Below are 115,071 nucleotides of genomic sequence, written 5' to 3' on the forward strand. Positions count from 1 at the left end.
GGCACCCACACACCCATGCATGGGGTATACATCCATAAACACCCTCCCACAAACCCCCCTGACCCATACATGCCTTTCACATGTATCAGATTTGCATACTTAGCTATAGTCCCACCTGAAACATATAAGCACACAGATTCCCTCCCTTAGATACAGGTTAAATCATGGTCTTTTCTCCATTTTCTCTTGCTCACACACCCACACTTTGCCATCTCTCTTACATATGCACACGTTTTCTTTTACAGGCATTTCCACTCTTGCACGCCCACTGCCACACACCTACGTACAGAACGAACCACTTTCTGTCCTCCTTCCTTTTCCCATCTCTTTCTCTTTCATACCCACCCACACAGTAATCCTAGCCTTTCTCTCTCCTCTCTCTCTCACCCACACAGTTTGTTTCCTGGTTTCCCACAGGCTGGGCTGCAGCCACTTTTTTAGCGCACACCCTCACAGGGCAGGCAGTATACCCTGCCTCGTGCCCATCTCCGGGGCCCCTCTGTGCCTCCCACCCCCACCTGGGCAGCCCCAGCACAGGAGCATCCACAGTGTCAGGGGGATCCTCTGGGACCCAGGAGGCAGGGCGGCCAGGGAGGGTGTGTCCTCTGTCACCTGGCCTGGGCTCTGAGCCCGCCCACTGGGGCTAGGGAATGTCCCCAAACCAGGCCACCTGCAGCTCTGTGTTTGGGTACACACCAGCACATTTCTGACTTCCTTTAGCAGAAACCTAAACACGGAAAGAACCTGACATAAAAGACAAATGAAAGTGGAAGCACCCTGGTGGAAGGGCTGGGGTACATGGAACCCAGGGAAACTTCGGTGAAAACCCAGGCCAGCACCTTCCCAAGCGTGGTTTTGTTTCAGAATTGTTGGGGGAGCGAAGGGTGCTTGTTCTCAGTCCTGTTTCCAAGCCCCGTAAGTCTCCCCTTCACTGGGAAGGGGCACCAGAATGTGGGAATCTCGGCTTTTAGCAGCATCCCGTGTGATTCCCATGCACGCTGATTGCTGCCTGCCACGGGGCTCTGCTGGGCTCAGTCCCAGTGGAGTTTAGTTCAATGAAAAGATGGGGAACTGAAGCCCAAGGGACACAGGGCTTTCCTGCCCTGGTTCTTGCTGGCCGACTGGTTAAGCCAGGGGATAGCCCCAGGCTGCAGGGAGGTGGTGGGGGAGGGTTGGGGGGTTTGACAGTTCTCATCTGCCCAAGTTCTATTCTAGTTACTGGGGCTGAGGGGGAGGAAGGTGGGCTGGAGGGGGTCCTGCACCTGTGACTGCAAGTGGGGAAGTGGGAGGTGGCGCTAGTTATGGGGAAAGAATCACAAAGACAGATTTAAGTCGGGGGTCAGGGGAGGGGGGTAGTGGCGAGGACAGGGGAAAAGGTGGAGATGAGATGGACGGGAAGTCTTGATGAAACTAGTGAAAGCAGAAGGGGTGAAAATGAGATGTGAAAATGAGAAGGAAACAGAGAGGCAGACAACCAGACAGCAGAGAGTGAGGCAAAGGGGGAGGAAAGATGGAGAGATTGGCGACCACCCGGGGACCGGGGGACCGGGCACTGGAGGCCGGACTCTGTGGGGGTGGGGTAGGGGGAACGTCGCACCTCGGAGGGCTGGGTGGGGTGGGGCGGGCGAGAGGGCGGCGCTAGGGCCCGGGGGAGCGGCCTGCCGGAGCGCGGCTCCTCGCCCGTCCAGCCCTCCCGGCTCGGGTCCCGAGCCGCCCGCTAGTCGGTGGAGGTGGCGGCGGCGGCAGCAGCGGTGGCCGGCGGGGAAGGGGCGCCCAGGCGGGAGGGGCGAGGGTCTCGGGGCGGGGCGCCCTGACGGACGCGGCCAGGTGCGCAGAGTGGAGGCGCCCGTGAGCCCGGGGACGCGGAGGCTGCAGGTGAGTGAGGGGAGCCGGCTGGGCAGGGGTGCCGGCGCCCAGCGCACCTCGCCCTTCCCACCTGTGCGGCTCAGGCGCCGCCTAGATGGAGGTGGCACCTCTTGGCTCCAGGCTCCCCCGCGCAGGGCGACCTTGGCCAAGTGGCTGCTACACTCTGGGCCTCAGTTTCCCCGTCTGTCCGGTGCGGTGGAGGGCGGGCCGGAGAAATCTCCAGGCTCTGGAGCAGCTCAGGAGCGGAGGACGCCCGGGCTCCGGGAGGCTACTCCCGGGGCAGCGTGGGCGCCCAGCCCTGCAGCCCCACCCCGCACTCCGGTCCGGACCCGGACCCAGACCCGGGACGGGGCAGCCCCGGTCCCACGGGTGGGCAGCGCCGGCGGTGTGCGCTCCCCAGCCCGCTCTGGGGAAGATGGCCAGCTGGGCTCAGGAGGACGGCGCGTTGGACTCTGCCCGGGGTTGACCAACGTAACATGGGCGCCTGCGGGGCAGCGGAACGGCGTGTGCTCAGCGGGGCCCCCCTTCCCTTCCCGCGGGCGGGGCGGCTGGCGCGGGGTTCAGGCTGTGCGCGCCGAGGCAAGTGGCATGGGAGCAGAGGCCTGAACTGTCTGACGGCGGGGACCACCGGCCCGAGCCCCCCCACCTGGGGAAATCGAGGCCCATCCTGAGCTCCCAGGGGAGAGGGGGAACTGTCCGAGGGCTCCACGTCTAATTCTCACAGCATCTCTACTCTTGCTCCACTTGCCAGGTGAACACGGAGGCCCTAGCGGGGCCCCATTCAGGGGCCTGACAAGACACCCCCACCCCCCCACCCCGTGTTCCCTGTCTGGGTTGTCTACAAGGGACAGGAGTGAGCAAGGAAGCAGCACGCGCCCCACTCCCTACCCTTTCCCGAGTGGCAGGTGGCACTGGAATGAATCAACTTGCTGTGTGATCCTGGGGCGAGACCCCTGCCCTCTCTGGCTCCCAGGGAGAGGGCGGGAAGGGGGCCCCCAAGGGGACAACTGCAGTGCTTGTGGTGGCTGCAGGGGTGGTCGGGGCGTGCCCCACCCCTGCCCTGTTGCAAGGTGTAGGATGAGACAGGATGCTGGTCAGAGGGACGAGGGCACGCTGGGGTAAGGGACTGGGATCTTTGCTGGTGCCAGCCTGCCTATCACCAGCCCGAGGCCTGGCCCCCATCCTGTGCTGGGGCAGAGCCCCCAGCAAACTGACGACTTACCGTGTACCTCAGGCAGTGGAATGGGCCCCCTTAAGGGAGTGAAAATGGCCTGCTGCTTGGAGGCGGGTCTCCACATGAGATCTTGGGTTGGTCCCTCCTCTGGTCCTCAGTTTCCCCCATGAGGGGAATGGACTAGGATCACTTAGTCTGATACTCAGAGAACTTCCCAAAAGCAAGCTGTTTGCTGCTGGGCCACCTGGCTCCCACTTTGCAGGCCCCTGCCCTCCGAGGTGCGACGTTCCCCCTACCCCACCGCTCCCAAACCAGTACCCAAATTAAGCTGTGGTTGGAATCAGCATTTACATGGTTAAAATAAGCCTTTAACTCCTTCCCTCCCTTGTTAGCTGTTGCCCCTCCCCTAAGGTGAACAAAAAGAAAAAGACCCTGCCCTAGCTGATTTGACTCAGTGGATAGATCTTCCGCCTGAGGACTAAAGAGTCCTGGGTCCGATTCCAGTCAAGGGCACATGCTGGGGTTGCGGGCTGGATCCTCAGTAGGGAGCGTGCAGGAGGCAGCGGATCAATGATTCTCTCTCATCCTTGATGTTTCTATCTCTCTCTCCCTCTCCCTTCCTCCCTGAAAATCAACAAAAACATATATATATTTTTTTTAAAGAAAAAGACCCTGTGACAATCAGGTGCCTGATTCCCAACTGATCCCTAGCTCCTTCAGTCATCATTTTACCTAATCTCCCCATTTTAGAGTTGGGGAGACTGAGGCTGGAGAGGGGAAGAGATTTGCCCAGGGTGATTCTGTGAGTAGAAGGCAGCAGAGCTGCCTGTCCTTGGAACAGAGCTGCTGCTTTTTTTTTTTAATTACTCTTTTTTAAAAATATATTTTTATTGATTTTAGAGAGAAAGGAAAGGAGAGGGAGGGAGAAACATCTATCGGTTGCCTCCTGCATGCACCCTGATGGGGGATGGAACCGCAGGAATCAGACCTGCGACCTTTTGGTGCACAGGACGATGCTCCAACCAACTGAGCCACCCGGCCAGGGCAGAGCGGCTTCTTGATAAGTGGGAGGGGGCACATATGGCAGAGGAGCCTTCTCTCTGCCTCCTCTTCACCCCACCCCACCCCCACCGGACCGGCTCCATGGTTAACATGCAGCCCCAGGCCCTGCGTCCCTCCCCCTGAGCCTGCGTCACAGCTCTGGGAGGGAGGCTGAGCAGGGGTGAGCACGCTCCCCCCACCTGCCAGGGCTGTCACCCACAAGGCCCAGCACACCTCCAGGCCTGGGGGCCTGGCCTGGGAGGCACCTTTTCCTTCAGAGCAGCTCCCAGGCTTCCAGACATGAGCTCATCGGAGCTGCTGATGCCAGGAAGGGAGGGACTGAGGGGGAAGCAGGCAGGGCCGCCCAGACTGGGGCACTGTGGGCCCCTGGGGAGGTGGAGGGGTGCTGTTGTGGAGGACTTGCAGGCCCTGGCCCCCAATGTAGTGTGGCGGCAGGGACAAGATACGCCAGCAGAGAGTCAACGGGGATGGGGATGGGGATGGGGATGGGACAGCCTGCAATGCAGCAAACTAGGTGCTAGCCACTTGCTTGCTGTATGACCTTGGGCGAATCCCTTGCTCTCTATGGAACTCAGTGTCCCTGGTCGGGGGGGGGGGGGGGGGCTTTAGGCAGGCATTGGAGTTGCAGTCAGGCCCCTGCCCTCAAGAAACTACACTTTAATTGGGGAGATAGTTAAGCAAAAGGGAAGCCAAGAAGTCAGCAAGGTGATTTCAGATAGACACAAGTGGCACCATGCAATGTAAGCCATGCTGCTAAGATGGAGAGGGGCTGCTTTGTGTTGGTGGTTAGGGAAGGGCTCTCTCTGGAGGGGGCATCGGAGCAGAGGCCTGGATGCTATCTGAAGGTGTGGTCATGGCTGGCTCATGGAGGAGGCATGACCAGAACTTAGGCCTAGAAGAACGGGAGGGATTTGGTGGGGAGGAAAGTGTTTCTGAGGATGGTGAAAGGTCTAAGCTAGGAGCTGCAGGTATGAGGGGGCGGGGCATTGGCTGAGGGTGTGAAAGGCCTTCATCCCTCCAGGCTTCGGACTGCAGACCCACCCAAAGGAGCCTGGGCCCCGTGATCTGGTCCGACGGGTGGCCGGGCTCTGTGGAGTTAGTCCAGTGTGTGTGCGCGAGCTCAGAGTCCTTTGTGAACTGTCCCGGAGGAGAGTCCATGTGGGGACAGCCTCCGGGCCCTGTAATTCCAGAGGCTTACAAAAGCCCTCGCTCTCCAGAATGACATCTTTACCAACTGGCCACTGCCTGAGATTCCACCGTCCTAGCTTCATCTTTTCCACTTGGTGAGGCAGTACTGCAGTGTGTGACCCCACACTACCCTGCCCTGCGGCCCAGGGCTGCTGCCGACGGACCAGATTCCGTCTGCTCCTGTGCTGCCGGCTTCCCACGAGGCTCACGCACCGATCCCGAGGCGGGAGCCCTGGGCTCCCCTCCCGACGAGCTGGGAGATCTGGAGCATGTTATATAACCTCTCCAGGCTCCTGTTTTCTCATCTAGAAGATGGAAACAATAATAGATCTTATCTTGTACTGTTGCTCTGAAAATTAAATAAGCTAATAAATGCTAAAAAAAAAACACACCCTATTACTTATTAAATAGTATATTATCATGTCTTGATCTCTGTTAAAATAGGAAGCCCTTGAGGAGATGGACACTCGCTCAAGACTCATATCTCAGTTTAAATTACTTCTTGGTGCTTGGCCAGGAGCAGGTTTTGAGGTGGGAGGATGGGCACAGCCAGTGGAAAGGGCCTGGCCCGCACTTCAGGAATGGCTGCTGAACCTCGCCGTCCTCGCTAACTGGCTCGTGCTCTTGGACAAGTTCTTGTGCTTCCTCTGAGACTCGGGCCTCTGTTCTGAGCTGCTATGAAAGGGGCTAAGAAGGACGTGTGGGGGCGGTGGGGGTGGAAGTGCTCAACAGACTCCAGAAACACGGGGTCCGCAGGAGGGGCTATCAGAGGGGCAGGCTGATGAGCCCCACAGGCAGGGGCGTGGGCCGAGCCGAGACTTGCATTTATCCTCCGGAATAACATCTCTTAGAGATGAAGAGTGTTCACAAGACAAGAGCCAGCGCTCTGGAAAAATAGTTCGTGTTTATGGTAATGGACTATGTGCCAGGGGTGTTCCAATTTCTTTACATGTCAACAACCACGTGAGGTAAAGTACTGGGGTTCCGAGCTTGGCCCTTGAGCCAGCTCAGCCTCTCTCTCCCCTTCCCTCCTCCCTCAGGAGTAGGTCAGGGAGGATCAGGTGTGCCTGGCAGTGCTGTGGGCCTGGGCGGTCCTGCCGGGGCCTGAGGAGTGGGCGTCATTGTTGTTGTGGAGCTTGAGTGGATCCCATGGAGTCTGGCGTGCCTCCCATCACTGTTCTCATGGGGGAAACTGAGGTCAGAGAGTCCAGGGACAGCCCCAAGGTCATAAGCAGGAGGCACCCTTATTCTCTGTGTCTCCTGTCCTGCCCCCGGCTGCTTAATACTTATGGGCACTATGGGGTGTGGGCCTTGGGGACCCTACCACCCATCCCCAAGGGGGGCCTGGTCTCAGCCAAGATTCCTGCGATGGGCCCGTTGGGAGGGCACATGGAGTTGGGGGATGGGAAGGGTGCTGATTAAAAAATAGACTGTCACGCGCATGGAGAGCAAGCATGCTACCACCCAGCCTGTGCCAGTTGGCTCCCCCATGCCCAGCTGCCAGGTCCCACTCAGGGTTCCCGCTGGGGCCCCACCCACCCCACCCTGGCTCTGGGCCTGAGGCTAAATGCTCCCAGCCATCCTCTCCTCTGCCTTCTCCACCCCTGCCCAGCCTCCAGGCAGATGGTGCCCTCACCGAGCCTGGGTGGGCCCGAATCTCAGCTGTTGGCTTTAAGCTGTGCCGGGGGGGCTGGCATCACCACACACTGGCTGTATGGCCTTGAATGAGCCTCCAACAAGGACAGAGTAACGCCACCAGTTAAAGCTCTTTACAGCTTTCAGAAGGTCTCTCCGATTCCGCCTCTCACACAGACCCACCAGCAGAGCTGGAGACGCATTCAGAGAGGCCACGTGACCTCGGGCTGCTCAGTGCAGTGTGGCAGGGCAGAGGGCTGTGTACCCAGATAATCTTGCAAATCCAGGTCCTGTACAACTTCTCCTGGGTAAGCGAGGTCACTTGAAACCACAGAGGTGAAGGCTTTGCAGTAGTAATGTGAGCAGTGTTTTTATTCATTTATTCCCTTATTCAGCCAACAAGTATTTATTGAGCCCCAGCTATGGCGTGGGGGCAGAGACATAGCAGAGAAATGACAACCAAGGTCCCTGCCCTATGGGGGCTGCTTAGGATCAGACAAGGCAGACTGATGCTAAAACAAATAATGATGGAATTACCACTCTGACGGGAGTTTGGAGGAGAGGCAGAGGGTGCTGTGGCCGAGGAATGTGACCTCCGAGGGCAGACAAGCCCTCCCTAGACCTGGAAACAGACCAGAAGGGGACAACAGAGGGGTGAGGGGAGGAAGCGCTCTAGACAAGAGCAGCAGCCAGTGCAAAGGCCCTGGGGTGAGAGGCATTTGGCCACTGTCTGAGCACCTGAAGGAGGGCCAGTGTGGCTGGAGGGTGAAGCACCCTCAGAGGAGCGGGGAGGGGGTGGGGTGTGTGTGTGTGTGAAGGGACAGTGGGCTGCACAAAGGGCCTGGCGCCTGCGGAGGGGTTTGAGGCCCATCCTAGGAAGGAGGAGCTGTTCCTTGTGCTGGTCTCGCCTCCTTTCTTTTCTTCTTTCCTTTGATGTCCATCCTGACAGTGCTGCTGAGGGCCCCTCTGCACCCCCAGCCTTCACCGCGACTGTGACTGAATGCGGAGTCTCAGCCCGGCTCTTCCTCTCCATTGATCTGGTTTGCACTTGAACGGCCACCTGCTGCCTCCTGCCTCCCAGGAGGGTTTGCTCCTGGGCAGGAGGCTGTAGTCCGATTTCTTTTCACTCGTGTGGGAGCCTGTGGGCCCAGAGGCCCAGCTTTTGGCGGAATGAAGGCCTGTCCCTTATTCCACTCCAGACACCCCCCTTCAACCCCAAAGCCCTCCTAGGACAAAACCCCCGGGGGAATCAGGAGGCCTGTGTTCTAAGTCCAGCTCTGCTCTGTGCTCTCGGTACATCCCTTTTCCTCTCTGGGCCTCAGTTTCTCCATCTGTTTTAAAGAGAAATACTCTAGTTTTTCTATGTTTGGCCCATGGATGCAGTATCAGCATCACCCAGAAGCTCCTTAGAAAGGCAGACTGTCAGGCCCCACCCCAGACCTCCTGAATCAGAATCTGCAACTTAACAACACCCCTGAGTAATTACTGTGTGCATTAGGTCGGTCATTTCTAAACAGAAAAAAAAAAAAAAATAGCATCAAAAGCTATAGACTCTTCCCCTCTCTCCCAAGTTTTACTTATGAAACCCACTCTGTATTTATTCACCACCTGACGAGGGAGCAGGAGGAGGTGGAGGGGCGGGTTAGAGGACTGGGCTTTTTTAGAATGGGAATCTGGAGGGAGGAGAAGATAAAACAGCTCTGGTGGGAGAAGGAAGAGGGGTGCTCCATCTCCTCAGGCCTCGCCCTCATCCCTGGAGAGCCCCTGAGCACGAGCCTCTAAGAGCCGTTCAGCTCTGACCTCCAGGGTTCTCTGTCTCACGGGTTGGAAAGATGTGCTTGGAGGGAGGGTGCTAGACGGTCCAGAGCCCAGCGACCTCTTTCCCTGCTTGTCCCTGACTTGATGTCCTGCTGTCTCGCCGTGGGATCCCTGAAAGGGTAGCCAGTGCTATTCTTAGCGTAACGAGTGGCCGGAGGAGAACATGCTGGTGCATTATTTATGCCTCTGAGTCAACAGGATGACGTTCAGGGCTCCCCGGACATGGCCTCCCCCCGTCACGGCCTGGCAGGTGCAGGGCACTTCCCAGGAGCCACAGCCCCTCCCTCTGGCCCTGACCGTCCCTGCGCAGTGCCTCCAGCCCCCACGCTGGGAAGTGGGTCACGAAATACGGTAAGCGAGGACTAGCAGAGAGTGGCTTTGGCGATATCGTGTCTTCGTGCATCAGCACATTTTTACTGAGCATGTATTACATGTGGTGGGTGTGCGTACACTGATAAATGAGAGCATCCCTGCCTTCCAGGGGCTCACTCTAGCCTGCGAGTTAGTGGTGTCCCATCGTCACAGAAGGGTGGGTGCCAGGCCTGACGCTGGGTGCTTTGCACATGAGACCCAGTTCTCCCACTCACCCTGCAGGGTAGGAATGAGGAGGCCCGTTTACAGAAGAGGAAACCAAGGCTGGCACAGAAGGACCATTTCGGATCAAACGGCAGGTGTGGAGTTGGGGCTTTGGGAACCCCCTGCACTGCCCAGTGAGGAGGCCCTTAGGACTGGAAGGGCATTAGCTGGGTGGGGTGGCCCCATTCTCTGAGAACCTTGAGTTGTTGAAGTCATGTGTGTGCAGAGTTTTTGTAAACCTGGAGTGAAAGGACAGGTACACTCAGGGCAGGAAGTCAGAACCATATGGGCTGAGGTGAGGCCGGAGGTGGCACATCTCACGTGGCCGAGCCGAAGACCTGCCTTCTGCAAGGCGCCCTCGGCCTGCTCTGCGTCAGCTTTCTGGTCTGGAAAGTTCTGTAACAATTCCTGCTCTGCTCCCGTCTCTGACGGATGTGTCGGTGCTGTGAAACCATAAAAATGTCATGCGTATTGAAGGGCTAGTATATAATCAGTGGATATATTTATGTACAAAATCTATTTTCTTAAGTGCATTTTTTGTTAACATTATGCACTTGCCTGTGTGTTAATTTGCTTACAAACACATTTATAAAATCGTGGGCTCTAAAGCCCAGTGGTCCCCAACCTGACTACTTCAGAACCCTTCAGGGAGGCTGTTCACATGCGTATTCTGTGGTGCTGGGTCTGGGGCGGAGCCGAGGAATCTGCATTTGGGGCACACTCCCTGATGGATTCTGCGGGTTTCTGATTCGGGCTGGATCGGGAACGGCATTTGCCTGAGGCCTCACAACGAGTTGGAGACTTAAATCCAGGCCTGCAGCTCCCAGTCCAGCCCTTTTCCTCCTACTCTTCAGCTGCCCGGAGCATCCTAACGGGATGAAGCCAGGGATGACGGCAATGAGCAGTGATGCTGGGAGCAGCTGGTAACATTTACAGTGCCGTGCTAGGCATGTTACAGGGCTTATCCGTTTGATTGCAGTCGTGTTAGAAAAGGGGACATTCTCCACAGCAACAGGGACATTTGAGCATGAGGTGCAGATTGTAATGCCCCCCCCCCCCCCCCCCCCGGAAAAGGGAAACCATGCCTGAGGCGCAGACATGCTGGAGAATCGCATTTGAAACCACACCGTGGAGCTCTTACCATTCTCCAGTAGCGTGTGCCCTCCAGGCAGGGGCTGTCCGGTAACTCATTTACCTGGAGACAGGGCAGGCTGGCAGGAGGGGGACACCTGTGCCCTCCCACAAGGTGTGTACCTGCTGCATGTGCATCCATGCCAGTCTGCCACCCGAGCACCTGTGTGTCTCCACGTGCACACCTGTGGGTGCTCAGTGCACACACATTCGTGTGGGGTTATGCTCTGCGTGTGTGTGCGTGTGCATACTCTGCTTCGTGTAGTGCAGGGGTGAAGCGAGCATCACCTCTGTGCGTGGGCAGGTGTGCAGGGGAGCATGTGCTGCCGCTGGCTAGCTCACGCCAGCATTGAGAATGCATGTGTGCTGCAGGGTGTGTGTGTGTGTGTACAAATGGTAGCAATGCAGGCGATCCCGGAGATCCCAAAGGGCAGAGGCAGAAGGGCCAATCGAGAACCTGTTTTCCTCACTAGTGTCCGACCTCCACGTTACGTGCACCATCCTCAAACCTGCCAGGTGTGGGCCTGCCCCAGGACCTTAGCACTGGCTGTTCCCTCTGCCGGCTCTCCTTCCCTAGACGTGCATATGCTTCATTCACTCTCACCTTCTCCACTTCTTTCCTCAGATGTGACTTCTCAGTGATGCGTTGCACACCACGCCTCCATTTATCGCCAGTCCCTGCTCCATCTTTCTCTATAGCATTTACCACCTGACTTGCGTGTCAAGTTACTCATATGTTTATCTTGCTCCCCTCGTAGAGTGCAAGCAGGGATTGCCTGTCCCTCATCATGGCTGTGAGCAGTGCCCAGCGGGTGTGCAATAAATAGTGGTCGGTGAGTGAGTCCGGGCACCGCCTAACTTACTAATGGTCTTTAATTTGTCTGACTTTTGTTACTGAAAGACCCACGTTTACCTCTCCCTAAGCAGCAATATACCTTTCACGGGATCCGTGTGTTTATTATGCTCCTTTCCCCATACACAGGTGAAATTTACGTCACTAGTAAGGTTTTCATGATCAGGGTACCACCTATAGCCTTTGCTTCCACTAGAGGTGTGGGGGCACCCCACTCTAGGAATCACTGGCCCAGGCCAGTCCCTTCTTCGAACACTCGAACAAACGAAGCCCAAAGGCTCAGGAATCAGTCCAGGGTCGCACCCAGACTGTGACAGGACACACACTGGAGCCAAATCTCCTGACCTCCAGTCTGCTTTCCTTTTGCAGTTTGAGGGACGAGGGGCCGGCGGGGCCGGATGAGTCAGCCTCTCCTCTGGCACAGACTTCTCCTGCTGGAGGGGAGCCAGACATGCCTGGTAATTAGTAAATGGCATGGGGGCATGGCAGGGTCAGCGGCCTCTGCACGCCCAGGGCCTCAGCGCCCTCCTGGCTGCAGGGCTGTGTACCCAGTGATGGGAGCCGACCTTGGCTGCACCTTCCCTCCCAGGAGCCTTGGACCTGGGACTGCTCCAAGGAGGCCTGGGCCCTCACAGCTAGCGAGAGGCAGACCTGGCGTTCAAACCCTGTCCTCTCTGCTGCAGCATATTGGGTAGACGGTGATGCTGGGGTCCCCCTGCAGAGAGGATTCTGGGGGTGAAGGGATGAGGGTGAGGGTAGTTGTGCTGTGCCTGATTGGGCTGAGCAGGACAGGGAGACCAGACCCAGAGAGGGCTGGAGACAGACAGACAGAGCCCTACCCCGGTATACGGAGCTATACAGAGGTGGGTTTGTGCAAAAGGCTGAAGTTACATCCCTCTCAGGTGTGCACAGTGCTATACACTATAGAAATAATTTCTTCATTTAATTTGCTCAGCAGTGGCTCTGCCAAGCAGAGACCATCGTCCCTGTGTTCTGATGAGGAAGTTGGGACTCAGAGAGGGGAAGTGATTTACTAAGGGCTGCACAGCATGCTTTGGGAACAGGCTGCACCTCTGGTTGGATGTGGTAAATGAGGACTGTCCGGGGGAGGGCAGGCCAGCTGCATGAACATGGAAGGGAGAAATGGGAGTGGAAACTGCCAACCACTCACTGGGCAAATAGCCTTGGTGAATCCCAAAACCTTCCTGAGCCCCCGTTTTCTCACCTGTGCAGTGAGTGTAACAGTACTCCCAGTTCACAAATTGTGAGACAAAACGGCGTAATACAGTAATGACAGTGCTGAGACGAAATGCCTGAACATAAGCAGCATCCTGAGTGATAAAAGGGACGTTTGCCTAGTGCCTGACAAGTGTGCCTACCAAGGCCGCCTGCCATGACCGAGGGGCGGATTCCCAGGCCTTCTTTGGCAGATGCCAGCGAGCTGAGACCCCAAGAGAGTGAGCACAGCCTGGAGGAGCCTCCAGGGGGCCGGGGGGGGGGGAGGGTTGCTGGTGAGGACACCTCCTGTGCAGAAGCAGCAGACACAGCCTCAGCCCAGGTCCGGTTCCCTCCACTGTTTACCCTGCGCTGGGCGCTGGGCACTGCGACTCCAGCCAGCGAGCCTGGGACTGGGGCGTCATTACCATTCCTCCTGCGTTCTTCGCCCGGGTTATTTATTTTTCTGCGAGGAAGGAATGTGGGGAATTTACCACAGGGCGCTGGCCTCCGCTTTTGGCTGCTGGGCAGCTCTTCCATAAGAGGGAAGCAGCCGAGACAGACGCTAAGGCTGCGGAGGTGGAAGCGGAGGCGGAGGAGGGTCCCAGCTGAATCAGTGGCCCCGGGCGGTGGGGAGGTTATGCAACCCGCCGAGTCTTGAGGCAGCCAGCACGGTGCTTCTGGCCTCTGGGCACGGTGAGCCCTAATGTCAGAGCTCCCAGGGAACTCTGCGTGGACCAACCCATCCACACCCTCAGCCTCTGGGAAAGCCCACGGTGTGTTCCTCTGCAAGGTGCCTTTCTGTGCGCCTGGTCTTGGTTTGGGGGGTGGGAGGGGGTGGAAGGCTCAAGAAGATTGCCTTGAGCCTTCCAGCCTCTGCTGGGCTGCCCCATTATTGGGAATGCTTCTACATCTCCATCTTTCAAGACTTAGGGCATATGCCACCCCCTCCAGGAAGGCTTCCCAGGTTGCTTCATCCTAACTCATCTCACTCTGAGGCTCTAGATCAGGGGTCCTCAAACTATGGCCTGTGGCCCACATGCGGCCCGCCGAGGACATTTATCCGGCCCGCCGGGTGTTTTTGCCGCCGCTGCCTGTCCTGCTTAGCAGCCGACTTAGCAGTGTGCATAGGAATTTGTTCATAGTGTTTTTTTTTTTAAACTATAGTCCGGCCCTCCAACAGTCTGAGGGACAGTGAACTGGCCCCCTGTTTAAAAAGTTTGAGGACCCCTGCTCTAGATTCTCCCAGCACTTAGTGGAATACTCTGCCTCTTAGGTCTAACACTGTGGTTTAAGGTCTCATCTCCCTCTTCACCCACAGACTTGTTACTCCCCCAGTCCCTCCGCTTTGCCTATGAACCACCCTCTAGATCTCTGATGTGGACTCTAGACAATCTGGGATCCAGATGAATCTAGAATTCATCTCCCTGGATGAGTGGATTTGGGCTGTGGGAGTGCTCATCCTCCAGTCATTTATCTAGTCAACACTTGGCTATTAAACCCTTGCTGGGGGACAGCCTCTGCTGAGCGCGGGGCATTTAGAGAAGATGGAGACCAGCTGCCGCCCAGGCTGCCCCAGGGCCTGGAGGGGGAGCTGCATCTTTGTAGAGAGCCCGGAGTGCGCCAGGCCCTGGGCTGGGGGCCGTGGGCCCAGAGATGGCCGAGGCCCAGCTCTGCCCCTGGCAGAGGCAGAGTTTAAGGGAAAGCGTCACTTCCCCTACCGCCACCCCTTGCCAGCTCACCACCTCTTTTGTCTCCTGGCTTAAGTGTTTCCTCTGGAAGGGAGGTGTGGCAGGGAGCGCCTGGGGCAGGCTCAGCAGGGCCGGACTGGGAGGCGGGAGCCCGGGATGGGCTCTGGGTGAACCAGCCCTTTCCAATGTGCTGTGCACCTGGGGCTGAGCCTGCCTCTCTCTGCGGCACCATTTCCAAGTCCCTGAAAATCTAATTGTAGATTAATGTTTAGGCCAGTAGGGAAGGCAGGAGGGTGGAGGTGTACCCCACAGCAGGGTCCTGGTCAGCCGGCGGGGAACGGTGCATGTGGCCCGTGGGGATAGCTGCCAGCCAAGGCCGCAGCCAACTTGGGAGCCCTTGTCTTACGTTCCCCCCAAACCACCCATGCTGCTCTGCCTGATCCTCACTCACTGTCAGCAGAGCGGTATCGGGAGCTGGGCCACAGCCCCCTTCCCCTCAGCCTTGGTGTTGGGCTTTCTCAACCTGTAGTTTCTGCCACTGAGTCTTCCTGCTCCGAGGCCCGTAGGCCAGGTTGAGCAGAACACTGGTCTAGGAATCTGAACGGATTGACAAGGGCTTCCTGGAGGAAGTGGCAGTTGAGCCGGGCCTGGGGCGGTGGGTGAGGAAAGTGAGTGTGCTTTGCGGGCAGAGCTCTTCAGGAGGAGGGGTCCAGGCTCGGGATCAGTGAGCTCCCAGCTCCAGCTCCCCTCTGCCTGCCCCTGGCTGGCTGCAGGACCTGGGGTGAGTTCGCTAATTCTCCGGACCTCGTTCTCCTCCTCTGTCCAATGGAGTGAGGGAGCTTCCCTTATGACCTGCTGTGAGGACTCGATGAGAAGATACACGCTCGGCCCTTAGCTTGGCAGCAGCTGGTGCTCCTCCCGTGGTGGCTGTCGTCATCCTCATCACTGTCATCTGTGAGCACCACGGAAGGTGGGGGGCAAGGGAGGAACAGCGGTGACGCAGGGGGGGGCCCTGCCCCAGCTCCTGCAGTCTGTGGGGCAAAATTAGATTCAGACCCAGATCGCAGCAAAGCCAGACATTGGAAGGAGGCAGCCTGGCCCCCGGGATGGGCCCTGGACTTGACCCTGGGCCAGCCTGGGTTTGAATCCCTGGAGCAAGCCGCTCACCGCTCTGAGCCGTTTCTCCTCTCGCACAGGGATGGGGTCCTGGGGCTCCATGGGTAGCTGGGAATGAAGCAAGGGCCTGGCATGTGGTGAGCACACCCTGAAGGGCAACTTCCAGTAAAATGAATAATGTGCAAAGTGGTGAGGTAATTGAGTGCTGCCGATCAAGCACTGGGGGGCCAGGGGGAGTTTTCGGGAGGGCTGGTGGCATTTGAGATCGGTGGGAAGGCTGGGGATGCAGCGAGGATGTGAGGCAGAGAAGGGCTCCCCGGGGAGGTGTCTGTGCAAACCCCACAGCAGAGGCAGGAACTCCCAGTGCGGGTGTGGGAGCCACAAGCCATTGGACCGCTCTGGCCATTGCGAGGGCACCGAGAGCAAGGTACAAGCTCTCGGGCAGCTCTGACGTCAGGGGCTCTGAATGCCACCAGGAGGGCTTGCTACGTGATCCTCCACGTCCTGGGGAGGCAGGAGGAAGACATGAGGGGAGCCAGGCGGGGGGACGATGAATCTGGCCACGTGGAGTGGGTAGATTGACGGGGGAAGAGATTGGGGGTGGAGGGGCCATTTAAAAGGCTGTTGCAAAATCAGTTTTCCTGATAAAGAGCTGGGCTGAGTCATGTGTGGAGGAGAGAAGTCACATCCAGCTCCTCCGCGTTGCTGGCGATGTGGGATTTTCCTCCCGTCAGCGAGGCGATCGGCTGCCTTTCCCCGAGGCTGTGAGAACCAAGGCCGGCTCAGCACCGAAGGGGAACTGGGCTGCGGGGAAGACCCGGCCACAGTGAGTAAGATGAGCACTCAGAGGTGCCTTCGTGGTTTGGGGTGTGTAGCTTAGGGCATAGGGCACCCCTCTCTGGTCTCAGTTCCCCTCTGGGCATCCAGGGAGAGGCACATGGTGACTTCTTTTCGTGGCCAGGCTGGAGCTAGGTCTGGGGTTCCCCACTCTTGTTCTAGGCATCTCTTCTGTCCTGGCAGTCCTTCCCACCGTAGTATGAGTTACTCTCCTCCTGAGAGGTCTGGCCGGCTGCCGGGACTGTCAGGTCGCACTCACCAGGGCTTCGGCATGGATGGAGAACGCTCCAGAGGATGAGGCTGTGTCATTTCCTCCTTTCAGCGGGAGGATACGGGGCAGGGGCTGGCAAGGTAGCCAGACCATTACTCAGCCCAGTTCATCTTCCTGCCCCCAGCTGAGCCAGAGGGTGTGCAGCGGCCAGCCATTGGTTCCTTCCTGACTCCAGAGGGGGGCAGTTTACCCAGCCTGTTTACCTGTCCCGTTGCCAAGCCTCCCAGGCAGCCAGAGTGGGCTGCCTTTAGCCAGTCTCTGTTCCTACCTCTTGCCCCCGTCCCACCGGGGTGGATACTCCCATTGACGGCAGCATAGGAAGAAACATTTCCTTGAATTCTCTCCCTGTCCTGACCTTCTGCTCTGGCCTCCCTTCCCCTGCCCCGCCTCCGGGTCCTTCGTCCAGGCAGGCCTGACGGTGGACAGAGCAGGCTGCTGCCTGCAGAGCTGCTGGGGGAGGCAGGGCATCGCCCTGCCTGAACACAGCTAGAACTCAGGACCCGGACCCCAACACACATCCTTCCCAAACTCGTCTCTCATGCCCCAGCAATCATGTCTGCCTTAGTGAGAATGAGTTTATCAGCTCTTCTCCCAAGAGGAAGAGTGGGGAGAAAGCCTGAGTTGTTCCTGGCTGCTGACCATGCAGGGGAGAGGGCACTGCCGGGGCACTGATCGTGAGATGAGGAAACAGAGGGTTTGACTGCCTGGAGCCCCTACCCGCTCCTCCCCCTGGAGTCAGAGACTGGAAGGCAGAGTGGTTAAGAAATGGGACTCAGCAGCCAGACTTTGAGTTCTGAATCCCAGCTCTACTCCTTACAAGTTGTATGACCCTGGGCAGGTCTCTCTGACCTCTGATTTCATCTGCAAGAATAACAGTATTCTCTCTGGGGATTGTCGGGAAGGTTAAAAAGATGAGTGTAGAGGGCATCGCACAGCACCTGGGCTGTAGTAAGGGCTCAATAGTTACAGCCCCATTGCATCCTCATCCTAACGTGTGCTCAGGGCTTCCTGTCCGCCTCCCCAACTTGGGGTTTGAACCCTGGTGGATCCTGGTCCTCTGCCCCCTGCCTCCCTCCGGCAGCCCTTCCTTGCACCTGCCCTCACCCCGTCCTCTCCTAAGGCCTGTCTTCAGAGCTCCTGATCCATTGTCCAGGGTGGGTCTTTCAGGGGCCAGCACCCAACCTGGCCGTGCAGAGGCACAGAGGAGAGGGGGAGGGCGCTGCTGTGACTTGCACAGGTGCAGGCTGTACCAGGCAGACTGGGGGCTCAGTGAGGCGCCTGTTCCTGCCTTTCTGACACCAGGGAGCGCAGTCTTGGACCCAGTGGCTGGGCACTGCCAGGGGTGGCAGTTCCCTGGTCTGAGGAATTTTGGACGGAACTGCCTCCCTGGTGCCCTGCCGTGGGGACTCTGGGTGCCGGGAGCTGGCCTGGCCCCTTCTTTCAGCTTTGTTTATGCAGGGTGGCAAAAATCATCTGGATTGCTAGCTGGGTCTGGTTCAAGCCTTCTGCTAAATTCCTTTTCCATGGAGTCACTGTGGGCTGGGGTGGAGGGCACGGGAGCTTCGTCAGAGGCTGGGCTTTCTCGCCCCCTGGCCTTGTCTGCCATGTTCCTCTTGTCCCAAAACAACAGCGGGGGAGGCTTAGTCTCGCTGGGGGTCAGCCCACCAGGTCCTGGCCCACTGCCTTCCCTGAAGCCCTTCCCTCTCTAAGCCGCCCAGGCCAGCTTATCCCACTGAGGGCCTTCATGCCCCACCATCTGAGAACTTTCTAAATCCATGGCCTTTGGAACAGCCTGGGGACAGGACTGAAGCAGGGGAGTGGGAGGGGGGAGTGCAGGGCCGTTTGGAGCCCCGGTTATTCAAATTGAAACGCTTTCTCTGAGCCTCGCACTGAGGGAACCTGCCAGGCAGACAGGCTGGTGCTCTCGGGAGTCACGCAGAGCCGGGGGTGAGCCAGCTCCCTTCCTTTCCGGCTCTGTGACCTTGGGCAGCTCACTTTACCTCGCTGAGCCTTGGTTTTCTCATCACTGAAAAGTGGGTAACAACAGTTTGTGCTTCGTAGGGTTGTCGTGGGAGTGAAATAAGTATGTGTAGAGCACAGGTGTAGGTACACAGGAAGAGCCCAGTGTTAGCTACGATGGTTGCCATTGTGTCCTAAGAAGTGTGAGTGGGACTGGGCACGTTCACCCGACCGTGCCTCGTGGGATGTGCTCTGTGAGTCTCTGCAGGGCTGTGGGGTTGGAGAGAGGAAGCGTGTTCTCTGGACGGCGTTCGGGGGCAGAAGTTAATGTGAGGGGCAGCTTTCCAGCTGAGGAGTGTCCATTAGTGGAAGGCACCTCTTCAGGGTAGTGAGCTCCATGTCGACTGAGCGTGTAAAGAGAGGTGTGTACCCTCAGGGGCATGGCTTTAGGGATGCAGGCACTGGACCCGGTGACAGCCATCTCTGAGACTCTGAGGCTCTGTCATTTGGGGCAATAATCCCTGCCCCGAGAATGCTGGAATCCCCTGCTGTGTGACCTTAGGTTGCCGCCTCTCTCAGGACCCTGATCTGTGGAATAACTTTCCTTTGCTAGAAGAACCTCTGACCCCTTCCAGGGAGAAGAGTGGGTCCCCAATTCCACGTCATCCAGGGTAGCATGAGCCCTCCCCCCACGCACCTGGGCATTCATGACCACATTGTAGCCTCCCAACCCGAATGCCAGTGCTTCACCCCCTTCTCAGTTCGGAACTGGCTCCGAGAGGTGTAGTAACTTGCCAAGGTCACACAGCCAGCACGGGCAGAGCCTGGATCTGGGCACGAGGCCTGGTTTCTAAGCAGAGCAGAGGAGGTGGGCACTGCATGAGCTGAGCAACCTCTCGGGGCCCTCCTAATCTCCCCGAGGTGGGCGCAGGCGTGTGCGTGGGGCGGGGGGAGCCAGATCCTGATGGGAAGAGGAAAGGAGGTTGGGGCCAGACAGCCTGTGGCTGCTGGGCCTGGTCCCAGTGAAACTGCTGTCTGCAGCCCCTCTGCTCTGTGTGGCCTCCCTGCTGGGAGCTCTCCCTGCACCCCTCTCTGGACCTGTTTCCTTGTCTGTAAAATGGGGGTGGTGGTGAAACTGCGCCTCTGTAAGGGCCCTTCTAGCTCTGAGAGTCCCTGAATTCTGAGCTTCGCTGGCAGGATACCTAGAAACACTGTCCCGGGACACTCACTCAGCATGTCATGGCCAGCACTAATGAGGGCAAGGGAGAGGAAGGGCCAGGTCACATTCCTCAGGAACTAATTAGCTTCCCACAGTGGGGGTGGGGTGGGGGAGGTATTTTCTCAGCCACTAAGTGAGCTGCTAATCCTGCCCACAGCCTGTCCCATCCACCTGTCCGTCGGTCCATTTGTTCGTGCATCCATTTGTTTAGTCATTGTTCAGTAGCATAAATTGAGCACCGACTGTGTGCCAGGTGGGCACTGGGGATATACAGAGAAATGGTTGCAGATTAATAGGGGTCTGACTACAGCCTGATCCCTGACCTCAGGCCCTGGACTCCTGCTCCAGACGGAACCCTGAGCCCTGCTGACTGTGTTCCCCCAATGTCCCAAAGGGACCTTCTGAAACAAGCATGGGCTGTGGACCCAAAGGGACCTGGTTCTGACTCCAGCTCTGCCACCCTTTGCTGTGACTTTGGGCGAGTTATTTACAAGTCTCCAGACCTCATTTTCCGCTTCTGTAGAACAGGGGCCAGGAATGCTTGTCCCCTGGTGTTCCTGTGAGGATAACATGAAGCAATGCAAAGTTCTAGTCGAGTTGCTGAAATTAGCCCAATTTATTACTTTTATATTAAAATATGAGAATTTTAAAATAATTATTTAAATAAAAGTGGGAAGAAACTGTGCAAGGACATAGAAGAAACTAATGACAGTTGTTACCTGACTTGTGATGGGGGCGCTCGGGGTGGAGGGACACTTTTCACTGTATACTTTTTTTGTCTTTGAACACTGTGTACTTTTTTATGTTTTTAATTTTTTTTAGATCATGTGAATGTATTGACTGTTCTAAAAAGAGAAGTGTCAGTGTTCATGCTAATGACCACCAGCTTGGAAGTGTAAAGGACCCTAAGAAAGGCACAAGAGAGTGTCCTGGGCTCATTTGTGCATTCAGTCGTGCTTGCTGAGCGCCCAGGCTCTGTGCTAGGGGCAGGGTTAGAGGGCTGAACCAGCCAAGCAAGGTCATTGTCCCCTTAGAGTTTATTGGGGGGGAGGGGCAGATAATAAACAAGGAAACAGATAAAGAAGATAATTGTGAATTGTGGTGAATGCCATGAAGAAAATCAACAAAGAGATGGGATAGAACAGGAGAGGGCTGGTTACAGGGAAAGGCCCTTCAGAGAGGTGACAGTAAGTCCTGAATAGCAAGAAGGAGCCGACCTGGAATGCCACCTGGGAGAAGATCATTCCAAGCAGAGGGAACAGCAAGTGCAAAGGCCCTGGGGCAGGAACAAACTTGGCATTTTCAACAAATAGAAAGAAAGCCAGCAGGGCAGAGCCTAGTGAGAGAGGAGAAAGGAAAAAAGTCAGGCTACAGCGGGGCCAGGACTGCTAGCGTGAGGTGTTCTTCCTGAGTGCGGCTGAGTACTGTACTGTGTCAGCAACCTGCGGGCTCCACATGAGGGGCTGGCTAATCCTGAAATGGTCCTCAGGGCAGGTTTACACAGCTGGTGGCATTTGAGTTGGGCCATGATGGCTGAGCCAGGGATCTTCATGAGGAGAGGGCATTCCAGGAAACAGGGAGTAAAGATCAAGATGCTGGAGGAAGAGGTCACCTGTAGGAGGGTCACGGGTGATGGTCTGTTCGTCTGTCTATTGTGCCCCCGGTGGCTCTGCATTCCCGTTTGCTAACCCGGCCTCTGTCCCTCCCTGCAGCATTGGGCCGGAGCACGAGCCTGACCGAGAAGGATCTGAAAGAGGCCAAGGCGCGGAGCCAGCAGATCGCAGCCCAGCTGACCACCCCTCCCAGCTCCAACTCCCGAGGCGTCCAGCTCTTCAACAGGCGCCGGCAGAGGGTGAACGAGTTCACCTTGGAGAGCCACGGCCGGAGGGCACAGAAGCCCAGCCAGGAGTCCCCGAGAGTGCCCTCCCGCAGCCCCGCAGGCCATGCCCCAGGGCTCAGCCTGAGTCCTGCCTCACTTCACGAGCAAGGCCCTCCGAGGAGCCCCAACGGCCAGAGCCCTGACCTAGGGGTCCCTGGTCACAGCATGGAGGGGTGCTCAGAGGAAGCCAGCTTGCTGCGGCACCTGGAGAAGGTGGCCAGTGAGGAGGAAGAGGTGCCCCTGGTGGTTTATTTAAAGGAGAACGCAGCCTTGCTGACGGCCAATGGGCTCCACCTGTCCCAGAACCGAGAGACCCAGAAGAGTCCACCCACCCCGCCTCCAGCTGAGGTCCACAGCCCAGCTCCAGATGTCAACCAAAACCTTGCCTCCCCCAGCGCCGCACTCATCACACCAGCTTCTAACGGCAGCCACAACCTGCCAGCCACAGATGTCAATCAGAACCCAGCGGCGGCCGCCACCCCTCAGAGCCTGTCGTTTTCTAGCCTTCAGCAGAATTCCTCGGAGGCTCAGCTCCCAGCGCCCGGCACAGTGCCAGATTCTACACCCAGCACCCAGTGTGCTGGCGGGCAACCCCAGGAGCAGGTGAGACCCAGCACACTCCTCACCGACAAGGCGTCAGCTCCATCGACCACCAGCAGCACCTTCCCCAGAGAAGCGGCTCCCAGCTCGGGGTCCCCAGGCCCAGACTTCATGTCCAGCTCCCTGCTCGTCGATGTCCAGCCCAGCGCCCCAGCGGTGTCAGCAGAACAAGAGACATCGGGGCGGGCAGTGGCCACCACGCCCACCACGCCCACCAAGCTGTACAGCGAGGTCCACCTCACGCTGGCCAAGCCCGCATCCGTGGTCAACAGGACGGCCAGGCCCTTTGGGATCCAGGCACCAGGGAGCACTGGCCCGATGGAGCGGAGCCCCATGGTAGAGAGAAGACATCTCGGGGGGAAGGCCCCGGCTTCCCAGCCCCCCAGCATGGCCGACAGGAGCCCTCGGCCACAGAGACACGTACTGTCTCACAGCCCCATGGTGGAGAGGCGGCCCATGGCACAGCGCAGCCCCGCCTTGGAGAGACGCCCCTTGGGGAACTTCACCCCACCCCCCACTTATGCTGAGACCTTGTCCACGGCTCCCCAGGCTTCCCGGGTTAGGTCTCCCCCCTCTTACTCTGCCTTGTACCCCAGCTCTGACTCCAAGCCTTCCCATCTGAAAGGCCAGGCGGTTCCCGCCGGCAAGACGGGAATTTTGGAGGAGTCTATGGCCCGAAGGGGCAGCCGGAAATCCATGTTCACCTTCGTGGAGAAGCCCAAGGTGACGCCAAATCCAGACCTGCTGGATCTGGTACAGACAGCTGATGAGAAGCGGAGGCAGAGGGACCAGGGGGAGGCTGGCGGGGAGGAGGAGCCCTTCGCGCTGGGGGCCGAGGCCTCCAACTTCCAGCAGGAGCCAGCACCCAGGGACAGGGACAGCCCCACCGCGGCCGAGAATGCCGTCCCCGAGTGGGCCTCCTGCCTCAAGTCCCCGCGCATACAGGCCAAACCGAAGCCCAAACCCAACCAGAACCTGTCCGAGGCCTCCGGGAAAGGGGCTGAGCTCTATGCCCGCCGCCAGTCCCGCATGGAGAAGTACGTCATAGAGTCTTCGGGCCACGCCGAGCTGGCCCGCTGCCCTTCACCCACCATGTCCCTGCCTTCGTCCTGGAAGTACTCCCCTGGCAGCCTCCGCGTGGCATCCCGAAGCCCAGCTCGGACCCCACCTGCCTCCCTCTACCATGGCTATCTGCCCGAGAATGGAGTCCTGCGCCCGGAGCCCACTAAGCAGCCGCCGTACCAGCTGCGGCCCTCGCTCTTTGTCCTCTCTCCCATCAAGGAGCCAACCAAGGCCTCACCGAGAGCCGCCTCACCCGCCAAGCCGAGCTCTCTGGACCTGGCGCCCAGCCTGCCCAAGGCGACCCTCCCACGGTCACCCGCCCTGCCTCGGCCCTCCCGCTCCTCGCCAGGCCTCTACACAGCCCCCGGCCAGGATGGCCTCCAGCCCAGTGCCGTGAGCCCCACCTACAGCAGCGACATCTCCCCCGTGTCTCCCTCCAGAGCCTGGTCTCCCCGAGCCAAGCAGGCCCCCCGGCCCTCCTTCAACACCCGGAATGTCGGGATCGAGGCTCAGGTGTGGAAGCCTTCCTTCTGCTTCAAGTAACGGACCCACAGGGTCCCACTGCCTGCCAGGGCCCCATCTCTGAGGGCAGATGGAAAGCAGATGTGGCAGGAAATGGCACAGGGCTGAGTCAGGAGTACGGGGACTCAGGGCTCAAGGGCTGATGCTGCTACCAGCCAGCTTTGTGACTGACGCTGGGCAAGTCAGCTCCCCTCTCTGAGTTGCAGCTGCCAGTTCCCTGCTCTGAGGGTGGTTGGACTCCATGTCAGAGGGATAGAAAGCCTGCTAATGGGCGGGAGGAGGGTCCTGGAGGCAGGCGCCATGAGGCTGGGGCTTCCTCTGGCCTTTGTGAGCTATTGGGATGCCAGCGTCTTGCTGGGGAATGGCCCGGAAGGGGACTTCACACGGGCTTCTGGAACAAACATCCTGCCAGAGCCTGGGGAACAGCGGGGCCACCCTCATGTGGCCCGGCTCCTGGCACCTTTCTGCCTGTTGCTGGATTCTCACTCCACGGGTCTGTCTCTTCCACCTCTGCCTTCTGGACACCGTTTCCTCTCCGCTGCTTCAGAGAGCTTTGCCTCGGCCTCCACATTTCCTCCTGCTGGATGAAGACTTAGCCCACTGCTGTCTGATGCTTTTCTCCTGCCCTCTGTCAGCTGCCTCCATGCCTTCTCCAAACATCTGGCTCCACTTAAGGGACAGCTAAAGCAGCTCATCCCAGACCTCCACCCTGGTTCCACCTGGCTTGCCCTCACTGCTCTGGGGTAGGGGAGGTCCCAGGGGACCCCTGAGAGACAGAGAGCCCTGTAGAAGGCTGTGCAGCGAGGAGAGAGTGCCCTGGCAATGCATCCGATGGCTGTTTTGGCTGCAACCTCAGCCAAGATCTGCCTGACTGAAAGCAGCCATCTCCATGCAGTGGAAGGGAGAGAGGCAGGAGAGGAGGGTCTGGTCCATCTCAGCCTCTCATTTGCTGAGTGACTTTGGCCAAGTCACTTTCCCTCCCTGGGCCTCAGTTTTCTCATTTATACAATGAAGGCTCCACCAGGTGTGACGATCTGTGAGGGCTGAGAGATAGGCTGGCGCTTTGGGAGAAAGGCCTTGTAAGTGATGACAGTCCCTGGGAGGAGAGGGAAAGGAGATGGGCAGTTGCTGTAGGACAGATGGAGATGAGATGTTTGCAAGGTTGTTCTGGGGAGGGTGTGGCTGGAATGAGCTGCTGGAGGAGCCGAGGGATCAGAAGCCTAGACTGGAATGGCTCAGGTGCAGGATTGCTGGGGCAGTGGAAGCGGGGCAAGGGCTGGGGCGGGAGCACACAGCTCAGGGAGAGGGGACGGAGGAGACCTTAAGGTTCTGAGGAAAAGGCTGGGACGTAAGAGTTGACTCCCTGTGTATCTTTGGGTCTCAGTTTCCCCATTCATAGTAGTATGAGCACTTTATCACCTCTGAAAGCTTATGTGCTACAGCCCCCCAATACCAGGCTTTGTGGGGGGTGAGAGAATACAGAGGCAAGAGGCAGAATTCAGATGGAAGATTCCTAAGGCTGGGGCCCGAGCACCACCCACTTACTCTTTTCCAGCCCTATTTCTGGGCTCCCCAGTGGGGAGAGGGGTGGTGGAGGCGGTGCCCATGCTGGGCTGAGCCTGCCGCTTTCCTGAGCTCCGGGCTCATCTCCATGGGAACGGGGTGCCTTCCCAGTGAGTTCATTCTGCCCAGAATGCAGGGGCATGTATGGGGAAGTCTTGAGTGAGCTCAGCAGCTCCATGCAGCCCCCTCTCAGGACAGAGTGAAGCCCCTGCCCTAGACCCGCTCCCTTGACTCCTGGAAGAGCCCCCCTCCATCCTGCAACGCCTGCGGCCAGGCTGGCCAAGCTCTTCCCCCACTTTGTCTTCTCTCCTGTTCTCAATACACTCTGCCTCAAATCTGTCTTGCTTCCTTTCTTCCGTGCTCACTGGCTGGTGGTCAGGGCCGTCTCTCTCCTCCCTGATTCTGGCCTGGGAAGTGGGGCGGGACTGTTCGGTTATGTGTGAACGTGCTGCCTGCATCTGCTGTGTGTCTGGATCAGCCATGGGCACAGATGTGTGCTGGCTTGGAAGCAAGGTGCCCTCTCTCTTCCCCAGAAGCCAGAACCCAATGGAAAGCACGTTCCTCTGTTTTCTCCTTCCTCAGAGTTTGGCTAAAAAGGCTGTAGAACCTGGGGAAAATCCACAACCTTACAGTTCAGGTTGGTTTGAGTTCTTTAAAAGTGGAATTTAAATGCCAGAGCATACATTTTCCTGTTCCCTCGGGTCCCCTTCTCCTCTCCCTACAATGTAAATCTGGCCATTTCCCACGCTCATCACCACCTGCCTCCAGATAACACTGAATTTCTGCCCCTGGTGGAGAGGAACACACTGCCATCGAGAGTCAGAACTGGATCCCAGTCCCAGATCTGCACCTGACTTGTGTGTGACCTTAGACAACCCCTTCCTACCCCTGGGCCTCAGTTTCCCCTTCCATGCAATGGAAGAACCTCAGAAGGCAGTTTGGGAGCTAGGTCTGGTCTCTAACAGTTCCTGTCTGACTTTGCTCTCCTCATGCCTGCACCCCACACATGTGCCCTGCTTTGGGGCTGGTGCTGGGTTAAGTGATGCACTTTGTGAATTTTCACTCAAGTGTATTTTAAAAATAGTTCTGGTATATACAGAAATTCAGGGTGCATTGAGATCTTTGCCAGAAAGTGAACAGCTCTGATTTCCTGCAGCCTTTTTGTATTGTGCACACCCCCCTCCCCCCACACACACACACACAGAGTCAGTATCCAGCCATGGCAATTCCGATGAGGTCAGGCTCTGGCCCACCTCCAAATGATGAGGAGCTGCTCACCACTGCCCCCAACATTCCAATACAAGCTGTTATTCCTTCCACTTGCTGGCCCTAGCTTTCCCCTTGTGGCCACCAAAGGCAGAGACAACCCTTAGAGATTCAGACAATTACCTCAGCTCCCCCTGCCTCAGACTACTCTTCTGGCTAAAGAGCCCTGGTTGCTCTGCCTCAATGCGTGTTGATGGGCTTTGATCATGAACTCTTGGCCCCACTTCCCTGAGCTGGGCTGACAGCAAGCTTCCTGGGATGTTGCACAGACAGAGCAGCTCTCAGCGTCTCTGGCTAATGTAAAAACAACTCTGATCCTGGGAGTATAAGGGGTGGATCCCATGCCGGGCTTTAACTTTCTTACTTGGTGACTGAGGCCCAGGGTCACTCCAGCATTACCATCCCATGAAGAACTATTCAGACTGCTGTACAAACTGCCAGCAAGAGTCAGAACTGGATTCTAGTCCCATATCTGCACCTGACTCCTATGTGACCTTAAGACAACCCCTTCCCACGCCTGGGCCTTTTTCTCCTTCCAGGCAGAAGGCTCAAATTCTATGTCTGGACTCATCTAGTAGCCGCTACATTGGAGAAAACAGATACTTTATGTCCATTGCTTGCTTTTGATTGGGATAAATTAGGTTCTGATCAGAAGAGAGGCTGAAGGGCTTGGCTGTGGCTGATTACTGATTGAATTAGAGAATGGATGTTATGAGATATTGATTGAGTAGGAGGCACTGAATGGACTGGCTAGTTCTGGACTCTGAGGGATGACTGGTGGTGAATTTGGATTGGATTGAAGGCTGAGTGGACTGGTTTATTGCTGGGATCTGATTGGATGAACAATTGGTTTAGCAGATCCATGCTGGGGAAGGATCCCCATTCCCTACACTTTCATACCAGTTCAGACTGTTTTAGCAGCAGACAGTTTCGCTTTCTCTCTCCCTCCCTCCCTCTCTCTCATACACACACACACACACACAGACACATTCTCTAGTGGGCAGAACATCCTGGATAGTTACTTACATCTTTGAACTTCATCTTCACCATTGGAAAATGGGTGTGATAATGCCAGCTATGTCACCAGTCTGTTGTGAGGATCTAATGAGAGACAAATGATGAGACTGAGCCTTGTAGACTGGAAAGTCCCTAAGTAGGCAGGAAATAAATATGATAGTGTATTTATAAGCTTAAAGATGTCCACACTACCCACCTCATGTCAAAAGAAGTCCAGTGAGTGGAGTGGGTTGTCTAGAGAGGAATGACGTAACTTCCTTTTGTGTTTCCATCTGTCAGTGGGAACTTCCTTCCTGCTCAAGATGTTCAAGGAAAAATTAGAAGGCGACCATGGCAACATGGCAATGGAGTTGGGGCTGAGAGAGTCTTTGCCTAAGCCCAACCTCAATAATAATGATAAAAGTGTTTGTTTTAATTTTAGAATAGATAATACATCCATATGGTTCAAAAATCTAAACTTACATAAAAAGTAATACATAAAGCCTTTTCCCACCCCTGTGGCTATGTGCTTTGCCCCACTCACCCCATTTCCTAACGAACCACTTTGGTTAGTTTCATGTGAATCCTTCCAGTATTTCTTTATGATAAATGACATCTAGTGAGCACTTTCTTTCTCCCAGGAAATCATCTAATACATGTAATACTCTTTACATTAGTTATCTCATTTAATTCTCACGACAACCCTATGGGGTACGTGCTGATATTAGACCCCCATTTTACAGAGGAGGAAACTGAAGTCCAGGTTTCCAGTTGCTTCTGCTGTTGAAGCAACTTGCCCAAGTTAATTCAGTAAGTATAGGGGTCTGTCTCCAAAGTGAGAGTTCTTAACCTCTAGTCACCTGCCTCCCTGTTAAGTCCCTGTTAAGTGCAGGGGCAGGCAGTGTCAGGCAGTGTGGGCTTTTTCTTTTAAATAAATATATTTTTATTGATTTCAGAGGAGAAAGGAGAGGGAGAGATAGAAACATCAATGATAATGATTGATTGGCTGCCTCCTGCATGCCCCCCACTGGGGATCGAGCCAGCAACTCAGGCATGTGCCCTCGACTGGATTCGAACCTGGGACTTGGGACCTTTCAGTCCGCAGGCTGGCGCTCTATCCACTGAGCCAAACCAGCTAGGGCCAGCGTGGGCTTTTTCAAGCATCTGGGCTGAGAATGGGGGCATCTACGTTTTATTGCAGGCACTACCTCACTTTAGTCGCTGGCTTTCCTGACTGTACAACGGACAAATCAAACTCGGCCCCTTCCAAAATCCCGGCATGGAGGACCCCAACACTAACGCTTGCCCCCACCCTCTCTGCTCTCTTCACAGGACCACCGCGAGAGCCTGCCCACCTCCCCGCCCTGGACGCCAAGCGCGTCCCGGCCCCCCAGCAGCCTGGACGGCTGGGTGAGCCCACGGCCCTGGGAGCCCGGCCGCGGGGGCAGCATGAGCAGCCCCCCACCGCTGCCTCCGCCGCCACCCATGTCCCCTTCGTGGAGCGAGCGCTCGGTATCCCCGCTACGACCTGAGACGGAGGTGCGGCCCCCCAGCCGCCAACTGCAGGCTCTGCTGGCCCGAAACATAATCAACGCGGCCCGGCGCAAGAGCGCCTCCCCGAGGCCGGCGGGCGCCGAGAGCCTGCGGCCCTTCTCCCCGCCCAGGGCACCGCTGCCGCCGCCACCACCACCGCGCATGCGCTCGCCGCAGCCTGCCCGCCCCGGCCCAGCAGCTACCCTTGGGGCCACGTTCGCCCCAATCCCGCGGAGCCCGCTGCTGGCGGGGCCCTCGCCCTGCGCCAGCCCCCGCAGCCCGCCCCCCGCACCGTCCAGGCCCTTCCCCTATCGCCGCTCGCCCACGGACTCTGATGTGTCCCTCGACTCTGAGGACTCCGGGGCGAAGTCGCCCGGCATCCTGGGCTACAACATCTGTCCCCGTGGGTGGAATGGGAGCCTGAGGCTCAAGCGTGGCAGCCTCCCCACCGAGGCCTCCTGCACCACCTAAAGCCTCCCCCTTCCCATCCCGGGAGGGCCGAGCTGGAAGAGATCTTAGGAGAGATCAACCTTGGGAGATCTCAGCACCACATCCCCAAAAGGTCTGGCCTGTTTGGACAGCCCCGGAGATAAGGGGTCAGGGGCCAGAGCTCTGGACTTGGAGTAGTGATCCAAGCTTGGGTTCTAGCTCTAACATATCATTCAGTCCTTGTGTGAACCTGGGAAAGACCCTTCCTCTGACCCTCAGCTTTTCCAATGAGGCTTTGGCCAAAGCAATCTCCAAAAGTCTAAATGCCGCCCCCCCCCCCCACACACACACACACCCACACACACACCCTCAACACACACACACACACACATACACACACACACACACACACGCACACACACACACACGCGCGCGCGCGCACGCGCGCCCACGGGCCCTGGAAGAGTTGCTGCATTCCAGGGTTCCATACTCCTCCCTCCCTTCCCGGCTCTGCTCTCTGGAGTCTGGCAAATGAGGGGTATGTTCAGAAGATCCTAGGCCTAAGTTCCCTGTCCAGGTCCTGGCTTGACCATCCTCCTTCCTGGCTCCAAGTCCCAGGCAGTAGCAGCTGTTTTCCATCCCTGCCCAGACAAGCTCTATTTTTACCACCGTGACCTTTAGTGAGGTCTCTCAGGCCAGCTCAAGGTGCCCCGCTCCTCTGGAGAGAAAAGGCAGGAAGAGTCCTCCTCCCAGGTCCCTCATGCTTTTCTCCATCCCAGCTCAAACTGCCCAGGGCATCTTAACTGCAGCCCAAGAAGAGAGCTCTACAGCAATGATTTCCCCCAGGCCCAGGACTTGGGCCTCTAGGAATGCCATAGGTGCCTCCAACCCATCTATCCCTTCTGGGCCCTTTCATGCAGCCCTTTCAAAGCTGAGCCCTTTCAGAGTTGACATGGAGCTCTCTGCTAGCCTGTGACTTTATCTGATAGCCCTGAGTTTGAGGCTGACCATATGGAAAGAGGGAAGCAAAGATTTCCTTGTTATAGGATGTATGCAAGCAGTGGCCAGGATGCACAGAAAAGATTCTAGTAGAAAATGGACTGGCTCAGATGACCTCTGAGAGCTCTTCCAGTCCTGAAATGCATTCCACAGTATTAGGAAGGGAAGGAGAGTACGGGTGGAGAATTGGCTGGGCAGAATTCAGGGGCAGGTGAGCTTGGGTGGGTGAGTGAGAAGTTAGAACAGAGCCAACCTATGTTTCTGGTTTCTTAGGAAGCACCCACTCTTCAGTTCCAGGCCCCAGCATCCACATCATACCCAGATGAGTGGGCACTGTTCTATCTATCTCTTTCCCATTGCACTCTGGCCTAGCTAGTACCCGGTGCCCAGTGACCTTGGGGAACCTGGCAGCAGGCTCTAGCATGTCCCTTAAATCCTGGTGGCTCTGATTCTAATCCCTAGAGGGACATGGGGAGGAATTGGCTAAGTTCCATAGTTTCCAGAGTTGGCTGGTGATGCCCTCTAGAGGTTCAGAATATTTACTTTAGGATATTAAGTGCAGGGGTGCAGGTGGGGGTGGGGGTGTTAGAATTGGCTGAAGATCAGAGGTGTGTAGATGAAAGGATACCAGGATGTTGCTAAAGATGAAGGATAAAGTGTAATTTTGAGTTAGGGGTAGACTTACCCTAACCCAAACTCACTTGTTAGACCTGGAACCCTTAAGTGAAGCTAGGAGAAGCTGAGGATCAGGATGTGACTAGGGTGCTCTGGAATAAAGAAGTGATCCCAGAGGGTTCCTAGGGTATAAGGATTGGGAACACAGGCTCTGTTGGTGGGAAGATGAGGAGGTCAATGATGAGTGACCACATTTACCAAAGTTCTCACCTGCTTCAGGGTCCCTTGTAACATAGAAGCCAAGCTAAGGCCTGTTTCAAAGAAGAGACATTATTAGGCCACTGGCTGAGGCAGTGGCATAGAACATCTACTTCTACCTGCATATACACAAAGAGCCAGCAGGAGGCAGCCTTGGAAAGCTGCAGTTCTGACTGGCTATTCCCTTGCTTCACTGCCTTCTCCCCCATCTTCTCCTCTAACCCACTAGAGATTGCCTGTGTCCTGCCTCTTGTCTCCTATAGAATTCAGCTCTGGCCCTAAATAAATGCTTCCTGAATCCTTTTGCCTCCTGGGTCATTTTCAATTGTGTCTAAAGCCCTTCCTTTTTCCCCAACCATGGGACAGTCCATGGGACTTAGGGTGGATGAGAATGTTTGATGCACATGGGATGGGAACTTGAGAAGTAGCATCCATGAGGAGAGATAGGGAACAACATAAAAACTCCAGGCCATAGGAGATGTCACTGAGTTGAAGTCCTGGTTCTATCGTCGACTAGCTAGGTGACCCAGGGTAAACCCACTCCTTTCTCTTTAGGCCTCAGCTTCCCTATCTGTGTAATGAGGGAGCTGGGCTAGCTGATGTCTCAGGGTGGCATTGCCCAGGCCCTGACCACAGGCACTGACACTGGAGTGTGCAGGGCCAAGCTGGGGCAGGGCCCAGTGCTCTGGGCTACTTCCTCAGAAGCAGGTCAGAGCTCCAGGCAAGAGCAGGAGGTAATGTTTAAGTCCAGACAATCCTAGTGAGCGCAGGACAAACCATTTGGAGTGCTCCTCTCCTGATGGGGGCATCCTTGCTCAAAGAAGGGAACTGTGGCCCCACTCCCAGATGAGGCCATGCCTGCCCTAGGAACATTCCTCACCTTCCTATCTGGACGCTCAGGCCCTGCAGAGGCTGGGCGGAGGAACCCAAGTAGAAGGAAGCCACGCTCAGGCCATCCACAGCAAAGTCCAGGCTTCTTCCTAAGGAGGTTGTCAGAAATATGTCCTTAGACAGTGTCTGTCACACAGGTACAGATCTCCCTGCCCAGACCCTGTGCATCCCTGCTGCTCCCACCCTTCTATGGGAGTGTTTCTCTTTAGCTGGAACCTTCCCTGAATGCAGTATCCCCCCTGCCCAATCTGTCCCTCCGGTTACCTTCCTTAGTCACCTAAGCCAGACACCGGAGTGGCCGTCTCCTCACCTCCCACATTCAGTCTCTCACAAGGACCTAGTGATTCCCCAAATACCCCTCAAGTCCCTCTCCTCCTATGGATGCCCTCTGTCACTGCCCATTAAGCCACCCCTCCCATAGTGAAGGCCTGCCTCCAGTATGACCCCTTCCCCCCGCCATTTTCCACATGGCAGCCAGAGATATCTTTGGAAAAATGCCAATATGACCACTCCATCCCACCACTTTAAACTCTTCACGACTCTTTATAAAGCACACTTGCCTTTTGAAAAGCTTGCTGTGATCTGGCCCCTGCCCACCTGTCTGGACTCATCTCTCAGCACTGCCCCACCCCCAGTTCTGGCTCTACTTGCCGACCTCCTACCATTTTTATACATGACCCGGCCTCTGCCTGCAATTCCTGTGTCCTCTCTCTGCCCAGTGAACTCCCACTCAGCCTTCAAGGCCCAGCTCAAATGTCTCTTCCTCTGGGAAGCCTTCCCCACCCCCAGGCTGAGCTGATGGCACCCTCCCCTGGGCCCTCCCAGAGCATTTCCCATGATGCGTCTCAAAGGCTTATTTACAGGTCTGGCTTGGGTCTGGCTGAGCTCCTTGAGCACGGAGTCGTGCCTTATTTATTTACAGTCCATAGAGGCTCAGAGAATGTGAGAAGGTGGAGGGAGGGAGAGAAGAAGGAAGGAGGCAGAAAGAAGAAGAGAAGACAGGAAAGAAAGAATAAGTCAAACAAAGATATTAAAGGACAATTCATCCATCACCCATCCATCTACCTATCCATCCATCCATCCATCCATCCATCCATCCATCCATCCAAAAAATATCTATGGCAATCCTATCCGGCTCCATTCTAGGTACTAAGGATACAATTAACAAGCTCAAGTGACCGGAGACTGACTCTCAGCATTTCCAGGTGACTTTGGTGTGTGCATATGTACGTGTGTGTGTTCATGTGTGTGCAAACCCTTCTGTCGGCAAGGGCCTGCTGCTGGGGCACCTGTCTTCCCTGGGGCCTGGTGCTTTTAGCATCTGTCCCTGGATCCAGTTGCAGCCCGAAATAAGGCTGTGAGCCACAACAAGGCAGGAACAATTCTCGTCAGCTGAAGCCAGAGCTGGCTGCAGGGCACACTCAGCTCTCTGACTGCCCGACTGCTGCACGGACACTGACCACCCAACTTTCAGCTTCCCGACAGAGGTGTTAATCTTGAGGGTCTGATATTCTCTCTGCCCACTGTGGTCCCAGCTCTCAGGTACCAGGATCCTAGGGGAATTTGAGGAGCTGTGGGGAGTGGGTGGAGGAGATGAACCAATTCCCAGAGCCCCTTCCTGTCCAAGAAGAGGAAGGGCCCTGCAGAGTCTGGGGAGTGTGGGGCCTCGTGGAAGCCTGAATCCTGAGTTGGAAAGGGAGGGATTCTAAGCCTAGGTTACTCTAGGTTAAATGGGGAAGGGGTAGCTAGGATTCATGGTTGGGGGTAGCTAATGGCTCTGCTCAGGACTCCAAGATTTTTAGGGAGTAGAGGGAAGCAGGGTGCCTGTCTGGAAAATGAGGGGCTCTTCCCAATGTCTGTGAATTTCTGAAAAGGGGGCGAATATAGAGAAACAGGTCTGCGGAATGTGGAGTCCTCAGGGGTCACAACCGGAGCTCTCTCAATCATCTCATGACCCTCACCCAAATGCATGCAGACGTGTTCATGTTTGTATCATTTTAGGGGGCTCGTGAATGCTCTTAAAGCCCATCCATGAATCCCCATGATCTAGCCCAACCCTCTATGTAACAGAGGGGGAAACTGAGTCACAGAGCTGGAGAGCAACTTGCTCACTGTTACAGAGGGAGTTAGAAACACGGATTAGCTGCCAAGCCACCCAGTTCAGTGCCCACTGACCTAGGTGGGAGTGGGTGTGGGGGTACAGATGGAAGCAGATTGTTTTTCTAAAGGAAGGAATATAGGAAAATCCGGAAGCAAAGCAGAGGGGCACAGGGGTGTGTAATCTGTCAGGGGTTCAAAGGATCTGCCTTCTCTTTTGGGGGGCAAATTCGGGGATTTGGACTTGGGGCCTGCAGGGGTTTAGGAGGGGTTCTAGACCTCATTTTATTTGCAAATTTCCTAGAAAGTGTCATGAGATACAAATGGGGGGAGGGGATGGAGGAGGAGAAAGAGAAGGGTGAGAAAGAAGAGAGCACCATGAGGTACTAGATTTATTGGGGTGATCACTTCGTAAGTTATATAAATATCTAACCTCTATGGCACACACCTAAAACTAATATAATGTTGTGTGTCAACTGTAATTTTAAAATAAAAACATTATTCAAATAAAAGGGAGCATCATGAAAGTCAGTTCTGGGGTAAGGGTAGAGGAGGGGGTGATGGTTTTCTCAGCTTCCTTGGACCAGCCTGTGCCCTCAAGTCTTAGGGCCAAGTACTAGGGAAAGGAGGGGAGGGCCAGCCTTGCAGACCCTAGTGTCACCCCTACCTGTCCACCTATACCCCTTCTCCCCCTGATGTAAACCTCCAACTTCTTTCAGCCGCTGATCAGAGCTCATCAGCGGATGAAAATAGTTTGAGACCCATACCTCCCCACCCATAATGTCCCAGAGTTGACCCCCTAAAGAGAGAGTGCTTCTCTAGCTGCATGGGAAGAACTGAGCATCTCCCTCACCCTCCCTGGACCTCAGCCTCCTCCTCTGTCTGTAGAGACCCCAAAGGCCCACCCAGCTCAGACAGCCCTTGCTTGAGACCTTGGGGTGGGCTAGAGTTGAGTGGGCCAGGGACTTGAAGGAGGCCTGGAAGGGCAATGGAGGCGGACTGGCCAATTTGTGGATCATTTCATCTACAGGATGATCCCCAAGGAGCAGAAGAAGCCAGTGATGGCTGCCATGGGGGACCAAGCTGGACCAGGTAAGGTGGACCCAGCCTGTGTGCATTTTTCAGACCCCATCCTTTTTTGGTCCCAGATTGCAGCCACTCAGGCCTGCTGGCCCCAGGCCTACAAAAACAGGTGTGAGTTCCAGGCCAGCCCCAAGGGAGTGCCTGTGGAATCTGCCACCTGGGCTGGAAGCTCCCCAAAGCATTGGGAAGGGCGTTGCCCTGCTGTCCTCACATCCAGAAGCTGGAGTTGCATGCCCTAGACCAAGCCTGGCCCCAGCTATGTCCTTGCCTCAGTCTCAAATGGAACTCGGCGAGCTCTGATCCCAGATCCAGCCTTAACTGCAGCCCCAAGCTCCCCACACGCTTGTCCCTGCTTGTTGAAACTCTGCGTCTCACCAAGTCCCCATGGCAAGAGACAGGGGTTGGGGGGAAAGTGGGCAGGTGGGCAAGGCTACCCAGTTGGACTCAAACAATTTCACTTAAACACCGGCTCATCTAATGAATAAATCATCTAAAATACATGTTTATCAACTTTATAAGACCTCTCAGAACTCTTGGCATAATTTTAGAGTCTATATACTTGGCCTACTTTAGAGCATTTCAAGAATTTTATAAACAAATTCAACTAAGTCAGGCCTCTCAAACTTCCATGTTAATCATAGTGGCGTGGTGTTGGTTAAAATGCAGATTGCCAGCATCCACCCCAGGGATTCTGACTCAGTGGACCTGGGGAGGGGGCCGTGCATTGCCTTTAGACAAGCACCTGGGTTATTCCGACGCAGACTGACAGTGAGCCGAGCTCTCATAAACCCTAGCCTAAGACCACTGCTAGGTTTTGCCTCCTAAGAAGTACTTAATCATATGTGAGTCGTCCTTTTAACCTGTTTTGTGTGTCCTTGCCTTCTTTAGTGGGAGTCAAGTTTTTTCTTTTATTCCATGATTTCATGCGCTGAAACACACAAACTTTGTGAAGTGTTGGTTGGTGCTCTGACCAGGAGGGCCATGCATTCTCTCTTCTCATATCTAAGCAATTAATTTGACCCCAAAATATTGGCACACATCATTTATGCCAGACTGGAAATATGTAAAATGTTGACTATTGCTAGGTTATTACTTAAAGACAATTTTGAAACTAAAGAAAAATATAAAATAAAAAACAAACAAAACACAACCACCTCTCACAATCTGGGACCCCTCAGGAGATGTTGGGGAGCCGGTTTTGGCCCGATCCCGCAGGCCAGGCCAAGGGACCCCACTGGTGCACAAATCCATGCACCAGGCCTCTAGTCATTTTAGAAAATATTCAGACCAAATAGACATGAAGGACTTTGAAAGTGTAAGTTCCTTCTAGTAGAACCATCTGGAGATAACCAATGTTCCAATATTTGTGTCAATCCTTTTTCTGTTCATATATAAACATATTTATATAAATGCAAATACACACGCGTGGGCTAAAGACTACTAGTATACACTGTGTTCTTCAACTTAAATTTCTTTTCACTTAGCAGCATACCACAGACTCCTTTCCATCCTCACCACCTCCCCGCTGCTTCCCTAGCATGTCGTATGTTATATATATTTATACTCATACAAACCTTCAAATGGTGTCATGAAGGCTCGTCTCAGGGTGGGACCTTTAGGAGCAGAGCCTGAGGATTCTTGAGCAAGTGACTTATTGAGGTTGCACTCTCAGGAGAAGGGAAGTGAAGTAGGACAGGGGAAGCTGCTGAGCAAGGATGCGGGCTCAGCTGTAGCCCAGATTCAGTCTGACCCTGGGGGTGCCACAGAATTCATCCCATCTTCAGCAAGGACCATGACCCCTTCTGTTCACCTGGGCAGTTCTCTGTAGAAGGTGGCAGTTGTGGGCTGTCAACCACGATAAAGGGCACTTTGGCAGCATCCACCACAGACTGATCCCAGGTTTTGTAATTTGAAACCTCACTGTAATAAACATTCTTGTATTTATATCTTCGGGCATGTTTATTCAATTTTTCTCCCCAAGAATGAATGCCAGAATTGCTTAGTCAAATAGGTTTTGTCTATAGCTTTTTTCTTCTCTTTTTTTAAAATATATTAAGCTCTGTTCATCTGGATAATATTTGAGAATATGCCAGGAGACTTTTTGTTATGTATTTGTTTTTTATATTTTTGTTTCTTTTTTTTTTTTCTAAGTGTGCAGTACATTTTATTGTTTTAAAAAAATAACAGTGCAAACAATTACCATTTCTAGCCCTCCTTCTTTCTATGTCCCATAAGTCATCACTGCTAATATTCGGCATGGTCCTTGCAGATTTTTCAATGCATGTATGAACATATATTTATTTTTTTAAATATACAAGTGGGACCTTAGACTATAGATTCTTCTGAAACGCACTTTTCCCCCTTCTAACTTACAGCGGATTTCTTTATGCCCCTAACATGTAGAAGGTGCTCTCTCTATAACTGCTGAAAGAAGGAAAAAATCATCCTCCTTTTTAAAAAGGCTCTGTAGGAAGGAGTCTATTGAATGGAATGAGTCACAGCCCCTGACTGGCCTCAGTGCTGCCTGATGACCACGTCCATCTCCCCGGCCCGCTCACCCACCCGCTACTCTCAGACAACTTTGGCACCCTCTCTCCTCAAACCTCCAGTGCCTCCTCCCCCACCTTCATTCTCAGTCAATGCCTTCTTATTTCATTGAGAAAAGTGAAGTCACCAGAAGAGAACAGCTGCAAGCTGCCTCCTCCACATCTGTCCATTGCTTGGCCTATGTCCATGTTCTCAGTTTTTCTCCCTGATGTGGTAGATGAACTCTCCTTGCCAGTCTGAAGCCAACCCTTCTAGTTGGGCACCGGATGCCCTCCCCTCCCTCTTACTCAAGGACAGATATTCCTTCAGTAATTCTCCACTCTCTCTATTGCACTGTCAAATTTTCCCACCAGCTAACAAACATGCTGTTATTTCTCCCTCTTTAGAAACAAACAAATAAACAAGCAACCCCTCTTGATTGCACAGCTGCCTCCAGCCATGGTCTAGAGTAGCGGTCGCCAACCGGTGGTCCGTGGACCACTGGTGGTCCGCGAGGTCGGAAAGGTTGGCAACCGCTGGTCTAGAGCACAGCTCCTCAAAGCAGTTGTCTCTATTTTCTGCCCCTTCTCCCCTTCTAACATTTTACCAAGCCAATTTCCAAACACACATAAAAGTAGAGTGCAAATCCCCATGGCCCTCCTTTCATTCCTGGAATCCAAAGCAAATCCCAAAGAGTATGTCATTTCATGCTCTAAATACTTCCGAATGCACAAAAATCATAAAAAGGACTTCTCCTTACACACCAAAGTTATCAGCACACAGAACAAAATTAGCAATACTGTCTAATAACCAGTCCCATAGTCAACTTTCTCCAATCTTCTACTTTGTTATAATGAGGATTCAAATAAGGGCCATTGTTTCTATTTGGTTGCTATGTCCTTTAAATCTCCTTTCATCTAAAACAACCCCCACTTATTTTTCCCATGTCACTCACTCTTTTGAAGAAACCAGACCAGTTGCCCTGTAGAATGTTCCACATCCTAGATTTGGCTCATTGCTTCCTCGTGGTGTGGCCCAACGGTTCCTCTGTCCATTTTCTCTTGAACCCTCTCCAATAAGGCTTTGACACCCAATACTCCCCAGCAACTGCTTCTGTGAAGATCACCAATAGTAACCGCACATTACTAAATAATCACAGTCAATTTAGCCCTCATCTTACTTGACACATCAGCAGCATCTGACTCTGTTGATCAGCCCATCTTCCTTGAAATGCTTTAATCATTTGGTTTCCAGGACACCATGCTCTAGATTTCCTCCTGCCTCACTGGGTGCTCCTCCCGGGCTCCAGGGCTCTGTCATTCCTCAGTCTAAATGTTGGAGGCCCAGGCTATCAACTGGCTATTGTCTCAACTATAAGAGGAGAAATAAGTGTGAAGTTCTTCATTGAAAACATCACACTTATTTCTCTTCTTATCCCCCAATCTTTATCTCAGGTCAGTTACCTCCCATGAACTCGAGTCTCTCCACCTGGATACATACAAGTCTCTTTAAACCTTATATGCCCAATTTTGAAGAAAATTAGGGGGCCTTAAATATGGAGTAAGCATTATATAAGACAGAAATTTGCTCACTTGGAAAGGTGGAGATCTTAAACTGAATTCCCAACTCTTCCCACAATTTCTCCTGCTCCAAACCTTCTACATCTCAGGGAGTGGCCGCTCCAACCTTCCAGTGACTCAGGCCAGAAAGGCTGCCATCACCCTCTACTCTACCCTCTCTTTTTCATATCCCTTACCCAGGGATTACCTTTAAAGATATCTAGGACCTGACAATTTCTCACTACCTCCACCGCTGTAGGCAAAGAGCTGCACAGGAAATCCATGGAATATGTAAATACAAATGGCCAAAGGACATCTGAAACAATGCTCATTTCACTGTCAGACACATGCAAATTAAACTCTGAGGTGTCATCTCTGCCCACCAGGTGGACAGAGTCCACTGAATGATGGCACTCAGTGTTGGCAAGTGTGGGGAGAAGCTGGCATTCTCACACACCACCGACAGTGCCATGAGGAGCTCTCCTTAGCAGTGTCTCTGAGTGGCCTGGCCTCTCCCCGCAGTCCCTTTGCTGGACCTGGGCAAGAAGCTGAGCGTGCCCCAGGACTTAATGATGGAGGAGCTATCGCTACGCAACAACCGAGGATCCCTCCTCTTCCAGAAGAGACAGCGCCGTGTGCAGAAATTCACCTTTGAGCTTGCTGCCAGCCAGCGGGAGGTAAGACGGCATTGTGCTCAGAGGGGAAACTAAGGCCCAGAGAAGGCCAGTGGTTTGCCTAAAACCAAATAGCCAGGTGAGGACCTCTGGCACCTGGGCAGTCCCTCAAGCTCCAGCTAGAGAAGGCTGTGACGATCCCACCAGACTGACCCCCTGCCATGCTGTGTGAGCCTAGAAGTTTTACGTCTTCATTGCACATCTCTCTCCCAAGATAAAATATAACATGGAGTGGGCAGGGGGAGCTGCCAGCTCCTACAAATAGTGCTGAAAAATAGTCATGTGTGCTGGGCTGAATTTGCAGCAAGCTACGTTTAGATTCGACCTGATCTAAGATGGAAAACACAGAATGCCTCTTTCTCTGCTTCCCACTAGAAGAAGGACAAGACCGCGGACCAGGCAGCTGGTAGAGAAAGGAGGCAAAGATGCTTATCCTCAGGCTTCAAAAAGGCAGCAGGTAGTTTCGGCCACCCTAATAAATGCAGGGGCATCTCATCCGTGCTCCACCCAATTTCTGGGTGAGACAGAAGGCAACTGAGGAGTTTTATGGCAGAATAATAAAGATAGCACTTAACCTTTGCCATGTATCTAAGACACAGCTAGCTAAGCACTTAAATGTTATCAGCTCATTTATCGCTCAAAAAGTGAGATTATCATCATTATCTCCATTTCACCGAGAAGGAAACTGAGGTTCAGGGAGGGTATTTGCCCAGGGTTAATATTATAGTAGCAACTATATACAAAGCATCTTTCTGTCCTGGGCCCTGGGTTTAGAGCACTGCACAATTCTCTCATACTCCGCCCCCCAATATCTCCAGGAGGTGGGTGCTAGGATTGTGTGCCCCCCTTGTTTGTGGAGGGTGATCCCTGGCCCCTTGCCCATCCCTCATTCCTACTCCCCGACGGTGGCTGGAAGAGCACCTAGGGGACAGTGACTTGGAACAGCGAAACCAGGGACAGTGTGCGTGGAGGGAGACCCAACAGCAGGGGACGCTGGGTGACGGGGTCTGGCAATATCAAGGCTATCCATTGCCCAGGTTGCCATCAGCCCGGAGTCGCAGAACTGCCGCTCAGAGCTCCACATCTTCCCAGGCGGGGACCCTGAGGATGCCCAGCCTGAAGCTTCCCGGGTGGAGCGCGCCCCTAGCCCCAGCGCCCTGGCACCAGGTGAGTGGCCTCCCCAATCTGGACCAAAGAGGAAGGGCGGGGCCATGGGGTAGGAATCAGAGCGTGGGCGTCCTGCTCCACAATGGGGCAGGAAGAGAACCCAGAGCATCTAGTCCACTCCACCCCCTTCCCTATCCAAACACACACCCCTCCATGGACCTAACCCAAGAGGAGCAGCAACGCACCCAGATCACACAGCAAGTCAGGATTAGAAGTTGAACCTCAACTGGTAATTCCCCTACTCCAGTGGTCGGCAAACTCATTAGTCAATAGAGCCAAATATCAACAGTACGATTGAAATTTCTTTTGAGAGCCAAATTTTTTAAACTTAAACTTCTTCTAACGCCACTTCTTCAAAATAGACTCGCCCAGGCCGTGGTATTTTGTGGAAGAGTCACACTCAAGGGGCCAAAGAGCCACATGTGGCTCGCGAGCCTCAGTTTGCCGACCACTGCCCTACTCCAATCCTCCTTGTTTCCAGGGATGGGGAAGGTTACCTTTTGAGGGAACAACTTTTGGCATCACCCTCCCTGCCACACCCTACACACACTCCCCTTTCCCAGCTTTGGTCTTCCCTCCCCCAACCCTTTCTGAGGTGGGTGTGGGTGTGGGGGCCCAGGGAGAAAGGAACCCACATGCCCTGCTCACCTCCAGGCTATGCTGAGCCACTCAAGAGCATCCCGCCAGAGAAGTTCAATCTCACGGTCATCCCCAAGGGCTACCACTGCCCATGGCAGGAGTTTGTCAGCTACCGGGACTACCAGAGCGATGGCCGAAGTCACACTCCCAGCCCTGCGCAGTATCGAAATTTCAACAAGTAAGGCAGGGTGGGCAGCTTGGGGAGAGAACGGGAGGGTGCACAGGTGCAAGTCATAATCACAGCAGTAGCTAAATTTCCCGAGCACTTTCTACATGCCAGGCTGTATCTGAACACGTCATAAACATTCATTGAGCTCTTGCTAGAACTTAATAGAACTCTTGCCTCAGCACATAGTAGGTCCTCGATAAATGTACAGGGAATGTGCTACACGTCTCATTGGATCCTCCCCACAACAGGGTGCGGTTGGTGCTACAGTTTTTCCTTTTCTGCCTGTGAAGAGACCTGCATAGAAATATCAGCAACCGGCCCAAAGTCCCAAAACAAGGACGCGCAGGGCAGGGCTGGGGTCCAAGTCTGGGCTGTCTGACTCCAGAGCTTGGTTTCTTGTTCTCCATCACTGCTGTGTGCCACCTCTTTGACTCGTCCTTCCTGGGTGGGACCCCCAGATCTCACCAGTCCTACATAGCTCAGCCTGTTCCTCATTTTCATCAATGCCTAGGAAGTGGCTTTGAGGCTGCACCAAAGCAGGGAGTAGCAGTGAGACGTTGGACTCTAGAGATGAGGGTCACAGAAGAGTGGTTTATACTGTTTACAGCATGGGGCCTCAACATGGGCTTAAATGCAGACTCCTTACCGGGCTGTGTGACCTTGGAAAAGTGACTTAACCTCTCTGAGCCTCCATTTCCCTATCTGTAAAATGAGACTATTATTGCACCTACTTCATAAGATTGTTGTGAGGATAGCATAAGAAGCCACAGGCAATGTTTCTGGCAAGCAATAAGCTCTCAATAAATAAGAGCTGCTATTATTAGCATTATTATTTACAGGTTGAAATGATAGTTGGAAAAGCTAATGGGGAATAAAAGGATATATTTAACATTCTGCCCGAAGGGCTCAGAAACAAATCATAGGGGTCAAGACAGGAGCTTGGCACTGGAGGAAGACCTTGGGCTAGGGGATGGATTTCAATTGCAATTGGCTTCCTCAGACTGATGCTATTTCTGAAAAATGCTCCTCTGGCTTGGACCACAGTAAGTGTGAAAGTGGAGGGTCCATAGAGAGGAGGCCCCAGTCCAGCTCTTCTGGCATCTGCTCAGACCACACGTGGAGACTATGTCTGTCTGACAAAAATTGATGGGTGGCGCCAGGGCCTGGAGACCAGGCCCTCTGAGGAAGAGCTGAAGGAACTGGGGGTGATGAGCTTTGAGAGGAGACTGCTGAGACGGCATGTGACTGCCCTCAAAGTCAGGGAGGGCCTTGATGGAAAGAATTCTACCCAACGGGTGCTGTGTGAGCCACAAGCCATTGGCAGATGTTCTGGGATCTCTCGCCAGCCAGGCCTGTGCTCTCTCACCTCCTGGGGCCGTCAGACCCTGCCTGCCCAGCTATTTAAAACCCTCAGCAGACATTCAGTCCTGACAGCCAGCTTCCAGGCTGGCCAGCTCAGGTTGCAGCCCCATCCATCTAAACCTCAGGTATGAAAGACAGGCACATTCTCACCAGCAGAAGGGTCTTAGGGAGCCCTGAACCCGGATCCTTCTGGGACAGAAGGACCAACTGAAGAAGACCGAAGAGGAACAGCAGTGTTGGTGGCCAAGCTGTGCCCAGGAGCCAGGTCTCTGGGCTCCTAGTCAAGGGCCCAATTGTGAGGCTTGCATTGGCTTGGAAACATCCCAGCCTGTCCCCCAGGGGGCCTGGCTGTTGCTGCCACAGCTGGGGTAGTCTAAGCAGAAACCCAGTCTTGGCTGGAACCCGGGCCCTAACCCAAGTTTTGCCTTTCCACCCCAGGGGCAAGCCCTCTCCTCTTCCCATTGGGCCCAGCCTGTGGAGAAAACAGCACATGATCAATGCTTTTTATTTCTCTTAAAATTAAAGAATAGTTTTCAAGTCACATACTTACATTCTCTTAAAAACTAATTATGCAACTACAAAAGAAGGGTTCCTTTGTTCACTGTCCTCTATCCCAGTTTCCTTTCCAAAACACTGTTGTCAGGTTGGTAAGTTTTCAGAACATTTTCTAAGGGCAGCCACATACCTATAGGGAATATAGCATTGTTTTGTATACATGTGTTTTAATACTTTGCATTTCTTTTTGTAACTTCTTTTCACTCAACATTATGCTTTTAAATCTACCCTACTTTATATTGATCTTTTCATTCCTTTTGAGCTACTGTATAATATTCCATCATGTGACTACACTACCTCTGTTGTGTCCGTTCCTCTGCCAGTGGACCCTGAGTTGTTTATGGCCTGTCACTAATCCCTGCTCATATCTGCTTCCTTGTGCACATGTGCATGTGCTTCCCAAAGCCACATGCTTACAGGTAGAGTTGCTGGTGGCAGAATTTGCGTATTTCCAGATTAGAATGATCCTGCTAAACTATCCTCCAAGGGAGCAGCACCAGTGTGCCCTCCAAACAGTAGCATATGAGTGAAGCTCTGCCCCATTATCCAATCATTTCTTCTCGCCAGTCTTATGGTTAGAAATGCAGGTCTGTTGTAATCTGCACGTCCCTGATTCTCAATGCTCTTTCTCGTCCTCCCCTTTTACTTCAGTTTGTGGCATGTTTCTCTGAGGGAGATGAAAAGACAAAGGAAACACCCTGTTCCAACTCTGTTGCCTTCTGGAGCTTGCTTATGGGGAACCTAGAGTTCTGCTTAGGACAAGCCAATTCCAATTCTGAAAACTTGGCTCCAATTTCTAAGCAACAAGCCATCCCAACTAGGGGCAGAGCTAGAGAAACCTGTTAAAGGTAGTGCAAAACCTTGCTGTACAGAAGGGGAAACTGAGTCCTGGAGAGAGGCAGGGAGAGGCCCCACATAGACCTGCATGTCAGTGTGCTGCCATCTCGTTCCTTCCCAGCCCACCTCTCCTGCTGCTCTTCTTCCCCTAGGACACCCGTGCCCTTTGGAGGACCCCTGATGGGGGAGACCACGTCCAGGGCAAGCACCCCCTTCCTCCCAGAGCTCACCAGTGGCTTGGAACTCCTCCGCCTCAGACCCAACTTCAACAGAGTGGCCCAGGGCTGGGTCCGCAACCTCCCAGAGTCTGAGGACCTGTAACCCCAGCCTTCAGTCCCCGGTCTCAGAGTTTGGGGAATACCAGGAGCCAAGATTTGTGGACTGCACTTCAGTTTACAAAGGGCCTTCACACACAAAACCTATTGCAAATGGCCTCAAAGGTCACAAAGTTTGGTAGTCCACAAATACAGGGTTTAGAAGTTTTTCCTTTTACTGAGATGCAGTTAGTCTTTATTCATGCTCTAACATTTACTAAGCACCTACTATGTGCTAGACATTGTGACAGCTCCATGCAGAGGAGTCCGGTCCCTGACCTAGAGTAGGAAAAGGTAGTAAGGAAGACAGATTTGTAAAGCAGTAAATTATCTTAATTTTGCCTAAAGCACCTGAGGAACAAAATGTAGTGAGGCAGGGAAGGGCATCTCGAACCCTGGGTGTGTGTGGTGGGGAGGGGATCAATTACAGGATACTTCCCAGAGGATCTGAACAGGACTTCAGAGGAGTAAGAGTCAATTAAGGGAAGAGGGCGTGACTCCAGGCGAGGCACTCCAGGCCAGTGGACCAGCATAAGCTGGAAAGGTGGAGAACTGCCATAAGGCAGGGTGTTCCGGAGAAGGGAGAGGGCTATGTTTGAGCAGTCGGTGACTCCTTAGAACAGCGGATGCCAACTGGTGGTCCGTGAGGTCCGAAAGGTTGGTGACTGCTGGTTTAAGGAAACCTTTGGAGCAGTGTCGCCAAACGGTGGTCTGTGGACCACTGGTGGTCCATGAGATCCGAAAGGTTGGCGACCGCTGCCTTAGGCCAGGTTGGGGTAAGCTGCACTAAGAAAATGGGGAAGGTTCTTAAGCAAGGGAGTCAGGGGTCTCAGTGGTTGCTATGTGGGCACAGACTGGAGTCAGGAAGTCTTCCAGGAACAAGGCCTGAAGTAGGGAGGTGGCCATGGGGATGGGAAGAAGGGACACCTCTCTGGGCACCTTGCAGGACAAGTGCAAAGTGGAGTACCTATAAAGACTCCTTCTTCCCACCTCCTTCTGCTCACCGCTCTGAGCAGGCCTTGGGTAGATCTTGCTTAGTTTCCAATAGGAGTCATTGAGGGCTCTGCTTTGGCTCATTAGGAAGAGGAGAGAAAGGAATGCCTTAGTTCAAGTGGTGATGATGATGTGGTGATGATGATGGCGGCTTTTTATTGGGTGCCGCAGTGCTTCAGCTGCTAGGAGGTTCTCTATACATCCAATTTCTAAAATTCAGTACAACCCTAAAAAAAAGTATTGTCCCATTTTACAGATGTGAATATCCAGACTCAAAAGGAGAAAGGGGCTTGTCCAGGGACAGAGCCACAATGGATACTGACCTATTCCAGTGGATGTCTATTTGCACTGGGTGGCCAACCCATTGCCTGCTCACTCTGGAATCACCTCATAATAGTGTCCTGCCTCAGAGTTTAGAGGTTAAGAGTGCAGGCTGGGAAGTCAGACTGAATGGGATGGTTCTAACTGCCACTTCCAGCCATTTCTGTGGGCCTTTGTTTCTCACCTGTAAGATGAGGACAAGAATAGTAGCCCCTGTAAGAGGTTGTTGCGAGCACAATGATGGACACATAATGAGCGCTAGATCATTAGACTTCATGCAACTACTGCTCTTAACTGAAAAGATGATCTTGTGGTGGATGCAGCTTGAGAAGCAGGCCTAGGATGAGACTGGAGATGGGTAGAGATGAAGCCTGAAGGGAAGGAAGCCTCTGATCACTGCAGGGCTCCCTTGGCCCATGAATCACCTCTTCCCCTTGCTTCCATCGCCTCTCCCCCGACCCCATTTCTCTTGAGGAGATGAGAAGGCCAGGAATCCATCTGGTTCCCAGGGCATGTGGGATAGCAGTTGCCTTTTCCTTTTGCTCTGGACTTTCCCTGTGTCCCACACAGTCTCAAGGGGCAGCAGCCTGACTCTTAGAATTGCTTGCAATCAATGTGTCTTAAATTTGGGCACTGCTGTTTAAAAGGCAAAAGATTTATGCGATCTGAAGAGAAACCAGAGTATGGGGCACTGCTGTTTAAAGCCACGCTTCCATGAGCTGAAAACGAACCACTAAAGTGTCCTAAACAAAGAAGAGGATTAGGACCACCTTGGGTTGGCTCCGCTGTGCTCTGGAGGGTAATAGCAGCCACCATAGCACAGCTGACAAGAGCCTGGTGGGGAGCCTGCTACACACAAAGCAAATCCTCATTCCTTTCTTCTTTTGATAATATGCCTTTCACTGATGTTGTTAAAAAAAAAAAAAGAAAGAATTCTTACTGTAAAGATTTATATACTAACAAATAAAGGAAGAAGTAAATGTGAAGGTAAAATCTGCCCACATAGCTCCTCCCCTGCAACACAGACCTTCCCGCCCTCCTGCACTCTGCCCCATTCCCACATACCATAGGTAACCACTGGTAGCAGCTTGGTGCTTCTAGAATTCCAGCATTATTTGAACAGATAAATATGTACAGTGTATAGTTGCATAAGTGCCAAGATATGTTTTTGTTTTCATGGGATCATACTGTATTATATTGACTGTATTTTGCTTCTTTATTCAACAATAAGTAAAATGTGGATCCTAAAAAAGCCATGTCATTAACCTTTCATGTAATTTAGGGGCCCAACACACCTTTCATATAAAACTCTATACTTCTGCCTGTTTTGTTCTTTATGTAAATGAAATCACATAGTGATATGGAAGTGAAAAGGACCAAGAACAGCCGCAGCACTGGGAACCTGACATTAGACATAGCAGCCTTGAACATGAATGAACTACCGTTCCATGCAGCAATACAGAGGCATCTCAGAAACAAAGTGGTAAGCAAAGGGAGACAGGTCCATATGTATATGTTCAGTGATGCAATGCAGTGTTAAATAAAGTCGGGGTAGTGGTAACTTTGGGGGAAAGAAAGGGTTGTGCTTGTGAGAGGACAAACTTCTGGGAGAGCTGGACATTTTCTATTTCTGTGATTGTGACACAGACATTGACTTTAAAATACTTAATTTAGTTGTAAATTTGTGTTTTATGCACTTTTTCTGTACATATGTTATATTTTACTAAAATAATCCCTCCTGCCGAGCCGGCGTGGCTCAGTGGTTGAGCATCGACCTATAAACCAGGAGGTCACAGGTTCGATTCCCGGTCAGGGCACATGCCCAGGTTGCGGGCTTGATCCCCAGTAGGGGGCGTGCAGGAGGCACCCGATCCATGGTTCTCTCTTATCATGGATGTTTCTATCTCTCCCTCTCCCTTCCTCTCTGAAATCAATAAAAAATATATTTAAAAAAATAATAAATAATAAATAAAATAATCCCTCCTTTTAAAAAAGTTAATAGATTAACAGCAGATTAGATGAACACGAAAAATTAGTGAACTAAAATCAACATTAATATACTTCAAGAACTTGTAAACCCCTGCAATGGGATGAATGGACAAATTCTTAGAAAAATACAATATCCCAAATCAAATCAGGAATTATCAGAAACCCTGAATAGGCCAATAACAACTGATGGAATAGAAGCAGTAATCAAAAAAGTCCCAGCAAATAAAAGCCCTGGTCCGGATGCATTCACAGAGAGTTTTACCAAACATTCAAAAAAGAACTAATACCTATCCTCCTCAAACTATCCCAAAAAATCCAAGAGGAGGGAACACTTCCAAGCTCTTTTTATGAGGCCAGCATTATCCTAATCCCCAAACCAGATAAAAACACTACACAAAGAAAGAGAATTACAGGCCAATATCCCTGATGAACATACTATAGACGCTAAAATCCTCAACAAAATATTAGCAAATTGGATCCAGCAATATATTAAAAAGGTCATACTCCAGGACCAAAGGGGATTTATTCCAGGATGCAAGGCTGGTACAATATTTGCAAGTCAATAAACGTGATACATCACATGAACAAATTGAAAGACAAAAATCACATGATCATATCAATAGATGCAGAAAAAAGCATTTGACAAAAATTCAACACCCATTTTTTATAAAAACGCTCAGCAAAGTAGGAATAGAGGGAGCTTATCTTATTATAATAAAGGCCATATATGACAAACCTACAGTAAACATCATACTCAATGGGCAAAAACCATTTTCCCTAAGAACAGGAACAAAACAGGGATGTCTGTTTTCACCACTCTTATTCAACATAGTTCTAGAAGTTCTAGCCACAGCTATCAGATAAGAAGAAATAAAAGGCATCCAAATTGGAAAGGAGGAAGTTAAAACTCTCATTATTCGCTGATGACATGATATTGTATATATAGAAAACCCCAAAGACTCCACCAAAAAACAACTAAATTTAATAAATGAATTTGCCAGTGTAGTAGGATACAAAATCAACACCCAAAACTTGATAGTTTTTTTTATACACCAATAATGAATTCACAGAAAGAGAAACTAAACAAACAATCCCATTTACCATTGCAACAAAAAAATTAAGATACTTAGGAATAAACTTAACCAAGGAGGTAAAAGACTTGTACTTGAAAAACTCCAGGACTTCGTTGAAAAAGAGATAGAGGAAGATATAAATAAGTGTAAGAATATATGGTGTTCATGGATTGTTAGAATTAACATCATTAAAGTGTCCATACTACCCAAGGCAATCCACAGATTCATTGCAATCCCTATTAAAATACCAACAACATATTTCACATATCTAGAACAAATACTCCCAAAATTTATATAGAACCAAAAAGACCCCGAATAGCTGCAGCAATGTTGAGAAAGAACGAAGTTGGAGGAATCACAATACCAGATAATCAAGTTTTACTACAAAGCCACCATAATCAAAACAGCCTAGTACTGGCACAAGAACAGGCATATCTATTATAATAAAAGCGTAATATGCTAATTAGACGGATGTCCTTCCAGATATCCTTCCGGACAAAGCCACAGTGGCGGGGACTGAGGCAGAGGCAGCTGCCACAGCAGGAGGGGGCTGAGCCCCTTGCACAAATTTCGTCTATATAATAAAAACCTAAGCAACCCTTACGGCGGAACAACCAGAACAACCGGTCGCTATGATGCGCAATGACCACCAAGGGGCAGATGCTCAATGCAGGAACTGGCCCCTGGTGGTCAGTGCACTCCCACAGGGGAGCGCCGCTCAGCCAGAAGCCTGGCTCACAGCTGGCGAGCGCAGCGGTGGTGGCAGGAGCCTCTCCAGCCTCCGCAGCAGCACTAAGGAGCAGTGAGCAGGCAGGCGGTAAGGAGCGAGGAGTCCCAGACTGCGAGAGGGATGTCTGCCTGCCAGCTTAGGCCAGCTCCCCCCAGAAAGAGACCCCAGAAGTTGGCCCAAGGCATTACACTTAATTAATATTTGACAAAGGAGGCAAGAACATACGATGGAGTCAAGACAGTCTCTTCAATAAATGGTGTTAGGAAAATTGGACAGATACATGCAAAAAAAAAAATGAAACTAGACCACCAACTAACACTATACACAAAAATAAATTCAAAATGGATAAAAGACTTAAATGTAAGTCATGAAACCATAAAAATCCCAGAAGAAACCTTAGGCAGCAAAATATCAGGCATCTCTTGTAGCAATATGTTTATGGATACCAGGTATATCTCCTAGGGCAAAGGAAACTACGGAGAAAATAAACAAATGGGACTACATCAAAATAAAAAGCTTTTGCACAGCAAAAGAAACCAACAAAACAAAAAGGGAGCCCACAGTATGGTAGAACATATTTGGCAATGATACATCTGAACCTATACGCAAACATGCATAACCCATGGACACAGCCAATAGGGTGGTGAAGGCCTGGGGCAAAGTGGGATAGATGGGGTCAATGGGGGAAAAAGGGGACATATGTAATACTTTCAACAATAAAGATTTTAAAAAATAAAAAAATAAAAGTGCCCATAATGTATCATAGAGAAGTAAAGAAATGGAAAACAAGAGAGAAAAGTTGAAAGACATGGAAAATAAAATTAAAATGCCCAACACTACTACCAGGAGTTCCAGAAGTATTGTACAAATGACTGAGGGTTTATCAGACTTAATGAAAAACATAAACTCACATAGTCCTCACCCTGTCATGAGAAGGATAAATTAAATCCATACTTCAGAAACATTGTACTAAAATTATACAACTCCAAAGTCACAGAGAAATGTCAAAGGCACCCAGACAAAAAAGTTAGATTACCTACAAAAGAACAACACTTAGAAGAATGAAAAAAAAAAAAAATCTTCAAGAAGTGAGAGCCAAATAAATTTTCAGACAAATAAATATTAAAGAGTTTCCCACTTACCCCTGCAAGAACTACAAAAGAACGTTGTTTTGGGAAGGATCCAGAAAGAAAGCATAGAATTTAAGAAGCAACAGTAAGCAGAGAAATCAATTCCATAGACAGCAGAAAGAATGCAAAAGCAAAGACAAATAAAATAAAGTGATATAAATACATTCGACCACATCAGTTATCACAACAGATATAGACGGATAGGACTCACCAGTTTAAAGACAGATTCACAGATCGGGTAGTAAGTAATTCCAGCTCCATGCTGTTCACAAGCAGCACTCCTAAAAATATAACACAGAAATAAAATAAAGAAATGGAAAAGGATAAGCCAGTCAAATACCATCCCAAAGAAATGTGTTCTAGCCGGCCAGTTGTGCTCAGTGGTTGAGTGTGGACCTATGAACCAGGAGTTCACGGTTCTATTTCCAGTCAGGACACATACCTGGGTTGCAGACTCCATCCCGAGTGGGAGGCATGCAGGAAGTGGCTTACCAATCATTCTCTCTCATCATTGATGTTTCTATCTCTCCCTCTCTCTGAAATCAATAAAGATATTTTTTAAAAAGGAATGTGTTCTACTCTCATACACTGTTGGTGAAATTATAAAATGGTACGGACACTATGGAAAGCAGTATGGAGGCTCCTCAATTAAAAATAGAATACCGTTTAATCCAGCAATTCCACTTCTTGGGTATATATCCAAAGAAATCCAAAACACAAATTCAAAGAGATTTATGTACCCTTATGTTCATTGCAGCATTATTTACAATAGCCAAGATATGGAAACAACCTAAGTGTCCATCAACAAAGAAGTGGTGCATATATACAACAGAATATTATTCAGCCATAAAAAAGAATGAAATCTTGCCATTTGCAACAATATGGGTGGACCGAGCTAAGTGAAATAAGTCAGACAGAGAAAGACAAATACCAGATGATTTCACGTATGTGTAGAATCTATAAAAAACAAAATAAATGGACAAACAAAACAAAACAAACTCATAGCTAGAGAAAAAACTGATGGTCACCAAATAGGAAGGGGATTGGGTGGATGGGCAAAAAAGGTGAAAGGGATTAAGAAGTACAAATTGCCGTTATAAAAATAATCATGGGGACATAAAGTACAGCATAAGGAATATATTCAATAATATTGCAATAACTATGTATTGTGCCAGATGGATACTCAACTTATGAGGTGATCTAGTCACTATGCTGTACACCTCAAACTAGTATATGTCAACTATAATTGAAAAATAAATTTTTTAAAAAAAGAAATGTGTTCTAGCCATATTACTAGCAAAGACTTTCTGTCAGAAAGTATTGTTGTGATAAGGATCTTTACATAATGATAAACCTATATTCATAGTGGAAGATTAATAGTTTTTAAATTATTGACCAGTTATCAAACAGATGAGTAAAGATATAGAAAATATGAACAATAAAAATGTAGACTCCTGTACCAGCAAATTAGAGAATACTCATTATTTTCAATTACCTATGAAACACTTTTAAAAAATGAACACACAAAATTAAAAACTTTTGTGTATCACAGGACACTGTCAGGAGAGTGAAAAGGCAACTCACAGAATAGGATTATACCTCAGAGAATAAATATCCATGAATCCATAGTGATATGACTCAATAAAGGGGGGAAACGGACAAGCCTTACTTCTTTAGACTTCCAAATAATACATATAATCCCCCCACCAGGAGGCGGGTCGTAATTCCCCTCCTACTGATTATAGACTGGGCTTGTGGTTTCCAAAGAAGAGAGCATAGGAAGGGAAAATATTACCTTTACCAAGACACCACCTTAACCAAGTGATCAAGCCAGAGACCTGGGGACAGGGGTCACTCTAGACCCCCTCCTCTTTCACCTCCATTTATTTCAGGTTCAATGTCTGACTATAATTTGCCTTCCAAAAATCTGTCACATCACACTCTTTGCCCCATGGACAGTCACTTCAGTTGTCATGATGCTATTCCTTCTGAGCCTTCTCCATGAGGGAAGCAGCTCAATAATACAGGTAGTGAAAAGGGTTAGGCGGTGAGACATTAGAATTCGACAGAGGTAAGTACATGACCAAGGTCACACATCTGGGAGGTGCTGAAATGAGGATTTGAAATCAGGTAATCTGGCTCCAAAGTCTGTTTCAATCATTACTTAGTATAAACAAAAATGGTTTTTTAAAAAAATTTTTTTATGATCAGGTTTGACTACATCTCAGTAGAGTAACACCAGCTGCTTTAACAGAAAAATCCCCAGGTCTCAATGGCTTACTACAACAGAATCCTCAGGTAAGTGCTCTCCTCAAGGCAGTGACAGGGGAACCTACACCCTTCGCTGTGTGACTGCCACCTTCCAGAAATGGTCCTGCACATTTAGCCAGCAGATTGGGGGTGGGGGGGACGGGGGGAGGTCATAGGGTTGTGTGAGATGTTGTCACAGACCAGGTCTGGGAATGGCAAAGGTTACTTCTCACCATTGTACCCCCAGCTGTGTGCCCTAGAAGAGAAAGAAATGGAGTTTGGTGAACACCTATTTTTGCCAAAATCTAATTGCTCATAATTCTGACTGACTTAAGAAACACTAATTGAGCATCTATTCTACACTTCAACTTACGCTTTTCAAAAAATATGTATATATCCATTGCCAGACAGTGCACAAAATTTAGAATATCTTCCTTCTCAAAAAGGCAATAGACAATTGGAAAGTCATACATTTACTTATGCATATATACATATATATATATAGGTATCAAATTTGGCAATTATTAAAACACTACATGATTCATCTTATTCACAAAACGGTTAAAATCTTCTATATGCTCAAAAGTAGACAAAAAAAAACCCACAAACAATAAACCCAAAACCCTACCCAAAATGGTGTCAAAATACTTGAAAGTACCCTATATTACTAGAAATAAAATCAAATTTTTGAAGTGTTTCTTTTATATCTTTTTTTTTAAACCTTCTAGAGGAAAACAAAATTTCTTCAGTGAAGCTATAAAATGGTGCTTGTTATATAGAGTATGTCCATCCCATAAATACATATTTTAGATAAAAGTGACATGGAATTTTGTCTTCAGGAAAAAGGGATTTGTAGATAAATTTTGCATCTCCTTTTCAAATACTTGTATAATATGAGAATGATTTTTTTAAAGTTACCGTTTACCAACCACCTGCTGGCTGTGGGCCTTTTTATCATCAGAGTAGACAAATAAAAATCAAGTCTAAAGCAAAAATTTACATTTAGATATAGCTTAACTTCCGTTAACCTCAGTTCATCTACCAAAGGATAAAGAAAACAGAAATATAGAAATAAGCCTATGACATCTGGAAAATTGACCCGTTTTAATTTTTTAAAAACAAAAAAACACAACACAACATCAAATTGTTTTACCATCTACAATTCAGTTATATCCAAACATTCTAAGACCAAACAGAATTCCCTGCCCAGAGCGGGGAATTAAAATGAGACACACGAAGGTGAATGCTGAAGATCAAAGTTCCAGCCGAGGTCACAAGTCTTCCATTCAAACACACTCCAAAGCTTTTCGTTTCAGTCTGTTAAAGTGTTTTACAGGAAGTTCTTTAAAATAATTTCATCCCAGACACCAGGTTTCTTCAATGATACACAGCTTCATGACATTTGTTTCCATCCAAAAGGAATGCAAAGTAATTTTTATTTGTCTCTTTTGGTAGCGTAGAGAAGTAAAACTATCAGCCAGATTCCTTTAGTAATCACTGAGGGAAGGAGAGGTTAAGAAGAGACCTGGGCAGAGCTGCCTGCTGGATTCCACTTGTCTTTCTGAGGGTGTGACTTCAGAAGTGTTAAATCACACTTATGCCACTACAATGATTAGTACTAGTAATCTTTTTTTAGATGATAAAAAGGAAAATACCTAATGGACATAAAAATGGTCAAAAGATTCTTTCCGCAGGTTAATGCACCCCCCTCCAAAAAATTAATACAAAATGAACATATAATTGGGATGGTAACTCCATTGGATATTCCAATTCACCCCATTGCTTGCTCCCCATAGAAGGGGAACAGGCATTAAGTTTTATTAGTAACCTTATAGTAGTAACCAGATGTGTCAATGGCAGCTTATTTGAGGTCCATCAATCAAAGCATGGCTATTGTTTTCTGACTGCCCACATCTGAACACATTCAGCTACTATGGAAACTACAAAGGAAGGAAAAATATATTTATTCCAAGATTTGTTTACTGGGATTTTTAAGCGCCCTGTCTTCTGTAGAGCCCCAGAATGGTGATAATGTGCTAGGGGCTGCTGTGTTTCCCAGCATGAGCTCCCATTCTCTGAGGGTCCTGAGAAGGATAGTGGATTGGTCCTGGAGCCCTCATGAAAGGAGGAGGTGGTCCCATTGGGTGGAACATGTGTGGCCCAAAACCTGCAGATGGGAGAACAAATGTGTTAGGCTTGCAGTTCCCCTGACAACCTTTCAAACCTCTGCATCTTTCTAAGGTCAATACCACTTGCACATAAACCGAATGACAAGGAGCTTCAGAAAATGTCAGTCCTTAAGACTTGCTTAGGAATGTCTCCCTGTATTACTTCCTCGGTTTGGAATCCATTCCTCTCAGTCCAGGTTAACAGAAAATTGCACAGTGCTCAAGGTATCTGATAATATGTCATCTGAGCCCCTGCTAGCTATCAAACATGCCGATCCTGCCAAGCAGGATTCCATCAGGATCTGGGAGGTGAGGAAGAAATCAGGCTGACCCTGAATTGATGGAATCAAATGATGGAAGACCTGTCATCATTAACCTCAATGATTTATATTAGAATGGAGGGTGTTCTAAACCAGGACTTTCTTCAAAGAGTATGAGAACTCTGCCATAGGAGGACTGGCCACCTGTGACTTACACTGTTCACACTGTCACCGACATTTAAAAAATGTACTTTATTGATTTCAGCAAAGGAGAGGGACAGAGCGATAGAAAAACCAATGATGAGAGAGAATCATTGATCGACTGCTTCCTGCATGCCCCACACTGGGGATCAAACCCGCAACTCGGGTATGTGCCCTGACCAGGAATCCATCCATGACCTTCTGGTTCATAGGTCGACGCTTAACCACTGAGCAACACCGGCTGGGCTGTCACTGACATTTCCTAGAGCAGCACTAACAAAGTGCCAGTCCTTCAACTGTGTACTACTGGCCACCAACAAGGTAAAGACTGTGAGCCGAGTGTAACTAATTACACAACCAAGCACACTGTTTAATTTTCTTGTAATTCTTTGTATCAAGACTTTCATTTACATCCTGGCACAAGCTCCTTATCTTCGTTGTAGACAGGTAACAACACTTTGTGAACTGTTGAATGTCCACAGCCTGCACTTTAAGCAATGGTGCTCTAGGGCATTGGGATTACATCAGAACAGGGAACAAATTGGCCATATGTCACTGTAATCTATTAACTCCCATTCTGATTTTAAATATACTCAGATCTTTAGAAAACTGGTGACTTTCCCTTCCTTGGCAGGCCAGGAAAAAAAAAAAAATCAGGAATCCTAACAAATCAGATTTACTTGAGGATTCTATGGGGCAAACTCAAAAGATTTAGACCAATGGACATGACTTTCAAAGGAACTTTTTGGGGCTAAGTCAGACTTATTTACTAAGAAGGAAGGTAGAAGGTACCTGGAGGTGGGGGTGGGGCAATCCCAGGCGGTGGCGGCAGGGCGATGTTCACCACAGCTGGAGGGCCACTGGGGGGCAGGTTGAAGTAGTTGGCAGAGGCTTCCTCCTCTGCTGCAGGAGGAGGAGGAAGAGCTGGAGGAGAGAAAAGAGCCAAAAGTTAGAAGGGAAGACAGCTGTGCAATGTTGTTTCCATCGCCTTTAAATCTGGGAGTTCCTGAGAGGAGACAGAGCTGTTGCCAGAGCCAGAGACCTGGGTCTAACACTCGGGGATCATCAGAGCATCTGTAGCTAGCAAGAAAGCCTGCCCTCACCTCCTGGCAGGCCTGGAACGGGCTCCAGCTTGATGCCAGAGTCTGTGGTTCCGTCTTTCTCTTTTTCTTTTCCTCGGGCTGCTTGGGACCTGAGAGACAGACACACACATCAGCACTGTATCCCTTCTCTCACACCTCTACTTCTCATGCTTCCTAGTCAAATGGAGTTTCTTCACTCCTTGCCTCACTTTTTTCCCCTTAAATGCCACAGTGCAGAGTGGATAAGATCAAAGGGTTTTTGTGTGTGTTTTTTCTAAAATATATTTTTATTGATTTCAGAGAGGAAGGGAGAGGGAGAGATAGAAACATCAATGATGAGAGAGAATCATTAATCGGCTGCCTCCTGCATGCCCCACACTGGAGATCGAGCCCACAACCTGGGCATGTGCCCTGACCGGGAATAGAACCATGACCTCCTGGTTCATATAGGTTGATGCTCAACCACTGAGCCATGCCAGCTTGGCATGACCAAATGTTTTGAAGCCAGAAAGACCTGGGTTCAAAACTTGCTGGAACTATTGTAAGGACTAGAAGAGGCAAGCTATGTATGTTTAGTACACAGCCTAATTAGCACCCAGGAAGCACTCCATAACGGTCACTGCTGCTATTAGCAATCTTCTCCATGGCTCCAGCAAACATGTTCCCCTTTGAGCTTTCAGGGCATTTCATCACTTTCAAACCTAAATTAGTTATTCTTCTCCACTGGACAGCCAGCCTCTAGAGGATAGAACCTGGGTCTAATTCATTTGTATACTCTCAAATCCACCTTAAGGCCCTGGCATTATACTTGGCCTATTGTAACTGGTCACATAATACATGAACCCTCAAAGATTACTACACCAAAACACAGAATAAAAGTCCAAAACAGGATACTTTGAACAACCACAGGAATGAATGTTAGATAGACAATGAAAAATTCTTTTTGACCTATTCACCAAAAGCTCACTAGCCCCAGGTAATGAAACAGTTTTCTTGAAAATCTCAAAGTTATTTTAAAATAGTCTATCCTCACCTTCCCCATTTCACATTAAGTCGACGGCCATTGACAATTAGCTTATTAAAGGACTTCTCCGCAGCCACTTCGGCAGCCTGCCTTGTGGCAAACTGGATGAAAGCACATTGCTGTCTCTGTACCACGGTGATCGTCCGAATCTCTCCAAACTGGTAGAAGTGATTTCTGAAGGGATACAGGCAGAGAAAAATTATAACCACACACACGTTCCCAGGAGGGTGACAGCAGATTATTCACTCTTCTACTGACTCACCACAAGGTACATGGCCCCATGGTTATCTCCCTAACTACCTGCAGGTAGTTTTCCCAATACCTTACCCACTATGAGGCTGTGTATTGAAAGGAAAAGAAAAATAATGAACAAATAAAAAATTTATTCAACATCTCAGTGTCTTCACCATGGAGGAAAGGGGGCCCAAGTTCCTTAAGGACCCTAAACCCTAGATAAGGGGATAGCCAACTACAGCCTCCAGGGCCCACGAGCCAAGAATGTTTAAAGAAATGTTTTTAAAGGTCGTAAAAAAAGGAAGAGAAGGAGAAGAGTCTGCCACCCCCTGGGGACTGTCTAGCTCACTTAGGGTTGTAGTGGAGACAGGCTACCAAGGCAGCTTATATTATAGGAGTTTCTTCTCTACTTTATCTCTTTTCGAGAGGTATTTCCACTCTGCCCAGATGTCTCATTTAGCTGACCAAAATACAAGTCAAGAATCATACAAATTTACCAAATGCCAATTTCTTTGAAAAGCCAACAATTTAAACCATAAGAATCTTATAATGGCAAAACTTTCCTTCCCCTACATAAGTAAGCCTACTTGATTGTGTGCCCTATTCTAAAAACTCTATTTGGCTATTAGGCCAAATAGAATCTCATGTAATTATCACCACATGCAAGGATGGACTAAGCACTGTTGTTGAACATTACTACTCCGGCATCATAAAGAACAATTTTATAAAAATTCTAGTCAACATATTTACTGACTATAAAATAAAGAAAAATGTATTTTTAAAGGATTATCATGCTTGCCTGTTATTGCCCCCCACAAGTTATTCCAAGACAGTTAAAAGCAAAAAGAGCTCATAAAATTATATCCACAAACCTTAGATCTGTCTCAGTAATGGTATCGCCCAGACCACCAACATATAGTGTGGTGATAGTCTTGTCCTCTGGCGGGTCCAAACGAGGCATTGTTGAAGCCCGCTTTAGAAGCTTATCTGCCACAGGGTCATTGATTCCATAATATCGGTCTTTAATGTTCTGATCAGCAAGGGGGTCATCTGGATCTGTAGGCTTCTCATGCCTATGGTTCAAGAAAGAACAATGCATAAAGATTAAACAAAAGAAACAATTTACAGATATCACCCAACAGTAGCTACACAAGTGCCAAAAATATACCCGGAAATAACTTTTAAACTAAAACCCTGGTCATACCAAAACAAAATTATTGATATAGAGCTGATATCAAGTGATTTACTGTATTACAAGGACTTGCCAGCCTCCTGAAATCCATTGAAATGACCATCCAGGGCGGCAGAGTTTCCTTAGACATCTTTTGGCACAATCCACCCCCAAACAAGGGGTAACCAAAACATTGTTATCCCTCTCAAGGTCAATGGTTCTTAACATATTTGAGGCCTTGCATTCCATTCAGAGTCTGATTAAAGCTATGGACCCAGGCCTAGAAAACGGAATAATTTTTTTGGTGGGGGTGGGGTTAACCAACCCCAAGTTAAGAGCTCCTAATCCAGATGCTTAGCAGTCTTGACGGAAACATACTCACACACCCTTAGATGCCTGGCCTTAATCTGACCTCATTGGCCCACTGAGATTCAAGCCAGTGATACCATAATAGTGAAGACTTACATCTCAGGGTAAACATCTGTATTATACAGCACAGCAATTTAGCTTCCCAAGGCTCAGCTATAAGTAAAAGCTCCATTATACGTAAGAACAATTTAATCAAGCTTTCCTAAATTTAACAGTCTTAAGATATGACATATATACCATACTAGTTGTATATACTTTTAGATTTTAAAGCAGAAATTGTTTAAACTAGCACCTCCCACTTCTTAGATGACCAATCATCTGAAAGCAAATACTGAAAATGCACTTCAGCTCTTACCTGTATGGACATTCCTCTCCTCTCTTACATTCTCCTTTCACCCAGAAGGAGCAAATGTGGGGTCGATTCCTTTTGTAGTAGGGTGTGGTCCGGGCCAGTTTGAGCAGCATGTCACTGGTGGATGTGGCTTTCCCCAGCATGCCAACTGGCCGTGTTCCATCAGAGTTAGAAATCTACACACAGGGATGGCAAATTCAGAAGATAAATTATATAAACTGTGTCAATCCACTAGGATTCTTTTACCAAATATAAGACTACACCAAGAAAGTGGCAGCATACCTCCCTCTCCATATTCTGTGTGTAGTACTCTTTGTTGACATCTGATTTTGGCATGTCATCCTTAAAAGACAACCCTGCATCACGAACCTGGATGGGCAAGCCTGGTAAAGGAAAGGAGGAAAAAACAGGCATATTTTAAAACATTACTGAATATACACACAGAATACAATATCATCCTTTCTCCATTTTATTTAGTACCAGAGGCTTTACTATATTTTTACTGAAAATCTTTAGCACTATCAGGCAAATATTGCTACAGAGCATTCTAAGAAATTGTCCTAATTCCTGAGCTATCATGATTCTGAAACAAATGTTTTAGAAAATCTTTTAGATGAATAAACTTTGGGTATAGGCAGACTTGACCTGTAAATTAATAATGTATCTAGCTTTCATTATATCACAATTTATTTCAAATAAATGTAGCCCGACGGTGTGGCTCAGTGGACTGAGCATCGCCCCAAGCACCAAGAGTGTCAACCCAGGAGCTAAGAGATCATGGGTTCAATGCAGGATCGATCCTCAGTAGGGGGCGTGCAGGAGGCAGCTGATAAATGTTCTCTCTCATCGATATTTTTCTCTCTCTCCCTTCCTTTCTCACTCACACACACACAAAAAAAAATCAATAAAAACATATTTTAAATAAATGTAAAAAGTGATTCATTTTAGGTTAGTCCTACAGATTGTCTGGATAGTCACGGTCATATAACAGGTCATTGTATTATAGAACCAGAACCCCTCCTTAACAAACATATAAATAGGTGACCAGGGCCCTAGTTGGTTTGGCTCAGTAGATAAGAGTGTCGGCCTGCAGATTAAAGGGTCCCAGGTTCGATTCCAGTCAAGGGCCACATGCCCAGGTTGTGAGATCAATCCCCAGTAGGGAGTGTGCAGGAGGCAGCCAATCAATAATTCTGTCTCATCACTGATGTTTCACTCTCTCTCTCTCTCCCTTCCTTTCTGAAATCAATAAATATTAAAAAATAATAATGTGACCAGGGCTGAGAAGCAGAGTAGCTTTCTGAATTTACCATATATAAACTCTTATTTTCCTTTTACTATATAGCAGAAACTCTTGTTGAAAAAGTATTTTCTCATAAACAAAAAGTCACTTTCAGTTAAGAAAAAAGAGCACTTACTCTGAAACAGTAGCAGTATATCAGTCCTATCAATACAGTTGAAGCAAAAACCTAAAGCAAGATTAGCCTATGAACTTCTGGTAGGAATTGTGAAAAAAAAGCTTTGGATCTAGAAAGAAGCCCAAGGCAAAGAAATTACCTACCATAGGAACAAGGCCTTTTCCTCCCCTTGGCTACACGGATGCACATGAGGGAGTTTTAGGCTAGTTCTAATTAATTCCCAACTTTTCTTTAAGTTCCTACTGTTGTTCAGGAGTTCTCTAGGATGGCCTAGTATGGTTCTCCCCTTACAAGAAAAAGCAGAGCACAGCACACATTCCAAACTGGGGTCAGAACTGGAGGAAGAGTAGACAGGGGAGATTAAAAGACTGGTTTGTTGTCTAGGGCACCTGCATACTTTCAGATTTATTGGAGAGGGCAAACATACCATACTCTAGATCCAAGAGGCAAGTCTGACAGACATTCTTCAATTTACTACAGGTTTGGCACACTTCAGTCTTCTTGAAACGCATGCGGACTCCGGGGCACCAGCGAAACACTGTGAATGGCCTGGCACAGATCTTTAACACAAAATAAGAGCCACAGAGTATGAATAGTCCTGACCTAGACCATCAACCCAGGAGACTTACTAACAATGGGGGATTCAAAGAAAGGATCCCCAAATCTAGGGTTTACAAGAAACCTTGGCAATCATCTAGCCTAAATGCCATTTGATATTTCAATCATATTTACAACACCCTGCCCCAGTAGTAAAAAATTCACATTGCACAGAAAGAGGAATTTTCAGTCCTTTCCACCCCATTAATAATGTAACCCTTAATCCTTCTGGGGGTGAGTGGGGAGTGTCATATACTCCTTTGAGAATCTTATGACAGCTGTGATCTTCCTCCGCAGCTAAAATTCTCATGTGCACAATCAACACTTGGTATACAATCTCAGGGAGTTCAAAGCCCATCCACAGACACCAGGTTAAGAACCCCTATACTGAAGGGCTCATTTTCTTACCTCACACACTAAACAGTTAACAGCCAATGAGCATATAAATGATATATGAAAGTTGCGTAGCACTGACTTTTACTGGAAGACCTCAAAGTTCAGCAAGTTGAAAGCTAATTTGGTAGAAAAAAGGAAAATAAAATGACATAATTACTCTTTAACAGACATACTTACTTTGCATTCCTTCCCATACTTTTCTTTGGTCTGAAATAGAAAAAACAGAAAAGAATTGGAGTACCAGGAAAAAAAAAAAAAAAAAAAGACTAGATGTCTGCTTCTTCCCCAAATACAACCCAAGAAATGTGTGTGGTATATCCTAAAGGGGGGGAGGGGGGGGGACGGGACGGGACGGGACGGGGGGCACGCATGCAGGTATAAATTCTAATCACCTACTATGAGTTCTAATCTCTTAAGAATCTTATGGATCTAACACCAAGTAGCATGTGTCTTTAAACAGCCACAATTTTTAGGTTCACTACTGTCTCCCAAGAACGAAACTTCCTAACTGTTCCCACAGTTCCTGATTCAGGAAGGATGGAGCCATGGCCAATCCATTTTTTACAAAGTTTAGTCAGAAAGTAACTGGCATAGGCTGTGCTGATATCCTGCATATAGTAAACGTTCCCTTCCCATAAGCCAGTGGTCGGCAAACTCATTAGTCAACAGAGCCAAATATCAACAGTGCGATGATTGAAATTTCTTTTGAGAGCCAAATTTTTTAAACTTAAACTTCTTTTAACGCCACTTCTTCAAAATACTCACCCAGGCCATGGTATTCTGTGGAAGAGCCACACTCAAGGGGCCAAAGAGCCGCATGTGGCTCGCGAGCTGCAGTTTGCCGACCGCGGCCATAAGCTATTCAACATCTTGCACAAATCAACCTATCAACACCTGAGACTGATCACAATTAAGTCCTAATTACATTCAATGTTAACGAATTTAACCCTTATTTGTGATGATAGGGAACACCTGACATTAAAGAGACAGACAAGGTGCAGTGGCCAAAAGGCATTTGTTTAGGAGTAAGGAAACCTAGCTTCTAGTCCTGTTTCTCCTAACTTGCTGAGGTCCCTGGAGTGAGACTATATGAATTTAAATCCCAGCCCCACTCATTACTTGCTATATGAAAAGAGATAAACTCAGCTTCTGGTTAATAGATCTATCTCCCAGGTAAACGCTCAACAAACCCGAGCTATTATTATGACTCCTACATCACAGAACTGTCTGAGCTTCAAAGCGACAGAATAAGCATGACAGTCCTTTGTAAACTAAGAAATAGAAGTTAGACCCAAAAAGGCTATATAAGATTCCATTTATAATATTTTGGAAAAGGCAAAACTATACGGACAGAACCCAGACCAGTGTCATGGACCTGGGTTAGTAAAGGAGCATCTTACTTCTGCCTGGCTGAGAGAAGTTCACCGACAGTTTGCAAGTACCACCACGTTGACAGAATACAAATAATTCCCGTTTCACACACCATCACTCACCATTCGGATATATGGGTTTTCTCCAAGACACGTCTGGCACAGAATGGGGAAGTCCTGGTGAAAATGAGAAATCTGGTTGAAGGCCAGCCTCCGAAGACCCTGCCATCTCAGCCACACTAGCGGGTAACGGGGAGATGGGGGTGGGGGGAGGGACGAGGAGCGAGGGCGGGGAATCGCAGGGCAGGAACCCGAGGTCTAGCGCGGGCCCGGTCGCGGGAGGGGGCGCTGCCTGCTCTTCCGGCAGGCGGCGGGAGGAGACCAGCACGGAAAGAGTGGAGGAGGCAGGCATGCAAAGGAGGCTGGTCTCGGACCCTGGCTGAGCCCCCTCCCTCCACGCCCGCAGGAGGGCCGCCCGCCGGCCTCCCGCTCCAGCCCAGCTAGGCCGCGGCGCTGGCTCCTCCCAGGAGTTCCCTCGGCGGCGCCGCAGCCACGCCGGGCCGGCCCGCGGGAGGCCCGGCCTCGCCGCCTCTTCCCGTCCTCCCCTGCCAGGCACACTCACCGCATCCTCCCAGTTCTGCCTGTTGTAGGTGTTGGAACCCAGAGAAGTCGCCATCTTGAGAGCGTCCGGAGGCAGCGGCTGCTTCCGAGTTGGAAGATAGGACCGCCACAATCCCGTCAGGTCCCGCGGCTGTTCCCCGGCCTGTGACGTCTTACTTGTGCGTCTCGTGCGCCCTTGGGGGCGGGGCCTTGTACGCCTTGGCGTCACCCGCTCGGAAAGGCTTGACGTGTGTGGTCCTGACGTGTTAAACCTGGTGCTGCGCTCTGGGTCCCTGCTTGGGATGAAGAAGCACAAGTACATCTGTCGGACTTATTTAATAGTTGAGGGAAAGAATAAAGGAAGAAGTAATGAACGAGGGGGTGGGATTAAAGCAGCGTTCGCTCCCACTGAGCGCTGATGCCGAAGCTGGGCGAACGCCTTGCTGTGCCAGTCAGTGTCTTGTTTAGTGCTCACAACCACTCCTGTAAGGGTTGCCAGGATTAGCAAGCAACAACACAGAACGTCTAGTTAAATTTAAATTTCAGATAAACAACGAACCATATTTTAGTGTAAACGTGTTTCAGACATTTATACCCAAAAAATGACTCAAATTTAGCTAGGTGCCATGTATTTTATCTGGTAACCACTCCCCTCTGGGCAAGTATGATTGTCCCTCTTTTTCTAGTATAGGAAAGGAAGCAGGTTGGGAGAGATGAAGTAACTTGCTCTTGGTCGTGTAATAAGTGGTGAAGCCACAAATCCAAAGACAATAGTACTGTTTTTCCAACTTGTGAAAAGTGTCTTAAAGATCAGTACAGGTATTGTTTTATCTTTGGGGGTCAACTTATAACCACTGTGCCAGTATTTTACTAATTTCAAGCATTCTGGTACCACGTTCATAATTTTTTTACATATCCTATCATCGAACTACCTAAGACTTACCACCTAATTTTTAAGTGAGGTTAATAAAGTATAATTTCTGTACAGAAGTTTACCTTCTAGTTATACAGTTAGGAAATTTTTACATACATTCACCACAAATATAGCCTAGTTCCACCTCAAGAATTCCCTTGTGCCCAAATCAATCCACTTCCCACATACACTGTCAGTGGTAGTCACTGGTCTGTGTTCTGTCCGTATAGTTTTGCCTATTCCAAAATATTATAAATGGAATCTTATATAGCCTTTTTGGGTCTAACTTCTATTTCTTAGGATGTTGTATTTGAGATTCATCAATATTTTTAGATATATCAATAATTTGTTCCTTTTTATTTCTGAGAATTCCGTTGTATGGTTATACCAGGTGGGTTAAAAAATTCCATTTGCCAGTTGATGGACATTTGAATTGTTCCAGATTTCCATGAATATAAATAAAGCCATTAAAAACATTCATATACAGGTTGTTGTAAGTACCTAGTAGTGAGATTATTTGATCATATGGTAAATATATATTTTCCTGTATGAGAAAGCACTTGGGTTTATCTGAGCTTCTTGATCTGTGGTTTGTCTTTCATCATATTTTGAAAATTCTTAGATGTCATTTGTTCAAATATTCTCCTGCCGTTTCTTCTCCATCTGGAACGCCAATTATACATATTAGACAATTTGAGATTGTCCCATAGATCTGGAATATTTTGTTGTTTCACCCTTTGGGGGTGGGGATCAGTTTGGATAATTTCTATTGACCTATCTCCAAGTTTCCTGGTTATTCTTCAGCTATGACAAGTCTACGGATGAGCCCATAGAAGATATTCTTCCTGTCTGATCCTATATTTTTTATTTCAATTTGTCTTACAGTTTCTACTTCTTTGCTGAAATCTGTTCATACATATTATCCATATTTTCAACTGATTCTTCAACATGTTAATGAGAGTTTAAGTCTTCATTTGATAGTTCCAACTTCTGTATATGGTTTTGACTGTCGATGAAAAATGGCTTGGTTTTTCTATGTGTATCTCATTTATTTTCTTGATTGCCAGTCAGTGCTTATAGAACACTAGAGACTGGGTAAAGAGTAGTAATGCTTGGAAATGGACAAGCCTCTTCTTCTGTCAGGCTAATTGTGTGGGTTTGGTCAATTTAGTCAGGAATTGAGCTGGGTTTGGGTTTTGTTGTTGCTATGGTTGCCTTCAGTGTACCACAGCTTTCATATCCTCCAGCATTATTTTGTGCTTTAGGTTAGAATTGAAGAACTTTTCTTAAGTGTTGATATTTCATCCTTAGCTTTCAGCTGTCCTGCATACCTGCACCATGTGGTTAAGTCTGTGCATTTGCTCACCCCCAGTAGCTAATGTTTGTTACTAGCTGCTTCCTAGGTGGTTAGTGGTGGAGAGGTCAGGGGTTCTTTGTTCTAATTCAGCCTCAGTCTTAAATAGGTCCCTTGTGGCCAGGTCTCTGGAACAGGTCTTTTCTTAGTATTTCTGCCCCTCCTCTCTGTGGCAACCACACCCTGACTTGTATTTGCAGCTGGCCCTTCCTGTAGTGAGTGGTAGGAGACCTTTAATGGAATTGGTATAGAATCCTGGGGCTCAGTCAGGACTGTCCCTCTCAAAGTTGAGTTTTTTCTTACCTTGTTCCAGCAGCAATGGAGACAGGATTTCTGTTTCAGCCCGTGACTTAGACCTTTATGCTCCTTATGGGGGAAGGGTATAAGGGGGGAGGCAAGCTTTCATGTCTTTCCTAAAGTGGCAGCAGGTCCCTCCTGCATGCCTCCAAACCAAGGGAGGCTCTGAAAGCTCCAGCACCACCCCGTCCCCGCGGGTCTTTCTTGTGAACACCCGGTGAAGGTGTTGGGAAGAGCTTGAGAATGCATGCAAGCTTCCTTAGCGTCTGAAGCTCTCTGGGGTTTTAAAATGCCATGTTAGCCCAGAGTTGGCCTTTAACAATTCTTTTTTGTTGTTGTTGATTTCCTCTTACCTGCTCATATGCATTCAACACTTCTTCCTCCCATGCTCTGCTACAGGTGAGCCACTCTATGTCTGATCTCTTTGGAGGATCTGTCCCTCCTTGAAATTCAGGGTATTTGACTGCTCTGCCACAACTCCAATAAAATGTATGATTTTGCCATGTATCGACCTTTTGTTTTCAAGGTGTCTGCATTATAGGCCGAAGTGGAACTCCTGAGTTCCACTTTTATTTTATTTACTTTTAAAATATATTTTAATTGATTTCAGAGAGGAAGGGAGAGGGAGAGAGAGAAACATCAATGATGAGAATCATCGGTTGGCTGCCGCCTGCACGCCCCCTACTGGAGGTCGAGCCCGCAACCAGGGCACATGACCCAACTGGGAATCAAACCATGACCTCCTGGTTCATAGCAACACTCAACCACTGAGCCACACAGGCTGGACTCCACTTTTATTTTAAAAGGAAAATTTGATCACTTCTGTAAATGGAAAATTAGTATCATGTTTGTTTTTTTTTAAATATATTTATTGATTTCAGAGAGGAAGGGAGAGGGAGATATAGAAACATCAATGATGGGAGGGAATCATTGATTGGCCGCTTCCTGCACACCACACACAGGGTATTAAGCCCACAACCCAGGCATGTGCCCTGACTGGGAATTGAACCGTGACCTCCTGGTTCATAGTTTGATGCTCAACCACTGAGCCATGCCAACCGGGCTAGTATCATGTTTAGATGTAGTCTTAAAAACAAGTACAGGGAAAATAAACAGTTTTTAGTAAGTAGCTCCTGTTGTCTGCCAAAGGCTCTGAGCCAGAGGCCTGTTTAAAAACACAAGTGTTAGATGTGCCAAATGTAAGAGTGATTCTTTTTCCTTGATTTTTTAAAAGTATGTTTTTATTGATTTTAGAGAGAAAGGGAGAGGGAGAAAGAAACATGGATGAGAAACATTGATTGGCCACCTCCTGCATGCCCCATCCTAGGGATTGAACTGCAACCCAAACAGGTGCTCTGACTGGGAATTGAACCAGCGACCCCTTGGTGCATGGGATGATGCTCAATCCAATGAGCCACACTAGCTGGACTTTCCTTGATTTAACCAGAAGAATGGGGGCTGGGTAGACATGAGAGGAAACAACTTTCTCACTGTTTGATTCCATATTATTTAATGTTCCATTTTACTTAACACTTAGTCATTATCTTATGTGTCTCACATCTAAAGCGAACTATATTTCACTACAGATGCCTCTGACCCTAAGAAAATGAGGAGAAGTACAGGAGTGCCCTCTTATCTGTGTGGGATACCTTCCAAGACCCCCAGTGGATGCCTGAGACCATTACAGTACTATATATACTATTTTTCCTATACATACATTCCTCTTCACATCGAGGAAGCAATTTATGGTGTCTCCTTGGCATATCCCAATTGCCAGCATCTTAGGGGCCACTATGAAATAAAATAAGGGTGACTTGAACACAAGTACTGCAAAACCAGTATTGGATCTGATAACCAAGACAGCTAAGTGACTAATGGGTGTGTACAGCACGGTTAGACAAAGGGATTATTCATGTCCCAGGTGGGAAACAGCATGAGGTTTTATCATGCTATTCAGAATGGCATGCAATTTAAAATTTATGAATTGCTTCTATCTGGAATTTTCCATTTAATATTTTTGGACCATAGTTGACTGCAAGTAACTGAAATTCTGAAGAAGGGAAAACTATATTACAATTGAGCAAATGACTTAGCTCTGAGTTTTGTTTTGTTTTTTAAGCAGAAATATTTTAAAATATATTTTATTGATTTTTTACAGAGAGGAAGGGAGAGGGACAGAGAGTCAGAAACATCGATGAGAGAGAAACATCGATCAGCTGCCTCCCGCACACCCCCCACTGGGGATGCGCCCGCAACCAAGGCACATGCCCCTGACCGGAATCGAACCTGGGACCCCTCAGTCCGCAGGCCGACGCTCTATCTACTGAGCCAAACCGGTTTCGGCAAGCAGAAATATTTTTAAATATATTTTTAATGATTTCAGAGAGGAAGGGAGAGGGAGAGATAGAAACATCAATGATGAGAAAGTATCATTGATCGGCTGCCTTCTGCCCACTCCACACTGGGGATTCAGCCCGCAACCTGGGCATGTGCCCTCACCAGAAATCAAACTGTGACCTCCTGGTTCATAGTTCGATGCTCAACCACTGAGCCATGCTGGCCTGGCTAGCTCTGAGTTTTTGAGTTTGCTCCAGGGTGCCCTTTGAATGGAATACATGAGAAACAGATGACAAAGGGGCCTGGATTTGGCCCTGAAGGAGTTTGCAATCCAGCAAAGGAGCTACACACATACAATACCCCATCATACAAGGAAGAGGTGCTACAGATTAAGATCACACCTAGATGGAAGCAAGGGAGAGATGGGAGGAGGAAAGTAATTTTGGAGGTGCAATGAGAGGGAAGAGTATTCATAGAGAAAACACCAGAACAAGAAAGCTCAAGGCAAGTAAGATATTTGGCTTATGACAGAGACATATGTAGATGAAAAAAAGATAAAAGATCAACAGCTATATAAATAAGAAAAGGATGACAGTATTACTCAACAAATAGTGGGTGCCTACTATTTGTCAGGCATTGTTCTAGGCTTCACAGATACAGTAATTAAAAAAAAAAATCCCTGCACTGTGGAGGGTATATTCTAGTATGAGTACTCAGAAAATAAACAGAGTACACAGTTAATGGGATGGTGCTTAATGCTATGGGGGTGGGGCCACAGAGGGGAATAGGAAATGTATTTAGCGGGGAGGGCAGTTTACATCATTCAATACGGTAGTGAGGGAAAAAGCCTCACAAGGAAATACGGGGGAGGGCACAACAGATGAAGGGGGTTGAGTGGCTACTGGTTGCGGTTGGGCCATTTTGTATACTTGAAAGGATATCTTTGGGAGCAATGACCAAGGATAGAACCTGGTGGAAACCAGCAACCTAACATTTATATAATGGTTCTGAATGTGTTTATAAGGAGCTCAAGTAACATCTACCCATACAACGTCACACTGAACCAACTTGATCTGAGGTTTCGGCTTAGTTCACGTAAAGAAATGGACGATGGAAGCATATCCTACTGACTCTCATACTAACTCTCTGGACTCCACCCATCTTCTGACTGATCCATGCTGCTCCAGTCTTCATGAAACCAAACCAAAGACATCCAAGCTTTGTCTGCTTTATTTCACTACATTACGTTAAGCAATAAGGCAAAACAGGAACCTGCCATTCATAAAGATCAAGGAGTGCCCCTCATTCCCAAAAGGGACCAGAAAGGATGTTTCTTCACAAATATGCATGACATTTAGCTCATTACGCCTACAAGCATTTTGGACAAAAGAAAACGTTGGTGGGCTAATCAAATCACAAATCCAAATTAATTTTGCCTTAAGTTTCCAAAAGTATAGTCTCTAGTGCTAATGACATCTAATTCACCTGCAGTGGTGCACACTGACTGTGCATTAAAAATCTAATCTAATATACAAAAGCAACAAGAATAATTCTGAATTCACCAGCTGCAGGTGGAGAACCATTTCTACTCACACACAGAATACCAGCTTGCACTGAAAACTATTTTGAGGAAACAAATCAATGGCTCTGTTCTTCTGTAATTTCATTTGGCTTATGAAAAAAAACAAATTCTATGATCAAAAGTGTTTTTGTGTTTCTGTGTCACGGGGGGTGATGAGACCCATTACTTCAACCTTATTTCTTTTGGGAATAAATACCAGCTATTGCCATAAATGTACAACATACAACTGTGTGTAGTCTATGCACATGTGTAAACTAAGAAAGCTATTGTCTACTTTGATTCTCTTTCTCCGCTGGCAAATGGGAGCAGTGGCTTCACAGTAGGCTCCAGCAGGTAGTGAAATACAAATTAATTTGACACTCTGTGGGGGTCACAACAAATTAAACTATTTCTAGTTTGCACATTTGCTATTATACAACACCTGCCCCAACTCTTAAGAGGCTAAACCTTAATTATTATTGTCATAATATTAGGGATGAGGATTTTTTCTTACACGGTAGCATATACTAGAATATTACTCTGTGGAATATTGTTTCATAAAATTGGCTTGATCTTAAGAGTACCACTTAGTGTCTTTCAAAGGTTTCCTAAATATAGTTATCTTCCAGGGAGCTGGCAAGATACTTGGTCTTGTCTATATTGTAGATTTCTATATATCTGAACCTTTTCTTCTAAACTAAAGGCTTGAACTTAAAAACAAAACCAAGGTAAACAGAAATTTTCTCTTTTTACCAAAAGTCTGCTGGCCATTTGCTAACAATGCATTTACAGAAAATGTGGTACAGCTCGTGGTCTACTGTCTCAAGTTTCACTGTAGAAAACATCACAGAAATTCAGGTTAACAACCCAACTCCAGGATACAGAATGGAAACAGAATGTGTGCTGTTAGGCAAGTGTTCTGGGCTGCTTGCTGAGCTATTTTACAATCAAAATGGTCTTATTTGACACACCATGTGATAAAAGTCAAACTCAGGAAGGGGAAAGGTTCTTTCTTAATATCCAGTTTGGGATTCAAGAGATTATAACTGTTAATCTCCCCTTGAAATCAATGGAAAGAACATTAGTTCAGATCATGCTTACAATTTAACCTTTAAGATATTTTGTGCATTCCAGAAGTGAACTTGTCCACCAAGTTTTCTTTGGACTCTTTCCAGGTCCCAAATATTCAGAACAATCTATTGAGTTAAAGAGGCAGAGCAGAGAAGGGGTAGGGAGTAAGACATATAAAGACTGCCTCCCTGTGGAAGCACTAATCCCCGGGTATTGTAGCAAAATTTAAAGTGAATGGAATTTGCCAACCCCTTGATATGACATGTAAGAGCCTTCTTCTCAAATTCTTAAAAAAAAAAAAAAGTTCCATATTCTACTGGGAAAATTTTTTAAGAGCAACCAATAAATAAGTATCCTATATTCACTAAGAGAGCAAATGAGAGTGCCTTAAGAATTTCCAATCATCACAGAACTAAAAGTAATGTGACAATTCCATTTTTCTGTCAAAGGGAAATCTATGGCACGATGGTAGCCATGATGGCAAGTGAAGCTGTTTAGACAGCTAGGTTATATCTAATGGAATGCAGAAAGCAGTTGGTACATTGAGACCAACGCCGGATCGTGGCCAACAGGCCTACCTTTCAGTTATCATTTTCAGTTCATTTGTGAGATTACGATCCTGTGTGAGGTCAGACCAGGAGATAGTATGTCTGAGTTTCTCAAGTGGTAAATCTAATGCCACTCTGAGGAACAGCCATCCCTTTTCCTCAGATGGAGCTATGCTGTTGTATTCAACGTGCAGGGTTCAGTGAGGGAGACACAGATTTCTGGTGTTAACAGAAGTGAGAGGAACAGCAGTTGCCCTGTGTTCCTAATGCCTTGCCTATGCCCCGCCCTCCTAGGACAGGATTCAGTAGTGTGTGGGTACATTGTTATAAACAAGGGCTAATGAAGCAGCGGCTTCCATGTTCTAACGTGGATTTGTGGTGACACTGTCCTTTGGGCTCTGCCCACCAGTGAAACCTTTAAGGAAGAAGTGGGCCCAAGCTGAGTTCCACATGCTGAGTGAGCCAGATGACTTCTGTGCCCTGGTCACTTTCCTCGATGGGGCGGATGGGCGCTGCCAGGTTTTTAAAATCATGCTTCATCTTAAAGCACACGGTCACTTCGCCCTCCTCACGTTGTGGGGTCACTTTGATGAAAATGCCCACTTTGTTGGCCTTTCTGAAGGCTATAATGCTATGGAAGGAAATAAGCACAGCGTTAGGCAGGTCACAAGTCAGCCAAGCCACTAAGACTTACAGTCATTTTATGGCCAACACGAAATCTGATGACAAGATAGAACCACCAGCATGTTATCAGCAATGAAGAGTTTCTTCAGCAAAAAGTTGATCTCCTTATTTTTTAAGTGTTACAAAAGTAAAATATAATCAAATTCAAATGGTAGAAAGTAAAAGCCTTTCCCCTTATTATTTCCTTCTGCATGAGGGAAAAACTGCAAACACTTTGGTTTTTAACCTACCAGATATTTTTCTGTATTTATAGTTTTCTGCTTTTTTAACCAACACAAAAGGGACACATTATTCTACAACTTGCTTTTTTTTTTTCACTGTTTATCAGAAACACTTTTCCATATTGGTACATAAAGATCTTCTCCATTCTCCTTAGTAGTTCCCTAGTATTCTATTCTATATTACCATGATTGTCATACACTGAGGTTGTTGTCAAAGTTCCTATTATAAACAAGGGTGCTTCGAAAACCCCTTTTTTACGTTCATCTTTGTACAGATACTATCTAATAAAGAGGTAATATGCAAATTGACCATCACTCCAACATACATGATGGTCACCCCCATGTGGTCAAAGATGGCTGCTCCCATGTAGACACAAGATGGCCAGCAGGGGAGGGCAGTTGTGGGCGATCAGGCCTGCAGGGGAGGGCAGTTAGCGGGGGGACAAGGCCAGCAGGGGAGGGCAGTTAGGGGTGACCAGGCCAGCAGGGGAGGGCAGTTGTGTGTGGGGGGAACCAGGCCTGCAGGGGAGGGCAGTTAGGGAGAGGACAAGGCCGGCAGGGGAGGGCAGTTGGGGGTGATCGGGCCAGCAGGGGAGGGCAGTTGGGGGCGACCAGGCCTGCAGGGGTGGACAGTTAGAGGTGACCAGGCTGGCAGGGGAGGGCAGTTAAGGGTGACCAGGCCGGCAGGGAAGGGCAGTTGGGGGGGGGGGCAATGCCTGCAGGGGAAGGGCAGTTGGGGGTGACCAGGCCAGCAGGGGAGGGCACTTGGGGGGGGGGGGCAAAAGGCCTGCAGGGGAGGGCAGTTGGGGGGGGGAGGGAGACCAGGCCTGCAGGGGAGGGCAGTTAGGGGTGACCAGGCCAGCAGGGGAGCAGTTAGGCATCAATCAGGCTGGCAGGGGAGTGGTTAGGGGGCAATCAGGCAGGCAAGCAGTTGGGAGCCAGCAATCCTGGATTGTGAGAGGGATGTCCAAGATTGGAGAGGGTGCAGGATGGGCTGAGGGACACACACACCCTCGTTCACAAAATTCGTGCACCGGGCCTCTAGTGTAGTAATATTTCTATAGAATAAACAGTGACCATAACTCAGAGTTAAAGAAATTTCTAGAACACCATAAATCAGTGTTTTTGTAAATAACTTCTATAAATTAGGAATTTTTAGAATAGAAAATTTCTCTCTAGTTTACGTTTCCATTTCAGTTTTCTCTGACATGCACTTGAAGTTTTTGGTTTAGTAACTTAGCTTCAGCCCTAGCTGGTTTGGCTCAGTGGATAGAGCACTGGCCTACGGACTGAAGCGTCCTGGGTTTGATTCCAGTTTAGGGCACATGCCCAGGTTGCTGGCTCAATCCCCAGTAGTGGGCATGCAGGAGGCAGCCAATCAATGATTCTCTCTCATCATTGATGTTTCTATCTCTCTCTCCCTCTCACTTCCTCTCTGAAATCAATAAAAATATATTTTAAAAAAATAACAACTTCAAAAAGTAATAAACAGAATTTGAGCTACTGCCCAAATGATACTCAGTCACTCTCAGAAAAGTTATTGGAATTAAACATTTATATATTTAAAGAAAATTGCATAACTTTAAATTCCAGATATCTAAAAGTCCTATAAAGAATAGTAATGTGAAATATAATAAATTCAATTTTGTCAATCTGTCATGTAATTACTCTGATTGGAATTTAATACCTCAGATGATCTATAATTTGCACTGGCTTTACAAATTTATATACATAATGAATGTAACTTAAGGACCCACATAAAGCAAAAGATTAGAGAGAACGCATTTCGTATTGTAGTTAATAAACTTTTGATTTGTATCAGATTCATTTTTTTAAATTCAGTTAAAAATAGAAAAAGGAAAATGTCTGTCTTTCTATCCTTAATCCCCCAGGCAAGCATTGCCATCTGGGAAGCTTAAAAAAAATTTCAGATGTCTGGTGTCCCCCTAAACCTGTTGAAAAGAATCTCTGGGGTGGAGCCCAGGACTCTACAGAACAATAAAACAAAACAAACCACCTGCCCTGGTGCTTTCTCAACTTAATCCATAATCACTGTACTAATCTTACCTTTGCTCTCACTTTATTTTTCCAACCCATCCTGTGTTCTTTCTTCTTTCCAATATCTTGCTGAGGGAGCTTTTGATTATTCTGTTACAAAACCTTAAATGTTCCCTGTGCCAGTCTATTAATCTACTGCTTCTCAGCTCCAGGCCCACCTTCTACATCTTGGTTTGTGACCCAGGACTCTGCTAATCACATTTCTGCTCTGTAAGCTGGCTTCCTGTCAGGTTCCCGTTAGGGGGACTTCAAAGGGAGCCTAGAGCCTGCAGGAAGGAGGGGCTTGCTCCTCCCTGGGAGCTTGCTGTTTGTGTGTGGTTCCCATGGGCATCACTCCAGCAACGCTCCTTCACCCAGAAAGTGGCCAGAGCCAGCTACAGTTTTCCATCTCTTGCATAACCAGCCACATCGTGCAGGCCTCTGCTGCCACCAAGATGCCAGCTCCTGTAAAGCGTGAACCCTCTCACCGCCCCACAGGTCTGAATTTCTGCTCCACAGGGGTCCTCCTTCAAGTTTCTACATTTTAACAATTTTAACCATTTCCCTGTGTTCCCTCAGTCCTGGGGTGGTAGCTCTTTCATAAAATTGCCATCTCTGGGATACTTCAGAGTTTTTTTTAACCTTTGAAGTTACCCAGTTAACAATTCTTTATATTAAATCCTCTCTGTTCAAATAACTGATGTGATTTCTGTCTTCAGACTGGATGCTGATGATGCATTTCCCCATTCAGGAAAAGGTTTGGTCTTTCCCTTTTCTGTTATTAGGTCTGAGAGAGTAAATTAATTACTCTAAGAGAGTGAGGGTAGGGGTGGACAAATCCAGTGATAGATCTATAGGGATAGTAGTGTATTCTGTTAGCAACCTGTATTCTGTCCACAACCATTATACATCATGCACCTGAAATGTTTTTAACATGGGAAAATGTATTTATGTGAAAAAAACAAAGGTTAAAACAACATGCTTACAGAATGATACCAATGATGAAAGGACAAACACCAAAATGTTAATGATGCTTATCTCTGGTGGTTAGATTTTATTTTCTTCTTCATGATTTATATGTATTTTCAAAATTTCTATAGTAATTATTTTTATAAGAAGGAAAACTTGTTTTTTAAAATGCGGATAAAATATGTAGGATCTCTAAGTGGGCCTCCTGTATCAGCCAATGTGGGGGGGAGGGGGTGTCAGAGAAAGATCACTCACTCGGGATCATCCTGAAAGTCCTGGGGCTCTGCCAGCTCGTCGTACTCAGCGGCTGCGTCCTTGCCGGCCAGCACCAGCTCTTTGGGCGGCACCACCACCTGGAAAACAAGAGAGAGAGGCCTTCCTTAGAAGGAATCTGTGTCGTAGGACATTCATTCAACAGAATACAGCAAAGTATTACAGTGATGCAGACATTTAGAAATAATTAGCAAGACTCAAGAAACATAGTATGATAGCACTTACATGAAGTTTAAAATCACTGTTTAAAAAACAGACATTTCCAGTAAAAATATAAGGACAAAAAAGTTTAAGGGAATGATAAAGTCAAGGGAGTGTTTACTTCATTGTGGCTGCATTGGGAAATTCAAGTGGGCAGGGTGTAGAGGTTTCAATTGTGTCTTTAATATTCTATTTCTTAAGGGGATGGAAGTACATGGATTTTTGCTACATTAGTCTTCAAACTTTGTGGTATATCTGAAATAGTTCATCTTTTTTTTTTTCTTTTTTTTTAAAGAAACACATAAAGGAGAAACACTGGTTGAAACATAGTATTTTCTGAAATGGGGATGTTTATGGTCATGGAAAACAAGCATTCTTCAGACTTATCCTTCTGTTGTAACTAGGCTTAAACTTTGCTATGTCAGAGGTTAACAGATAACGTCAACTACATTTCTAATTATGGATACAAATGTGGCTGAGGGGTGTAAAGAGAAAGAAATACAGCAAATTCACCAGCTGGGTATATGCATAGGCAGTTATTTCTGTTTCTACCATTATTGGAACAGCTTAGTGTTATTTAACAAAAATAAAAAGAAACAAGGAGAGAGGTGAGTCATCTCTCTTTGGAAGTAATGCACTCATCTAGGGGGAAAGATGAATAACATAGACTGAAGAACAAGAACAGCATTAATCAGACTGTCAGACCTCAGAGGGAAGGTAGGGGAGGGTGGGGACAAGGGAAATAGATCAACCAAAGGACTTGTGTGCTTGCATATGAGCCTAACCAGTGATCACGGACAACAGGGGGAGGGGGGCATGCGTGTGGGGGGGTTTGGGAAGGGAATGGGGGTGGGGGTTGATGACAAATATGTGATACCTTAATCAATAAAGTAATTAAAAAAAAAAGAACTAAAAGGAAGAAAGCCCTCATACATAAAGCACAGGAAGAAAAAAAGGGATAGGATAAAGACATTCTCTACTAAGAAGTATTATTTGAATAACAGCTAATTACAGACAGAGGTATCCTTTCTACCAATCTCTATTAATAAATATCACGCTGAATTATGAGTCAGTAATAGATGGTCTATAGAGAAAGGTCTTGATCTAAAATACCAAGTACTAGATGAATCACCAAATAGCAAAATAGAGAAAGGCCACATTTCATTTATTCATCTAACACTGAGAGTCAAAATCACCTATTTTAATATTTAGTTAGTGCTATGCATCCTCTATATAAGCAGAACGCATCTAGAGGAGGTATACCAGCTTTTAAAGGAGATGCTATTTCCTATGAGTCTTGCAGAATAAGCATTCATTACACTGAAAGAGTGGTGTGGGCATGTATGCCAGGGGAGTGGGGACAGGAGAGGCATTCTAGATAAAACAAACCACATATGCAGTTCTCCAGTGTGAAAGTTCACAAGCCATGGGATCTGCCTGGATCTCAACCATAAATATGTATGATTTGGAGAATGCTAGATTTGGGGATCTAGCGGAAAATCATCTGAAGAACAGAGAGAGGTGAGGACATTAAGGAGCTCTTCTGCTATGTCAAGGAATTTGAATTTCATCTCAGAGTCAGAGGAATAGCAAGTAATCAGCATGTCGTGATCAAAATCAGATTTTAGAAAGATCACCCTGGTGACAAGACAGAAGGTGGATTGGAATGGGGGCGGGGGTGGACTGAAAACAGTGAGGTCAGTTAGGAAATTACTACAGTCCAGGTAAGAAAAGATGAATCTTTTAAACAGGGCAGTGGCAGTGTGTCTGCAGAGAAAGTGAAACCTTCGGAGGTAGAATCAAAAGAACTGATGACTACTTGGATATAGAAATGAGACAGTACAGAGTCCTTTAAGCCAGGTCAAATGAGGTCACTCCAGGAAAAATTAGGGTCAGAACAAAGCAAAATGCTCCCACCTTAGCAGTGCTGTTGATATTATCAGGGTCCCCTTCATCGCACTCCAGCAGTGTCACATGGGTGAGGTTCTCCACTGGATTCGTAAGAGTCAGGAGAACTTGGCTCTCCTGTGAAATAGGAAACGCATCTCAGACATGTTCCACTATTGCCACCTAGGTCCACTTTCTTAGCTGCTATACCAAATATTTCACAAAATCATCAACTGTCTTCCCCAATCAGTCCTGAGAAATAACACCCACCCATACCTCTCCATCACTGCATTCTCCAAGTGCTCACTCATTCCTACTCTATTATTTTTATGTTAGGCCATATACTCTCTAGAGTTGCTATTTCACTGAGGAAATGGGACAGATCCCATAGAAAGGGCAAGTTACTAGATCCAAAAATTCTAAGAAATGTATATAATCTAAGTGATTATTTAAAGTTTATAATTTTTGTTACATCCAGTCCTCCATTTAAGGACTAAAAGGAAGGAAGCCCTCATAAATAAAATATGGGAGCCACAGGCTCATCAGATATAATAATAGAAAAAAATGGCACATCAAGACTGTAAGATGTTTAAGATTTTTTGAACCATAGGTTGTCCTTGTGTACTTTGAGATTAGCAAAAAAAGTTTAAAATGAACAGGGACTTTATAAATGTCTTCATGGGCACCATGAAAGGAAAGAATTAAAGAGGCTGCCGCAGCCCTAGCTAGTTTGGCTCAGTGGATAGAGCGTTGGCCTGTGGACTGAAGGGTCCCAGGTTCGATTCCAGCCAAGGGCACATGCTGGGGTTGAGGCTCGATCCCCAGTAGGGGGCGTGCAGGAGGCAGCCAATCAATGATTGTCTCATCACTGATGTTTCTATCTCTCTCTCCCTCTCCCTTTCCTCTCTGAAATCGATAAAAATATATTAGAAAAAAGTAAAGAGGCTGCTGCAGAATGTTCTACAATTCATAATGGGGTGTAGCGGGGAGGAAAGGGCATAGATAAAGACCTCAAAGCAGAGAGGGGCTGTGGTAAAGAAGAAATCGAAATCTAGATGCTTCCTGTTATCTGCTGCATGCGCACACATGAGATGATGGAAAAGAGCTAAAGATGTCTGTGGGGTCCAACGTCTTTCTTTCCCCTCCCGTTTCCATCTCTCTGTATGTGCACGCTGATCCTTCTGCATACATTCATAGATGCTATTGTTAAGAATCCCAGCTAAAGAACTTTAAAATCTCAATCCCTTTATTATTCCAAACTTTCTTCTCTTTTATCCCTTGCTCACTGTGTCCATGCCAAATATACACAGCCACCCACCCATACATGCACACATTTTCAACCAAGGAATTCTTTCTTTTCCTGTTAATAAATCAAAGTACTAACCTTCATGTAGCGAAGATTGGGAATCGACATGATTCTCACTTCTGGGATGTAATTGCTGTGAATGAATAAAAAAATGCATTAATAGTCACTGGAGTCTCATAAAATTACTTTTTTTTTAAGATAGTGCAGCAGATATGATTTCTTCATGTTAATTAGGACATGTCAAATGAAAAGAATTTTAGAGAATCATATCTTCACTATAGTAAGAACCTAAGACATTAGACCAAATTGGTAATGAGTTCTTTCTAAAATCTTATGTACCTTTCTACTTTACAGCCAATAGTTGTGTGGGTATCATGGAAGATATATATTTTTGAGATTTTATTAGTTCATTTCTATAAATCTAAAAGCTAATTATAGGAGCCAAGAATGATTGAATACCATATTGCAGGAGTATAAAAACACTAACACACACTTTTATATAGTACTTACTATGTGCCAGACAATGTTTTAAGTACTTTTCAAATATGAACTCCTGTACCCTTCACTGCAACTGCATGAGCTAGGCATTATTATTACCCCCATTATAAAGATGAAGCCGCTAGACTTGGGAAAAGAAGTAACTTGCTGGTTAAGTGGCCAGGATTCAAACCCAAGCAGTCCAGCTCCAGGGTCCTTGCTCTTACCCACTATCTTATGCTGCCTTTCAAAATAAGACCACAAAATTGTACTCATATGTGTTTATTCTGGACTCAAACTGTCCAGGTTCAAATCCCAGTTCAATATTTATATACCAAAGTATTTCTTTGTAAAGACCAGGGCAAGGTATTTACCTCTTTTGCTTTGTTTTCTCAATTTTAAAATGAGAAGGACAATAGTATCTATGTCTTGAGGTTATTGTGAAGAATACATTAAATAATGTATGCAAAAGTGCCTGGAACAAAGTACTCATAAATGTTAGTAATTGTACATATTCTATACAATAAAAGGCTAATATGCAAATTGACCGAACGGTGGAATCACCGGTCGCTATGACGTGCACTGACCACCAGGGGGCAGACGCTCAACACAGGAGCTGCCCCCTGGTGGTCAGTGCACTCCCACAGGGGGAGCACCACTCAGCCAGAAGCCGGGCTCACGGCTGGTGAGCGCAGCAGCAGTGGCAGGAACCTCTCTCGCCTCTGTCTGTGGGGAGCGGGCCTAAGCCAGCAGGCAGACATCCCCCGAGGGTCCTGGACTGCGAGAGGGCACAGGCCGGGCTGAGGGACCCCCCCCCCCCAGTGCAAGAATGTCATGCACCGGGCCTCTAGTATTAAGACAAAATCTATTGCAGACACTAAAAGAGTGTGTTTGGGGGGGGGGGGGGGGTTATGGGGAAGTGAACCTTAAAATAGAGGTAATTAGGTATTTTAACTTCAGACTAGATATTTTCCATGTTGGTCATCAGGTCTCTCTGAGTAACTTAATACAAATTCAAGGGCCCCATTATCAAGGATTTGGATTTAGCAGGTGTGACGTGTGGTGTGGCCAGAGTACATTTATTAAGATTCCCAGGCAAATACTGCCATGATGTCAGAAAAAAAGCATTTTTGCTCAAAGCAAGCTTAAGAAATTAATGCTAGGTACACCCTGCCATTCAGGATTTCTGTAATGTGTGTAATTCTTAATTAAGAAAGATGTGCGTACAAGACTTCACATATACCATTTTTATAGTTTTCTTCTTTGCTAACCAGTCATGTATTAAATAATAGTTAGGAAAATAGAACATATTTTATGGCGATTTATAAATGGTCTTAGGCAACCCTGCTAGCGGTTCTCAACCTGTGGGTCATGACCCACAGGTTGAGAACCACTGCTGTAGAGCCTAAGACCATCGGAAAACACAGATATTTACATTATGATTCATTAAGAGTAGCAAAATTACAGTTATGAAGTAGCAACGAAAATAATTTTATGGTTGGGGTCACCACAACATGAGGAACTGTATTAAAGGGTCGCGGCATTAGAAAGGTTGAGAACCACTGCCTTAGAGGGAGGCAGGATTGGTATTCCCATTTCAGAGACAAGGGAAATAAGTTTAGACAAACAGAGTAAGTAACAGAACCCATACAAAGCCCTTGTAGTGCCTTCCTCCTAACTCACCAGATCAGCATTTCTCAACCTTTTGACTGGCACTGACTTTTTAATTGCTGCATAATATTCTACAGCACTAGTGTATATCAATTTAATCAACTATTTCTTTGATAGTGGTTAATCAGCTTGACATTGAAATTATTTCAAGCTTTTTTCATTAAAATGTTACAATATACATCCTTATAAATGTATCCTTAGATATTGGTACTTTTGTTTCTACAGAATAGATTCCTGAGATGGTACTGCTAGGTTAAAAAGTCTATGTAATTTTGTCTTGATATTCCAGACCATTCTCCAAAAAAGACTAGCAAATCACCAACCTGCCATCAATGTAAGAAAATATTCACCCAAATTCTCAGAAGCGCCAGATGCTTCTTATTTTTTTAAATATTTTCTAACAAGTCTCAGCATCTTTCCATTTGGTATTTATTGGCCATTGGAATTCCTCTTTTGTGAGCTGCCTGTTCAAATCCTTTCCAAATTTGTGAGGAATTCTGCAGTCCACAGTATTAAATTAAACTTATTTGTCAAGAATGGCAAATACTCTTTTCTTTTTTTTTTAATTTTTAAAACATATATTTTATTGATTTTACAGAGAGGAATAAACATTTGTAGAGAGAAACATCGATGAGAGCGAAACATCGATCAGCTGCCTCCTGTGCGCCCCCTACTGGGGATTGAGCTCACCACAACCAAGATACATGCCCTTGACCAGAATTGAACCTGAGACCCTTCAGTCTGCTGGCCGATGCTCTATCCAGAGCCAAACCGGTTAGGGTGGCAAATACTCTTTTCTGTTCTACTGTCTCAGGACTTTGTTGTTGTCAATTTTGTTTTTACAATTCATGTTATTGTTTTTTGCTAAGGTCAAAGCTGTCTATTTTTTCCTTAGTGGCTTCTGAGTTTCCTGCGTTACTTAGGACAGACTCTCTCACCCTAAAGTCAAGAAAATATTTTTTTCATTTATCAAAATATTTTTTTAAAATATATTCTATTGATTTTTTACAGAGAGGAAGAGAGAGGGATAGAGAGTTAGAAACATCGATGAGAGAGAAACATCGATCAGCTGCCTCTTGCACACCCCTACTGGGGATGTGCCCGCAACCAAGGTACATGCCCTTGACTGGAATCGAACCTGGGACCCTTGAGTCAGCAGGCCGATGCTCTATCCACTGAGCCAAACCGGTTTCGGCTATCAAAATATTCTTGTTTGACAAGTAATTTTCATACATAAAAATTCCCTTCTACTAACAAGTCCTAGTGAGTTAACACTAACTTAAATCACTTTTATCACATTCAGTGAAGCATTACTGGAACACAGTTAAATAAAATGAACATTGTTACAGGGTACTCTTCAATCTACTATACTTTATTATTATTTTTTACTTTAATTTTTAAAAGATCATTTCCAAACTTTGGTACTTTGTAATTTGTAATGAATGACGAGTGACTCTCTACCCGACAATTCACCTACCACAATGCCCCAGACTACACTATCACTGTGTCACTAATACAAACACACCCTGGATTCTGTCTATAGATTTGCCTTAAATTTCATGGTGTATAATTCAAAACATAAACAGGAACAGAACAAGACTGTTTTGATGTAGTTTTTCTTTTTTAAGGAAAAAAAAAAATCCACACACCAAAAAACAGTAACCAAAAATACCCATCCCAAAATACTCACACAGCAACCAGCTGGATTTTAAATTTGATAGATGTTGGATTAAATTCTGGCTTGCTCAAATTGTGTTCACATTTCTAAAAAAGTAAAAAATATATTTATCAGAGGAAAACAAGAACACATTCTGCTGATCGAGGGAGCTACTAAGTTTAGAAGGATAGCATTTACTAGAGTTTTGTTTTACTAGTATTTTGCTGCAAAACCATGTTTTGAAATAGTGTGTGCTACAGATAACCAAAATATACAAAAGATGTTTTGAACTTCTGGATATAGCAACCACACTATCAAAAATTATACTTTTGCAATGCAAACTACTGAAATAATAAAACTAACATACTGAGTACTTACTATATGTGCTAAACAATGTAGATTTTTCTTCTTTCTTGTTTTCTTTTATATTATTTTTTAGTCCTTTTTATTTCCTCTCTACTAGCCTAGAAGGTACACATTCTTGATTTCAGTAGATTTAAACATCACATCAACTTATGAGGTAGGTGTATTATTGTCCCCATTTCATAGATGATGAAAATGGGGGACAGGAAGAATACATAATCTGTGCAACTTCACAGAGCCAGTAAGAATTGGAGCTGGGATTTAAATGCAAGTAGTATGATTCCAGATATCATGCTTTAAAATACAGTAACAATTATTTACTTATATCTTGAATGGATACTACATGCACCTGGTTAAAAAAATTGTTTTAACAATATAAAAAAGGTACACTAAAAAGATACCCATTACCTTTCCCCTTGTGCCTCTCCCCTGAGCCAACCAGTTTCTTATATGTTTTTTCACAGATAGCCTATGCATATAAAAGTATACAAATACATAAACTTTCTTTTTCACAATAATATAAATGGACCATTCTTCTACCCTTTGATTTCCCCTGCCCCCCACTCAATCTGTCTTGGAATTCCATACCAGCACACACAGAGGTGCCTCTGTATCCTACTGTAACGAGTCCTATTACTTCTTTAACTATACCCAAATTGATGTTTCTATGATTTTGCTTCTACAAATAATGCTGCAATAAGTATTCGTATACATCAATCATTTTCCACATGTGTAAATATTTATGTAGAATACTGTCTTAAAAGTGGATCAATGGGTATGTGCATTTGTTATTTTGAGAGATACTGCCAACCTGCTAACTTCTGCCAACCTGGTAATCTATGAAATGGTATCTCACGTAGTTTCAATGTACATTTCTCTGATTACTGTGTAAGTCTGAGCATCTTTCCTATTTATTGGGTTTTGGGATTTCCTCTGCCATGACTTGTATGTTAGTATCTACTGGTTATTTTTATACTAAGATACCTTTTCCTTACTGATTTGCTAAAGTTCTTTACATATTCTGGATACTAATCCTTTAATTATATACCTTTCCAATTACTTTTCTCAGTCTATGGTCTCTTTTCATTTCATTATGGGTTTTCTCTGAAGAGGAGGTTATCAAAATGATACCCCCATTCCTCTCTCTATCAAATCAATAAATATATCCTCAGGTGAGGATAAAAATACTATTATTATACCTAAAAAATGAATTCTTTTAATAGCATAAAAAAATACAGTGTTTAAATTTCCCCAAAGGTTTCATAAATTTTCTTTCCTTCCTCATTCTTCTCCTTCCTTCTCTGGTCCCGTTCTTTTTTTCCTGTTGTTTAAATCAGGAATTAGATAAAGTCTACACAATGTGTTTGATATGCCTCTTAGGTCTCTTCTGATTTCATGCTGTGTTATTTGGTAACAGCAGCCACTATTCACATGTGGCTATTTAAATGAATTTAAGATGAAAGATTCACTTCCTCAGTTGCAATGTCACATTTCAAGTGCTCAGTAGCCACATGTGACTAGTGGCAACCATGCTGGACTGTGTGATACAGAACATTTTCATCATCAAAGGGAGTTCTGTTGGATAGGACTGATATAAAAGGTTTCCTTTCTGTGTTGTTTTTTTTTTTTTCTTTTACAACTTATTTATTGAAGAAACTCTGTTGCTTCTTCTATAGATTCCCAGAGCCTGGATTTTTCTTCTTTCTTACTTTATTTTAAATTGATTATTTTTTATCAGTCCTCTTTGTTTCCACTCTACTAACCTAATAGCTAAATATTCTTTCACTAATCTTTTAGGGGTTAGTACTATGAACTTAACCTTCTGATACCTCAGGTTCCACATCTGTAAAACAAGGGTAACAATAGTACCTACACCTCACAGAGTTGTAAGGATTGAATTTATGTTGAAAGTATTTAAAATGTGCCTGGACACCTATACATTCTCTATATTTACTACCTTCCAGAGATTTTTATGTTGGCCAGACACCAATCACGTTGACTTTATTTTTGTTTTTCCCCAATACAAATGGCAACTCTACTTACCCGGCAGCGCAGGGACCGTTTGATCAGAAGATGTTTGTGACGAGGATAGAGCTGAGAAGCACAGACTGGCTGGAAGTCAGGCTGTAAGAGGCGCTGCTGAAGGGTGGTTACTAGCATGAAAGGCAGAAACCAGCCTCAGTTTAGTGACTTGCTCAATATCAGACTTATACAAAATAATTACATAAAACAACACTGCTTTTGTGAGTAGTGTTCTTCAAAAAACTACCATATAGGAATGGGACATTTTAAAGTTCAAATGTTTATTTCTATTATATTTACCTTATTTTATACGATTCATTTTACTTCTAACAACTATGCTATTAAAAATTCTCAAATCACAAGGCATAAGAGTAACAAAAGTAGAATTAGTTGTAAAATATAAACCAAGTAGAATCATGTATAAAATTACCCTCTGTTAAATTGACTGGTCTTGTATAATAGTCTTCAGGTAGAGGTTCCACTTCATCTACAGCTTGAGCTGGCTCAATCTTTATCTCTTTCTGGTCCTCTCCTTCTTTAAGGCTAAAAGAGGAAAAGTAGTAATTTCTCAAGGGTCCACCTGATTATCTTCAAATTCTATGATATCAAAAATTGAAGTATTCCTCTATTATAGAATACTAGAGGCCCAGTGCACGAAATTCATGCACGGGGGAGGGGGGGTTTGTCCCTCAGGCCAGCCTGCACCCTCTCCAATCTGGGACCCCTCTCACAACCCAGGACTGCTGGCTCCCAACTGCTCGCCTGCCTGCCTTCCTGATTGCCCCTAACCGCTTCTGCCTGCCAGCCTGATCACCCCCTAACCACTCCCCTGCCAGTCTGATTGATGCCTAACTGCTCCCCTGCCAGCGTGTTTGCCCCTAACTGCCCTCTCCTTTAGGCCTGGTCACCCCTAACGGCCCTCCCCTTTAGGCCTGGTCCCCCCAACTGGTCTCCCCTGCAGGCCTGGATCCCACCCAACTGCCCTTCCCTTCAGGCCCGGTCACCCCCAACTTCCCTCCTCTGCTGGCCTGGTCACCCCTAACTGCCCTCCCCTGCAGGCTTGATTGCCCCCAACTGCCCTCCCCTGCTGGCCATCTTGTGCCGTCTATCTTGTGTCCACATGGGGGCAGGATTTTTGACTACATGGGGGCAGCCATCTTGTGTGTTGGAGTAATGGTCAATCTGCATATTACTCTTTTATTAGATAGGATAGAGGCCTGGTGCATGGGTGGGGGCCAGCTGGTTTGCCCTGAAGGGTATGCCGGATCAGGGTGGGGGTTCCCTTGGGGTGTGGGGCGGCCTGGGTGAAGGGCCTGTGGTGGTTTGCAGGGCAGCCACACCCCCTGGCGACCCAAGCAGAGGCCCTGGTATCTGGGATTTATGTATCTTCTACAATTGAAATTTTGTAGCCTGGAGAGGAGGCCTAGGCCAGCCAGGGCTGCAGAAGCTTTGCTTCCTACGTTGCCGGGGCAACCCTTGCCTCCTGCTCTTTCCAGCTCAGTGGCTGCCACCATTTCTGTTTGGATTTCTTTACCTTCTATAACTGAAACTTTGTAGCCCTGAGTGGAGGCTTAGGCCAGCAAGGGCAGGCAGAAAGCTTGGCTTCCTTTGTTACCGGGGAAACCCAAGCCTCCTTCCTGCTCTCTGTGGCTGTAGCCATCTTGGTTGGGTTTATTTGCATATTTGCTCCTGATTGGCTTGTGGGCGTGACTTGTGGGTGTAGCAGAGTTAGGGTCAATTTGCATATTACTCTTTTATTAGGTAGGATTCTTTCTGTTTAGGTCTCTTCTAAGTATGAGAATCTTCTTCACCATTGGCAACTGTTATTTATTTATTTAAAAATCACATTCCTTCAATATTCATTTTGATACCTGCTTTTTCTCCATAAAGGCACTTAATGTCCAAACTTACGAAAGTCCAGCCAGGGTACTGATGGTTGCACCAGCTCGTGGTCGCTGAAGCCTGGTTCCAAGTCCATATTTGTCCTAAACAGAGTTCAGAAATTCCTATTAGAAGTTCCACCTTTAAACATTCTATTTATCAAAAGAAAAAAATTTTGGGTGGGACAGCATGAGAAGCTCAGGGAAATAAGCAAAAACCAAGCAAACAAAAAGAAACTAATTTGAAAGCATCTTTTAAAGAGATAAATTTGTAGCCCCCACATCATCTTATCCTATATAATAAAAGACTAATATGCAAATAGACCAAACAGTAGAATGACCGGTCACTATGATGCGCACTGACCACCTGGGGGCAGATGGTCAACACAGGAGCTGGCCCCTGGTGGTCAGTGCGCTCCCACAGGGGGAGCGCCGCTCAGCCAGAAGCCGGACTCACGGCTGGTGAGTGCAGCAACGGTGGCAGGAGCCTCTTCTGCCTCTGCGGCAGCACTAAGGATGTCCGACTGAAGGCTTAGGCCCACTCCCCAGGGAGCGGGCCTAAGCCATCAGTCAGACATCCCCTGAGAGCTCCTGGACTGCAAGAGGGCGCAGGCTGGGCTGAGGGACCCCCTCCGCCCAGTGTGCACAAATTTCATGCACTGGGCTTTTAGTTCTTAAAATAATGATTAAAGTACCAACATGGAGACTGAAAAAAAATTAACACAGTAAAACTGAACAAAATGTAATTTTTAAAAATAATTTAAATATCTAAACTATGGTTTAGACCAGAGCTATGTGGAATGTCTTCTTGGAACACCAGTGATCATCTACTAACTTCTTCAGGGCTAGCAAGAATTATAAAAGAGAACTTACCACTACATGAATAGTGTGTTGCTGTAGGCCCCAAAATAGCAGCAGGTTGCAACGAAGATAAAAAAAAAATGCAGCATAAGATAGAAGCAAACTCATACAGCAGGCAGGTTATATGGGAAAGTTGGAAGAATGATGCATTTAATTCAAATCCCTCTCCTAAATACACTAGTGCATATGCTGTATGTACCACTGGACTATGCAGAAAAACTCATTAAGATTTCATTAAGTCTTTGGCAAATGTAAATGCCTTGTGAGTTATTTTTTATTTTTATTGATTTTTTTTTTTTTTTTTAGACAGAGAGGAAGGGAGAAGGAGAGATAGAAACATTGATGAGAGAGGAACATCATCAATCAGCTGTCTCCTGCACAGCCCCTACTAGAGATTGAGCATGCAACTGAGGTACGTGCCCTTGACCAGAATCGAACCTGGGACCCTTTAGTCTGCAGGCCAATGCTCTATCTATTGAGTCAAACCAGCTAGGACTGCCTTGTGAGTTTTAATGCTTTATTAAATTCTAGATATTTTTATATAGACCTTACCAATTTGTAGGGTTTCGACAGCTTAAGTAATTCTCATGCAGAAGCAATATGACAAGTTATTTAACCTATACAGATCACATTTTCTCACTGTAAAATGAGGATATGCTATCTATTCCACAAGATTATTATGACGATTTAATAAAATAATATGTGTAAAGTGCCTAGCACCGTGCTTGACACATCATTCATTGCCATTCAACAAATGGTATTTATTAAATGCCAACCTGCGTGGCTCCAAGCAAACACACAGAAAATAAATTGTTCTGTGACAGCAAATAAAACTTGGAGACAATAATAAAATCTCCAAATCTTAATCTCTTCCTTCTGATGGGTAGCATGAAAACTAGTAAAAATGACTTCCATAAATACTTCCTATCAAAAACTACACTTGCATATATTACTATCTATTTAACCACACAAATACACTGTGTAAAACTCAGTGTTTTTTTTTTTTTTTTAAAAAATATATTTTATTGATTTTTTACAGAGAGGAAGGAAGAGAGATAGAGTGTTAGAAACATCGATGAGAGAGAAACATAGATCAGCCACCTCCTGCACAACCCTCCACTGGGGATGTGCCCGCAACCAAGGTACATGCCCTGACCAGAATTGAACCTGGGACCTTTCAGTCCACAGGCCGACGCTCTATCCACTGAGCCAAACTGGTTTCGGCAACTCAGTGTTTTTTTTATACTGGAGAAATATGGGAAGGTGCCCCCCAAATTACAACTAGAGCCAGAAAACCACCACTCTGAGGATGTCAAAGGTGGCCTATGTGGTAATATGAATAAAATCTACCACTTCCGAGTTTCTGTAATATCCCAAAGTTGTTACAGTTTTGTGGTGCCTATAGAATTAAACACTAGCCTCTTTGGAGAATAATCAGAAGAGAAAGGGGAGTGATGGAGAAACACAAATGTCCTTAAAACTCAGAGAACTAATGATGTGGTAAAAGCATAGCTGCTGGACTTAAACACCTATAATTTGAGGAACCTTTCTGTAACCCATCCTTCAGGAATCTAGGGACAATGGCCACTTTCTGAAAAAGTCACAGTTCTCATGTCACAGAGGTCTTGATCAATGAACTGCAATCTCCTTTTTGTGCTAAGTGCTCACCGAAAAAGCCAAAGGCATATAGTTTCTACGTCGTGCCAGTTTCTTGCGATCTCGTTCAACCTTCTCTTTCTGAGCAAGCTGCTGGTAATATTCAATCAGTTTGTTCATCTGTAACAAATCAATGACTCAGTATTTTGTTTCATGAAAAAGCTAACAGGAAACATACGAAATTAATCAACTATACTAGCTAGACACATAATAAACAGAGAAAACAAATTATTAAGGTGGCAGGTTTGCCCTTTTCTTCAAAGAGAATTTATCTTCATTACATGATCTATTTCGGAATTGAAATGGAACCCTCAAGGTGAACAACAGGAAGAAATGGGCAATGAAAAGGCTTGGAAATGTCATGCTCTCTCTTCACTGTTCTTTTACTTCATTACTTATTTCCTCTCACAAATGCTCCTATTTTTTCTGCATGCCCACAGGACCATCTATTTCTAAGAACGTGCCATTTCATACTCTATTTTCTCCTCCACTGCATCCCACATTTTCATTTTTCAAATATATTTTAATAATAAAAACAATGTTATGTTAATTGGGAAAAATTTAAACAATGTATAAAAAAAATACGTGAAACTTCTCTTTTATCTCTTGTGCCCAAATCTACACTGCCCTCACCAGAGGTATCCATTATCAGAGTTTAGATAGCTTTCTTACACATTTACAGGCACAGGTATGACATGGAAAAAACTCGTGTACAGACATACAGCTTTTATATGTATAAAACAAATACACGTCTTTTTATTTTTCATGTAAGAAAAAAACTTATAATATTCTTTTCCACTGTAAGTATCATAAACTTCCCATCCAGTACAAATACATCTGCCTCATTCTTTTTAAAAGCTGCATCTTATTACACAGGACAGATGTCCTATTAGGTATTTAACCATTTCCTGTGATAGGACCTAACGGTCTTCTGGTACCTACACTTGTCCTCTCACTTCAGTAGCAATTATGTTTTAGAAACACTAACCTGATCCTGGCAAGTCTTAGCTTAAAACCTTCAAAGGCTTTTTAGACTCCTTACCTCGGTCTACATGGTCTGACAGCAAGTACTTCTCTCCAGTCGCTCGATGCTAAGCTCCACTCATCACACTCACTTTGTCTACAACCTGCTTTGCTTCTTCCACTTATAAACTCCTTGCATATGCTGTTCCCCTGCCTTCAATTCTTTCCCTTCTGTGCCTGCTGTCCTCAAATCTTAGAAACATCCTCAGATATAGACCTAACTAGTTGAAATTCCCCCTAATAAATGTCCACATGGCACAATTTCTCTTCTTCATATTACTTAGTTTTTCCTGTACCTGAGGATTATTTGATTGATTTTGTTTTTCCATTAGACTTAAGCTCTATGAGGGTAAAAACCATGTATCCTTATTGTTCAGGACAGTCCCTGGCACACAGTAAGTGCTCGATGAATGTATGATGAATGAATATATATTTTTGTGCATAAGTGTAAATACTTCTATAGGTCAGAGTCCAGAAAGTAGATACTGCTGAGAGCTCAAGAAATTTGTACTAATTTAAACTTACAAAGTATATGTAAAAAGGTCCAATTCCCCACACCATCATCCAGGATATTTTCAGTATTTCTAATTTCTGCTAATGTCGTAAGTGAGTAATTATAACTTGTGTTTAAACTACAGTTTGTACATACTTCATTTCAATAGTATTTCATTATCTTTTTCACATTCTAGTTCCAGGGGCAAAAAAAATCAGCTCTAATGTATACTATAGAGATAAATTCTGTATGAACTGTTAAAGGATGTTCCAGTCATGATTCTATAAGCAACCATTATTGAATCAAAGGGCATCTTTTAAATTTGTGGTGTTTCTAGGAACTGAGATGTCTATATGTTGATGATATTTCCAAGAGTATTTGAGAAAAAATGGAAATTCAACTTGGTTGGTGGGTTATGTGAAAAACAAAAGCATATTGTTTCCTTTGTACAATTCGCACTCGCGTACAGAACTAAAACTATACCTAAAATGTTCTGTTAACTTAATGGGGAAAAACTGCCATTGTGATTTAATGTCTTACAATGAGAAGCACTTTCTATGTGTAATAGACACCAAAATACATGTCGTGGGCTTCAAAGCATAGGCCATATCCACTGATAAAATGGAAGATCCTGAGTCTTTCTCTCCATCTTTCCTTATTTCATCCTCTCTCTAATGACCCTTTACTTACCCGTTGAGTGTGAGGATTTTCAGGTTCCTGCCAACCACCACTAGCTGCAAAATAAAGGAAGATTAAACAAGAATTTTATAATTTTATTTTCACAAAAATAGGTCATTCTGCAGGCCACAAAATAAAACTTAAAAAACATAAAATCACAGAACTTCCAAGAACGAGTCCTAGAAATGATATAGACCAGAATGCTCAGAATAAAATTTTTTCTTTAAATATAATAATGGTGATAATGACCACCACCACAGCTAACCTATGTATAGCCAGGCACATTTTATTCTCATAATAATGTTGTGAAGTGGGACTCTTATTATTAGCCTTATTTTACAAATGAGGAAATTGAGGCTCAGAAAGTTATATAACTTGCCCTAAGTCACAAAGATAGTAAGTGGTAAAGCGAGGATTCAAAGCCTGACTTCAGAGACCCTGCTCTTATCTGCAATACTGCAATTTCTGTTTTATGGCCCTGGTTTGGAAAATAAGTTCTTATATAAGAAACAAATTGTACAAATCATAATGGAAAAGATTATTCCAGAAAGCTAAAAGTAAAACCATAATGAATACTTTCAACAAATGGTGTTGCAACAACTGGATACCCATCTACAAAAAAATGAACCTTTATCTTACCTCACAACACATACACAACTTACTCTGAAATGGACAATAGACTTACATGTAAGAGCTAAAACTATAATCTTTCTAGAAGAAAACATCAGTGAACATCTTAGTGACCTTGGGTTAGCCTAAGTTTCTTCACTAGGATACAAAAGGCACAAACTATAAAATAAATTGATAAATTGGACCTCATCAAAATTAGAAATTTGTGTTTTTCAAAAGATACTGGTAAGAAAATAAAAAGGCAAGCCACAGACTGAGAGAAAATATTTGCAAAACATATACTGAACAAAGGACTTGTACCCAAAATACACAACTGTTACAACTCAATAAAAATACAAAAACTCAATTAAAAAATAGACCAAAGATTTGTACAATCATTTCATCAAAGAAAATATATGGATGGCAAAAAAGCACATTAAGACAATGCAAAGTAAAACCACAATGAGGTATCACTACACACTCATTGAAATGGCTAAAATGAAAAAGACTGACAATATGAAAGTTGTTGAGGAACTGGAATTCTCCTTACATTGCTGGTGAGGATCCACATGGTATAGCCACTCTGGAAAATAGTTTGGCAGTTTCTAGTCATTAAATGTACACTCACCCTACAATCCAGCAATTCCACTCCTAAGTATTTACGTAAGAAATATGAAAACATATCCACACCAAGACTTGTAGGCAAATGTTCATAGCAGCTTTATTTATAAGACAAAAACTAGAAAAAATCCAAATGTCCATCAACTAGAAATTGAATAAACAAACTGGTATAACCATACAACAGATACACTACTCATCAATAAAAAGCAAAAATATGGGTGAACCTCAAAAGCATTATGCTAAATGAAAGAAGACACACACAAAAGACTATGTACTACAAGACTCCAATTATATAAACCTCCAGAATAGGCAAAATTACAGTGAAAGGAAGCCTATCAGTGGGGCAGGAGCCAGGAGGTCAGGTCAAGTAACTGACAGCAAAGGGGCATGAGGAAACTTCTGGGTGATGGAATTTCTGTTACATGATTGTGGTATGGCTATATGAGTATACACATTTGTCAAAAATCACAGAAGTCTACACTTAAAATAGGTGAGCTTCATTATATGTAAGTTATATGTCAATAAAGCTAATAAAAAAAGTGAAAAAATGAACTACAATGAGATACATTTTACAACCATCCTTTCGGAAAAACAATACTAAGAAATGCCAAGGGCCCTGGACCGTGTAGCTCAGCGTTAGAGCGTCAGCCTGCATACCAAAGGGTCTTGGGTTCGATTCCATTAGGAGGAAACTGAGTAAGTAAACTGTGGTAAGTCATGCATGAAATCAACTACTATTATAAATATAACATGGACAGAGAGAAGTTGTAGAGGATGCATATAGATTTCCATTTGTTCCACACTGACAAACATGATTCGCTAGTGGCCACATACATATGTGGAGAAGTATAAAGACAGGCCTGGACACCGATACACACTGACTTCAGGATCGTGATGACTACCTCTCTAAGAGGCAGGGGAAGGGGGATGTGGCAGGGGGAGGCAACACAAGCGGTTTAAACTGTTTGGGTTGTATTTATTTTGTTAAGCTGGGGGATAAATATATGAACGTGTATTATTTGTATAAGTTAAAATAACTCTTTTCAAAACAAAGAGGACTCTTGCTGAAGGTGTCACTATGCTCTCCTGCAAGAAATGGCAGCAATAACAGCCTTTAGTACATTACTCATAATTTAAAGGCTGCCTACTACTTAAGGCAATCATGACAAAGAGTTATTTAAAAGAAATGTTTTAGATGTGATATTTTTAAAAATCTAAATGTTCTACCCAATTGCTTCTTTAGAACTGGTAATTTATTCTAAACAGTAACTTGGGAGACATAACAATGTCATTATGAGTTTTTCTCTGCACATCACTGACACAATGGCTTATTATAAACCAAACAGTTCCAACTAAAGTGGTTTCAGAGCTCCTCAGACATCAGTGACAACATGGAAAAATGAAATTATCTGTACTCTTTTAAGGGCTCCAAGAACTCAATTATCACTGTCAAGATACCATAGAAGAGAGAGATTTCCAGAAGCAAGCATAGGTTTTAAATTCTGAAAAAAAAATAAAATCTCTAATCTTAATGGCTCACAATCTAAAAAGCATAAACATTCACTTACAGAGGAACAAATTGAGAAATCTACTTGGATTTGTGTACTTTGTTTCTTTAATTTGCTAAAGAGACAGAATACAAACACAGAAAAATACTTTAACTCAATGAGGCATATATTATACCACTTCGAGGTGTTTTTTCTTTTTTTTTTAACATTTAACTCAAACAAATTCAAACAACTTGCTTGCTACATTGAAATTAAAACATATACTAGGTGTACCAGTTAATAATACGGATCTTTTTTCAATAGATGGAGGTACACATATGTTGATATGTATGCTATTTTGTTGTATTGACAGCAAGCTTCAAAACTTCATACGTCAAATTTGCTGAAGGTGTTAACATCATAGATATTTTTACGCTTAAAAATGTCGAATTTTGTGCCAAAAAAAGAGCATTTGCAGGAAGTTTTAATTCATTGCTTTATTTTGAAGAAAAGTGCTGCTGAAAGTTATCATATACTTCGGGAAGGTTATGGTGAACATGCTCTATCTCAAGATACATGTGAACGCTGGTATAAATGTTTTAAAAGTGATGATTTCGATGTGCAAGACAAAGAACGTCCAGGTCAACCAAAAAAGTTTGAAGACCAACAATTACAAGCATTATTGGATGAAGATGCGTGTCAAACTCAAGAACAACCTGCAGAAAGATTAAATGTTGCTCAGCAAACAATTTCAGATCATTTATAAGCAATGGGAAAGATTTTAAAGGAAGGAAAATGGGTGCCACATAACTGTAGGAAAGACAAATGGAAAACCAAAAAGTCATCAGTAAAATGTTGCTTCAACAGCATGAAAGAAGTCTTTTTTGCATCGAATTGTGACTGGCGATGAAAAGCGGATTTATTTTGAAAATCCCAAATGCACAAAATATGGGTTGATCCAGGTCAACCATCAACATCGACTGCAAGGCCAAATCGCTTCGGAAAGAAGACAATGCTCTTCGTTTGGTGGGATCAGGAAGGTGTGGTGTATTATGAGCTTCTAAAACCAGGTGAAACGGTTAATACTGATCGCTACTGACAACAAATAATCAATTTGAACCACGCTTTGATCGTGACACGACCAGCATGTGCCAGATGACACAGCAAAGTAATTTTGCTTCATGATGATGCACCATCACACACTTCAAAACCAGTTACAAGATCTTGTTAAAAGATCTTGCCTGGGAAGTATTAACCCACCCACTGTATTCACCAGACCTTGCTTCTTCGGATTACCACTTGTTCCGATCGATGGCACACGCACTTTCTGAGCAGCACTTCAAAACATATGAAGAAGTGGCAAATTGGGTCTCTGAATGGTTTGCCTCAAAACAAGAAAAATTCTATTGGGACGGTATCCACAAATTACCTGAAAGATGGGGGAAATGTGTAGCTAGCAATGGACATTACTTTGAATAAAGCACTTTTGATGTTTCTCTTTAAATTATCATGTTTTCTTTAATTACAAAATCCGCCATTATTAACCAGTACACCTAGTATACACAAATATTTACTCAAGGTCTAAAGAGATGCTATGGAATCATCTATAATAATAAAAGTGTAATATGCTAATTAGACCGGGCAGCTGAACGACCTTTTGGATGTCCTTCCTTCCGGGTGAAGCCAGGGCTGCAAGGGCTGAACTCCTTTCACAAATTTCGTGCATCAGGCCTCTAGTTCTAATATATATCACATTTCAGGAAATATCTACCCTCCGAGCATTTTTAAGGAAATAAGATATACTTGTTTAGTTAACATTTTTGTTTTTGTAGAATATTTTATCACCTTAATGTACAATGTAAAAAAAGACAAGAGCTCAAGCATTCTCAACCAAGAGGCAAAGTAAACAAATTCAAAGATTAAATTTTTAACAACAGAGTTGAATCTAAAGAAATGTCACCCATATTTACTTCCAAATTGTGTAGAAATTGTCCACCTTCATTTTAGTTATCACAAATGACATAATGAATTTGTTATGAGCTTCTTCATATGTTAGTAAGCTAAAATCTTTTATGAAAATTCAAAATTGGGAATTTTTAACGAGTCTAAAAAGTTTTCAGATAATTAAATGAAATTTCAGAGAAAGAAAAGATTCAATGGAGAGTTAGAAATGCTACTGTTTATATAAAAATTAAATAGCAACTCAAGATTTTGAACTGTCTAAAGAGTGCTACTACTTTCTGATGTTAACCAGGAAGTATAGAAAACGTAAAAATAAAGCAAGTTTCCTAATATAGATAATTGCAACCTCCACTATGAAATGCTCAAATGATGGACAGGTAATTAATTAATGCTGTAGGTAGTTTTAAGTCCATATACACATAATCTTTGTTTCACTGATAAACGTGTGTATGTGTATACACATGTATACATAGACATACACGTATCTTTGAGCACATGTTTGAATGCTCCAGTATAGAAACTTGGGACATGGAATTGCTGGGCAGAAGAAAAAAAGCAATTTAAAATTGTAGCCCGGCTGGTGTGGCTCAGTGGTTGAGTGTGGACCCATGAACCAAGAGGTCCCCGGTTCGATTCCTAATTCCCATTCAGGGCACATGCGCAGGTTGCAGGCTCGATCCCCAGTAGGGGGCATGTAGGAGGTAGCCTACCGATGATGGCTCTCTCACTGATGTTTTCTCTCTCTATCCCTCTCTCGACTTCTCTCTCTAAAAACAATAAAAAAGTAAACCTTTAATAGATGTTGTTAAACTGCTTTTCAAGGTGGTTGTGTATGAAAGATCTATTTTCCCATATTCTTGCCAACACCTGATTATTACCAGATACAATGAAAACTAAATGAAGAATTCATACATTCAATACAGGTCTTTGTTCCCAGAGAACTCATATTAGAGTTGAAAACACTTGAAAAATTCACATATAAACAATATTAACAGGACAAGGTATTTAATGATAGCCAAAGGAAGAGTACAGATAAAAAGAAAGGTCTATAAAATTTTAGAGGAAGGAAACATGAAAGGGTGGAATGTGAGTTATGACTTCAAAAAAGGTTAAGAGTCTTGCCCCACCAATGAACCAGGAGGTCGTGGTTGGATTCCCGGTCAGGGCACATACCTAGATTGTGGGTTTGGTCCCCAGTTGGGGCATGTATGAGAGGCTCTCTCATACTCTCTCTTCCTCTCTCTAAAAATAAATGAGCATGTCCTCGGGTGAGGACTGGAAAAAATAAGAGTGTAGGGTGAAGACCTATCATTTTAATCCTACTGTGGCCCCTTCAGTATGCACATTTTGGTTACTGACCATTTTTATTTCCACTGTGAGACCTGCTGTTCATATCTGTTGCCTACTTTTCTATTGAGTCTCTTTCTTATTTATTTGTAAGTATTCCTCATTTTTTGGTTATTTATCTTTAGTCTCTTGTATATGATCCAAATACTCTTCTTAATTTGTCACTTTAATTTTTAATTTTGCTTATAGTGTGTGTTTTGTCATCAGGAGCATTTATTTATAATAAAGAGCATCAATATTTGACTCTAAGAAAGTATCAGATTTATAAAAGCTATTTGACAAACTCTAAGAAAACTAAATAGCCCTGGTCGGTTTGCTCAGTTGTTAGTGTCTGTCTGTGAACCTAAGGGTCTCGGGTTCAATTCCCGGTCAAGGGCTTGCATGTTTGATCCCTGTGCCCTGATGAGGGCACATGCAGGAAGCAACCAATCAATGTGTCTCTCTCACATCGATGTTTCTCTCTCTCTCCCCTCTGCCTTCCTCTCTCTAAAAATATCAATGGAAAAAAATTATCCTCAGGTGAGAATGAACAACAACAAAAAAACAAAACTAGTTAACATAGTCTGTGGGCAATTACAGGACTGCCAATTTCACAAAATCTCATGTGGAAGTCTACCTCACTCACCCACAGATTTGTCTGCCATGCCCACATCTCTAGATGTCCAGCGACAAAATCCACAGGCCAGGTAATAGGCTTTCTTCATGGTGGTCTTAGCTGGGTCATCTGGAAGCTGTGTGGAGATGCTTGTGGCCCGGGTGGAGAGGGTGTGCATGCAGCCAGGACAGTCAAAGCAGTTGGCGCATCTATTATACAAAAAATACAACAATTCACTCACTCCACAAATGTTACCAAGCACCTACCAACACCAGACATTGTTCCAGGTGTTAGGAATTCAAGAGAGAACTGTAAGGGAGGATTGTCTCTCACGCAAAAAGAAATAATCAAGTACTCCTGAGACTCTTACAAACTTTGTTTTAAAATTTCACAAGTATTATATGTTCATTATTTAAAAAATAAAAAGCTAAATAAATAAACAAATAAATAATAAAAAAATAAAAAGCCATCATCACAAAAGTTCCTGAAGAATTAGAGCCTGACCCAATCCTACTCTACAGAGAGAATCAGTGTTAACAGTCTGGAGTTAAGTATTTCCAGACTCATTTCATGCTTGTACAGAAATGTCAGAGTTTATGCCTTTAGAGAGAACAGACCAACTGCACAATGGAAAACTGAGAGGCAACAATACAACGATCAGAAAATTGGTTTGGAAAATAACTTATCTGCTGTGCCAGAGAGCTGACACAGATACCAAACAATGCTATCAAACCGGAATGCTTCAGAAGTGCTGCATTTTCAGGCTTCCTGGCACTATTCTCCGAGTGCTCAGCCAACATTTCCCCTGCAGGGGCCCCTGTACCTTGTTGCTTTCATGTTTTCCACAACCAGAAATTACCAAGATTTCACCATCAGTCCTAGACTTGGTCTGAAGTTCCATGTCATAACTCAAATCAGCTCTGATATTTTGCCATCTGGATAATATCCTCAAATAAAGATCATAGTATCTACCTCACAGGGATTATTTTGAGGATTAAATATTAAAATTAATGTGTGGACAGCATAAAAAACTGTCTGGCTTATCAGAAGGTATTTCTCAGAGACAGGAAAGACAAATAATAGTAGTTCACATCCATGGAGGCAAGTGAGTGGTGGCAAAGAACTTTCACATCAAGCAAAAAACCAAATGGCTCCCAGGAGCAACGAGCATACCTACTATCCAGATCTTGGTTTTCGTTTTTTTTTAAATATGTTTTTACTAATTTTTAGAGAGAGAGAGAAAGGGAGAGGGATAGATAGAAACAACAATGAATGAGAGAGAAACATCATCGATAGGCTGCCTCTTGCACACCCCCTACTAGGGATTGAGCCCACAACTTGGGCATGTGCCCTAACCGGGAATGGAACTGGTGATCTCTTTGTTCCTGGGTCAATGCTCAACCACTGAGCAACACTAGCCAGGCCAGATCTTGGTTTTTAATATCATTCTCCAATAAAAGGAACCAGGGTTCCTTGGAGAAATGGCTAATTCTAGGAGTGAGGCAGAAAACACACAGGATGAGCCTAGAGCATTTTGTAGTACCAGAAAGTAAGAAAGTGCTCTAATGAATAAACAAACAATCCCCGACAAACAATGACTGGGGTTAAGTCAAAGGAGTCTAGTTACCAATAGCCAAAGGTAGAAAATTTGAGCAAAAAAAGTAGTCCTGTTTTATAACCTAAGGTATAAAATAAATATCCAGGAGCCCGTTCTTCTTTAAGTAAATGATTAAATAAGTGGGGAAGAAGAAAAATATCTTTCATGCAAAAGAATTCCAAGTAATTTATGTAGACAACCCTCACAGGGGGGAGCATAACTTCCTACTATTTAAGTGTGGGCTGTGATAGTTTTCCTTCTAAAGAGTACAGCATGGAAAAGGAAGGGGACGGGGGGGGGGGGGAGAAGAAGAGGGAGTAACTTTACATGGGAGAAACCTGACAAGCACTAGATAAAGCCAGGTAATCAAGGTTAACATCAACAGTTGATAGTCATATTGAAAGTATGTTTCCTTGATATGCTGGGAGATACACTTTACTTCAGTGATCCTCCTCCCCAAAAATACATTCTAGCTGATGAGAAAAACAGACACATTCCAACTGAGGGGCCTTCTACAATATATCTGACCACTATTCAAAACTTTTAAGGTCATCAAAACCAAGGAAAGTCTAAGAGGATGTCACAACAATGGGAACCTAAGGAGACATAACTATTAAATATAACGTGGATATCCTGAATAGGATCCTGGAACAGAAAAGGAGATTATGAAAAAACAACTAATCTGAATAAAATGTGGAGTTTATTTAACAATAATGTACCAGTATTGTTTATTAATTGAGACAAATACACCATTCTAATGTGAGATGTTAACAGTAGGGGACACTGGGTATGGGGTAAAAGGTAATTCTCTATCATCTTCACAATAATTCTTAAGTCTAAAATTGTTCTAAAATGGAAAATTTATTTAAAGGATAGTTTATCTTTGGCAAAAGTGATGCAAAAAAATGAAAAGAGCTAGTTAAAAAAGAGTTAGTTCCATGTGTTTTCTTACCAGCTATTACAAAAATAATTGAGAAAACAAAAAATGAATCCTGGTCTTACCTGTTCTTTTTTAGTTTGGCTTCAGCTGATGGCATATTTTCTAAGCAACTGGGGCAATAATGAGAGTCCACCTAGAAAGAAACAAGAAATGAAAAAATCAGAGGAAAGGAAACTCAGTTTAGCTTGTCTCTGCCAAACAGTAAAATGTGAAGTATTTTATACTGAAGCAGAAGGTGAGAAACCACTCATCTGGCATAGAACCTAAATTGTTTTCAGTTTAGGATTTATTCCTCAATCACCTGTTTGTTTTTTCAAACCATCCAGATTTTGTAGGCCTTCTATTTTTCCTTTCTGATCTCTTCTGTGCCCTTTCATCAGGGTTTATGAATTAGATGTGTTAAAAATTGTCTATGTAAAAGAAGAACTCTATAATAACCTAAAGAATAGATTAATATATAAAATAACCTAATTTGTAAAAATGTGATCAATTATTCTTCTACCTGGTTTAGCTTTATTGGATTGTAGTAATTTGACCACACTTAAATTGTGAGAGACTTTAAAAGTTTTCTCATTACTGAAGCAATACATGTTCACTGAAGAACAGTATAAATTATCATTTACAAAGTCAGCTACAGCCAATCAATTAGAGATATTTAAACAACAAATTAAACTATTAAGCTAAACTATTGTATTTAACTCAAAAACACAATATAAAAATTAAATTCATTGTATTTTTTAAGGTCTGAATAATTATTTTCTTAAATGTAGGCAGATTCTATTTGACAATTCTAGAACTTTAGTCACCTGCAGATGGAAAGACAAATTCACTTGAACATAAATACTATAGAAACCAGCTTCTCTTTTCATCATCTGTTATAAACAGGACCATCTTTGAAAAGATTAATACAATTGCTGCTCAAATAACCTCCTAGAACATAAGCTATAGTACTGCTAACAAATATTTGCAGTGACTCATCATAAAAGGCAAACTATCAGTCATTCCTTTGTGCCCCCTTTCCAAAGTATGCTTGTCCCTTCATGTGCAGCTCCAATCCAGGTTCTCCATTAGAACTTTCTGGACTGCTCGCGGGTATTATCCTTCCCCAATCCCTAATGGCCTCTATCTCACAGGTACACACCAGTCTGTAAAAGATGCAGTTACAGACTGAGTGTCATAGCTAAAGACATCCTTGGAGATCATGAAAACTGAGCTCCCTAGTAACCACCAAAGGAGAATCTAATCCAATAAATTGTAAGAGTGGCGCTGGAACAGGGAAGCATCTAAACGAGAAAGGACCTGCCAAGGAGATACACACAGGTACACAGGCATGTGTACACACACACACACACCACAGTGTTAATGGAGAAGAAATCCATGAAAAATCAATGCCATGTTAAATACATGAAAAACCAATACCATATTACACATATATGGCATTTTTCTTCTATTATTTAAATACTTCCCCTGACCATTCTTCTTTAATATATTTTTATTGATTTCAGAGAGGAAGAGAGAGGGGGGGAGAGATATAAACATCAGTGATGAGAGAGAATAATTGATCAGATGCCTCCTGAATGCCCCACACTAGGGATCGAACCCACAACCCGGGCATGTGCCCTGACTGGGAATCGAACTGGGAGTCAAACAGTGACCTCTCTGGGTTCCACACTCAACCACTGAGCCACACCAGCCAGGCCTGACCATTCTTAATATTGTGAAAAATATCCCCCACCCCAAAGTAATTATTAATAATATGTAAAGTGGCTTATAGGGTAAGATAAATTTTTCATATGCATTTCTTAATAGTCCAGGGATCTTCACTGAAGTTCTAAGTCCGGATACTCGTTTTCAAATCTTGGTCCTCCCAGTGTGATTTAGGGCTAACCTTATGTGTCTGTTTCTTTACCTGTAAAATGATTTTTTTAAAAAGGTATCCACTCCATTGGGTTGTAGAAAGATAAAGGAGATTAAGTAAAGCATATGGCATATAGAGAGTACAAGTAAACTGTATCTATTATTACTATTAGCTTTCCTTCATGAGACTGTGAGTTACTTAAAAGCAGGATTTATGTCTTCTCATCTTTTAATACCTAAAGCTTACTGAATAAAGGAGATGTGCCAAGCGCTGGCACGATTGGGTGATTTTTTACGGGGTGGGATCTTTTACCTTCTAACAATCCCACCACCAACGTCCATTTGTTGTGAAAGACGACAGCACCCTACTCTCAGGGGAAGCGCTATTAATATAACACTTTCAGCTTCTTACATGGCATGCCCTACTCGACACGCTTTCCGGCCAGCTCACCCCATCCCTGCAGCAGGCCTTGGCCTGAGCCAGGACACAGAGCGGCCAGTTTCTGGCCAAAGTAGAGGCAGGACTTCCAGGATGGGAGGGGCACGAATGACAATGCCTGCGTCCACTCCACGCAAATCAACCGTGGAAAGACAGTGTCTGACCCCTCAAGTGGCGCGAACTAAGCACGCCCACACCTTCTTCTCCCGGACCCACCCTATAACCAAACGCCCAGGAGACAGCCAGGGTTCCCAGAGCCAAGTTCGTCCAATCAGGGGGTGCCCTGGAACCAGACGATCCGCTCGGCCCCACCCAAGGCCGCTCCTTCTTTCCAAGTGACAAATTAGGAGCCAATTAAAGCTCAGGCAAATATGAGTGACGGAAAACAGGCCAATCAGCAGGGTAGGAAAATGGTTATCCGGGTGGGACTTCCCCGCCCGTCGTGGTGACTAATATGAATGCCTCTCCCCCTCCCCCTCCTCCATACCCCCTCCTCCACACCCATCCTCTTCCAGGGACGACGGCGTTACCTCGTGAGACACACATTCCAGCGACCGCAGCTCGCTGCAATAGCGGCAGAAGTAAAGCTGCGAGAGAGGGGCCCGAACCTTCTTTTCTCCCTGGACGAGGTAGAGGACCCGGTCCGATTGCAGCAAGGACGCCATCTTGGAGAGGGAGGAGCCGACGACGCTCCCGTCGCATCACGTGACCGGAGAGCCAGCGTTTGCCTCGCCGCCTTCCCTACGTCTTTCTACGCAGACTTTGACGTCAGGTTTCCGGCCCAGTGGGGCTTTGCGTCCGCCAGAGTCCGAATGCGCCTGCGCAGCAGGGATTCCCCGGGTTCTCCCCCACCGCAGGCCCGCCCCCCTCAGCATTTCGCTGAGTTTCAGTGGCTTGTCTACGGTGAAGTACAGAATCTCAGATCAAAACCAGACAAGCTCAGTGCCCCCCTTCTGTTTCTTGCAGAGAGGAAGGCAGCTGTTCTCTTGTTTTATTTACAGCGGCCTCTCCTGCCCTCGCCTTCCAGGCAAACATCCAGAAGGGGGATGGAAGGTTTCAGGGATGGCGTTCCATGGGAACTAGAAAGCTGAGAGTCACTCCAGCACTTTCTTCTGATAGTCTTTGTCCCTGGCCTGTAAGGAACTTTCACAGACTTTATCTCATAATGATACAGTAGGCAGTTAGACAAACGTGAGCAGAGGAGGAACAATAGGCCAGGTACCAGCAGAAAGCCCTAGGTATCTAGAAGGGCAAAACTGGGAGGGGACCTCACCCCCAGGGTAACCTTTCCTACCCTAGCATGTCACTGATCATGTGGTTCAGACCCCCTGACCGCCTATCGCTCGCTGGTCATGCAGTTCAGACCCTCCCCTGACCTTTCCTCCCCTGGCATGTCCAGTCATGTGGTAGACCCCTTTGGAAGAGGAACAGGGGGCCGGAGAATAGCCTCATCTGACTCCCATACAAGCCCTTGCAGGACCACTCCCTTAAGCATTAAGCCCTAGAGGTAACAAATAGGCCTCAGTTGTGTTTCAGCTCCAGGCCTGAAAAAGCAACAAGGCCGGGCGGAGTGACACCATGGCTGACATCAAGACCAGCTGCAAGGATTTAATGACCCTCTACCCTAGTACCAACCAATCAGTGGAGACCAGGACCCCGAGGAGACACACCTGGAAAGCTGATAAATATTCTATTGAGATCCTCCCCTGAAACCTCCAGATAAAGCCCTTAAAACAGAGGACTCAGTGGCTCTCCCCCACCCCCCCTCCAAAGGAGAGAAACATCGTGAGATACACATGGATTGGTTGTCCGCCGCAGGGATTGAGCCTGCAATCAAGGTATGTGCTCTTGACCTGAATTGAACCCAGGACCCCTCAGTCTGTGAGCCAAAGCTCTATCCACTGAGCCAGGGAGGCTCTTTCTCTCTTGAGCACCTTTCCTCCCCCATCCTTCCCTCAAGGCACTTAACCTTTACTTTCTTATTCCTACGCTCCAAGTCCCTTCTTTTGCCTCTGTAACTTGTTTCCTGAGCCCACACAGTCCTACTGGCTCACTTCTTTCACGGATCATTTCTTCTATCTCTGTGACTTTCTAAACAAACGTTTGCTTATACTTGAGTCTTGGCTCTTGAATTCTTTCTTAGCCAACACTCAAGGACCTCGGTCTAACATCTAGTGCTATTTCGTTGTTAACAATTTGAAATTTCTTAGACTGTGAGCTCTTCCAAAACTCATTCATTTACAGGTTTCAAGTACTTAGCATTAGGATTAAGTCTGTACAGTAGACCCCTTATCTGCAGCTTCACTTTCTGTGCTTCAACCTTGGTCGGGAAATATTAAATGGAGAATTCTAGAATTAAGCAATTCATAAGTTTTAAATCATGAGCTGTTCCGAGTAGCTCGATGTAATCTCATTCCATCCCGTTCTATCTCGCACAGGAAGTGAATCATTCCTTTGTCCATCATACCCATACTGTATACTAGTACACTACCAGCCCATTAGTCACTTAGACTTGGTTATCAGATCGACTGACATCGCAGTTGTGGTATTGCAGTGCTTGTGTTCAAGTCACCCTTGTTTTACTTAGTAATGACCCTGAAGTGGAAGAGTAGTGATCCTGGCAGTTCAGATATGCTAAAGAGAAGCCATAAAGTGCTTACTTTTAAGTGCAAATGTAGGGGAAAAAAACGGTACTGTATATATAAGGTTCAGTATTATCCGTGGTTTCAGGCATCCACTGGGGGTCTTGGAATGTATCCTCCATGGATAAGGGGGGACTACTGTATGGTGGATGTTCAATAGGTATTGGTTAATGATGGAATGATACTAATGAACGAACCTAGGTGTCATTTACATTTTTATAATGCATAAACTAAGGTTTAGATATGTCAAGTGACCACTTGGAACTGACCTAGCAGAGATGAGCCCATGTTACTTGCCACCAGTTCTGTGCTTTTCTTGCTGTATTAGTGCTGTATCATTACAACACTGTCTGACATTTGAGTTGGTGACTGAGAAGAAATGGAACTGAATATTAGCTAACGTTTTCTGAGCTCTTATTGAGTGCAGGACACTGTGTCAAAACTTTACATATATCATCTCATTCAATTTTCACAAACACTCCAAAGGCAGTTATTATCATCATCTCTATTCTACAGTGCAGGAAACGGAGGCTCTATTCTACAGTGCAGGAAACGGAGGCTCAGAGAATTGCAATGACTGGTCTAAGGCTTCCTAAATAATGCAGAATGCTGTTCTGTCTGAGTCCACAGTTTACATGCATTACCCCGATGCATACTGCCTCCAGCAAATTTTCTTTCATTATTCTCTAGCTTTTTTGAGGAAATTAAAATTTTTATTTATTTATTTATTTTTAATTTAAATTCTTTATTGTTTAAAGTATTACATACGTCTCTTTTTCCCCCCATTGACCTTGCCCCGGCCCCTCCCACCCCCAAAAAATTTTTATTGACAATTAAAATTTATTTAAGGTGTACACCTTGGTGATTAGATATACATTGTGAAATAATCAGGACTATCAAGCCAATTAACATATCTATCACCTCACATAGTTACCATTTTCTTTTATTTTTTCTGGTAAGAACACAAAAGATCAACCCTCTTAGCAAATTTCAAGTACTAATATATAATACAGTACTGTTAACTATAGTCACATTGTTGTACACTAGATTTCCAGAACTTATCTTGCCTAACTGAACCTTTGTACCCTTAGACCAACATTTCTCCATTTCCTCTCTTTGCCAGGCCTTGGCAACCATCATTCTCTCTGCTTCCATGAGTTTGGCTGTTTTGGATTCCATATATTAGTGAACTTATGCAGCATTTGTCTTTCTGGGTCTGGTGTATTTCACTTAGCATAATGTCCTTTAGATGTATCCATGTTGTTGCAAATGGTAGGATTTCCTTCTTTTTTTAAGTTGAGTGAGATTCCACTGCTCAGTGACCAGCCGTCACCAGCAGCACAACCCCAAAGTGTAGGTGACAACTAGCATGGGCCCTGGGCAACAGCAACACACAGACACTGGCATGGAAGACAGGAGCAGAGGGAGAACGAAGTAACAAAGGAGGGCACCTGGCTTGGTTCCCAAGGTGCACAGTGCCAGTCTGCTTCACTGGTGCTTGCAGGCTTACAAAAACAGCAGCCATGGGTTGGAGTTTGTTGATGCCTGCCATAATATCCTGATGTAGTAGACTGGGTGACTTACAATCACCACGTACTATAAAGATTCTAGTTCAACCCTTGTGTTTTTCAGATGGAGAAAATAAGGTCCAGAGAGTCAACGGAACATGTCCGCAGGTTTTCTCACTCCTAGTATCATAATCTGTTCTTTAATTCTGTAAGTGCTGTTCCCTGCCCAGCACATCAGTTCATTCATACCAAGAGCCAAGTAAGAAACTTGTTGCTCTTTTAACAACACTTAAAAAGAAAAGAAAGTTGCCTGCCCGGCATGACTCAGTGGTTGATCATCGGCCTATGAACCTGGAGGTCACAGTTTGATTCCCATGGGGGCACATGCTGGGTTGCAGGCTCAATCCCCAGTGTGGGGTGTGCAGGAGGCAGCCAATTGATGATTCTCTCTCATCACTGATGTTTCTATCTCTCTCTCCCTCTCCCTTCCCTCTCTGAAATCAAAATAAAAATATATTAAAAAAGAAAAGAAAGCAAATGCAAAGGAAAGTGGGACGCTAAATGGATAGCCTATTCAATTTGCCCTGGAAGTTTGGTGGAATTGTGTCATTTTGGGCACATCAGTTTCAACATCTCTGGAATGCTCTCTCCTTGGCTTCAATGAGAATTTCTCAAGGGTACATCAAGCCTAACCAAAGCTTGTTCTCATGCTCCCTTCTCTGCGTGTAGTGGACTAAGTGGAAGCTAATGTCAATTCTGTGGCACCAAAGGAACACTTCCTCTGTGCTCTACTGAGGATACAGAGACATGAGGTGGGCATCCTATTTTGGCTGCAGGATGCACAGGGTGACCTTGGGTTAACCACTACAGCTGTTACTCAATGGCTGCTAATGCTTAAGGAAGACCTCTGGCCCCAAAAGTGCTGACTCATAACAGACAATTCATGGCCATACACTATTCCACTCATCTCCTCCTCCTGCTTGTTTGCCCATTCACCCCTGGGATTCACAACCAACTCAAGAGATCATAGTTCTTAGTGAAATAAGAGTAAAATCATGAAACAGTAAAGCCAGAAGTAACCTTAGAGATTTCCTAGTCTACTCCCTTTATTTTAAAGACTAGAGGACCAGTGCACAAAATTCATGCATGGGGGGATGGGAAGTCCCTCAGCCCAGCCTGCACCCTCTTGCAATCTGGGATCCCTCTCGTAATCTTGGACCGCTGGCTCATAACCACTCACCTGCCTGCCTGCCTGATCGCCCCTAACCACCTCTGCCTCGGCCCTCGCTGCCGTGGCTTTGTCCAGAAGGACGTCCAGAAGGTCATTCGGCTGTTGGGTCTAATTAGCATATTACACTTTTATTATTATAGATGGAGAACTGATGCCCCGAAAAGGAAAGGACTTTCCCAAGGCCACTGAGGAAGTGAGAGGTGAAGCTAGGGTTTTAACACAGGTCTTCCTGTCAAGTTTATTGTCTTCACTAACTTGGCTGGATCTCCATCTTGACATAATTCCCCACCCAACCCAAAGGCTTGCTCCTGGAGACCACCAGCATAATATTTGTTGAGTTGAATAAAATAGAACTGAAGATTGAATTCCTGCCTCACTCAGTGCCTGACACAGAGTAGGCACTCAGTAAGTATCAGTTGAATGGGTGAATGCCATCTTCAACTATCTGAAACTTGCTGGCAGATGGAAGATGGTAACTGGAAAATATTTTTCTTTTGATTTTTAAGCAGTGTCTTCTTTTAGAAGAATTAAGGGAAGGGAGGCAGATCACAATTTTGAATAGGGTGATCAGGGTAGGCCTTGTGAGAAAGAAAGATTTGAGGGAAGAGATGGAGGAGGAGGGGAGTGGGCCTGGAAGATGTGGGGGAAGAGCCCTTCAGGCAGAGGCTGAGCAAAGTCTCTAAGGCTTAACTAAGGAACAGCAAGGAGGCAGGGAGGCCATTAAAGAGTGAGCAAGGGGGAGAGGGAGGTGTGGGCGATGAAGTCTCAGAGGTAAAGGGGTGGGGGGTACACTCATGTAATATCATGAAGGGCATTTTAAGAATGTTGGATTTGCTCTGAAGGAACTGGGGAGCCATCGCAGGATTTCAAGCAGTGCAGTGACATGATCCAACCTACAGATAACAAGGGTCACCCTGGACGCTGTTTTGAGAATGGACTGCAGAGAGACAAGAACAGAAGCAGGGGGTCAGTTTGGAGATTACGGCAGTGATCCAGGCATGAGGTGACAGTGCCAGGAACCAGGAATTCTGACTATATTTTGAAGGTAGAGCTTGATGCCCAGCTCTGAGGGGTCATGTACATAGACTGCCATGTGAAGGGTAGTTTGGAGCCACACACCAGGGAGGCCCTTGATGGGCCAGGGGATAATCCATTTCATGGTTTGGTCGAATTCAGCCTCTGGGAATTTGTTTGCTCAGAAATTATCAAGACTATTTGTTCCTTCTGTCTGAGGTCAAAAAGAAAGCATCATGGAAAGAAGGCGATGGAGCTAACTTGTTAAGTCTCTAGTTTACTTTGTTCCAAATCACAAAGCATTCTGATTACCACACAGGAAAGCATATTTCACAAGAGGCTCAGAGAAAAAGCCAGTCCTTCGCTAAACACATTAATCGCACGGTTAGAGCTCCAGCTTGGGCTGAGAAGGAGAAACTGATGTGGGACAGAGCCCAGCCTGTTTGGAATGGTGCCAAGGGCTCTAACAAACAAGCTTTGTCCGTTGCTGTGAAGGCAAAATGAGTTAATAAAAGTGAATGTGGGTAGAACATAGAACATCATAAGTTGCTATGTAAGTATTTGCTATTAGGCCACAGCGATTAGTCAGTATTACAAGTGGGAAAACAGGTTGAGAGAGAGGAAGTGGTTCGCCTGAAGTTACACTGGATCGCCAGCTTACTTAATGAGCACTAAATTGGTTTCTTTTATTATGTTTGGACAAGAGGCCCGATGCACGAAGATTCGTGCAAGAATAGGCCTTCCTTCCTCTGGTGCAGGCACCGGCTTCCCTTCAGCACCCAGGACCCGGCTGCTTCACGCCAGCTGCTGCCAGGCACCCAGGACCCGAGCTGCTTTGCTCCAGCCGCCGCCAGGCATCTGGGGCTGGGGCTGCTTCCTTCCCGCTGCTTCCGCCACCCATCGGGGGCAGAGCACGCCCCCACCCCTGGTGTGTGTCCGCTGCGGCTGGGGGTGGCATGCAGCTCCTCCTGAGCCAGTCCTGACACCTGGCTAATTTGCATATATTACCTGTTTATATATATAGATGATTGGGATTTCCAGTCTTTCCCACACTCCCATCTTGGGTGCCTCTTACAGATAATTTTCTGGGAAGCTCTTTTAGACTTTGAGCTGTCTGTGCCTCATCTGAAGATCTTTCTGCCCTCACAGGGAAGGAAGTTCAATGGGATATGTTGTTACTCTTGAGCACCCTTGCAAGCCAGCCTCCAAATCTGCCCTCAGTGGTATTCATACCCCTGTGTACACTCCTTCCACATTACACCAGGGTTGTGACCCATAGCATCCAACAGAAGTAGCAGTATGACACTTCTGAGATTATACAAGTCTATAGTTCCTGGGTTGGGTGCTTTCTTGGATCGCTTGTTTGGGAAAAGCAAGCTGCTGGTTTTTGAGCAGCTGTGTGGCCACGTTGCAGGGAACTAAAGCCTCCAGCAACAGCCAGTGAGGATTGAGGTCTGCCAACAATTAGTACATGTGCTTGGAAGTGGATTCTCAGTTCCAGTCAAGTGTTGAGTACAGAACCAGTTGGCAGCCTGACTGCAATCTCATGAGAGACCCCGAGCCGGTACTACCTGACTGAGCAGCTCCTGGACTCCTGACCCCTACACTGTGAGGTCATCAGTGTTTGCTTTACGCTGCTAAATTTTGAGATACTTTGTTACCCAGCAATAGATATCTAATTTACCCACCTTCCCTTACCAGTTAGCCTTTGTTGCACGATGCAGTTGTCTCTCCATCTCTGCTCCCTCCACCATTCTTGTGATCGCCTGTGCACCCTCCATATATCCTCATCACCAACTATCTGAGGCCAAATCCAGAAGTCGTCAAACCTGCTGAATCTCTGGTGATACCAATAGGAGCAGAAGGTGGGCTGACATCAGAATTTGAGAAAGGTTTAATAAAGGGATTTTTAAAGCAAAGGCTTTTATTATACAGGGTGGGGCAAGAGGGTTACAGTTGTGAGTACATGAAACACAGGGTTTATTCTTGTATTATTATTTATTGTGTTATTTTCCATAAGACTTTTCCCCTACCCAGTATATTTTTTTCTTGAGACCACATTTACTTCAAAAATTAGACTGATTGGACTGAGGGTATCTGCCAGTAATAGGCAATCTTTTGTCTCTCAGCTACATGACTGTGTAATAATTGAACACTTTGGAATTAAGCCATGAGAATGGATTCAAATAATTATAACCACACTAATGAGACCACATGACTATCGCTCCACTTCAAAGCTAGAAAATGCAACCCTTCCATTTCCTTTTCTTTCTTCCTGTCTGCTCAGTTTGTTTTATCTCAAATTCCACATGTTTGGAAAATTCCACCATTTTACCTCCTTGCCCAATCATTAGCTCCATTAGGTCTTTCAGCTACAATTTTAAAAGATGTAATTAAAATAAAATTTTCCTACATCAGTTTTCAGACTAAAAGCATATTTCTTTTGAGAGTTAGCAAGCAAGCGGGGCTTCCTCAAAGAATAGAGGCATTTTGCCCAAGGATCTGTAGAGCAAAAAGAACCTCAGGAATTTTTCCAGGGGGACAGAGGAAGGGAGGGAGGGAGACAAGGGGAGTCTCAGTGCTGCCTTCTCGGGAAGAACTGAGCTGTCTAGGGGTCTGTGAGGAGGGAGCTGATATCTCAGCCAGTACGTGTCCATCAGTGGAACAAGATAGATCACCTCACACAGACATGCTTTTAACTCAAAACTGTAATAATCTTATGATCCTTGAGCCTTCGCTTCGATCGCATTTTGGAAGTGGAAGTGACTTCAGAGAATAGCTAATCCAACTCCCTTCTTTTCACTTTTGGAGTCACACGACAAACTAGTGACAGAGCCAGGGCAAGAAGGCACGGTTTAGCGCTGTGTAGTGTCCGCTTAGGGCCCTTCCCATGGTCCCAGAGTTCTGAACTTCAGGCCCTGATAAAATCAGACCCTGCCCCAAATCGTTATTGCAGAGTGCATAGAGTTTAAGCTCTGTAATCAGACAGTCCTAGTCTGGTGACCTTGGGAAGTCACTCCACCTTCCTGAGCCTCGGTTTAGGTTTTCCATCTATAAAAGGAGGCATTTTGGATGAGATGGTCTTCAATTTCCCCTTTTATTTTGAACATGCTCAAGGCCCGAGCTCCTGCTTTTCAGAAGAGTAAGCTTGAAGAACGCTGGACTGCTGAATTACCATTTGTGGGTGCCAAGATAGGACCCGCAGTCCTGGTCGCTGGGTGGATCACGGAGGTGGGCAGGAGATGGAAGCGCTGGCTCTGTCCTGTGTGGAGGCCTGGCGGGGACTAGTAGGGCATGGCAGGCCTCTCTCAGGCTAAGCTCTAATGGGCCCTTGATCACCTTGGATTGGGCTATTTCACTGTTATCAGAAAATAAACAGGATGCTCAGAGATATGTTACAGCAGACAACCAACCAGCTTCCCCCTGATGCTCGAGGTCAGCAATGTTCAACCGGTGCGCTGCAAGAATGTTTAAAGCATGTAATATCTGACTGTTTATCCAGGGCCCTGACCCCTTTCCCTTGTCAAATAAACGAATGACGGCAGCCAACACAATAGTCATCCAGTTCGGATGAATAAAAATTATACTTTCTTTTGTCAAAATATAACATACTTGGTGTGCCACCGAATGTTAGTAATTAGTTCATGTGTCGTGGAGATGAAAATGGTTGAAAATCGCTGCTCTAAGCCAATCCTCACAGCAGGGTGGGAGACAGTTGCTGGTGCCTTCACTTTACAGAGAATGGAAGTCCACAAGGCGAGGTTTCTTGTTAAGGATCCTACACTCAGTACATTGCAAAGCAGCAGCTCAGAGTCCGGCTCCTCCATCCGAATCCATGGGCTTCTCCC

At 46.3% G+C, this 115,071-nt stretch overlaps 4 protein-coding genes and 1 long non-coding RNA gene across 8 annotated transcripts; 2 read left to right on the forward strand and 3 right to left on the reverse strand.

The window, feature by feature from the left end:
* The first annotated feature begins 1,822 nt into the window (after positions 1-1,822).
* On the forward strand, positions 1,823-29,785 carry SYNPO (synaptopodin). Its single transcript, XM_008152217.3, has 3 exons — positions 1,823-1,875; positions 21,324-23,665; positions 28,832-29,785. Exons 2-3 carry the CDS (start codon positions 21,656-21,658, stop codon positions 29,501-29,503), a joined length of 2,682 nt encoding a protein of 893 aa, XP_008150439.2. The 5' UTR covers positions 1,823-1,875; positions 21,324-21,655; the 3' UTR covers positions 29,504-29,785.
* Positions 27,534-32,273, reverse strand: LOC114235374 (uncharacterized). The gene is made up of 3 exons (XR_008556407.1): positions 32,214-32,273; positions 27,717-27,813; positions 27,534-27,604 (listed from the first exon to the last, which is right to left on the reverse strand). It is a non-coding gene; the product is annotated as an uncharacterized LOC114235374 (long non-coding RNA).
* A 3,079-nt stretch (positions 32,274-35,352) lies between these two features.
* MYOZ3 (myozenin 3) lies at positions 35,353-45,213 on the forward strand. The gene is given in 6 exon segments (XM_054717030.1): positions 35,353-35,413; positions 40,012-40,179; positions 41,082-41,128; positions 41,201-41,330; positions 41,985-42,147; positions 45,045-45,213. Coding segments are annotated over 6 exon segments (738 nt in total).
* Positions 45,214-54,774: 9,561 nt separating this feature from the next.
* Positions 54,775-65,089, reverse strand: RBM22 (RNA binding motif protein 22). Of its 3 annotated transcripts, XM_008152219.3 has the most exons (11): positions 64,957-65,089; positions 64,458-64,511; positions 63,142-63,171; positions 62,399-62,531; positions 60,836-60,936; positions 60,557-60,729; positions 59,534-59,734; positions 58,437-58,601; positions 57,425-57,513; positions 57,114-57,245; positions 55,657-55,859 (listed from the first exon to the last, which is right to left on the reverse strand). In XM_008152219.3, exons 1-11 carry the CDS (start codon positions 65,008-65,010, stop codon positions 55,729-55,731), a joined length of 1,263 nt encoding a protein of 420 aa, XP_008150441.1. In that variant the 5' UTR covers positions 65,011-65,089; the 3' UTR covers positions 55,657-55,728. The 3 variants fall into 3 exon arrangements, with proteins under 3 accessions (XP_028017387.2, XP_028017388.2, XP_008150441.1); XM_028161586.2 differs by lacking the exon at positions 57,425-57,513 and having other exon boundaries at positions 54,775-55,859; XM_028161587.2 differs by lacking the exons at positions 57,425-57,513; positions 63,142-63,171 and adding an exon at positions 62,977-63,080 and having other exon boundaries at positions 54,775-55,859; positions 64,957-64,968.
* A 5,958-nt stretch (positions 65,090-71,047) lies between these two features.
* DCTN4 (dynactin subunit 4) lies at positions 71,048-105,493 on the reverse strand. 2 transcript variants are annotated; one of them, XM_008152220.3, is made up of 14 exons: positions 105,359-105,493; positions 102,595-102,665; positions 100,026-100,204; positions 93,387-93,430; positions 91,193-91,300; positions 89,537-89,557; positions 88,695-88,768; positions 87,214-87,326; positions 86,805-86,914; positions 84,432-84,505; positions 80,672-80,726; positions 79,318-79,425; positions 77,182-77,279; positions 71,048-73,646 (listed from the first exon to the last, which is right to left on the reverse strand). In XM_008152220.3, the coding sequence occupies exons 1-14, from the start codon at positions 105,491-105,493 to the stop codon at positions 73,433-73,435; spliced, it is 1,404 nt and encodes a 467-aa protein (XP_008150442.2). In that variant the 3' UTR covers positions 71,048-73,432. The 2 variants fall into 2 exon arrangements, with proteins under 2 accessions (XP_008150442.2, XP_008150443.2); XM_008152221.3 differs by lacking the exon at positions 89,537-89,557.
* Positions 105,494-115,071: the final 9,578 nt, after the last annotated feature.

The sequence above is a fragment of the Eptesicus fuscus genome, chromosome 6 (assembly GCF_027574615.1).
Source record: "Eptesicus fuscus isolate TK198812 chromosome 6, DD_ASM_mEF_20220401, whole genome shotgun sequence".
Taxonomy (NCBI): Eukaryota; Metazoa; Chordata; class Mammalia; order Chiroptera; family Vespertilionidae; genus Eptesicus; species Eptesicus fuscus.

What these genes read in the sequence shown, in the direction of transcription:
- RBM22 (XM_028161586.2), bottom strand. Translation starts at nt 65,010, where the DNA reads ATGGCGACTTCTCTGGGTTCCAACACCTACAACAGGCAGAACTGGGAG. An exon ending in GGCAGAACTGGGAGGATGCG is followed by an intron (nt 64,512 to 64,956) that starts GTGAGTGTGCCT and finishes CATTTTCACCAG; the next exon opens with GACTTCCCCATTCTGTGCCA. An exon ending in CACAGAATATGGAGAGGGAG is followed by an intron (nt 60,730 to 60,835) that starts GTATGCTGCCAC and finishes CCCTGTGTGTAG; the next exon opens with ATTTCTAACTCTGATGGAAC.
- DCTN4 (XM_008152220.3), bottom strand. Translation starts at nt 105,493, where the DNA reads ATGGCGTCCTTGCTGCAATCGGACCGGGTCCTCTACCTCGTCCAGGGA. An exon ending in ATATGCCTTTGGCTTTTTCG is followed by an intron (nt 89,558 to 91,192) that starts GTGAGCACTTAG and finishes TGGGGCCTACAG; the next exon opens with CAACACACTATTCATGTAGT. An exon ending in AGTACCCTGGCTGGACTTTC is followed by an intron (nt 87,327 to 88,694) that starts GTAAGTTTGGAC and finishes TTCCTCTTTTAG; the next exon opens with CCTTAAAGAAGGAGAGGACC.
- SYNPO (XM_008152217.3), top strand. Translation starts at nt 21,656, where the DNA reads ATGGAGGGGTGCTCAGAGGAAGCCAGCTTGCTGCGGCACCTGGAGAAG. An exon ending in ATGTCGGGATCGAGGCTCAG is followed by an intron (nt 23,666 to 28,831) that starts GTGTGGAAGCCT and finishes CTCTCTTCACAG; the next exon opens with GACCACCGCGAGAGCCTGCC.